The sequence below is a fragment of the Ictalurus furcatus genome, chromosome 10 (assembly GCF_023375685.1).
Source record: "Ictalurus furcatus strain D&B chromosome 10, Billie_1.0, whole genome shotgun sequence".
Taxonomy (NCBI): Eukaryota; Metazoa; Chordata; class Actinopteri; order Siluriformes; family Ictaluridae; genus Ictalurus; species Ictalurus furcatus.
Genome location: NC_071264.1, coordinates 12229487 through 12372382, shown reverse-complemented (window position 1 = coordinate 12372382; position 142896 = coordinate 12229487). Strand labels below are relative to the sequence as shown.

General features: G+C 37.8%; 11 protein-coding genes across 16 annotated transcripts in view; 4 read left to right on the top strand and 7 right to left on the bottom strand.

Moving 5' to 3' along the window:
• Positions 1-39679, top strand: part of wwtr1 (WW domain containing transcription regulator 1) — a 45863-nt gene extending 6184 nt beyond the window's left edge. Inside the window, exons 2-7 of one of the 3 annotated variants that reach the window (XM_053634253.1) lie at positions 18215-18357; positions 21060-21173; positions 28030-28286; positions 33413-33540; positions 34385-34497; positions 36134-39679. In XM_053634253.1, coding sequence (XP_053490228.1) covers positions 18215-18357; positions 21060-21173; positions 28030-28286; positions 33413-33540; positions 34385-34497; positions 36134-36315 — 937 coding nt within the window. In that variant the 3' untranslated portion in view covers positions 36316-39679. Of the gene's footprint in view, positions 1-18214; positions 18358-21059; positions 21174-28029; positions 28287-33412; positions 33541-34384; positions 34526-36133 lie in introns of all 3 variants that reach the window. The other 2 variants (XM_053634250.1, XM_053634251.1) reach the window with 2 other exon arrangements.
• A 4222-nt stretch (positions 39680-43901) lies between these two features.
• tm4sf4 (transmembrane 4 L six family member 4) lies at positions 43902-47222 on the bottom strand. Its single transcript, XM_053634738.1, has 5 exons — positions 47049-47222; positions 46706-46795; positions 46304-46443; positions 45767-45950; positions 43902-45441 (listed from the first exon to the last, which is right to left on the bottom strand). The coding sequence occupies exons 1-5, from the start codon at positions 47220-47222 to the stop codon at positions 45433-45435; spliced, it is 597 nt and encodes a 198-aa protein (XP_053490713.1). The 3' UTR covers positions 43902-45432.
• Positions 47179-62904, top strand: LOC128613698 (glutathione hydrolase-like YwrD proenzyme). Of its 4 annotated transcripts, XM_053634735.1 has the most exons (13): positions 50915-51067; positions 51168-51267; positions 52574-52702; positions 52848-53001; positions 53115-53268; positions 54619-54825; positions 55592-55744; positions 55894-55981; positions 56107-56278; positions 56972-57128; positions 57524-57694; positions 59283-59367; positions 60525-62904. In XM_053634735.1, the coding sequence occupies exons 2-13, from the start codon at positions 51192-51194 to the stop codon at positions 60767-60769; spliced, it is 1791 nt and encodes a 596-aa protein (XP_053490710.1). In that variant the 5' UTR covers positions 50915-51067; positions 51168-51191; the 3' UTR covers positions 60770-62904. The 4 variants fall into 4 exon arrangements, with proteins under 4 accessions (XP_053490709.1, XP_053490710.1, XP_053490712.1 ...); XM_053634734.1 differs by lacking the exons at positions 50915-51067; positions 51168-51267 and adding an exon at positions 47179-47578; XM_053634737.1 differs by lacking the exon at positions 51168-51267 and having other exon boundaries at positions 50917-51067; positions 52595-52702.
• Positions 62905-69826: 6922 nt separating this feature from the next.
• Positions 69827-73130, top strand: tm4sf18 (transmembrane 4 L six family member 18). Its single transcript, XM_053634053.1, has 4 exons — positions 69827-70131; positions 70639-70710; positions 71969-72111; positions 72218-73130. Exons 1-4 carry the CDS (start codon positions 69955-69957, stop codon positions 72414-72416), a joined length of 591 nt encoding a protein of 196 aa, XP_053490028.1. The 5' UTR covers positions 69827-69954; the 3' UTR covers positions 72417-73130.
• Positions 73131-74703: 1573 nt separating this feature from the next.
• cp (ceruloplasmin) lies at positions 74704-86317 on the top strand. Its single transcript, XM_053634049.1, has 20 exons — positions 74704-74879; positions 76696-76940; positions 77065-77277; positions 77720-77893; positions 78010-78264; positions 78528-78693; positions 78787-78926; positions 80121-80261; positions 80361-80405; positions 80792-81006; positions 81101-81251; positions 81340-81552; positions 82418-82625; positions 84097-84236; positions 84335-84463; positions 84646-84752; positions 84913-85132; positions 85557-85696; positions 85839-85992; positions 86198-86317. The coding sequence occupies exons 1-20, from the start codon at positions 74722-74724 to the stop codon at positions 86206-86208; spliced, it is 3225 nt and encodes a 1074-aa protein (XP_053490024.1). The 5' UTR covers positions 74704-74721; the 3' UTR covers positions 86209-86317.
• On the bottom strand, positions 86071-105535 carry hps3 (HPS3 biogenesis of lysosomal organelles complex 2 subunit 1). The gene is made up of 17 exons (XM_053634050.1): positions 104854-105535; positions 103379-103885; positions 102876-103050; positions 102694-102776; positions 102414-102600; positions 101417-101498; positions 100035-100189; positions 98310-98418; positions 97358-97533; positions 95913-96093; positions 94672-94905; positions 92816-93001; positions 92502-92696; positions 91445-91552; positions 89915-90121; positions 89062-89152; positions 86071-87946 (listed from the first exon to the last, which is right to left on the bottom strand). The coding sequence occupies exons 1-17, from the start codon at positions 105068-105070 to the stop codon at positions 87819-87821; spliced, it is 3021 nt and encodes a 1006-aa protein (XP_053490025.1). The 5' UTR covers positions 105071-105535; the 3' UTR covers positions 86071-87818.
• A 2551-nt stretch (positions 105536-108086) lies between these two features.
• On the bottom strand, positions 108087-110256 carry LOC128613363 (fetuin-B). The gene is made up of 7 exons (XM_053634052.1): positions 109975-110256; positions 109381-109494; positions 109164-109242; positions 108886-109052; positions 108700-108810; positions 108528-108611; positions 108087-108434 (listed from the first exon to the last, which is right to left on the bottom strand). Exons 1-7 carry the CDS (start codon positions 110167-110169, stop codon positions 108264-108266), a joined length of 921 nt encoding a protein of 306 aa, XP_053490027.1. The 5' UTR covers positions 110170-110256; the 3' UTR covers positions 108087-108263.
• A 3703-nt stretch (positions 110257-113959) lies between these two features.
• On the bottom strand, positions 113960-118141 carry LOC128613361 (fetuin-B). Its single transcript, XM_053634051.1, has 7 exons — positions 117850-118141; positions 116749-116862; positions 116532-116610; positions 116279-116445; positions 116096-116206; positions 115846-116004; positions 113960-115165 (listed from the first exon to the last, which is right to left on the bottom strand). The coding sequence occupies exons 1-7, from the start codon at positions 118048-118050 to the stop codon at positions 114980-114982; spliced, it is 1017 nt and encodes a 338-aa protein (XP_053490026.1). The 5' UTR covers positions 118051-118141; the 3' UTR covers positions 113960-114979.
• A 4166-nt stretch (positions 118142-122307) lies between these two features.
• fetub (fetuin B) lies at positions 122308-124684 on the bottom strand. The gene is made up of 7 exons (XM_053635421.1): positions 124440-124684; positions 124198-124311; positions 124016-124103; positions 123723-123889; positions 123497-123610; positions 123221-123307; positions 122308-123129 (listed from the first exon to the last, which is right to left on the bottom strand). The coding sequence occupies exons 1-7, from the start codon at positions 124635-124637 to the stop codon at positions 122398-122400; spliced, it is 1500 nt and encodes a 499-aa protein (XP_053491396.1). The 5' UTR covers positions 124638-124684; the 3' UTR covers positions 122308-122397.
• A 2105-nt stretch (positions 124685-126789) lies between these two features.
• On the bottom strand, positions 126790-129120 carry ahsg1 (alpha-2-HS-glycoprotein 1). Its single transcript, XM_053635526.1, has 7 exons — positions 128896-129120; positions 128663-128782; positions 128494-128578; positions 128205-128371; positions 127941-128060; positions 127729-127803; positions 126790-127626 (listed from the first exon to the last, which is right to left on the bottom strand). Exons 1-7 carry the CDS (start codon positions 129061-129063, stop codon positions 126955-126957), a joined length of 1407 nt encoding a protein of 468 aa, XP_053491501.1. The 5' UTR covers positions 129064-129120; the 3' UTR covers positions 126790-126954.
• Positions 129121-133605: 4485 nt separating this feature from the next.
• Positions 133606-142896, bottom strand: part of si:ch211-262h13.5 (uncharacterized protein LOC571127 homolog) — a 9379-nt gene continuing 88 nt past the window's right edge. The window contains exons 1-7 of the mRNA XM_053635621.1: positions 142677-142896; positions 140332-140442; positions 138602-138689; positions 138025-138191; positions 135967-136068; positions 135676-135762; positions 133606-134132 (exon numbers count right to left, since the gene is read on the bottom strand). The exon at positions 142677-142896 is cut by the window's right edge and continues 88 nt beyond it. Coding sequence (XP_053491596.1) covers positions 133728-134132; positions 135676-135762; positions 135967-136068; positions 138025-138191; positions 138602-138689; positions 140332-140442; positions 142677-142871 — 1155 coding nt within the window. The 5' untranslated portion in view covers positions 142872-142896 and the 3' untranslated portion in view covers positions 133606-133727. The remainder of the gene's footprint in view (positions 134133-135675; positions 135763-135966; positions 136069-138024; positions 138192-138601; positions 138690-140331; positions 140443-142676) is intronic.

Genomic DNA, 142896 nt, shown 5'->3' with positions numbered 1-142896 from the left:
ACGGGAAGACAGCTGGAAGTCTTTAGCTGGAGAGAAGATGGGAGATTACTGCACACACGTACACACGTACGCGCTCGACTGCATTTCATGTGCTTTCACCTCTCTGTCAGTTTACAGACCTCAGCACAGAGCATGGAACAGACAAGTCTAAGCTCTTCCAGGAACTTTTGCTTTTGATCATTATAATGCAGTAGATGTAAACTTGGCTGTACACACCGTCTGAGTTCACCAGTAGTTTAAAAGCAGAGCCTGTTTATCTGTAGTTGCTTTTATTTTATTTTTAAAAATATTTTATTGTATTTATTTGTTTGTTTTCTCGGTTATGTCTGTGTCATGTTCACTTTAAGTTGAAATGTTTCTATTTTGTTCATAAAAGTCACACTTTAGTGCGCTCAGCTGTTTTTCTCAGTGGCGCTTTCCACGCTTTCCCTCCTCCCCTTCCCTATATGCAGTTGAAAGAGACGGCTCGGTCCACAGGATATGGAACCACTCATTTCCTTTTGTTTGCCTGGATAATGGCTGGAGGGACATGGCGGCCTCTCTTTTGGGGTTTGGCGAAGTAAAAAAAAACAACAACAAACACGAGTCACTTCAAAGGCTGCAGTAAAAATGGGGAAAACAGACAATATGACTAACATTACCAAAAAATTTTTTAAAACATTAGGCCTTGTTTTTTGGTCTTTTGTTTGACATGAAAAACAGTAGTGGGCCTACACTTCATAGTGCGTCACGTGTAAATAGGCCAGCCGTCTGTGAAGAAGGTGGTTTGTTTGAACAGAACAGCTTTTTTGGCCATGATTCCTTTTACTGATAAATATTGATTACATTTAAAACATTGATAAATTATGTTCTGCAAAAAGTGTTGAGTTTTAGGCCTAGTAAAAATTGTGCAACATGAAACAAGCTCAAAGATAACTTCTTGAACGATGAATGAAGCATCAAAAAGATTCCATGTGCCAGTCTTTGCCAGTCTAAATAATGTCAGGCCTTCTGTAGCCTTCACAGCTGTTGAAGTAGTCAAAATCATGTAACTATCTGAAAACACTTTGCATTCTTGGAAAGCCTAAGATGTCTGTCTGGAGAATGGAGCTTGAAAAACTTGGTTTAGTATTTTTTTTTTTAATGTTGTATATCTTCCTCAATGTCAGTTTTCTGCACTTTTAGGGTAAGAACAGATGTAGAAGAAGAAGAAGTGAGTCATACATTTTGTTTTAGTTCCCATTTCATCAAATATTAGGGAGCGCTATAATTTGTAGCCTACAAGTTGCCGAATACCATCAGAAGCTGCCCTTCTATGGGATTTCCTGTAAGTGGGAGGAGACTTAGATACAGACTCCACCCTCATCTCTCTGTCTCTCTCTCTGTCTCTTGCGCTGCCTATTCATGAGGTCTGGAATGTGAGCAGCAGCTATGTGGGTGTATTGTTCTCGCAGCACAGAAAAGCTCTCGGCGACCCCTCGCCTGCTTTTCTATACCGCAGGCATTTCATTCAGCACGCCGATGCGTGCGGCCGCATTTGTTTCAAAGCTGATCAGAGAGCGCGGCGCAGACAGGAGTCCATCCTGATTCACACAACTGTCACCCTGTCACGTGTGACGTGTCTCCGGCCACCGAGGACGCGCCGCTGAGGGCCAACTTGAGCATGAGCTAATGCTTATTGTCCGATCAAATAAACGCAATCATGAAGTGTGAATGCGTTCTCGAGGAGGGGCCCTGACATGCTCCTGATCTCTCTGAACCCGAACCGAGGCAGCTGCATTCCAGTCGCCACAGTGTGAGTTATGAATGGGGGTTGGCCATAAAGTCGGTGAAAAGCTGAGGATGACGGAATTCCTCGAGTTTACTGACTTTTCCGGAATCTGATTAGGCACACCATTTAACAAGCACACATCAAACTCTGTTTGATGGCATGATTTGACTAGCAGGGAACACTTAAGAATTTGACATCCTCCTCACACAGGCTGCAAGAAGACGACGCTTGACGCTATCCAAGTTGCTCTTCCTCTTTATGATGACAGGACACCCCTCCAAACTGCAGGTTTTAAAAATAAAACCTGTATGGCTGCATAGCTGCAATCTCTGAGTTTACGCAGCCTATTGGCCTTCTGATGCCACAGCCAGATTACGCCCCCATAAGGCTTCATCCCTAACTCAAGCCTGCAGCATTTCTTCCATAGTGATCCAGCACACTGTTAGTGCATAGGTCACTGTGCTGCTGTTGTCAGTATAACATTTGGCGTCAGCTGGCATGGCGTCTCTGAGTGGGACGTGTCACAGCTGGTCTCCGTTATGGATAAGGCTATGTTCAGACAGGCTGCTCACATGCATTTTTTTTGTCGTATCCAATTTTGAGCAGGTTTTGCAATCTGACTTTTCCCACTTTTGTATGAGGTTTCAGATACGATTTGCGTATACAACTCGGACTGACGTGTTAAATTCATGTGGATTTCATGTTGAGTTTTTTTTCTTTTTCATTAGGTGCTCAGACCTCACACGTTGTCTAACATTTAATTGTGACAACAAGAAAACCAGCATGAAGGCAGGAAATAATATTTGTATACTCAACCCCAGAAAAAAAATCCAAAATCATATTGCCACAAAAAGTTTGATTAGTTCTTTTTGTAGTTTACATTTTTAACTTTTTAGCTTTTTTGGAGTTGAATCTCAAATAAAGTCTTATGAGGCTCATAGTGGTCACTGGGTCTAAAAGAACGTATACCAAATGGCTTCCTATTCACTGTAAATCCTCACACTGGGTATACGTTGGTATTCACTATAAATGCTTGGTGCTATAGGAACACATTTGGGGTGCTGTATGATCCAGGGTTAAGATGTATGATGCTGTATGATCTCACCTTAGAAATGTAAAATGTAGATATTTTGAGCAAGAAGATATTACTATGAATCTCTAAAATAGTAATGTAATGATATATAATATGATACAATAATGGTTCTGCCTTCAGGTTGCTTAAGAAGGTGACAATTTTCACCTCTTGTGCCATCATGTGAATTAATATCTGCTCAGTCTGCATCAGTCTAATTTAAATTTTAATTAAGATTAAAATTGTAAATGGAATAAGGAAATTTGACAGGTCTAATCCATGGCAAAATCTCCCTGTTGGTGATGTCTAACTTTCTCACTTCTGGTGTTCTATAACATTGTTACTATAACAACCAAAAGTGATATGCAAATTCAAGTGTGACTACAGCCTAAGCAAACATCAGTTTTGGGATACTTATAAATTGCAGTGCTACTGCTCAGGGTAATAAAAAAAATGGGATTTGAGAAACAAATCAGATTTAGTGTGCTGTTGCAAAGTTTGCAGTCAGCGATCTGTCAAATTAATCAATATGCAATTTCTTTGTTCCATAATGTGGAATAGTGCTCTGCTGTGAAGATCAGGCCACATGAGCGGGGAAACTTTCTTTTTTTCCTTCTGAGAAATAATTTAGAATGTAGACAGGGATACAATAAAAATATGACGCATGTAGCTGTAGAAAATTGATGTGTCCTGGAGAGGAACGTTAAAGGTAGTTTAAGCTAGAAAGTGCAAATGCAAATGGGAGAAAATGCAAGTGAGTTGTTAATAATGGCAGGTTGAGTATATTAGGTGATGAATTAGCAGGGGAAAAAGCGAGGATGTGTGGGTATATGAGCAGGAGAGAGCGAGGTGGGGGACTGGCTCAGAGCCAGGGTTCATTCCCATGTCTGCTGTGGGATTATTAACAATGAGTGCTTTGTGCATAGGGGCATTAGGCTAATATCAATCCACTCTTTTTATTTGTACTTTCTCTGGATGAGAGAAAGGGGCTAGTGTGCCATCCAAAGTTAATGGGGGTTTCGTGTGAAATGCTCTTTTGTTTTACAGCCCTCACTGGATGTATTGTAGCACAATCCACAGAGCAGTGGCTCTCGGCTGGTTCTGTTTCCCTGTTGGCTAACATATGTATGTATGTATGTGAAAAGCCAGAGTACTTCAGGCCTAGAAAATGGCTGGTAAAAAGGCCACAAATCAGGTGTTGAATCGTGGAAAAATTTCATGAATTCTTTTTGGAGAATTTCCTAACCAGAACTAGGCTGCAGGGTACAAGGAAGGCAATTCAAAAGCTTCACTCAAATACACAACTCAAACGCTCAACTCACACTCTCAGCTCAAACAATGAATAACTAAAACGTTGCGCTTAAATATTCAGCTCAATCACTCAGCTCAGTAAAACCCTTGCTCAACTTGGATGCATAACTCCAACGCTCAACTCCAATGCATAACTCAAATGCTCAGCTGAAACAGTGAATAACTGAAACATTGAGCTTAAATATTCAGATCAAACGCTCAGCTCATGCTCAGATCAATAAAACCCGTACTCAACTCAAATGCATAACTCAAACTCTCAGCTCAAACGCTCAGCTAAAACAATGAATAACTGAAATGTTCAGATCAAATGCTCAGCTTAATGCACAACTCGCACACTCAGCTCAAACACGTCCTCGGAATTCAACTCCGGAGTCGTGTTTAATTTTTGCAGTGCTGGCTCTGGTGTTTTTTTGGAGCCTGGTGCCCAAGCGTCTTCCAGCTCCGAGGTCACTTCACAGGCAGCAGACTTTTTGCTCTTTATCTTGGAGGGAATATGTCCACATGGCCCGCAAAGCTGCTCACTCACACTGTGTGTTCCATGGCAGATGGAACATCTTTTTTCCCGGCCCGTCCACTAAAAGCGGCTGTCTTGGCAGCCTGGCTCAGGCCAAAGATCCCCCTGGCAGCCATTCTCTGTGGAGATTGTTGATGGATTCAGCACGCTCCTGGCACACTGGCTGAATTAAAGGTCTCAAATGCTTGCTTTTCCAGGTTTAACAGATCCAACTGCATGATCAAGTTCAGAGCCGCTGTTCCCCAGACTCGTTACTTCCAATTATCCAATATTTTAACCTTACTTTGGGACTCATTCTTTTGCTGATTTGGGCCGAATTAAATTTTGCAGTTCAAAAAGTAGCAGTTAACAATTAACTCAGCAGTGCAGAAGGCTTTTCTGTTCTCGAGGATTTAAGAGCTGTTTTTTATTTTAATGTCTGATCCAAGAATGGGCGGCTGGTAGTGCCTTGTTGTCAGGGTGATGTTGAAAATGCGGCTCAGTCTTGGCCTCTTGCAGCATGCCACAGCACCACAACATTCCTCCTTTACCCATTTAGATCCAGCTTTTCCTCAAGGTCACTCAGCCACCACACACACACACAGACATACCTGGTTTGTTTTTTTGCTGCTATGCCTAATCATTGCATTGATCTGTAATCAAGCTTTTGAGAACTTTCACCTTTTAGGTGGAAATTTGGGTTTTTCTATTTCACAGGCATCAGTTGCACTCTGAAAGGTTAAACTGATACTACAAAAAGCTCCTTTTTTCTTTTTTGCGTAATTATTAAACCCTTTAGAATAAAAAAAAAAGCTTTTGTATACGGTGTGTTCATTAAGGGCAAGACGGTTGTGCAAGGTTGTTGCATCACAGCTCCAAGGTGTCTTGAACTCTTGAACTTTTGAGTTTTGTGTCTTCTCCCTATGTCCACATGGGTGTCCTCCAGGTTCACCAGTTTCCTCCCATCTCCCAAAAACATGCCAGTAGGTGAATTTGCTATGCTAAATTTCCCATTGGTGTGAATGAGAGTATATGATGTCTGCGATGGTTCTGTCCAGGGTGTATTCCTGCCTCGTGCTCTGGATCCACAGTGACCCTGACCAAGATACCATTATCTATGGTTTATGGATTTCTATGACTAGATGAATTTTGGTGTCTATTAAAACCTTGTTTCTGAAATTAAATGCATGTCAGTCTGACTTCCCATGAAATTCTGACCCTCATATAGGGCATTAGAATGAATAAACAAAAAAGGTACTCATTGCTCTCTTTCTCCCACACAGAATGATGTAAAGAATAGCCTTGGTTGTATCTTTCAAGTGCCCTGTAGATGGACCGTATGGGAGTTCTCTGTGTGTGTGAAAAGGGTGCCTGGTTGGAAAGGGTGCTTGGTCAAGATCAAGATCGCTGCTCTTTTTATGCCATGACACAATCTGCTTGTTGTTGGACTATAGTCATGGGTCATACTGTCTCAGAAACTGGGAAGAAGTCCAGCCTTGGAACATTATGGGTCCTAATAGGATATTTCTAAAGAAAGCTTTTGTATCAATTGTCATTGCAATGCAAGCAAGACAGGAATTGGAGACAGACTGATGTTTAGATAGTTTTAAAAATCTGATGCACTAATGTCCTAGTTTCAAGGAACAGCCATCATTAAAACTCGCCTTACTGTAATAACATAATGGCCCAAGTGTCTAATCATTTTTCATTTTTCATATTCTGCCGCCATGTACTTTTATTTGGTCATCATAATTACTCTAAATTGTCTCTGACTTAAAGTTAAGCCTTTGTCAGTTTGGGATAATAAAATAGTTGTTTTATTTTGTAGGTTTCTCTGAAACTCTGGAGAGCAGATTTGCCTTTTGCTAGTTCATAACATGAGGAGACTTGATACCTGTAGTGTTCAAGGAGGCTAATGAGCAGACAAAGCACTAATGTTTGTGGGGTTTCATAACCTGAGCTTGTTTTTCTTGTTTCAGTGGGTTGGCAAGGTGAATGACAACATGGCCATTGACGTTGGGTAAAGGAGGTGTTTTTCTTTCTTGGTTTCTTTCTCTCATAAGCAACTCTTGCAAATCTGTGCCAGGTCTATAGTTAGCTTACCCATCGACAGCTGCTGCCTGGGTCTGACTGCTCTCGCCCAGCCAGTTGTCCTAACTAGTAACAAGAGGAGTCACCCACAGACCCTCTAAAACAGCTGAGGAAGATCTGACGGGGAACTGATTCAACTTTCCACTGAACCATAGAAGTATTTAGAGGTTTGGGCACACACACACAAGAAGGTTGAATAGCTAAGGTGTCCTCTTCTACTACATACTTTTTCCACCTCTGAGTAGTTTTTTAGTTATTTACACTCCTTAGGGTCACACCTTAAGTCATCATCTTCCACAACAAGGTCTTTTTAAACGTTATCCATTTAAAACTTGAATAAACCAGCAGGTTCTTCCACAATATACAGTTGCCTGTTTTTGATGGCTAATGTTAATGATCAGGCTCGACAGCACTAGCCATAACTTGCCCTAGGCCTGGGGAAGGTTCCAAACTCGTGCTCCATCTTCAGCACTGGCAGCATGGCAGCAGTAGAGATGACTATAATTAGTAGCGCATTCCACTTCCTGCCCTTTCCCTCCCTCACATTTTCAAATTCAATTAAATATTTCTAATTCCAGAATTTCCAGCTGGTGCCCCTTGCTGTGTTGCAACAATTCAGAGCATCTGAATTCGACCCCTCATGATCCGTCTTTTAGACAGGTTCACGACGCCCTTTGCCTTAGCGTCCCTGTGCTTTGAGTTGAGTGGCTATTGTGTTAGCAACAGTGGGGGGAAAACCCCCGGTAACCTGAGAATGGCTTAATTGGGAAAGTGGATCCTCTGCTTTTTGTTCTCATTTTCAGTGGCTGTGAGAACCCTCATACCAGTGCTGTGGTGTCATTCTGGTCACTTTAGGAGAGGTGGAGAATGCCACTGGTTTAGCTAAGCCACATTACATTCGACACACTCACTCTTTTACAATGACTGCTCATGTGAAGCACAACGGGAACCACGAAAGGGGTTTTATGACCACCAATCTAAAAGTGAGGTGAGGGCAATGAGGGCCAAAGCACTGGAAGTTAGGATTTAAAAAATGAGTAGCCCTAACATGCATCAATGCATGGCACTAGATGCATTCTCTTTTTATTATGGCCACCATTCTGTGCTTTGTTCAGTTTCTTGTAATATCTTTCTGACTCGAATTGAATTGAGTTCAGCCTTGTCTAGAAGCTGTAGCCATTCCCAGAGCTTAGTCTGGACTCTGTCTGGTCCCTGAGTGAGGATGAAAGTAAGACATGCCTTTATGTCTGCTGTGGTTCTGTAGCATATAATTAGAAATCAGAAGGGTTGTCAGATGTGGGAAGGAGGCTGGGATTTAGCTTTCTTTTGGTAGTTTTACCCCAAAGAAACGGAACACAGGAAAAAGTGTCTGCTTTTTGACTGTCTGGTGGAGGTCAGTTAAATCGATGCATAACTGTGTGAAATTTTCACCTGGCCTGAAGTGTGTGGGCACGTTTCTGTAAACTTTGAGTTGGTTTATTATGCCTCCAGCTCCTTCTTTTGGGTGTGTATTAGATTTTTTTTTATCTTTCCCCTGAGATATGACTCGGGCCAGGACGCTGGAGCTTCAGTCTAGGAATGCTGTGCAGTTAACTATTTAGTTACCAGTGCACTGTAGTGTTTGGGGTTAAAGGGTAATCATGACTTGCATTGTTGTATGGATTCCTATATTTGATTGATCAGAAGGTGTTGATTATTTTTCTATAACTGCAGCGCTGGCAGTAGCTCCAGCAATGCTTATATTAAAGCACTTGTTCAAATAAGAAATCATTTCTATAGAAACATTTTGCACTGGGACTTGTATGGCAGACCCTACACATAAACAGATTAAAAATCATGTGTAATGGTTGATATGGTGATGTTTTCTTTGAGGACACTTTTAGCATTTATGGAAGGAGTCTTCAGTATCAGCATTCATGGGGAAGTCTTCAGGAAAGAGTATGTTGCAGTTTGTGAGTTTTTTGGGTAACATGATAAGCAGTATTGTTTTTTTCTATTAATTATTATTATTATTATTATTATTATTATTATTATTACTTATTATTAACTGACAGAAAGACAGAGCCAGGTGAAGTAACGACTGTTTATAGCTGTAATACGGTAAGCAATAGCAGGAACTGATTTGTTTTGTGGACATTCAACAACATCAAACTTAACTACAAATGGATAAAAATGTACATTGTGTCATTCTCCAATTAATTTAAAAAAAATCGAATTGTTGGCAAACTGTGTCGGATAAGAGGAATAAAACACTTCCAGATGTGCAGTTATGGGAAAGTAATCAACTTCAGGGTGGTAGTCACCCCACCCCATTATTTTCCTATAACAGCACACCATGTGTCAAACATCAGTGCAGACAATATGACTGTAGGTTCAATTGGAGCCTCATATCTTGTGTTTGGGCATGAATGATCTATATCTAAGCTTAGGTTTTAAGGACATGTGTGTACATTGAGCAAAGCTCAGCATAGGGCCTGTTGAAATGGTGACAGCTGCTGGATTATTCCCAGGATCTCCAATTTGCTGCTTATTTTTAGCCCTCAACTGCACCACTGCACCTGCAAGCCTGCCACAAGACAACAGGCTGCATCAGTGCTTGACTGGCAGTCCAAAAACAGCAACACTGTTGCTTTGAATATGCATTATTGATTATCAGGCTGTTTGGGGTTTAATACTAATTCAGTTCTCATTTTTTTGGCACAATATAATATATATATATATATATATATATATATATATATATATATATATATATATATATATATATATATATATATATTAGATAGCATGTGCTTGAAATTAACTTAATATAAAATAAAGCAATGTTAACAAAAATACAAAGAGGAAATATTGCATAATGAAGAATGTAGAAGTTCTGTACTCTAGCATTTTCTAGCAATTGCATCTGAAGTGTATATGTAGTTTACTATTGACAAGAATTTTGATACTTTTGTTTGTAGCAAGAAAATCCGTTGACCTCAAAACATAATGGAAGCCTAATTGTAGTTGTTGAATTCTGTCAAGGGGGGCATGGTGGCTTAGTGTTTAGCATGTTTGCCTCACATCTCTGGGGTTCGATACGTGCCTCTGCCTTGTGTGCAGAGTTTTCATGTTCTCCCTGTGCTTCGGGGGTTTCCTTCGGGTACTTTTGTTTCCTCCCCTAGTCCAAAGTCATGTGATTAGCTTGTTTGGTTGGCACCTCATCCGGGGTGTCCCTTGCCTTGTGCCCAGAATCCCCTGGGATTGGCTCCAGGCTGGCTCCCCCGACCCTCTATATGATAAGCGGTACAGACGATGGTTGGATGGATGAATTCTGTCAATAAATTATCAAAATATGCAACTATATACCCGACTACCCATTGATAGTGGTGCCATCAGGAATTATGCCCTCACAGTCATCTCTACCTAAAGAGAGTGATGCAGCAGTGCTTTAGTGTTTTAGTCTATCCAACTTTCTCACCTCCTTATCTTTACACTGCGTAAGCACCGATGGTTCAAAAGCTTCAACTTTCATGCTAATACTGCCGTGAACACCATTGTGCTTGTCGTTACGTAGATCACTTACTAGCCAAGCAGAGTATTTGCCATAACTCTGCACAAATCTGTTGTGTGTCTCCGTTGCATTCGGGAACCTTGGGTCCAGCGGCTGACTCCACAACTTCTACACTTCTCATTTATATGACATTGAACATGATGAGCAATGATAAGAAGCTCTTGGATGTTTTCTTTTTATTTAAAACTATTTTTGACTCAAGAATTCATTCTACTTCCCATAGACACCCATTGTAAGTCAATTTTGAGCAAATTAGTTTTTTTAAGGTTTTTTTTAGTGTAATTTATTGATCATTTAATCAGTTGAGCGAATAGAATGATTATTCATAGTAATCACACACACTTTAAATGTGGTAGGTAGAGATTAGATTGCAAATTGAGCATTTCGTATTGCATAAGTAGCCTTTTTGTAATCATGTGTTGTAATTCTATCATGTATGACTGTTTTACCTGCAGAACTGCACTCTTCTCATCCCACAGCATAGACTGAACATTCTCTATCTTTTATCATACAACCTAGTGCACTCATTAGGACTGCATGTCTTTGGTTAAAAGATCTCACAATACCGATACTGATCTTGCTGAACACTGCAGTATGCATATTAGCCCTAATACTACTCAGCTATATGTTAAAAGTTCATCGCGATCAATCATAAACTCATTTTGATTCACAGTGATCAGCTTTTTTTTTTGTTTTGAAAAAGCTCTTTTTTTGAGTAGCTCTTGCTCATTTTGTTTTTAGGCGCTAACGGCAAAACCTAACTGTGATCCATCCTGTTCAATTTTTTTTTTCTAATAATAACACCATTGTAGTAGTAATAATAAAAAAAGGAATAAAAAATATTGCACGTCTTAACTCGGGTCATAAACTTCTTTCTAATGAAGTAAGATCATTTAGTCCATTTCATTGATTCTTAGCGTGTAAAGGAGTTTATTTATTCAGTTAGTAACACCGTTACCATTTGTGTTAAAATATTTGGCCTTCCATGCATTTGGACGAATGAAGCAAACCTTGTGTGAACTGGATATTCAGATCATTTAAATGTCCCTCTGCAGTTTCCCCCACTGAGATGTCATCACGGTAGATCTGCTAGATTCTCACGTGAATAACAAAAATCCAGCATCAACCAACAAATTAGCACCAGAATCAATAAATACCACAAATATTTCAATATAAACACTGAATAAGTTTCAGGGTTCCTTTAATGTACAAATACCTTCAACTGAAGGATTCATAAAGTTTTCTGTGGTTGATTTGAAATTCTTTTATTTTTTAAAATAAAACTTTGGGCACATTATTGTAAGTCATTATTTTTTACTGATAATGCCTTGGTTGATATTTTTTTTTTTTTTTTAATTTTAATACTTTTATTATCAGAATGATCACAATACATTTTCCCATTGTGCTCATTTCCCCTGTAATTTTCCTTTTCTTTTCCTTTGGGAACTTCCATAACCCTGTGTAAATTCCTACATCTTTTATATATATATATATATATATATATATATATATATATATTTATTTATTATCATCTGTCAGTTAATTTTGTACTAGATACGTTCTTGCAGCTATAAACCAAACCATGTAATGGCATAAAATATTCTGAGGAAAAAAAATACCATAATTTTCATGAATAACCAAGACATCCAGGACCCAGCAGGTTGCTCGGTAGCTTCTTGTTGATTAGGTGTGGAGTCTGTTTATCTCAGCCTGTAGAACTGAAGCAGAGAGCGAGATAAAGTAACTTATTCTGGAGTTGAGTGACAAGGTGCGAGTGAAGCACTGCAGTCAGGATCATGAACTGCACCTACTCTCGTGTCTTTAAACACCTCTCGCTGAGGCATGACTTGAATGTTTATGTCTAGGTGTGTGGTGCAAGTGATTACTTTTGCTGGTGGGGAATCTCATTTGTCACTATATTCACACACATGCTGTGGGTTTAAGTGCGTGTGTGTAAGTTTAGATCTCTTAGTACTATGTTTTATTTTCCAGTGCTGGCACACTAACAGTAAGCCCGGCTCTGAGGTGGTGGGTCCATCTGGCTGTTGTTTTTTTTCAGCCCCGATGTTGCCTCAGATCCAGCACCCAGTCATTGTGTGCGTGTGTGTGTGTGTGTGCGTGTGTGTTTGTGTGTGAGAATTTCTTCTGTAAACAGAACACCACTCTCAAATAAACTCAGCCAGGCCTTGTCCCGGGTGTCTTCTTATCTCTGTGTTGGCTACTTAATGGAAACATTTTGCCTGCTGCATTTCTGCTTTACTGCTCCAGCATCTTCCAAAATCCATGCAGAGAGACATCTTTTGTTTTTGTTTTCACCTGAATAAATATGGTATTATTGTATCCAATAAAAAAGCTTGCACTTATTTAGGTCAAACCAAAGCAGGTTTGGGCAAAGTGGTATACATTACGATCCATTACCAAGACTATTTGTACCAGTAATAGTAGTAGTGATAATAATAATTGCATGTCTCTCAGGTCATAAACGTCTAAGGATCTAAGATCATTTAGTCCATTTCAGTCTTGCTTAAGGTATAAATGAGTGTATCTACAAGTAGCTCTTGCTCTAGATTCACTCTGGAACCCTTGATGTTTCCTTGGTTTGTCTCTACGTTAGATCAGAGCAGGTTGCTTTATAGGAAGCTAAAACAACTTTTGCCTTTGGAAACCCTTTTTTTCCCTAAGTACCAGGACTGTATATTTATCCAATTGTTCAAACTCCTCAAAGTGAGAAAGAAACACTGATTCAGAACTACTTCTGGGTGTTGTGATGAGCCCACTAGCCATTTCCTCATATGTTTTTAGACCTGACCCAGGACAGAGTTGACCTGCACGGTGTGAATCTCTATGCCTGGGGTCATAATTCCACAGCTGCTGGATGGACAGCTGCTCCACCCAGGCCCTTAGGCCTCTCAGCCTGCTTCACCATCCCCCACCTTTCCCTGTTCCTCATAAATCTCCCCCTGGTGGATAAAGACACCCTTCACCCTTCAAACTCCATGCATACAGTCACCTGAGCTCAGGCACGTTGCACTACTGTGCCACCCTTGTTAATTGATAAGGTTGCTTATTTTGTTGAAAAAATGCACACTTCCAATCCAGCAGTGGATAAAAATCACTATCCCTGCCACCTGCGGACAAGCAGATTAAGTTAACAGGATATTCGTTTTTTTATTCGTCGTCAATTAGGTTCACTAGCATTAAGTTTAAGCTTAATGTGCTTAATGTGTATACAGTGTCGATTCTGTAACTGTAGCATGCACTAGTTGTACCAAATTCCACTAAATAAATTGGCCAAGGTGGATCTGGTGACTGTGGAATGATCTTTCTTTTCAGATGAATTAGCATGCATGGATGACACGACTGCCTTTTCTGAACCAGGAACACGTGAGTTTTTGGATGCTGATGAAACCAAACAAAGTAAAGTTCAAAGCAAAGTCCTATATCCCTCCTGCTTACTACATGGCTTGCGGTTGTACCTGTCCATAGGAAGTAAAGATGCTAAGCCAGACACGAATAATATTTTTATATGAGCAAAGCGGGGACAGAACACAGCTACTCACAGCTAACACTTTGGTCAGCAACTTTCTGACTTTTTGTTGAGGGCACAAAGACTACAAACATTCCACATTACAAACACGGGGCCTTATTGATCAATCTGGATACGAATGGATTTATGCGTATGTTGTTCGTATGAGCATTTACACACAAATTTAATTCGGGATAAATTTCGTATTCCTACTCCTGCCCCTGAGTGTGTGCAGATTTACATGTACGATAGACGATTTACGTATGTAAACCTCAGTTGATCAGCTTCGAATCGTATTTGTGATTAGTTACTGCATTTTTCTATAAGGATTACACCACCAAGTTCAAATCACTTATTTATTTCAAAATACATGGACAAATATTTTTTTATACAACCCATCAATCCAATCTATTTTAAGACAAATATGGCTAGTTGTTTAATTAAGATGAAATGCCAGCATATAACTGGAAGATGTGCTGGTCTGTGCAGATGGTAGTCTTAAGCCGAGGTGGTGCAAATGGCAGAATTGTTATTACTGGAAGAGTTCGCACATGATGCCTTTAGGAGGCAAAGTATATTTAGGTATGATTTTCTTTTCAGAGGTTGGAAGCTGGCTTATAAGTCGGTTTCCATTTGGCTTACACAAACATTTACACACAACTTTACTCAAAGATTGATGAATGAGGTTAATTGTTAGAAGAAGACAATGATTATATACTTTGTCACACTTAGTCTGCATTAATGCACGTAACTAGTTAAATAGCTCGCCATATGTTATATTATGTCAACTATCATTTTTTACCTAGTCAATTAGGCAACCAATACATGGGACTGGCTAACACACTGCTTGGTGGGCTAGCTACAGAATTTATGATTTGCTCACCCCACGTACTCTACTCTAAGACAGTTATGCCGTTAATCTTCTTAGCTGAGTAAAGCGTGATTGACCATTTGATGTACAAGTAATTGAACTGACCACACAGCCTCATTTGCTTAACAGTGTTTTCACTCCTTAACATAGTTTTTTGACTGATTTTGTTGTTAAATTTGACTTAAAGAAATTTTTAAAAAGCACATCACTTTTAACAGCTAACTGGTCGGCAATATAAATGTAAAAAATCTATGAATTCTTCAATTCAGTTCCCATAAAGAACTCAAAAACTGAAATGAATGATGCTTCTAAATCAGTTGTGTGTTCTGAAAAACCAAAATTTATAATGCGACAGGGTGTGTTGGTGTGCATGGGAACTGATCGAGAGGAGATCAATTTAACAGTTTAGCAGTTGCTAACATGTTCTGCGATAGCTTGAACTACGTTTCACCAAAACAAAGGATTTTCAAATGAAAGCTGACAACACGTTTAAAGACGTGACTGGATACTTGGATATATTTTCCCTGTGAAGGAAAATAAATCAAGTTTTCAGCTGCACTGTTCTGTGATGATAATTAAATGAAATGGCATCCACCCAAATTCATGAGTGCTTAACAATTAATTTTTTTTTTCAGATCATGTAATGATTTTCTTCAGCATATGTTCTGATCTTCCTGGAAATTAATTATTTGCTTTGGCACTGAATAATCATGTAATTGCTCCCCCTAGGCAGTTTCTTTAGTAATGCTGTGCCCGGCCCCCCCCCCCGAAAAAAAACGTGACGTCGTGGCAGATTATTTTCCACATGGTACACAGTTACCATCAGTTAATGGTGTATTTATGTATTGTTTTACATCTATTAGTACATAATACCTATAAAGTTGACTGTTATTGTGATGCTCCAGAGAGCAGATTTCCTGCTCTGCCAAGGTCAGGCATCAGAGTGGCAGGAAACTGGCTAAGCTTACCATTGCTGTGTAAATAGGCCCGAGTGAGTCACGCTGGGCTCGAGGCCCTTTGTGCGTGCGGTGACTCAGTCTGCCTCCACTGACATTGCCTCGCCTCGGATTTATGCACTCAACAGGATTTGTGTACAAACAAGTCTGTGCAGCTGAGGCATCTAAATCCTGTGGATACAAACCTTCAGTTGAAACTTAATCTGCTTTAATACTCTTTCACGCCACATGATTAGTGCGTTCGTGAGGTGCTTGTAGTGTTTAGGCACCTGCAGGTGTAGTTTGGTACAGAAGAACTATTGAGTAATTTGGAAATGCTGCAATGTGTGAATGAAGTATTAGAGCAGTTTGCATTGTGAAAGATGTGTGCATTGTGAACCTGGGAGTTCATACAGCAAGATCAATGGGTCATCGTTAAGGACACCATAAATTCCACAGTAGAAAAACGACTAAACAGCTACAAGCCTGTTGAACACACTGTATTGTATACGGTGTGTAGCAATCACCTTCAAGGAAACACATTCCAGCACATAATCTACAGTGTAACCATGACTACAGAGACAATCATGACTGCAAGTGGCCCTTTGTGGTGTTTCTGGGTAAATAACTTCACTAAAGACGTTTGCCAAATATATCTATATATGGAGTTAATGTATCTAAACTGGAGAAAGGCTGAACTAGTAGCATTCCTACAGTGTAATATTTTCACAGTTCACCGATATGTTGTGGAGAAGATTTATGTTCTATAATGGTCTGATTCGAGTTTAGATTAGAATATTGCTCAGTGTCAAGGATTTTCTTTTATTTCATTTATTTTTGTCTGGAAAAATAAAGGGATAAATTGTCTGAAATCCAAATGGAAAATTATCCAGTCATATCTTTTATTTTTCAGTAATACCTTCTGGACTTCTGAAATGGTCAAGACCCCATCAAAAACTGTGGAAATGTAGTCTAGTTAGGCTCCGCAATAGGTTATATGCAATAGGTTATAGTAGCTATAACAATCACTCCCTAACCAGCCACTTTTTCCCCCCCCTTCTTGAACTAAATAAGACAAGCAGATGTCATTAGGGCTGCAATTAATGATTATTTTCATAATAGATTAGTTGGCTGTTTTTGATTAATCAGATGGGGGTGGGGGGCAAACTTCCAGTACCATTTTTAAAAATGTATTTAAAATAAAATCCACAAACTAAGTGTTACAAATATAAACTTAAGACTAAAACTTTACACAAAAAGCACTGAATTCTACAGTCCTAGCAATCCCCGGTTGATTGGTAGAGCCTGTCATTCCCCAGTGATTGGTTCAAATACCCTTGGTACAAATACCAGGTTCAATTACATTTTATTGTTGGTGTGACATTTAATTTGACTCTCTGAATTATCTTTTATTTATTTTATCCATCAATGCGACACTTGAACTTGTCTACCACGCATAGGTTTTTGCAAATGATCATTTCATTTGTAAATAAATTTTAAATAAATCCATCAATGAACGATCATCAGCTCAGCTAACGTGATATTTGTGAATGCACGTGAATAACCAAATTGATTATTTTAAAACCTCTCATTTTAATATATTTTGATACATTTAACAAAAAAATATATAATATTATTTAAACATTTTTAAAACTTTCGTACGGACTCCCTGCAATTACACCACTGACCACTAGGGATCCATGGAAACACTGCACTAGATGGTAGAGTATATAGTGCATAGTGTAAGTGTATAGTACGCCATTTGGGACACAACTTTAGTATTTACTCTTCGAAGCATGTTTTCGGAACAGAAGTAATGTAATGCGTAAATGTACCGCGTGCAGACCAACTAATTGATAACGAGGTTTGTTGACAACGATTTTCATAATCGATTATTATCGATTTTATCGATTAGTTGTTGCAGCTCTACTTGTCTTGTTACCTAGAAAATGCAGAAAACTTACTGACTGTTGCAAAGCTCCGATACTAGACACTCCTTCCATAAATAAATGTTAAATAAATGTCTCATTACAGAAGTCTTCTTTACTATATCACAACATCGTTTCATGTGTAGCATCTGCCACACATAACCTCTGAATTAGTGTTTACTACAGAAATGAGTTATTAAAACAAACGCAGTGATGTAATCCTGTGATGTGTCTTGCAGCCGGCACTATCAGAGCCGTTATAAAAACATAATCAACACCTTCTTATCAATTAGATTCGCGAATTAAACAGGCCTTTTGTATAAAACAAATTCAGTAGATCAAAGTGCTTATGGATTTGGTTATGATTTTTGGTTTGTGATTGATTCCTTTTATATATATATATATATATATATATATATATATATATATATATATATATATATATATATATATATATATATATAATACAATTTTTGCATATGTAAAATGAGAGAATAAGTTGGGATTCCCTAATGGTAATTTTGTTAAGCTGTTCATGTGCAAAATATAAAATCTTCACAAATCACTGATTATTGACTTTTTCTGCAGCTAATTATGAGAGAATATTCCAGAAATTCGGGTAGAGTGGATTTGCAACCATGTATGGTAATTATTTTGTGCATGTGTGTGTTTTTTTCTTTGTAGTCACGTTGAGAAGATCACCACATGGCAAGATCCTCGCAAGACTATGGCAGCCAACATGAATCAGATGAGTCTCCATGCTCAGGCCACCAGCAGTAATGGTGGTGTACAGGGGCGCTCCATGGCCTTGTCACAGCCAAACCTCGGTAAGGATCTTCACACTCGTTCCGACTGCTCCCTTTCAGGAATCTCGCTTTCTCTTCCAAGAGATCTTTTAATATAAGATTAAATATTACCTCAAAGTTCTCATACTTCAGTGCAGTAATTAAATAGAATCTCCTTAGCTGTAGGTTTGAACCATTAATTTTTTTCTAGGATCAGTGTAGATGTGAAATGGAAATGACTTTCTTTAGTTGAATAATGCTGAGTTTGACAGATTTCATATTATTGTAACAGTTGAGCTCAAGGTATCAAGGATATTGTTGATGCTTGAAGGTGCAGTCATTCTTCATCTTTCACAGGTAATTCAGAGTTTTATAAAAAAACCTTCTGAAGAGGATTTAGAGGAATGTAAACATCTGTTTACATTCATCTAAACGATACCCCCAAAATAGCACATGCCAGGAAGTCTGAGAAACGCAAAAATGTACTTCCACACACACTAACGCACAATCACAACATGACATTTTATCAGTACAGTGATTTTTGGTCTGACAGAGTGCATGTGGAATATGTCTGACACAACAGTGATGAGGGAGAAAATCCCACGGTCTACTAGCTAACTGTTTAAAAAAACAAAACAAAAAAAAAACCCCAAACTATTTAATGGTGTTTCTTTGACCACAGTGGGATAGTGCTGAGACCGGCTGTTTCAGAGTCTTTCTGTAGCGTGAGATGTCTCGTTTGTTCTGGAGACAGACACAGGGAGCCTCTGGCCAGTGGCATAGGCTGGAGCTCTTTCCCTCCTTATGAAGCCAGAACAGCAAATTACTTCCAAATGCGTTTGCCTTGTTTGACTCTTTTCTCCTCACAAATCCTGATTTGTGATGAAATGGAAAAAAGGTGTGTCTAATACTGTTGCCAGCCTTTTAAGGGATTCCAGAAAAAGAGTGTGAGAGAGATGGAGAGAGCCACATATCTTCCAGTTCATATGTTTATCAGATGATCTTAAGTTGTTTTTTTTTAGTTGTTTTTTTTAGTTGTTGTTATTATTATTATTATTATTATTATTGTTGTTGTTGTTGTTGTTGTATAGTTTTACAGAGTCTAGAAGGATCAATCTCCAAATCTTTTTAACCTGAATGATGGGAATACAGCTGTAATGGCTTTAAACTGGATGGGTACAGGTGTAAATATTCAGACTGGATGGACTTGTGCTCATCCTGCTACATGGATCATTACAGGAACCTACATCATGAGTTCCATTTGAGGAATGAGGACGTAGTTGCTATTCGGCCTTATCGTATTTTTGTGAACAGAGCCGTTTAGGCTGAAAGAACAATGAGTACACTACTCTGCTGGACTTGTTCAGACAATACATTTATGGAGATGTGCCACATCTCCTTACCTTTTAAAACTCAGAGTTGAAACAGAAAGGTGCTCACTTTGGGTGTATAACCGTATAGCGCAGATTTTTAGGACTTTTTAACGTTTGTGTTGGTAACTTCACTGTTTTCACAGTAACGTACTACTGAAGTATAGATAACCTAACATACACCTATACCCTTTCAAGATCTAAACCTCTGACCCCTGATTATTTACACACGCAAAAAATGTAAATTGTTACTGGGATGGTACCTTTTTAAGAACTTCTTTTTGTGCATGCTTCTTTCACCTGGGAAAGTAAACATAAACATAGCATACCTTTTAAGATTCTCAGCTAATTCTAGGCACATACTGCCCTGAAACAGTTGGTGTTTCCTTGCTGCCAACATATTTGATCCAGTTTGTGAAGAGCTTGATAATTAGCTGATCAGTTGTGTCCCCAGTTGGGGAAAGTAACTCTTCAGGGTAGTGGGTCCCCAGAATTGGCTTGCGAATCCCTGATTTGAGGTACTTGGAGGTTCTTAAAGTCCAGGTATGTACCATACGAGTTTAAGGTAAGGAACATTACATTCACTTGGCCAAGTCAAGGTCTTTTATACCTTCAGTATAAATCATGTCCTTAAACGTACCACCACAGTGACAAAGAAAGTAACAGTTCAGTTGCAGCTTGGTTGCCTTGCTAGATGGATTGTTTATATAGGCAAGATAAACCACCAACAAACCATCTTGATACTCCTGAATGCCATGTGTGGTGTTGTATGAGATGCCTTCACACACCGTGATTGACATCTTGGTCCTAGAGAATGATGGACAATGACTTATCCATGTAAAACCCAAGGCCTAGTGGTCTATATTACTCATTCCCGTCTGTCTCTCTAGCTTTCTTGCTCTCTTCCTCTGTCTTTTTTTCTCTCAGTACAGTCCATCCCCCAACTCCCTCCTCCATTTTTCCAGTAGAACAATGCTAGCTTGCTGGCTCACATCCCACACTTGTCAAGAAGGGATTTCTTGCTCCCTTTGTTGTTTTGATGGATTTTTTTCCATTGCTTTATTCTCCTCTCCTCAGTGCAGGGCCTGACACGTTACGTTTCCCCCCCAGACTCCAAACACTGCTAGGCTATGGATTTACACAATGGCAAAGCGAATAGCTTGACCTTGCTGGATTTAACAGTGTTTACAGGATTGCACAAAGTTGCATCTCATTTCAGATACAGCGTATGTTTTCTGTTGATGATTTTCACTCCTGTTCTTCATTTGGTTATCTTAAGCCCTGAAATGCATAGGCACCAAATCTCAAACAAGAGATGCTAAAAGCACACCTGGTTGATCTGGAGCTGTTGTTGTACTGTTGCTGCTTAAACAGGACAGCTGCCGGAAGACTGGGAGCAGGCAGTCACCCCTCAGGGAGAAATTTACTTCATTGACCACAAAACCCAGAGCACATCGTGGCTCGACCCTCGGGTGGACTCTCGCCTCAGTAAGTACCGTACTCTCCCCACGTTCCCTCCCTTCTAGAGCTTTTTTGGAAGCAGACCAGCCTGCTCATTGATTTTATTGATTTTTTTGCCCATTCCTACAAGCCTTTACACCCCTCCAATCCCACCTCACTTCTCCATCTCCACCCTTCCAGAATCCTTCTTTCCTCACCTTTTACACTACCCACTAAGAAAAGATCATACACGGAGGCTTCTGCTAATGAACTTGCTCAAGCATGTTTCGATCCGGGCATGGAGTAGAAATGGGAGATGGGAGATGATTTGCAGCAGTCAGTAGTATCATGAGATCACTATTCATTTTGATCCACTTCATGGCCAAATCACAGCTGTTACTGGGTGTGTTGTAGAGTGAGTCATGTTAACGATCAAGTATGATTACGCCAACACTGATTACGAAATTGCTTACTTTTGCCTGCTAATTTTTGCATGCTGTTTGTGTGTACGTGCGTGTGTGTGTGCGCCTATGTGACATTTATGAATTACAGACGAATGCCTCGTTTCATGTGTCTGTTCATGTGGATGGGTGGGTGTGGGAGAGTGGGAGATTGGTTTAGGGGTGGTAGTCTCTTTTGATAAAAAAAAATTTGGCTTTCCTGCAGTGAACGGCTGGTGAGAGCCTGGGGCAAGCTTTCTGTTAACCAACTTGCACTGTTGTCTTCCCCAGTACTTTCTTCTCTTCAGGAGGAAATGGTGAAAAGTTCATGATAACCATACCATCCTGTATAGTTAAAGAAAATTTTTTTTTACTATAATGGTACTTCCCTTTAAGTTTGCATTTTAAACAACATTATTAATTGGTTCACTATGATCTCCACTGAGTTTATGGAAGACACCAGTGATCATGGGTGATTCTGGGTTGTTTTTGAAGGGAACATAGTAGTAATGTTGGATAACTAGTTATTTGTTTTTCCAGATGGTGAGTGCCTTCAAGAAAGTAGCATATCAAAAGTCCAGGGTCACTTACTTAGCAGTTAGCAGTTCCTTCATTATACTATTACAGAATAAAAAAAACTAGGGTTAGGAACTATAGTTCACCTAGATTAACTTGCTGCAAAACTTGAAACCACGATGATCCTACTTTTCATATCCCATTTAAATGAATTAGCTCTAGTATTAGCTTGTAGTATTTTACCAAATTGGTGTCTAGTCTAATTGTTTGATATGCTTGTTTCCATGCACCTATGACTTTTTTTTATGAGATCATTTTTCTAGCCTTTTATGTTAAGCACCCTAGTTCAAATAGAAATATTTTTTATATTTGCACCCAATTTACTTATTTCCCATTGCTACCTGCTAATTATGTCTTTGTTGATAAGTCACGCAAAACTAATCTGAACTGCTGCAATGGTAACGAGTGAGCAAGGGAGTTTGGCTACTGGTTTTAATATTAGCTAGCTTGCTAGCGCACGTGGCTATTGTTTTAATAGCTAAATATAATAGTCAGTCTAATATTATCTTGCTTGCTAGTGAGGGTAACTAATGGTTCTTTTTACACAATATAATACTTAGCTATCGTGCTACGGCTTTATTTAATCGCACTAGCATCAAATTAACTGGTTTATTAGCTTTGAAAGCTCCTGAAGTAATTTTCACTTGGGTCCCAATACACACAGTTTTGTATTTGTTAATGTTACAGATGTTCTTGTCATTTTGAACTGTAAAAACCATTATGTCATTGCAACACTTGTAACAGCCAAATTAGGTGCTGCCACTTTAATACACATCCCCCACCCCAGACAGAGCAAGGTAAAATGGATGACATATCTCTGGACTTTGAATGTGTTGAGCCTCTATTAATTACAAACATTGTGTGAACATTTTATTACTCTTTGTGTATGAAGTCTTTAGTAGCTGTGCACCCTAGCTTGGCATGGTTGGTGTTTCAATAAACAAATAACATGTAGATACCACCAACAAGGTGTGTTGTGCGACTTCTTGCTAACCGAACTCTCGGCGTAACGCTGGGAAGGTAATGCAGGTCATACAGTCTTGTCCAACCTATAAGACTAAGCAACAGCAGTATACACTGCATCATATAAATCAAGACCTGTGGGAGAGTGCCAACTTCCCTTATTTACACTAGCTACAGTGGCCCTATGTGTAAAGGACAGTGTAAAGTGACTCAACCATTATTTTGCTTTGCAGTGTTGTGTGTTAACCAGCATCATGTGAGGTTTTACAATGTACGCTTAATGTAAACGTGTGCTAATTTTACCAGGACAATATTCTCCAGTAGAGTTAGTGGTTAAACTGAAAGCGAGACCTTTTGTCAAAGTTTTATCTGGGAGGGGAAGACCGAGGGAGTGACTGGAAAAAAAGGGAAGGAGGAGAGTGGGGAGGGGGTGCAGGGGTGCTGTGCGTGCGAACAGCATTATTGCTGAAGCCTTGTCTCCCCCCCCCCCCAACCCTCCATTGGATCTGCGCACATACCCTCGCACTCGCCCATACTCCTTCTCAACTCTCGGCCACTCGCTTCAGGCTACTTAATGTTCAAGGCCCATTCTTTCACAACACTCTGTAGATTTCCAGCACTCTGTGTTTTATTAGGTATAAGATTTTGTGATTGAATTTCAATGCAAAACCTACAACTGTGTGACTTCAAGTTAATGAAATGGACAAATACAAAGTCATCTGGTTTAGAACCAGTCATTTATGGTGATTGTACACACTCAGGGCTTCACTGTGAGGTTTTAATGTGTTACAGATTTTTGGGACTGGAAGCATTTTTCCATTCACTTGTTTTTTTTGGTGACCCTATTGGACAGCTGACGCCGTTTCTGGGAAATAAATGAAACAAGAAGGCCTTTGTTGGCAGTGCTAAATGACTACTCAGGCCTCACTGTTTCACCCCCAACATTCCCCCACCCTCCTCCTCCTCTTCCTCCTCCTCTGTGCCTCATACACATATGCTCATTCTGTCAGTCGCTCTTTCCTCCACGCTTTTGCTGTTGCTCTTTCGTTGACCCCAGAGTTCTGCCGTCCCCCTCCTCCTATCCTCCTTCTCTTTCTCCTATTTCTCTCCTGTCTCTCTGCTCTTCTTCGCACACTCCACCCTGCTTTCGTGACTAAGCATGAAGAAGACAAGAGCTGGCAGGCTCTTGGGCTTCTCTCACCGACATATGCTTTCCATCACAGGGGTTAGTGGGATGGTTAGTACTAGCTAGTGTTGAAGCACTTCTTGGTGGAGAAGGAAGTTGTGTGTGGTAGTGTTAGTCTGCAGTGGGCTCTTCACACCTGTTGCCTGGGTTCTTCGACCTGTGTGAGCTAGCATTGGCTGGTGGGGAAATGTGCTAGTCTCACAAATTAGACTTCTAATTTTCACTAGTGAGTCTGATTAATTTTTTTCACTAAATGTAGCCAAGAACCTCCTATTTTCACTGGAAGAAATGGTTTGATTGACATTAAAAACTTTATTTTATTAACTTTCAAACTAAATGTTTATTCAATCTAGTCACTATATTTCGTGGCCTGCTGTTGGAAATAATGTTGTGAACATACAAGGAAATACAGATAGCCAATCAGAGTGCAACCAAAACAGATTGCAAAGATTTTGTGTTCAAAAGATATCGTATAATCTAACCTATAGGCGGAGCCACTTAGCCTGAGACAAACTTATTGTGACTGGTTATGACAAGAGAACATGTTCCCTTGAGGACATATTTTTAATAAGTAAGCAATATTCACTGTATTTTATATTACTTTTTCAAACCTCTTAATGTAACTGTGATTTATTATCTTGTCTTCTGGGAGCTGACCCTGGGGTGAAACTTTAACCACTGTGCAATGGCTGTCCCATATGTGTGCTTGAGCACCTTTTGCTTCTGTGTGAGATGATGGGCTACATAAGCTGCATCATGTTGCCATAAAAGGTCATCTTAAGTTGTAGTCCAAATTTATCTGTTCACAAAATCTTTACACAAAATTTGTATTGATCTTCATAAATGAATAATAAGCATTGTAGCTCAGGGCTTCACTGTGAGGCTTTATTTAATATTTCAGACTTTCACGAGAAAGTCTTCAGGACAGCTGACTGTGGTTTTTTTTGTTTGTTTTTTTTTGTTTTTTTTGGTCTTATTAACTTGGAGAGAGCAAAAAAGAGATGCTGGTGTGGGTTTGGCTGCTTATAGGTGTATTAATATAACTGATAACAGGAACTAACTTGTATAGATAAGGACTATAAGAATTGTAGCCGTGGTTAGTTTGCAACGTTTTACAAAGACTTACAGATCCTTAAAACAGACTTTACAAAACACTGAACTGATCCTGACAGCCTCAGATGGTTTTCTAAGTTAAACAGACAAGTCCAAAACACATCTGTGTTTTGTTGGCATTTTGACCTTTCATTGATGATTGTCCAACCAGTTCCATTTAAAGAGATAATTGATTGTCTGTCTGCCTGCCTGAGGAGCAGGACAGTAATAAAAAAGGTATTGAAACTTTTTCTTAGTCTTTGTGAGGGATGACAGCATTTAGTCTAACGAGAAGATTGGTTAAGTGCCAGTTCATGTGTTATTTTCAAGGAGCTCTTCAGTGCATTATGTAAGCCTCCCTGAAGAAAACCATTTATAGTATAACTACGGTGCACACCGGAGGGAGAACATGGACATGTTGCCCTTTTCACCCTTTTTTCCAGGTTAAGTTGTAGGTTACTATATGCCTAAATCTTATTGAAGCACCAGGGTTTGAGTCCTAAACTCTAGCTAGTCCAAAAGATTGAAAGCTTATGCTCAGTGACCAAGCACAAGGTGTTACCAAGATGGAGCTGGAGCAACAGGCCAACAGCTCTTCTACTCACAGACAGGCTCCTTTTTGTACTCACGATCACCCTTTATCCACATCTGGCGTTTTCAGGAATGTCTTCCCCATGTGAGAGTAGTTTACACAACAGATAAACACACCACACACACTGAGACGTACGCATAGGCCGAACTTGGGCAGATTGTTTTTTGTATGAACTGTCATGCACTGAATGTTCCTCTCAGTGGAAAGATCCCTTACTTCAGAATAATAATCTCGCCTTATTAGTTGACAATAAAATAAACCTGATGTGAGGTGAAGTGGATGTGGGAGGTCTGGATGGGATGGTATAAATCTAATGACTTGGCAACTGAGTGGAATTCTCCTGTGGGGGGTCTGTGTGCTGTGGGCCGAGTCTGTCCTGTGCTGGAACTTTGTCTCTACCTTGTCCTTGGAGCATGCTGTCTTTCTCACTGCCTGTGCAGGGCATATATCAGAAGATATTCGTCCTGCAACAGAACAAACTAGAATGGTTTTATATTATGTCAATGTAGGGAAAAAATCTTGTTTTTTTTTTTTAATCCTGCCATTAACAACAGGATTTTAGAATGGCTAACTCCTCTCTCTCTGTCTGTCTGTCTCTCTCTCTCTCTCTCTCTCTCTCTCTCTCTCTGGCGTCCCAAAAAACTCCATACATAGGAGGAATGAACACTACTTTTTTTTTTTTTTTTTTAAAGCAAAAAGTCTTCCAAATTTTTCATACTTAGTTTATATTATATTAAGATATCCTTTAAGAATCCCTTTTGGCAAAAGAAGAACGTATTGAAATCATTTTCATGGCTGGATCGGTTGTGATGGACTTTAACAGGAAACATGGCAAGCACATCACACACGACACTGTTGCCAAACTTGTTAACAAATTAAAAAAGATTGGAAGTGTTGTGGACCAACCGAGAAGTGGACATCCATGAGCATCCACTGATGAAGGCACAACTGAAGTGGTGCTGGCAAACATATTCCCGTATGTATGGAGACACCCTGTAGATAGAAAGTGGACTAGCTAGCTAAGTTGGACAGTATTAGCATGGAACAAAATTTTGCTTATGGTAAATTTTGACACATTTGACTAGTGTTAAACACAAAGACACTGTAAATTACATTATACATTGAGTGACAAACACTAGCTAGCTTATTAGCAGCTCACTAGTTGTCCTGCTAACTAATATTTCATTTTAGTAAGGAACAAAATAGTATTAGTTGTTCTAGCATTTTTACAGGTGACAAATGCAAACTAATGTACTAGCAGTTCACTTCCTGTCTTGCTAACTAGTTTATTAATTGTTAGTGAGGTACAAAATAGCTTTAATTGTTCTAGCACATTTTTACAGGTGACAAATACAGGCTAGTTTATTAGCAGTTGGTACAGTAGGTGAGCATTTAGCTAGCAACACAGCTAACCTATTTAGCTTTCGATGTAAACTAAGATTGATGGTATGTCTGAATGTGTCAGCTAGGTTGACAGCTGTCTTAATAAGTTAGCTATTGATGGTCTTATTTGGGGTACACAGGGATGTTTTCAAGTTCATGTATATTCATAGTTCTTGTGTTTTTATTTACCACACTGCCTCTCTACATCTGCTGTGCTGTTTAGAGTTGGCCCATTGTTTGTACGGTAGTTCGAAGCTGCTCTGATCTGGTCCAATCCTGTTCTCCTTCCTGGATTCATCGTGTGTACTTGTGTGTGTGCATCTGTAACAGAGACAGAACTGTCAGCAGTAGAGTTTTGCGTCATCCTTAATGGTAAACACTTTGTATGCTGAGCGCCGTGCTGTCGGTGTCTGTGAGATGTCTTAAAGTGTTTGTGTGTGTCTGTGCTATGGCGCCTTGAGTTGTCTCTGGTTTATCCCCCATTGTACATAACCCTTTTTTCCCCAAGTGCACGGTTGTGGCCAACTATGTCGTAAGATCATCCATCTGCTGTGGTGGCCACTGTTCATTTAAAACCCCTATGAAGTCTTAAACAGTACAGAGTAAGGACGTTTAAGTCTCTCTGGAGGCATAATACCATTAGAAAGCTCTTCATTTTGTGTCTCCTAACAGTGATGTCCCAGCATCAACACCATCAGCAGCATCTCCAGCATGCCCAGCACCACCAGCAGCAGCAGCAGGTACAGGCTCAGTCTCAGGCCCTGGGCTCAAGTGGTTCCATGCCCCAGCAGCAGAGCTCTCAGTCTGGTATGATGGGAATGGGCAACCCTCTGAGTGCCCAGCAACAGCACCAGCAGAAAATGCGACTGCAGCGCATCCAGCTCGAGAGGGAGCGCATTCAGAGGAGGCATGAGGAGCTCAGAAGACAGGTATTTTTGACAAAACAATCACACTATTTTGTCTGCAGAAAGAGGTTGTCAAGAATTCTTGCCATGTGCTTGTAAATGCAAAGTAAGCCTAAACTAGATTTATGATTCGAGTTCACCTGTTCACCTGACATGCTTCCTCTGCAATGTTGAATTGTCAGAGACGGTTGAGAGACTGATATTTCTAAAAGAAAATTCTATAAACCTTAACAGTGAACATAATGGTTACTCTTTGCTAATAAGCTCATTTTATGAATGATTTAAATTTAGGACTGTGTTCCTTTTTTTGTGTTGGATAAATGTAAATCTAATTAATGTCATAAATCTTATTTTATTTGATTTATATTCTATTACAGTTTATATAAGAGGGAAATAATACATATAAAATATCATTTATTTACTCATCATTTAAAAAAATATTATTAACACCAGAATTCTCCTATTTCAGGGCTCAAAATATTATTCTTACTTTAAACTAAGCATCAGGAAATGTATAAAATAATATTATGAATACATATTGATATCAAGTGATTATATAAACTATACAGTCATGTGAAAAATAAGTACACCCCATGGAAATTGTTGAATGTTTTGGACATATTTGAACAAGCAAACATTTGATCATCTTTGAAACAGTGCGTAGTAATAAAAAAAAAAGTTAATAAAGTTGATATAATTGAATAAAACCAAAAAACACGTTTTTCAATCATTTATTCAACAGAACCAGTCTCTGACATCAGCTTGCTGGAATTGTTGACCACGCTTCCATGCAAAATAATTTAGTTGCAAGATGTTTGAGGGTTTTCTTGCATGTACTGCCCGTTTCAAATCCCCCCACAATTTCAATGGGATTCAAATCTGGGCTTTGACTAGGCCATTCCATAACCCTCCATTTCCTCTTTTTGAGCCATTCCTTGGTGGATTTGCTAGTGTGCTTAGGATCATTATGCTATTGAAAGATCCACTTTTGGTTCAACTTCAACTTTCAGACAGATGGCTTCACATCATCTTCAAGCACTCTCTGATATGATGCAGAATTCATAGTTGAATCAATTAATCCAAGCTGTCTAGTCCCTGAGGCAGCAAAGCAACCCCGAACCATAACATTTCCACCACCGGGCTTCACAGTTGGTATGAGGTGCTTCTCCAAACATGTCTGCTGTTTCTGTGGCCAAACAACTCTCTCTGATTCATCTGTCCAGAGCACATTATTCCAAAAGTCTTCCTTTAATGTTCTTTTTAGACAGCAAAGGCTTGTTCCTGGCATGCCTCCCATGCAGGTCACATTTGTGCAATCTCTTTCTGATTGTAGAAGCATGCACTTTGACACCAACAGTTGCAAAACTTACTAGCAGATCCTTACTAGCAGAAATGTTGGGATTCTTGGAGACTTCTTTTTGCACCAGTCTGCTCTTGGGGCTGAATTTGCTGGGATGGCCAGTCCTGGACAAATTGGCAGTCGTTTGAAATCTGCACCACATGTAGATGGTTTTCCTTATAGTGAAATGATGTATTTCAAATAATTTGGAGATCTTTTCAAGTGCCTTGTCAGACTTCTAGTCATCCACAACCTTTTTTCTGAAGGCCTTACAGAACTCTTTAGATCTTGGCGTGATTACACCACACACCTCAATAACAAAGGTAACATCAGACACTAGGTATGAGAGGGATATAAATAAGACAGGTTCCACCTGCACTCCCTAAGCAGGTTCTAATCACCGGCACCCGATCTTCAACACCTGATTCTAATATTATGGATTTGAAGGTGTGGAAAGACTACAAAATGTCAAATTTAATGGAGTGTATCAACTTTATTAATAAGCACTGTTGATCAAATGTTTGCTTGTCCAAATATAACCAAAAAGCCAACGATTTCTATGGGGTGTACTTATTTTTTTCACATAACTATATATTATGATAAAAACAGTTCTCTCTAGAGATTTGTATGTTTATATGTGGGTTCAATAACTTTAGGCTAGAAATATATATATATATATATATATATATATATATATATATATATATATATATATATATATATATATATATATATATGTGTGTGTGTGTGTGTATGTATGTCGTCTTTTACTGCTCTTTTGATATGATTGTTCCATTTGGACAAATGTGAGTATCGTGGTGTAATAAATGGAAGCCATGATGGAAGATTTAATCACTACAGAGAGCAGTGCTATAATATGACACAACACACCTGTTATATCCATTTTATATCTACTTGCATTCTGTGAACAAAATTCCTTGATTATTAGAAGATATTTATGTACTCCAAAGTATAAAAAAAAAATCATGTTTTTATAATGCTTTACAATGTAGGCAACTGTTAGTCACTCTGTCAGTTGCTGAATATTAAATAGCGTTCTACTAGGAATATATTGCACTATTTAAATACAATGACACTGTATTGTTCCCTGTGTAGTGAGCATTCTGCCAAAATGCCATAAATGAATAGGAAGCCATTTGGTGTTCAAATGAAATGTGTTTTAGAGGGGCTTAAAAATATTATTCCTGCTTGAGGATAAAATCTAAAATCACAACAAAAAATCCAGCTAAATATCAGCAACAAGGATGATTATGATAACATTGTGATATTGGGTATTTATTTATTTATTTATTTATTTATTTATTTATTTATTTATTGTAGCAAAGTTGTGTATAAATGTTTTTGTAGACCAAGCTGAACTAAAAAAAATCCCACCAGAGATTCTGTAACGCTGATTTTCTTTATATTCACATGCATATGTTGATGAATTTCAATCACCTTTAAATTACCAAGCACATTTTAGATTTTATATGCTAAATATTTCAGTAAAGCAGCTCAGCCATTAATCAGCTACCATAAGCACATACTAACTTTTCCTTCTCTTATACAGTTTTGCCATTTATTTTGGCCTAATTGAATGGATAGTTAGATAGTTTGTCATAATTTGTTTGGATTGCATTCCTTAATAAGGAACAAAGTTTTTTTTTTTTTTTTTTTTTTTTTTTTTTTTTTACAAAATGTTCATTAAGATGCGCACAATTGAAAAAAATAAGTGATTTAAACTTGACTTAAAAACTGACATGGTGAGCCTCCTTGTACAGATATTTAAAGAAAACCAGGAGCCCTTGGGACTATTTTCTGAACAAACTAGATGTTCATGAATTGTTTGTATTCAGTGTGATAAATGAGGTTCATAGACTCCTCATAATTTTCTAGGAATTATTTCCTGCTTTAACATTTTCTCTATTTGCTAAAGTCAACAAGTGTTCCAGTCCCTTCTAGCTGGAGCTGACATTTATCATAATTTGCTTTCCTGCTTACACCCGTTGCTGGATGAATAGAGCTGATGTTGACTGTCTGTCTCTCTGTGCGTGTGTGTGTTTTACACACTTTGACTTTATCAGACAGCACAGTGTGTCTGGGAAAGGAATGGCTTGGAGTCTGAGGGGGAAAAACACAGAGACGGGTCCAATAAAAACACGTGAGACACATGGCTTTTGTTTGGAGAGTCAGGAGGCATCCTGTTGAAGTTTGTGCCATTCAGGACAGCAGAGGCCTAATCGTACTCACTTATCCAACCCCCACCCCCCCCCCCCCCCCGCCATCACTCGCTCATCACATTGGCACAGACAATGTGAATGTTGTGATTTGTGTTCCTCTGAAAAGGGGCCTTGTTTGTGTCGACTTTTCTGCCTCAGGTCCCTCCCATCAGCTGTGCTGGGAAGTGGGCTGACCGGAAAGTGGGGGTATATACAATCCATCATAGTGTCCTCTAGTGGTGGTTTGTTCTTACTCCTTCAGTTGCATAACAGTGGTGCACGTCAAAGAAAGAGGACATATCGACAAGAAGAGCATTTAACAGTCAGACTCGGTAATTCATCAGCAGGACTGTTTACAAAGTGCCTGCCAAAATGGCCGTCTTTGAGGTGAAGGAGTGTTAACCTCCCAGCGGAGATGTTTAGCTTACCCAGAAGTTTTTGGGATGTTTTGCGTACTACACCAAACAAGTTCTGTGTGCTTTAAACAGAGTATTTTGCGTAACTGTGGCTGTCTGTACGTGAGGACACGAAAGGGAGGGAGAAGAGGAGATCAGTAGTGTAAACAACTATGTTTCTTTTCCTAGTCTGTCCATTAAAATTGATAACTCGGAGAAGTCAAGTCGGTTTTTGGCACTGGATGATTTCCACTGTTTTTCTCCTCAGGATTGCGGTAGTGCAGCTGTTCAGTTAGCAGCCTACGCCCTAAAGGCAGTGCTGTGAGAAGAGAACTCCTCCGCATTACCATTAAAACGCATCCACAAGCAGCGCCATACAGCTCCTGCACATGTACACAATCACTGCTCCTCACGCAGGCTCATAATATTTGACTTTCTACTCTGAGACCTTGCAGGCCCAAATCCCTTTTTGCCATAAAGGGATGGTTTGTCCAGAAAACAAATAAAATGTACTTTTACAGCGAATGGAATTAAACTTCCAAGATGTGTTTGGGTTCTGACCTTTGATTCTGTAGTTTTGCAATGGAGCTATGAGACAAATGTAGCAAACAAGTCTGTCTCACCCAGTATCTTTTTTCTATAACTGTGGTTAGGAAATACTGTAATCTATTGGTCATGTATTTACAGAATTTCCATCACTATTACTTATTAGCTTGTAGCTTACAGAACTTCTGTTACTTGTTCCATTACATTAGCCTCATACCAACTGTAAATGATCCGTCTCTGTACTGACTGACTGAAAGCCACTTCAAGCTGTAGGTTCAGCTGAACAATCTGTCTATTGATATTTGAGAGAAGTATCATCATATATATATATATATATATATATATATATATATATATATATATATATATATATATATATAATATAAATTATTTACAGTATTTAAACAACTTTTGGGTCCTTAAAATCTCTATTTAAAAATAAAATTTCACCATAAATATCATTGTGGATTGCTTTCAATAATATATGAACATTTAATAATAAACATTACTTTATTCCTGTTGGTGCTATGTTGTAATAAAAGACTTCCTATTCAAGTTTCACATAAGCTAGGTTTAATGAATAGTTTTGGTCAGTATGGTTTGTGGCTTGTTGATAAATGCCATCAGGTTACAAGATTTCTTTTCCCCCAGGAGGTGGCGCTGTGTAGACAGATCCCCATGGATTCAGACAACATGGCATCCGTAGCTCCTACCATCAATCCAGCTGCCATGAACCAAGGCACTATTCCGACCAGCGGCTCAGACCCCTTTCTGAACAGGTAAGCACTTCTTTCCAAACCTAGAGCTCTGATTCTCTGATATTTTACACCATTTTGGATTTTAGTTCTCTTATTTTCCTTTTGCATTCATATTGAGTATTGAATACTCCTAGATGAGAATAGAATTGCTTATTGTGTGTAAAAAATGATACAGCTGAGAGTTTGTTTAGAGACATTTGATCTAGTGATACTTGATACTTTGCGTAAAATTTCCTGAAACCATGTCTTTCTTTAAGGAACACACCAGTATTCTGTATAAACAGCACTTGTAGTGTATGTGGGATTACTACACATTTCCCTGTACTGAGAAAAGAATGAAAAACGTGTTTACCTGAAACTCACGTGTAATAGGAAACAAAGAGCATCTGTTTGGGTCTGTTTTTGTGTTTCATGTCAGTCAAGGGTATTTTTAAATAAAGCTCTAAATCTGTATTTTCAGAGGGAACAGTTTGTTTTTATGTGTTCCCAACATCGATGTGCTTGGATAACCTGAGGGCAAGCATAAATTGCTATTGCTTCAATGTTGGAAAGTTTTATAAAAGTACATAAGAAAAGCTCTAGAAAGACGTTTTCCATAACTTCCATTATGTATGAGTTTTCAGTGAGCAGCTTTTCTGTTCTTTACTTAGTAAGGGAAAATGTGTCAAAATGTTTTGTCTATAAAGACTACAGATGCACTAGAATAGGTTGTTTTAGGTATTCCTCTAAAAGGAGGAATCATATCCCAGCCATGTGTTCATTTTGCAGAATGTCTTCTTGGTACAGGGAAGTGCTTGTTTATTGATGTTTGGCCTACAGAATTTTGGAGTGGGTTATTAGAGCATGCGTGTATGTGTTTCCATAGTGGGCCATACCATTCACGTGAGCAGAGTACGGATAGCGGCCTGGGCCTGGGCTGCTACAGCATCCCCACCACTCCCGAGGACTTTCTCAGCAACATGGAGGAGATGGACACGGGTATGGTGGAGTCTTCTAACTTACACTGGTCAGCAGTAACAGCAAAACATTGCCTTTTTTTATTATTTGATGGTGAAAAGTGTAGAAAATCCACTTCATTGAGAAAAGTATTTTGTTTCAAAATCGTTCTCAGTTAAAAGTGAAAGTAGGAGGTCAATATTTTATTTAAATGAAGGTTAAAGTGTCCACACCTAAATGTACTTGGGTTTAAAAAAAAAAAGCAAAAAATTGTAACTTAAATGAGAGTCTCTGAATAAGTCTTAGTAAGACAAAAAGTCAGGGTGATGTGTGTTTGTGTGTGTGTGTGTATATATATGTATGTGTGTGTGTGTGTGTATGTATATTTATTTATTTATTAATTTTTTTATTTATTTTTTTAACCCTAGGTAATTCAATCTTGCAAACACGACCAACTGTCTTTTTCTGTATGAACAAAATTCAACTACATTACCTGTATTTGAGCCCATCCTAATTATCTAATCCATCAGCTTAGATTTTTTTCCCCCATTGATGTAACTTATTACATAAAGAGCAAATTAAACTTGTAGACAATCTTTGCGCAGCGATAATTAGTTAATGGTATGCATTGAAATTGGAATGGATTTGACTGGATGTTTTAAATATAGTTAATAAAATGCTTAAATTAACTCATAAAAGTGCACAGAGATGTCATTGAATTTAATACAGAGAAAAGAAAAGAACCAGAATCTTATTATTTTTAAATTATACTCTGATACAATCCAGTTTCCTAAATGATGTATTTTGTAATGAGGTACAATTATTAAAACACTTTCCACATCTGATGTTCACTTCAATTCCATTTTATTTGTATAGCGATTTTAACAATAGTCCTTGTCACAATGCAGGTTTAGAAATTCAGATATAGATTTAGATCCGTAATGAGTAAGCCAGAGGTGACAGTGGCAAGTACAAACTTCCTGAAACAACATGAGGATAAACCTATGCTACGTCTCAATTCACCTGCTATCCGTCCTAAATAATAGCCGGCATTAGAATTAGTATGTCCCAATCGTACATTTTCGAAATGTGGATCTGTGGACACTTTTTTAGCTAATATTGCACACAACTCCTTACATGAGGGAGGAGGAGTTTTGTGACGGATTGCTTCACCGAATTCAAGGACACATTTTAGAGAGGTGTAAATGAAATGTGGAAAAATGAATCAAGGGAATGGTCAATTCAATTATTTAGTATAAATTATATAAGGAATAATGAATGAAGAAAAGCTGAAATGCGACGGGCAGTTTGTTTACGGTGACGGTGTGCGTAACTAGGCAACAGCGTTCTCTTCTGTTACATGATGTGCTGGTCTGTCCCAGTACTTACATACTCTTGCTACACACTCAAAAGTATGTACTTTTTCTACACAAAAAGAATACATACTTTTAGTGCATAGTATAAGTAGGCGAATTGAGACGCAGTACTTGACACCAGTGCAATTATAAATCATTATAGTATATAGGTTAGAAGAATATAGTCAAACGGTATATTGAAAGGATGTTCAGGATGAGCATGGAATGAGCAAAGGACAGTGTTTATGCATGAGTGACCAATATTACACATGGAAGTTTTAGAAGGTTAAAGTCTCATCAGCCTGGCTTTTCTCTCTCTGTAGGTGACAACATGGTGCCAGTCAACATGAATGTGCCACAGCAGAGCCGTTTCCCCGACTTCCTAGACTCCATGCCTGGCACTAACGTGGACCTGGGCACCCTGGATGGCACAGATCTCATGCCCATCCTAAGCGACGTGGAGTCTGTCCTGAACAAGAATGAGCCTTTTCTCACCTGGCTCTAAAGAGGCGCAGAGGCTCCAAGGGGAAAAGGGCTAAAGACTTTTAGCAGCAGTGCTACCTTTCTGAATTTTAACTCAATCAGTCCCTCCGCTCTCTTATTTGTGATGTGCCTATATTGCTCCTTTTTAAAAAGAATTATCCTGGTTACTGTAAATTTTCTAAGTGAAGAGCCAAAAAAACCAAAGTGTTCAGCTTAAGAACAAAGAACAAGCATAAGTCAATCAAATTTGTTCAGGTGTGGTGGAATATTCTTTTGTATATACTGTAGGATAGAGTAGGTTTTTACTGTCACTGAGTGTAGCTTGATCAAAAAATGTCATTCCTCTGACCTTGGGCAAGACTGAACAGCTATTTGTTGCTGTTGGTCTCCATAAATACAGGTGCCTCTCAAAAAATTAGAATATCGTGGAAAAGTTCATTTTTCTCTGTAATTCAATTCAAAATGTGCAACTTTCATAGATTCTAGATTCATTACACATAAAGTGAAATATTTAAAGCCTTTTTTTTGCTTTAATCTTGATTACGGCTCACGGTAATCAAAAATCCAGTATCTCAGAATATTAGAATAAGGAATTTATAATCCAGAAATGAAAAGTATGTTAATTTATCTACTCAATATTTGGTCAGGGCTTTAATCCTTTTGCACGAATTACTGGATCATGCGGAACAGCAAGGAGACAATCAGCCTGTGGCACTGCTGAGGTGTTATGGAAGCCCAGGTTGCTTTGATAGCGGCCTTCAGCTCATCTGAATTGTTGGATTTGGTGTCTCTCAGAGATTCTCTATGGGGTTCAGGTCAGGAGAGTCGGCTGGCCAATCAAGCACAGTAATACATGGTCAGCAAACCAGTTACTAGTTGTTTTGGCACTGTGGGCAGGTGCCAAGTCCTGCTGGAAAAGAAGTCAGCATCTCCATAAAGCTTGTCAGCAGATGGAAGCATGAAGTGCTCTAAAATATCCTGGTAGATGCTGCATTGAGACTCGACTTGAGAAAACACAGTGGACCAACACCAGCAGATGACATGGCACCCCAAATCATCACTGACTGTGGAAACTTCACACTGGACTTCAAGCAACTTGGATTCTGTGTGTCTCCACTCTTCCTTCAGACTCTGGGACCTTGATTTCCAAATGAAATGTAAATTTTACTTTCATCTTCCCCATGATTGTGGTTGTGTGTACTGAACCAGACTGAGAGATTAAAGCCTCAGGAAACCTTTGCAGGTGTTTTGAGTTAATTAGGTGATTAGAGTTCTTCTCACGTCTAAATTTCTGTATTCTAAATTCTTTATTCTAATATTCTGAGATACTGGATTTTTGATTTCCATGAGCCGTAAGCCGTAATCAAGATTAAAACAAAAAAAGGCTTGAAATATTTAACTTTGTGTGTAATGAATCTAGAATACATGAAAGTTCCACTTTTTTAATTAAATTACGGGGGGAAAAAACCCTAACTTTTCTACAATATTATAATTTTTTGAGATGCACCTCCTAAGTGATGATGTAGGGACACTTGGTAGGCACCAGCAGAGGGAGCCACTGCCTCCGCTATGAACTGGAGACCATGCTGGCTTCAATTATGTATGCTTATTACGCATGTTAGCCAGTTCAACATTATCTGCACTAGAGGGGAGCCTTACTGATCAATTAAAATTCAAGCGGCCTTATGAACAAACTTTCTTTTTCTTCATAGATACCAAGTATGTTTCCTACTGTATTCAGCACAAAAGCTTTGTCGTAACTCGATTTGCAGTTTTGTTTTCTAAAGAAACAATATTTCATTCGCATTTAGAGGTTTATACTCAAGCTGATCCCAGTTTAGCTATTATATCAAGTAAGCTCATGCCTCTGAAATACGGCAGTTTGCCTCTGTAGACCTACATTTTATACCATGTACTTTTTGTGTACTGCTTCAGTATTCCTTTAATTTTTTTTTACTGTTAAATACTCTGGATGTGTCCCTTGACATCTGGTGCATTTTATGAGTTTTGATATAGAGTTTGCCTTTTTAGTATTTATCGAGAGCTATGATTTTTTTAAAATAGAGTTTTAGTTGTTTTTTTTTGTTTTGTTTTTTTTTAAATGAAATTGAAATTTCAAAGCACTACAAATCAGCACGGGGTTGAGTTGGATCTTCTAAGTAAATGTTGAAGTTTCATGTGACGGTTCCTGCTCTGTGTTTCTTCACTGTACTGTGAGGTTCTTTAATCCGTTTAATCCGATGCAGACTGCATGTTGGACTCTTCCGCATAGTAGGACTGCCTTTAACTCAGTGGTGAACAGGTTTCTATAATAATCTGCAGGGAATATGCAAAACGAGTATTTTCTAGCAACCAGAAATGATCGTCTCTGAGTTTTGGGGATCGAATAATGAACACTCGGAACTGGATGAGCGTGGGAGATCACATGATCTTGCTTTATTTCTTTAGCTAAGCTGAAATCCAGTGACCTTTTTCTATGTGTGTAATATTTTTGTATTGGATGTTAAGTGATTTGTTAGCTATTCTTAGCATTGGTGGTGTATAAAGCTACCTTATATTGACTACGCAGCATATCGTTATTTTGTGTACAGGCAACGGTTCATGGGCAAAGGATTGGTGGATAAACTGATGGGCTTTGTCAGTGAGTGGATGGGGGAGCAGTGGTGGTGCTAGTGCATCATTAATTCTGGGTTAAACTCATGACATCCTTTAGTCAGGATTGATTGGTTAAGTACTGAATCTTTCAAGCAAGTACATGCTGGAACCCAGCTGGCCACTTTCTAAATGTGTAAGATGGAAAAGAGACAAAAAAAAGTATGTTTTTTTTTTCTTTTTTTTTTTCTTTTCCTGTCGATCCACTGAGAGGAAAAGCCCTGGGGTTAAAGTCAGTCATAACAACGAGTGGTTCCTGAGTGGCTTCCTGTTATTTTGTTCTATACATAAAGTGATTTATTCCAGGGCTAGAGCATGGTGCAGATTATTGTTAATAAGCACAGCGTTTGCATCTGATCATCTATGCATGTTAGAGCAATACATTTACACAAAGCAATATGTTGGACAGAAAGAAGGTGGTGTTTTAATAGTTTATTGAGTGGTGTAAAAAGGAAAAGTGATTCTCTGTAGCATTATCTAAAAGCATGGTTGTGTAGCACACACACTACCTAGCCACAGTAACACAGGGAGGTTGTGTTTGTTAGATTCCAGGGATGTTTGTTGCAGAAAGGCTTGGAAAACACACATATACACACTGAAACAAAATGACCGCTTACTGTATTTGGGGGATGTACGGAGGCGATTGTAAGAACTATAACCTCACAAAGAAATCTCTGAAACTGATGTGTAACTTGTTGAGCAACCAAAAAAATTTAATAAAATTGTGTACCACAGATTGTGTGTGTGAGTTGTCTTGTCAGAGTTCAGTGCTCTTCTGAAACACTTGGAAGGTTCAGGTTTACATAAATTGTTAATGGAGTAGAAGTGGTATAAATTTGAGTAATTATTCATTTTTACTGTACTTTATCATTTTAGGGAATTGAAAGCTGCACATTTTACTCCTTATAGTTTACTGTTTATTCACAGTTGGCAAGCAGGTTCAGTAGATTATTGATATAAAGGTTAGCTTGTACAATTAATTGTAAAATCCTCAGTTTCCACACACCTGTGACTGCACATTATCTTAAGTCGCCAGGGATTCTCTGTAGTCCTGGGGATGGGTGGCTATATATAATGTATGGCTGCAGTGGCCACAGTCTCAAGAAAACTGTACGGTTGAAAAATGTAGCCTGGTCTGATGAATCTCGATTTCTGCGGAGGTACACAGATGATTGGGTCAGAATTAGGCCCAACTGAATGAATCCATGGACTTAACCTGCCTTGTGTCAACAATCCGGGCTGGTGGAGGTGGTGTAATGGTGTGGGGAATGTTTTTTTGGCACACTTTAGGCCTGTTAATACCACTGAATCATAGCTTGAATGCCACAGTCTATTTGAGTATTGTTGTTGACCATGTGCATCCTTTCAATTTACACATTTTCTAATGTCTATTTCCAGCATGATAATGCACCATGTCACCAAGCAAAAGTCGCATCAAACTGGTTTCATGAACATGACACTGAGTTCGGTGTTCTTCAGTGACCACCTCAGATACCGGATCTGAATCCAGTAGACCACCTTTGGGATGTGGTAGAGTGGGAGATTCACAGCATGAAAATGCACCTGGAAAATCTGCAGGAACTGAGTGATGTAATCATATCAACATGGACCATTGACTACCATTGATGTCTCAGACATCTTGTGGAATCCATGCCATGAAGAATTGAGGCTTTGAAAGCAAAGGGAGGCCCTACCCAGTGTATTAGTATAGTGTTCCTGCAGTAATAATGTGCTGTCTCTGTGTGTGTATCACTTCTTAATGTATATTTACCACCGCTGGAAATAAGTGAACCTCATTCCCAAGCTTGCACATCCACAATATTATTTTTAAGATGTAGTCCAGACTCTCCTTTTGTTCTTCTGCTGTCCACTAGAGGTCATATTTATCCTGAGTGACTATAATCTGGCTGTCAAATACACAGATTGTATTAAACTTTGAGCACCAGGATGTTTTTACAGCCTATAAAATGAGACGTCAAATTTTGGATTACCATGTATTATCAAGAAGTTGTTTTTTTTTTTTTTTTTTTTAAATGACTCAAATATAATCAACAGGATTTTACAGCACGTAATTCCAACATACATCAGGTCTTTCTCAGTTGAGAGCCCAAACTGTGACTGGGAACTAAACTACTTAGAGTTCATAGAATTATACATTTATGGCATTTTCTATATCACCTATTTTATTGCAGATCATTATACAAACATCTTCACAATAGATAAATGATTGTTCCAAATGCCTACATGAAAAGCAAACACCTTTGTTGCTGTTTTCTCACAGTTTGCCTTGGGTGCTGTAATATCTGAACTCTTTCTGTCATAAAGAGGAACATCATTGCACCAATAAATTGACTGATACAATAGCAGTGCAAAGGCTGTACAGTGAGATGCAATAACCTGTACATGTTTGCTTAGTGCCTTCCTAAACCAGGATTACAAGGTCCTTAATGATCTAAATAGCCTTATAAAAATAAAATAAAATAACAAAATAAAATGTACAGTTACAGTAGCGGTAGTATAGTATTTTAATAGTATTTTGAAGCATTTGTATACTACATACAAGAATGTAAAGGTATATGATATTACTGTAAACAACGAGGAGCAGTTTTAACATTATACTACTTATAAGGCTTGGGGGGGTTTTTCCCTAGGAAAAATGGCTTAAAAACTAATACACCAGCAAGTCAAATATGTGACTTTTAAAATCTTTTTTGGCCTCCTAAAAGAATAAAATAATACTTGGTGAAAATATTTAGAAAGTCTGGATATCTTATTAAAATTATAAATTTACACACTCGTTGAAGTGTTAAAGTTTTATGTTTTAAAAATATTTAAGGATTCTTTGGTTGTCTGAAGAAATCATTAAAGGTAACAGTTAATAACAGTTTTTAATCTATCACAAAAAGTTCCAACTAGAACCTGGTAGAATCTAGAACTCTTAACCATCCAAAGAACCTGTGCATAAACGTTTAAGTTTAAGCTTAAATTCTTTTTTTTGTCACAATGACTAATGCATTTTTAAAAACTCTATGCAGACATGGAAAGTACAACACTGCATTGATTATCAGTGGTTTATAAGTATTTTGTGTGTCCTCCTAGCCCTGTTGACTTCACACCTTCTTGACATACTGTATAGTCATGGGAAAAAGAAAATACACCCTCATTTAATTCTATGTTTTTATTTATCAGGACCTAAATAACAATTGTGTGGTCCTCACTATTTTATAAAATAAATAACCTCAGGTGAACAAAAAAACTTAAACTCAAAAGATTTCAATATGTAGTCATTTTCTACCCCAAAAAGTATACCAATATTCAGAAACCAGGTGGGGGACAAATAAGTACACCCTATAATTCAGCAACACATAGAACTACCTTTAGCAACAATAACTTATAAGTAAGCATTTTCTGTAGAAGTTTTTCACATCATTCAGAGCAGTGGTGGCTCAACAGTTAAGGCTCTTGGTTACTAATCAGAAGGTTGGGGGTTCAAGCCCCAGCACAGCCAAGCTGCCACTGTTGGGCCCTTGAGCTAGGCCCTTAAGTCTCCCTCCTCCAGGGGTTGACTCTCCCTGCTCCATGGCTGACCCTGTGCTGTGTCACCTACTTCCTAACAAGCTGGGATATGTGAAGAAAATAATTTTGCTGTAATGTATATGTGACCAATAAAGGCTTCTTCTTCATTTAGAAATTTCAGCCCACTGTTCTTTACAACATTGCTTCAGTTCATTGATGTTTGAAGGCATGTGTTTATGCACAGCTCTTAGAATTCTCTTAAGATTCCACCACAGCATCTCAGTGGAGTTTAGGTCTGGACTTTAACTTGGCCATTCCATTGCCTTCATTTTTTTTTTCTTTAGCCATTCAGATCCTTTTTCTCTTCCATGACCCAATTTCAGCCCAGCTTAAGCTGCAGGACAGGTGGCCTCACGTTTGTGTCAAGAACATTCTGATATAAAGTGGAGTTCCTTGTTGTCTCAATGACTGCAAGTTTCCCAGGTCCTGTGGCTATATAACAAGCCCAAAGCATCACCCCTCAACCACTGTGCTTGACAGTCGGTATGAGGGGGTGTTTGTGGTGAAACACTGTGTTTAATTTTTGCCAAACATAGCACTGTGTGTGATGACCAAACATCTCTATCCTTGTGATTTGTTCAGATGCATTTTTGCAAACCTATGTTGTGCTGCCATATTCTGTTTGGCAAGAAGTGTCTTTTTCCTAGAGCCACCCTTCCATGAAAGTCATACATGTTCAGTCTTTTTCAGAGGTCACTTGATGTAGCTCTTGGGGTTTTCTTTATATCTCTGAGTATTAATCCATAGTAAAGGCTGCATGATTCTCTTAGCAAATCTAGTTAAGTTTAGAATGTTCCACTATTACTGCAGACACAATCATGCCAAAGATTTATATGTTAGAGAATCCTTCTTTGGTTGTCCATCTTAGAACACTACAACATTTACATTTATGCCATTTGGCTGACACCCTTATCCAGAGCGAATTACGTTTATCTCATTTATACAACTTAGCAGTTGAGGGTTAAAGGCCTTGTTTAAGGGCCCAGCAGTGGCAGCATGGCAGTGTGGGGATTTGAACTCACGACCTTTCGATCAGTAGTCCAACATCTTGACCACTGAGTTTAACCACTTAATAGAAAGCTAAAATTAACCATCCAAAGAATCTGTGACGAATTTTCTGAGCGTATGTATGATATGAAGTTGTAAACAGATAGTATGACATACCAAAACGCACAAAATCTTGTTTAATACTGTTACACACTATCAGCTGAAAAGTCTCTCTCGTGAAGTTCTAAACTTGGCCAGATGTTGTTTTCAGTTAAATCTTTAGAGGAATCCTCTAAGGAATTTGGGGTTACATCCTGTAGGATCATTCTGCTCCTCTGTCATGCCTGTTTCCTGTTTTTCTTTGCATTGAAAAGAAGACTAGGACATCTGTGCTTAACATTGATCATTTTATTATTTAAGAATACATTTGGTATCAAGCTTTCCAACATATACAGTACTGTACAAAAGTTTTAGGCACCCTATTTTTTAGTACAAACTTTGTTATAGATTTTTTATTTTATGACTTCTACATTATCAAGTCAGTACAAAAACATTTTAGATTAAAGAAAGCACACTGTAAAACTGGATAAGTTCATCCATCCATCTTCTACCACTTAGTCCTTCTTCAGGGTCACAGGGGAACCTGGAGCCTATCCCAGGTGTACACCCTGGACAGGGTGCCAGTCCATCACAGGGCACAATCACATACACACTCACACACCCATTCATACACTACAGACACTTTACACACACCAGTCAGCCTACCATGCATGTCTTTGGACTGGGGGAGGAAACCAGAGTACCCAGAGGAAACCCCCACAGCATGGGGAGAACATGCAAACTCCGCACACACACGGCCCCAGCGGGAATCAAACCCCGGACCCCGGAGGTGTGAGGCGAACGTGCTAACCACTGAACCACCATGAATCAATTTCACTTAAATATAACAAAAATTTAACTCAAACTTGTTATATTTAAGTGTATTTGGCTTAAAGAAATTGATTCATCAACTTAAAATTTTTGAGGTAATTAGTTTCCTCAAATTTTTTGAGTTAAATGAACTTATCCGGTTTTACAGTGCAGCGTATTACGTAAGAGACACAAAAATCACAATGAAGGCTGCTGGGTTTTGCTGCAAAAATAAGTCTAAATCTCCAGAACAACTGTGTCTGGTTCTGCAAGATGCTCAATAAAACTTACAGCTCATTTCCTTATAAAACTGCACTAATTGAACTGGAGACTACTAATTTATTTATTTTTTGTCACACCAAATATTGACTTTGTTTCATTTACTACTGTTTACTGCTCTTTACAGTATATTTTCTTTTTTATAGAAACATTTAATTTCATTATTTGAAGGCATCTTTGCTCTACAGCATTTCTTTGCATGTGCCTAAAACTTTTGCACAGTGCTGTATATACTGTATATATAATTCTCACATTCTGTAGTACAGTCTTGTGTCACTAATTACAGTAAAAGTTCACAAGGTTGTTGATATAAAGGTTAGGTTGTACAATTCATTTTAAAATCCTCGGTGAACGTACACCTGTGACCACACATTATCCCCAGGGATTCTCTGTGTGTAAAACGTGATTCCTATTATAACTTTTTGCTGTCCACATTTTGCAAAAATATAAAGCAACCTTTAAAAAAAACCCCCAAAAACCCAAAAAAACACACATGTTAAAATGTGAGTGATAATGATCTTTAAACATTTCATATGAATATTACATTTCTCTTTTGCCTTCATAAGCAGCGCCATCAAGCAAAAGAGGCATAGTGTACAATGTAAACCTATACAAAAATGTCTCAATGGCATAAATAATTTAAAAAAAAAACAAGATCTGGAAAATGTAGGCCAAAACACCTTAAACATTATTTATCTTCATGGTATGTTTCATCACTTTTCTGGAGTCATTCAGTTCAAGAGCCCTGTTGGAGGAAAGAAAGCAGTGGAAAGGAGTTACATTTTGTGTCCAACTTAAGTGCAGAAAACACAGACATCACTCCAGTGGCCTTGTTTGAGCTTCTGAGTTAATGTAATACTAGTCGAGTTAATACACCACTTGCTGATTTGATTAAAGGTTAATTATAAACTTACACTAATCTAATAATTCCATATCTTTTGCTCTAGCTCCTGTATCAAACTTCACTTTTGTGTAAATAACCTTTTATCTAGTGCTATTCATAAGTTTGAGGGTGGGGGTGGAGTGGATGATTAGCATAGATAGATTAGTTTATAAACGTTTCATCGTACCCCGCAACATCCGCAGCAGTCTCCGCAGATAGTGCCGATCAGGCCGTTGATGACCTGAAATGCACACAGAGCCATTTGAACCATGCCCATAATCAACAGCATGGAGAAGAGTGTTAGGTGCCAGGGCACGATGCCTGGAGGTGCCTTGCACGCCTCCCACATTGTTTGGTTGGACAGGTAGTCACTTAGGATAGAAAACACAAAATATGTTAAAAATTAGACAATGTCTGCTCAGAAATTACACAGGTAGTATATATAGATATACGTAAATTACCAGTGTACATTATGTACAGTAAAAGTACATGTAATTGCTGTATTTGAAGAATACTTTTTGTACTATGAATACATGCGATTTTCTGTGAATTAAACCAACCAATCAGTTTCATTACTATCTACTGAACACTACTTATATTGATTGAATAAGTTGACATTTTTTGGATTTATTTTTGAACTTTTTATGCCCTTCTAAGTTAAGCACAAGTGCATCTCTGATCACTACATCAATATCCACCTGGATCACTTCCCCTCAGTACCTACCCCTCATTGAATGGGTATGTATATGTGTCAGTGCCATTTGTTGAACATTTAGGCCCCCGATTTATGGCAACTGCTGACACGATGAAAGAATAACCAGCTCCCAAAAGGCCGACTCCAGCAAATATAATGGAGAAAAACATCTAGAGAGAGATTAAAACAAGACATCAATTAAAATCCAGTGATTGATGGTATGCAAATACAAATATTCAGTCATTTTTGCTTTTGGAGAACATTTTGAAAAAAGGTTTCACAACAAACACCATCAAATGATAAATTTCACTTTTTATATGAGAATTGAGAAATGAAAAAGTATGATTGAGGTGAGAGGGTGGTTGAGGTGTGTGTGTGTGTGTGTGTGTGTGTGTTTCTGAAATCAGCACATCGATTCGAGCAACTCCTCACCGCAAATCTTTTCCCACAGCTCTCATTGCCACAGCAGCCACAGCAGTCGTTGGTTTTCATTCCCATGAATACCAGCGCCGGGAAAATCATCTTTAAAAACACGACCACAGACAATTGTAAAATTCATACGTGTTATTTCTTTTGACACAAACCTTCATTTATATCTACATTCTAGTAGCAAGTAATATCCTTGTCTGAAATTGTTACATTGATCACTATTAAGACACTTTGTGTTAGATCACTTTGAGGAACTTCCATCCTATACATGGTGTAGATAATTAATACTTGAAATAGAGTGTAATTTCACATTATTAAACGCACTCAGTAAAATAGGGTCACTCACCAATATTCCAGAGCCTATTATTCCTCCGAAGTACCAGGCCTCATCTGTAATGTTTTCATTGTTATTAGCAGGTATACCTCCAGGGAAGAGCAGCAAGATGTTGCAGAGGAAGCAAAGAATAGCTAGCGGAATGAGGGTGATACCTAGACACTTTGCAAAATTCCCAGAACACATGATTCAGTCTTTTTTTATGTGTGTCTTTCAAATAGTAAAAAAGTACCAGTCCAAGGGATCCAGAAACTTTGTCTTAACTCTTGTCTATTCCAGGGTTCCTTTCCAACTTCTGGTCCCTGTTGATCTGAGGGGAGACGTACATTTGTGCATATATATATATCCTTGCCATATGATGTCACCATGTCCATGTCAGATTTACAACATTTGTTGCACTGACAACCTGTCTGTTAATGTTCTACCACAGTATGTCCCTGCCCTCAGATTTGGTCGCTCTGCTTTGCTTGAGTTTATCAGTGATCCTCCCAACGCTGAGATTGTTTTACACTCCTCCGGATCCTCTCAAATTTACTTTAAGGGTGAGAGATTTCGATCCAGCAGAGTATGACATAATTCATAGTCGCCTTTTATTCAGCAGAGCTTGTTTAAATCGATATGTTTTATAATCAATATATATCAGATGAAAATGTTATAACCAATATGGCACACATTTTTGTGATAGATATCTGTACTGTGTTAGCATTAACATAGCTTTTTATTACTCAGATATTCACCTTAAAGAATATTATTTTTCAGTATATAATTACTCAGTAACTCTGTTAAAAATTTTATTCACAAGACTCAAGAATCTACATAAAACATTAAACAGGTTGCATACACAAGGAGGTAATAATGTTCTGAAAGTGTGAACATTTAATTCATAAAAAAAACAGTAAACATAATTCTAACCTCAATATTTGAGGTACAAATTATTCTGTCTTTTTTTTTTTTTTTAAATCCCAAAACAAATCATGTAAAAATACCATGAAGTGAAGTGTGGCACTTCACTGTAACAGTGCCATTTAGCTATTATGCATTATAGACTTTGTACTTGACAGAACATAAAGTGAGAACAGGCTGCTTAAAAAAATCTTCCACATACTTCCCAATATTGTCATATTGTACTTCATGTCAAATTAATACGTATTGGCAAAATCAAGTGTATCGGGTATCACCAATGTTGCCAATTGTTTTCAGGGGAAATTAGCTAATGTATGGCTCAGAAATGGATGATTTTCTGAAGACACAGAATAGAATAGAAAAATTCTGTCATAATAGAAATTATTGTGGCACTGTATTATAGGAAAATAACCCTGTCCAGGGTGTACCCCGCCTTGTGCCCGATGCTCTCTGGGATAGGCTCCAGGTTTCCCAGTGACCCTGAGAAGGATAAAGTATAGAAAATGGATGGATGGATGTATTATAGGAAAATAATCACCAATATTGTCTTACTAAATATAGAGTTACTGTTATCACCTCAAAGTCCCAGTGTTCTATTCCTTTTATACCTCAACAAATGGACATTTTTTTTTTATCCATTTATAGCTTCATTTAATGTTGCAGAACATCTGTGAGGCAAGTTAGTTCCTATTTCCTCTTGCGTTATAGTACCTATAAACAGTTGTTCCTTCACCAGACACTCATTTTTCTCTCAGCTGAAGACCAAAAAAAAAACACATGTCATGTTCATGTTATACATTCATGTGAAAAAAGAAGTACACCCCATCATCTTTACCAATAGATGTGATATTCTTCTATGGAAAATGTAAGTACACCCTTGGGCTCAGAAGCTAGAAACAACCAGAAACAACTTCTTGTAAGCGTTTTGCATAATTGTCCACCAGTCTCTGACATCGGCTTGCTGGAATTTTTGACCACTCTTCCATGCAAAATTCTTTCAGTTGCAAGATATTTGAGGGTTTTCTTGCATGTACTGCCCATTTCAAATCCCCCCCACAACATTTCAATGGAATTCAATTCCTGACGCCTGAGGTGGTAATGTGGCCATGAGGGAAGTGGAGGCTTGAGCCATTGATATGCAGTTATTGAAGAAAGGGAGAGAGAGAGAGAGAGAGAGAGAGAGAGAGAGAGAGAGAGAGAGAGTGAGAGAGAGAGAGAGAGAGAGAGAGAGAGAGCATATGTGATTGCAGTAATGAGAGAGATGTCAGTGAAAAAGTACCAATATTTATATATTTATTCCTTGCATTTTCTGCAGCAATAAAAAGCAAAAAACCCTGTGAACTAGTAGGCCTATCGATATTTATTTATTATCATCATGAACCGCAGGGGCATTAGCTGGACTGTTAATCATTTGGGGCTGAGCCAAGACTCTTAACAGACTGTTATAGACTATTTCTTTTATTGACTGTTTCCATGCATTTTTTTTTCTTGCATGTGAGGGCTAATTTCTTAAAAATATGATAATTGGACAAAAAGTTGGATTTATCATAAAACTTGCCTTGGGTATCACTTGTTATCACTGTTTGCAGGACTACCAGACTAGGGGAGGCACAACAAAGCTGTTAGTGTATGGGTTTAGCATTACTGTACTACCTCGGATGTGCATTATTTTCTAATAATTCAACTGCATATTGTCTATTATTCCTTACATAACTCATTTCATATAGAAAGAACTCGTCTTTGGATATGGAGTCACAAACTAATTTTTGTGTAATTAGAAAATAAAGTCAAACCTATTTACATCATACAGTGGTACTTATTAGTTGGGAAATACACCCAAAGGAAATGGTTACAGGTGGAATAAGCTTTATTAACTTTTATTATTTGTAAATATAGTCCAGAAGTACGGAAGACCTAAGCGGCCATGCATTATTATTTTTTTTCTGTTGTATTCTCGTCATCTCGACATAACAAAAGTTGTTTTCTCGTGATCTCGACTTCATTTTCTTGTATACTCGATATGCATCATCCCGAAGTCAATGGGTTTTTTGAATGTGTTTTTGGTTAAATGCCTGAAATAAGGACTGTGTTTAACACAAGCTCAAGATATATTCACATTTTTTACTACGCCATAAAATACACCAGTAATACCCCACTCAGGATTTTTAAAAAAGCTTTTACGTGTCTTGAAATACAAGGTTTCTAACACGTGGCTAAATGGTACTACAGGGGTTGTCGCGGACATTAAACATCATCACGCCGAACAGGAAATCTCATCTACTACAGCCTTGTTGTGTTTATACTCGCACTCTTGCAACTCAAATTTTCCAACTTGTACATCTATCAATTTATAATATTTTCCAGTTGTATTGTTTTTTAAAATAAAGACTGAAAGAGTTGTCGGAAGCTTAGTGGTGGTGACGTTGAAGTCATGCGACTGTGGTGTAGTTCGTTTACAGCCTAACATTAGCTTTTTACTTCTGCCAATTGTATTTAGGCTTCAGAATCTTATGAATCTTATCTTAATGAACGAAACCTGTAAAAATCATAAACTTTTGTAGGTCACAGAGATTTTTTTGGTTGTTTTTGTCTGCAATAATCCTGTGGAGGGAATCAGGATGATGCTAACTTCCGGGGTGGCCTACAAAAATATCTCATCCCTGCATGACTGATGACTTCCACATTAGTGTCCCACACTTGAGAATGGGACACACATCCCTCTCTCTTAATATGGAGATAAAGTCAATCTCTACACTGGGGAATTTATGATGGAGAAGATGCCAACGTGCATGTAACACCAGTCCCTTTCACAAAGCGCCAGATTTTCTCTTGATAAAATTGCATCGCTTTGTTATGTCAAGATCATGAGAAAACAACAGAAAAAACGAATAGTGCATGGCCGCTTAGGGCTTCCGTAAAGAAGAGAGTTTAAAATGAAGAACTGGGGGGTGGGACAAACGGGGGGGGAGCAGTGATTGGTCGTTGTGATCACAGGCTCGCGCAAACTCAGTCAGACTTCTCACGCGGATGAACTGAACGTGTCCTGTTTTCTTAACTCGCAGCTGGGACGTGATGTGAGCTGCAGAGCTGTACCGAGTGCAGGATAGTTGCTAACGTCTGCTTAAAAGGTTACTAAATTTAACGCTCTTAAAGGGCTCTAAAACTTCGCCAAATGTAGCGACAAAGTCACTGGGTTTTTACAGTTTTGCTGTTATTTCCTTTACACAGGTGTCTGAATTGCTCTCCGATAAAATGGAGTCCGCGCCCATCCAGTGTTTTGGTTGTAGCGGAAATGATGGCGCAGCCTGGCGTTCAGACCTTTTCAATGGTTGTTCACACTAAAATATGTAGCAAGTACACAAAGAAAACAATAGAATGCGTCTGCGTGTCTGTTTAGCAGGAAACAACAGACAAAATGTGAACAGACCTGTATTTACATATTCGAATAAAAACATACTATAACACACCTAACCATTTAAACCACCTGCCTAATATTGTGTAGGTCCCCTTGTGCCGTCACAACAGCTCTGATACATTGAGGCATGGACTCCATGAGACCTCTGAACCTAGCTGACAAAAGAAGGTCCCCAGGACATCCCCTAAATGGCCTCTATGCACGTCCGCAGAACGTCCATGTGTAGAGTCCCCTTGATGTCCTACGGATGTTCAAGGGGACGTTCACAGGAAGTTCAGTGGCCATTCGGGAGGGGACTTTCGCTGAAATGACCACATTCAGTAGTGTTATGATTTGATATCCTCTGACGTCCTCGGAACGTCCGCCAGCGAACCTTATAAACCGTACCGAATGCGGACCTAAGTGGATGTCCCCTGTTTGCAGACCTAAGTGGATGCCCCCTGTTTGTTGGGAAGTCAGAGCTTAGCCTTTGTTGACCAAACCTACTGTTTCTTGGTCAGTATTCAGGCACAGACGGGTAGGAAACTATAGGAAAAACCACAGAGGAGATTTTTCTGTCATGGTTTGTGTCCACTTGTCCCCTTAGAGGAAACCATCATTGCAAATGAGTACAAAGTTCTGACTGATCACCGTTATCCTATGATGAACCATTTCTATCCTGATGGGAGTGGTGAGGACTCACTGAATGGTTCGATGAGTATAAAAATGATTATAGATTATAGTAGATTATATCTTGTCGCCTGCACAGTAGATCTCAACCCAGTTAAACACATGAGAGATTCTGGAGTGATGTGTTAGACCACCACCAAGTGCAAGAATATCTGTCTATCACTTCAGTACAGTTCCAGAGACTTGTAGAATCTGTGCCAAGTAACATGGCTGATGGCTTGTGATGAACAAGTGCCTTACTAAGACACCTTATCTTTATATTTCCTTTAATTTGCCATTGAGTTTTTTTAAGCAAAATGAACATATATGCCATAGTGACACAAAACAGGAAACAAGCTTTTTGGAGATATGATATGATGAATTGTGCAGAGATCAGCCTTCTTCAAATCTGAAGAAACTTTCAGATATGACGAGTGGAATTCAAGCAGAATTTTGGAATTTGTTGTAGTTACATTATAAGAAAACTCATGCTATGGATGCTGTATATTTATACAAAAAAAAAAAGAAGATTGATCATCATTTTTACCTGTAGTGTTTCACCTTAAATCAGGAGATTGTTTCCCTCTTGAAGAAAGAAGCATGCAAGATGATTTGGTGTTCTCGTCACGCCGCTCACCGGTCATCTGCTTGAATGGCTGTGTAGCCTCCAGTCAGCCTCTAGCATCCAACATTGGACTAGGTGAGATCTTGAATATTGATAAAAGCTTATGCAGAGTTTCTCTAAGCTGCTTTGTTGGAGGATATATTAACAGTACCCATAGGGACATCCAGCTTTTAGGTATGTGTGGAACTATGTTGAGTGCTTAAATGGTTTTCCATCACAGAAATCCTGAAAAGTGGGGGAAACGCTGCAGACGCTGCTGTAGCTGTGGCTGCGGCCCTGAATGTAACAGAGCCTACAAGCACAGGAATCGGAGGAGACGCCTTTTGTCTCTTTTATGACGCTGCGAGCAGACAAGTTCGAGGACTTAATGGGAGGTGAGGAGAGACATACAGTAGACAAAACGAGCATATTATTATATATTAGAGTTGTAGTGGTCAGCACACAGCTGCTGGTTACTAACATTACTCTTTGGTTATGTACGTCTTAGTGGAAGGAGTCCTAAAGCTCAGACTCTGGAACTGATGGAGGGGTGTGGATTCAGTCAGAGTAACCCACCACCTTACTGCCATGCCTTCAATGTCACTGTGCCTGGAGCTGCAGCATGTTGGTGTGACACAGTGAACTTGTTTGGAAGCAAAAAGGTCATTTATCCACACCATTCCAGAGCTAGAAGAGATCCGGATAAGTATTATATTTATGTAGTGCTGTATGTCCTCTCTAATACACAGAAGTGTTTTAGTGCAGAATTTTTCTAGTGATTCAGTAATCTTAAAAAATGTTTTTAAATACCCACTATATCTTATCATCCTCGGTGGCTTAGTGGTTAGCATGGTTGCCTCGCATCTCCGGGGTTGGGGGTCCGTAGTGTGTGAATGGGTGTGTGAATATATGTGCGATTGTGCCCTGCGATGGGTTTACACCCCATCCAGGGTGTCCCCCGCCTTGTGCCCCGAGTTGCCTGGGATAAGCTCCAGGCTCCCCCGCAACCCTGTGTAGAATAAGCGTTGTGGAAAATGGATGGATGGTTGGATCTTATCATCCTATTAGCTAGGCTATTACATGATAACTGTTACTCCACTTCATGTCAGGCTTCATCACACACCGTCACTGATTATTTTCTTCCACTGAGAATGAACCTTGTGTTTGTCTATGCTCACTGTTGGCTCTTCTGCATGTATTTATATGAAAATCTGGATGGTTATTGTACTTTTAGTGAAATGTAAAATGGGTGATTAAGAGCTGATCAAACTTTAGGGGATTAAATGATGATATTCAGGAAGGCCGTACAATGGTGTTTTAGATACATGCCATAGTGACTGTTGCTAATGGCCCCACACCCTTCTTTTTCAATTTGAGCCATATATATTGCAGCATATGCTTGGCTGTAATCCAAGGGTTAGTGTGGCGATGCATTCAGCATGCCCATGTGTTTTTCACTTGACTAGTTCCATTCACCTTTTTATGCACTTCCTCCACTTCTGGTCTTCACTTTGGTTTGCTTTCCTGTAATTCTGGATTGCCATTTGTATATAATAGTAATAATAATAATAATATATAATTACTATACACCATTGACATTTTGTGACAGATATTAAAGAACAGTGAGCTACAAAGTCACTTAGTATGAGGACTAAGCTATAATAAATTTTTATGTACAGTGGGGGAAATAAGTATTGGATGTGTCAACATTTTTTTCAGTAAATATATTTGGAGAACTGCTTTTTCTTAGCGTGTTCAATACTTTTTTCCTGTGTCATTCCACTTTATTACACATAACTTTATTTATGGACTTTGATGTTGTGAATTCTTTATATTTCCGGATTTCTTGAGTTAATACTGATGTCTGCTGAAAATTTCATGTGAATAACCTCATCGGAAATATATTTACTGAAAAAAATTTTGACACATCCAATACTTATTTCCCCCACTGTATATTTATGCATGTATGGCACTTCTATGCTAATTGTACCTGTGCTTTGTGAATTTGGTAGCTCTCTTTAGCAGACGTGCTACAGCCAGCTATAGATCTGGCCCAGAACGGTTTCCCAGTGGCTGAGATTACAGCGTACCAGTGGGCTGAGGGTGCCAAATCCCTGAGGGCTGCTGGGAGAGAACTTGGGGGAGATTTACTTATTAACAATCAACCACCTAAACATGGACAGGTCATGACAAATCCTAACCTTGCACGCACCTTCCAGGTACGCAGAATTCATTGGGTGTAGTTTATACATGATATGTCATCAAGGTCTTTACAGGGCGCTCCTAGATTGTAATAATGAATCTCACGGAATGCTGTTCAAAGGGTAATTAATCTGCACGTTAGATAAAGGCTAGATAAAAGTGTTTGGAAACTTTTTGTTGCCTGTAATAATGGGATAAAAAAAAACACCTCCGCATAAAATGGGCCACAGTTAAACTCTAACTCGGATGGACGATATCTAAATTGTAGAAAGTGGGACAGACATCAGTGATAACTACAAATTATTACCCATTTACAACAGAAATTGGATATGGCTGCATCACCAGGAGTGGCTGTTGTAGGTGTTCATGTACAGTACAATGTCCACCATGGTGACATAAGGAATACACCTATGAGTCCTACCTTAGAATAATATTTGGTACCACACAGACAAATAAAGAATTAGTTATACATGGTGATACTTGTCAATAATAGCTTTTCAACAATATTGTAATCTTTAGACTAGAATCAATAAATTCCTGAGTTAACTTTTAAAAAGCCTTTTGTACAGAACATCACCTTACAAACACATTTAAAATTTTTCTCTGTTGAAGTACATTAATTATTAAACATTATTACAAGACATGATCAGTATTCATATGCCTTTTGAATCTGTCTTTTTTTTTTTTTTTTACCCTGATATGACTTCCATTGGCTGTATATAGTAGTGCTTAGGTCTGTGCTGTTTATGTTCATCCAGCTGGTACATAATACTGTCTTGTCAGGAGCTTGTACTGCATGGGAGAAAGGGATTCTATGAGGGCAGGATCGCCCAGGCTGTGGTTGACGTCGTGCAAGAAAATGGTGGTGTGATGAGCTTGTACGACATGAAGAACCATGTCACCACTGAGATCACGCCAATTTACATCGATTACAAAGTAGGTTTAGAGAGAGAAAGACAGGTCTGTTGTATCAATATTTTCCCTTTCGCAACAGAGTCCTTTTATTAGCCTTTTATTACCTGTGCATATGTCATTCAGTAACCATGGTAAATATGAATGATGGCGTTTAAATATCATTTCCGCAGACGGTACGAGTTTGGGAGGTCCCACCCAACAGTCAAGGGATGGCAGCTCTTATTGCTCTTAATATCCTTCAGAGTTTTCCTATCAAAGGTGCAAAACATGAAAAACATTTCTGGTGTATATTTTTACAGGTCAATGTTCTGTGGTTTGTAGCCCCTGTACTGTCAAAGCTCTTGATTTCAGACAAATTGACAAACCATTTACGTCACACACAGACATGGGTCACAACAGTGCCGACTACCTGCACATACTGGTTGAGTCACTGAAATTGAGCATGACTGATACCATGCACTTCAGCACAGACCCAGATAAAATGAATGTGCCTGTGGAGGGGCTTCTTTCCAAGGATTATGCTCTCCAGCGAGCACAGTTCATCCAAATGGACAAGTAAGACTAGAGCAAACTGGATCTGCTGTCTGTCTCTCTTGTGCTCTCTCTCTCTCTCTTTCCGTCTCTCTCTCTCTCTCTCTCTCTTCCTCCCTCCCACTCTCTCTCATTCTGTGGTACCAGCTGGTGCCAGGCACTGTGCTTACTTTAGATAGGATTGTTTACACAATGTGACGGGTTTCCCCCTCCTTTCTGCCCCCTCTTTCATGACGCTCTGATTGGATGAGAGAGATAGAGATAGATAGAGAGACATAATCTGCAGACTTTAGACTTTCAGTTGGTTAAAGGAAATCCAAACAGGTAACACTGTGTGTGTGTGTGTGTGTGTGTGTGTGTGTGTGTGTGTGTGTGTGTGGATAACCCCTGTGAGTGAGACATGTATTTACAACCCATGTAGTAAATGAGTAATAGTAAGTTACTATAACGAATAAGAGAAATAGCATGTGATATAACACATGACATTCCTCAAAAAACTGAATTTTCTATTTCAAATGTGTTTGTTTTTTTCTCTGTTGAATAACTGATTTTGGTGACATTTCAACAAAGATTAATTCGAGGAATTAGCCAGACTGTAAGCACAGATGCTGATAGTAATCCATGTGGGAGACTTGCTTGTTTTCCCGCTTAAGATCTTGGCCCTTGTAAACATGACTAACACTGAGCAGCCCTGAGATTTGCTCACTCTCACCACAGAGCCAGGAGTGTGTGTGAGCCTGGGATTCCCACAGGAAGTGACACGGTGTATTTCACTGTGGTGGACAAAGAGGGAAACGCCTGCTCCTTTGTGAACAGCAATTACATGGGCTTTGGCACTGGCCTTGTCCCACGAAACTGTGGATTTTCCCTGCAAGTGGGTCTCTTACTTCTAACGCAGATAATGAATGATGATAATAATGATGATAATGATAAGTAATAATAATGATAATGATAAGTGTTTTAATTAAGACTTTGCTGAAAAAGTGATTTTGTAAAGGAACTGTGAAGGGGAAGAGACTTCCCTGGGTTTGAAGGGGCTTCATTCTTTCAGCTTTACATATTGTATTTATTGTTTAATATAAAAAAAAATGCTGTATTGATAGACATTGTAGCCATAATTATGCAGATTCTGGGTCAGTTTTTATGTAGAAATTCACAAGTTCACTGAAGAGATCATTTAACTCCTGCTGTAAGATTTACAGTCCATCGTAAAGTAAATTCTGTTTTATGTCACAATTTTTTTTTATTATTTCTTTCTTTGCCTGGTAGAATAGAGGTGCTAATTTCTCTCTGGACTCCAATCATGTGAACTGCATAGGCCCAGAGAAGAGGCCATACCACACAATAATCCCTGCCATGCTCACAGATCCCTTGTCAGGGCGCCTCCTCTGCTCCTTTGGGGTGATGGGGGGCTTCATGCAGCCTCAGGGTCATGTGCAGGTGAGCTTCATTAACATTTAACATCTAACATGCGGGAAAGCAGTAGGTCATGAGCTTTCATACAGCATGATTAAATACATGAAGAACAATAATATCCAATCTAAATGTATCTTATTTTTAATGCATAATATAGAGTTCAAAAAGAGATAAAGGTTTATGGTTGAAATTCTAAAGCAGGTTAACTTGAATAAAAAATATTTGTAGCAATTTTTTTTACCAAGTAGTTCTTGCTCAAAGTTAAATAGTTTCATTTAGAACTTTCATTTAGAAGAAACAATGAGGAACTTAGCCTATTTGGGAATTTTAAGGAAAACCTCCTGGCTAGCATAATTACATTTGCGTTATTCTCATAGTGTTAATGTCTACATTATTATTATTATTATTATTATTATTATTATTATTATTAACTGAACTGGATTAGTTAAATTCCAAGTTTGTAAATAATAAATGGTCAATGTGAGGGCTTGCTATCAACAAATATAAAAAATTGAAGGCTTTTCTTATGTAATACAGTAAGAGTAATAGCTGCATGGTATTCCTCACACTCTGACCTATTTGTACTACTGTGAGGCTATGTTTTTGATGGAGACTACAAAGTACTTGTAAGTCGCTCTGAAGCACTCTAGCTAAATGCTGTAAATACAGTAAATACAAATAAATACAAGTAAATAGTAAAGTACGGCACTGCAAGTTAATGAAATACCACGTTCAGTTAAACAAACATGTGTTGGTTTTGCTATTTGTAATTATAATTATGCTTTAAAAACCATACAAAGTTTTCAGAAAACATGTTTTGGACAAAAGTCCAATAAAAAATAAAAGAACATTGCTTAAACAGCTGATGAAGAAGTTTTTGTCCAAAATGTCCTGTATACTGTATACAGCATGCATTATGCAACATATACACACACAGTCCTTTTGTTCTTTTTTGTCATTTATTCATCCTTAATATCTGCCTGGTCAGGGTCACAGTGTCAGGGTCATTAGTTAACAATATTAACTAATATCCTAACTGAAACCACTGTGACCCTGACCAGGCAGATATTAAGGATGAATGAATGACAAAAAAGAACAAAAGGACTGTGTGTGTATATGTTTATATAACTGTTTATATTTTGGGAAATAGAACCAACTAAATTTATTAAATAATTACTGTGTGAGTGGGATTTGAAAGACAATGCACATCCATGCACATCTCCAGTTGAGACCAATTATTAACTTGAGTGATGTAGGTGAGGTTGAGGAACTTACAGTTCCTTCCAATTAAAGACACGCCTATTTATGTACTGTCTATATTCTCCATTATCCATTAATATCTAAGCCTGCTTTCGAGGCTTTTTTTGAGTTTGAGTCATGTGGATGTAAAACCCAGTCCCTAGTTTTCCAAAACAATCTTGACGTCAGTGCTATGAGAGCAGTGTCAGGTGAATGCCCCTTGATGGTACAATGAAAAAAAGAAATTAAGGATGAGTTGTCAGTCCATCATAGTTGGGCAGCTGGACAACCTGATTGCAGGCTGAAATGGTTCAATGACTTATATGACTGTCAATGATTTAAAGATAAGATAATGAAAATTTTCCTTCTGCAGGTATTGCTCAACATGGTAGAATTTGGCATGAATCCTCAGCGTGCACTCGATGCCCCACGTGTGTTCGTGTTGTATGATCAGGCTGGTAAGTTTCTCACTTAAGGTTGAGAAAACTTCTCAGGCTGATGAGACTTTAGCACATTGTTTCGACAGATGCTGCTAATCCGAATCTTATGTGGAAGATTTAAATAAATTGACACACGTCGAATACTAGCTCTCTTCATTTTCACATTTATTCGATTTTTAGGCCTTTATTCTGCTTATATTTGAATATTAGGTGGGTTGGTAGAAAGGAACATCGTACAGTTTTTATAATTTTTTTATAACTTTTACAAAATATAAGTTAAATAGTGGAAAGTAATTTAAAATTCTTTTTAAAAGTATTTCACCATAGAAATAAATCATTGTATTTAAAAACTAGAAAGCTCTCAGCTCCTAACATGAATCTAAACGAGTGCTTTATTAAAGATAAGTCCACTTGGAAGTAAAAGCAGTAAAACTAAATGATTTATAAACAGTGATAATATCAGTTGTAAAATAAATAAATAAATACAGTATGTGGCTTTACATGTGCTACAAGTGATTAATCAGAGTTATCAATGTATAGACCTTTTCCAGTTACACATTTTTTTTTTACAAATATTTCTCAGTTCCCTTATACTTAGATTTCCTAATTTTAGAAAATATTAGTATGTAAATAAAAAAAGCTTGCACTTATAGTTCAACTTAAAAATTTTAAATATAGGATTAGTTAATATTTTACTTTTGTTTTATTTTATAGAGCTCCTACAACTAATATGTAGTAGTTTTTACAGTTTAAGGAAAATTGTTTTCAATGGGTGGTTTATCTGACATGTTTTACAGACATTTTAAAGTACCATTTCTGTACATGTAATTGTAAGTTTATTCACTCAACCTCATGAGAAATTTGTCTACAAAATTGACTGATGTGAACCTGATGTGGTTGGATTTAATGGATCCTTCAGTAGATTTGTACTAAATGATCCATGATACTGTTATGAACCCTGCTCTTAACCCTAAGCTTAAACATAATATATTTTTACACAAATTTGTATGAGTTAGTAGGTACTATATAAGACTATGTTGGTCATAAGACACCTATTTGTGGCAGTAGTAGTACAGTAGTACTAAACATACAAGGGTGCATTTTATTGTAGTATACTTTATTAAATAAGCATTCGTGTATAGTTCACCTGTTAGAAGTTGAAACTCTTTGTGCAGCACGACTGTGGCAGCTCAATCTGGAGGCGGGCATGGACCGAGGTGTGGCCGATGAGCTCAGACGGCGAGGCCATGTGGTGAACTGGCCAGTAGAAGGACATGAACGGGACCGGTTTGGACGCGGGCAAATGATCAGCATAGGAAAGTGGTGGTGGGACTTAAGTGATGAAAAACCAGAAGGAGAAGAGAGGGTACTGTGGGCTGGATCTGATCCTAGGGCAGATGGATGTGCTGTGGGATATTAGCTAGAAAACTGAAGTGAAAAACATGCACTATTAGGGTTAGTGGACAAAAATGAGAGCCCATATTACCTATAATTGGATGAACAGTGAAATGCCTTTAAGACAATGCACAGATCCATTTGCCTTCATGTATGTATTATTAGACAATGCTGAAATGCTTCACAGATAAGTATTTTAAATTTAAAAAAAAAACGTTTTTAAGTGCTTCACACAGACAACCAGAATCAGTTTGCAGTGAAAAGAAAAATGACCGGGAGGACATAGATGTGTGGCAGTCTGGAAAAACCTGCCAAATGTCTTTGTAGCTGAATTCTGGCAAACATACTGGCCTGTAACATACTTCGACACTTTAACTTTAGGAATCCATAAATATTTCACCAAATCAATGTGGAAAGGTTTTTTTTCTTCTTCTAGACGTCCTGCAAAGATTAAGGAGCTACTTTTAACAAACACAGCTGTAAAAACACACTAAATGTCAGGCTTTGGACATGTTGTATAGCTATGTGCCCATAGCAAAATGGACATAAGCCTAATCAATACAGGTTTTTTTTTAGTCAAAGAAAGGCTGTCAAAATGTCAGTGATGTTCCTGTGCCACAGTCGGAGCGAATCTTTAAATGTAATAGTCTCTCTTCAGTTTTTCACATTTGATTGAGATACATGCAAAAGATAAACATGTTTCATATGAAGCCTGTTGTTCTCAGAGCTTTATACTGTACAATAGAAATAGATTTCATTTTGTGATGGGTTTTCCAAGACTGCCCCACATTTGAATAATTACAAACCTAATCTCATTTTATGTAGTGAGAAAAACGCTGAAGCCACCCCTAACTCTAACCTTAATCTTCCTAGAATTTGATACAACTTCAGTCACATGACAGTCCATCCAGGATTACATGATTTTGCGATCACAGAAATGAACGCAAAATCAAGCAAACTGCAATATTCTGTGGATCTTGCGATTTTTCAAAACTACCACAGATCTTCTGCAGATTTGGCCCGAGACACGTATTGTGACATCATCACAACACGCATTCAGCCAATGCCATCTTGGATTTACGTGTGTCGAACATGAGTACAGCGAAAAGGTCTCATTTACCAACAAACATGATTGTGAAATACCGTGTAAAACTATTTCGTGCAATTTCAACTTTGCCAATTCAAGCAGTTTTTCCGCAAAGAAAAAAGCACAAAACTTTGCAAATTGCATAGCAAATTTAGAAAAAAAGCCAAAGCATTTTTGGTTGTAAATGTGGACTTTTTTTAGCTGCATTTTTGGACTGATATGAATTATTATGTCTCTGCAAGCATAAATTAGTTCAGGTATGTAACATAGAGTGTAGTGGTTTAAGGGTTAATAATAATAATAATAATAATAATAAACTGTATTTTATAGAGTGCCTTTAAAAGCAGCTTCTCAAAGCGCTGTACACAAAATAAGCAGTACACCGAAAAAAATTAAAATTGTAAAAAAATAATAATAAAAAATAAAATAATTAACCATTTAATTAAGCTGATATTCAGAATGCTTTTTAATGTTGCATGCTGAAGTTTAAAGAATCTTCTCATTATTTAGTTATCCAGTAACTAGAGTGAAATTAAAATACAGTAAAACAGTATGTAGAACATTATACAGTATGAGTTTATGGGGTTAAATATCCAGTTCATTCTGAGATAAGAACAGCTTTAAAGTGCAGCTTTGCACAAATTTTGTGCCAGTATATTACTTTGTTGTTCTAAAGATCAGTTTTGAGATAATCCAAAATTCAGCCCCGAGATTACCTCAAGACACAATAAGCTTAGCACACACATGACGAAGACACACACGCTTAGCACACAAATTTTCTCATGCTTTCCAGAAATAAAAGCAGCTATGTATGCCAAATGCAGGCATAATAATGTGTAAATACAGTACTGATGAATAGTCGTCTGAGATTACGTGAGAAATGAGAGTAGTAGAGATAAAGTTCCCACTGATTTGCACATGAATTGTGCTAGATATACATGCGAATTACGGTAACCCTAGTGGTTAAGGAAGTACAGCCTATTTCTTTCAATTGATATCACTGATTGTAAGTTGCCTCATTATTTTATTTGAAGTATTTCTGGAACGCATTAAACATTTTTCCTCAACAGAAAGTTTCCTTTGTTTTATTTTCAGTGCTATTTAAAGATTGACATTCAGATGTCCTCCTTTTTGTTGTAAACAATATGTTCAGTGATTCATAAAAACAGAAGATGCCTGTTAAGGCAGATGGATGATTCAGATGGATTCATTTAACTAGAGATACAATAATGGGGGTATTATAAAATGGGACTTTCCTTCTGTTTAGTATTTTGTACCCACGCATCTATAGTGGACCTACTGCAGATGTGTGAACGGTTATGGAACAATTACAGTAGTACAACTTGTTTATAATTTAAAAAAAGAATCAACATGAGCATCATAGCGAGGCTAACTGATATGAATTGCTGTTTTTTTCTACACAGGAACTATCCAATTCTTTTAATAAGAAACTTGTTCTTGTGTAGTTAGCATATACAGTAGGTATTGTCAAATTACTGCTTGGTATTAATCCATCATTTTGGGTTATCTTGCTACAACACAACTTACAGTAAAAGTAACTGTAAATTGTCCTACAACAACTGTTAAGATTTACATAAGCCAAGACTAAGGTGTTTTTGTCCTCACTAGTTACATTATAGTTGCATTTTTACTACATACTTACTATTTATGTAAGAAATAATACACTATAACATGTCGTTATAGGATAATAATCGACAACAGAGTGGTGTAATGTGGCCCAACATGGAGTTACCATTCAAGCCCAAAGTCAATTATTTGCCAATAACAGCACATCTCAAGGAAATCTGTAAATTATTAAAATTTTTATTTATCAATGAACAATGCATCATACTTTTTAACTGTTTATAGTTACACATCCACAAGACAAGTTGGTAACTTAAGTTTTAGCAGCTATAAACAGTCCTTCTTCACCAGCCTCCCTTTTCATTTCTCTCATGAAGTTAACAACAAAAAAAAAGGGTCATGTTGTCTCCAAAGTGCTGACACTGGAGACTCCTTCTATAAATATGTGATATATGTAGAGAAACATCTCCTTACAGAAATCGTCACCATATCAAAGATTATATGTTTTTATTTGTTATGTAACAGCATGTTTTAAAATCTGTTTATTATTAGGCTATTGGTTTCTGTGTAAGTTACTCTAGAATGAATAACGTATTAGAACTGGCACATAAACCTGTGATCTGAATTAAAGCCGACAATCATGTCAAATCTGCTGTTATAGGAAATTAATCAACACCTTTTGACCAATCAGATTTGTGATTTCAACCGTGCTGTGGTATAAGACACAGTATAATCTGGATCATCATAGTTTTTGGTACAACTGATGAAAACGAATAAGCCGAATACAATGAGAGAAGTAATTTAATGCTAACACATGCGTCCTCCGAGACACGTGAAGCCAACTTTTTTATTATTTTTATAAGTGCTGGTCATGCTGCACCACAGGGCAGTGCAACACATTCTGGGGAAAGCACTGCCTGTTTCAGATACATGAGCTCAAAGTGGCTAGTGTCACTGATTGACAGGGGAGACAGAGTATATTATCCCTCCCTTCAAGAGAGCGTGGCCAGTTTTGCTCTCTTGGACTCCTGGCATTGAATGAGAGTGTGGCATTGTCAAGGTCTGAACTCTGATTTGAATGTCTAGAGATTTTATTTTCGGCATTTTCATCATCCCTCCACACAGTAGAGTTCTGTGATATTCTTAAGTGTGTGCTTATAGACATCCCTCTGCACACCAGAGATTTTGGGATTTAATTGCCTTTTCTATGTTTAAAATGGTGGTCTTGTTGGAGGGTTTGCCTCAGTTAAATTTCCATAATCTCCTGGCAGGAATTAATGGGACCGGGGTTTGACCGCCATCTGATTATCACTTCAAATTCCCTTTCAATTCCAGTGTCACTTTGATAAAATAAATAAATAAATAAATAAAATTTAGGTATTGTTATATTAGTGATTGCTTCCTCTTGGCACAACCAGATCATGTGGGGTTGGACTTCTTTCAATTTCATACAAGTGAAGTAAGAGAAGGTATTAACACTAATCTCTCTCCTAATCCTTACCCTAACCTTTTCATGTGAATTTCATTCATCTTTTCATGTGAATTAAGTTGTGTGTGAGCATGTTACCTGCCACTTTTTATTTTAACATGCACTCAGTTGAATCTAAAGGCTTAAGTCAACTATGAAGCACTGTTTTTATTTCCTCATGTTACAAAATCCGTTTTTAGCTGTGTCAGAAATCTTTATATTAAATTGAAACAGCAAATATATCAAATGGTTACACATACACATTTCCAAATTCACAGTTTTTATAACTTTTGTCTCAGAATTATAATTGGAACTATAATATATTTTTCCTAATTAAAGTTGTTTTGTAATGGCTTTTGAGACCTGTTGGGGCTGAGGCCTTGTAACTGTTGAATTGTGACCCTTTGCATTTTTCTCTCTCTCTCCCTTATCACCTAGCTGTGGTGGATGTGCACATTTATGTCCTGTTGCTGACAGCCTTGCACTTGTTTGAGTAGATAGTGTTTAGTGTTTAATGATTTGCTTAAACAAGATTGTAACAATAACCAGTGTGAAGTACATACACTGTCCAAGTCTAACTTCATCTATAGATTAAATATTCTTTTTCTAATAGTTTTCCCCATGGTAACTGATTACAAAAGAATTTTACACTTGTGCTACTTAACCACGCTATAGATTAAAAAATGTACAAGATGTTTACAGTGTGATTCCATAATGATACAGATTTTCTTATCAACACTTCACTACAGACACTAAAAATTTGGTCATTTTTCAGTTTTTGGATGAATTACATCAATAACATAGCTTCATTATCAAACCTTAACAGAAAAATAATTATTTTACTGTTTTTGTACATGTCCACTGCATTATCTTATACTTTTTTGCTGAAGGCTTTAAGCCCTGCCTACTTTGCACATTAATGTAATATCATATTCCCATAAAACTTGTTTATCTTTTTTTTTTTTTTTTTTTATCAATTTATATTATTATTTCATATGTATTATTGTATTTTCACTAACCAGAAAAGAGTTTCTAGATGATATACATTCATGAAATTTTGCATGTTCATTCATAGAGTTGGGCAATATGACAATATAATATCAGTATCATGATAAATTATGTTACTATATGCTTTTCTCATATATTGTATGTACTTTTTATTACATTTTAAAAGCTAATTACAAACTGACTGAAAGCAGCTTATGTATGCTAAAATTTTGTACTTAATGTTTAAATTTGTAAACTGTTACATTTTTTAATCTGTTTACTTTTCTTCTTCTTTTCAGTGTTAGTATATTTTTTAACAAACTAAATGTTATTTTTTTTAAATCGAAAAAAGTAAATAATTAATATTTAAAGAATTTGAAGAATATTTGAATAAAGTATCATTGAACAGGTCAAAACTAACACACACCAGTACTGTATTGCCGTAAGTCGTCACAAACCTATATATTGTGATATTGTACATATTGTTCATTATACAACACTTAATTCTGGTCCACTATTTTGATTGGTCAAGCGGTGTTTCAAGAGTGCTTATATGTATTATAACCACACTCGGACATTTCACTGTTTCACTCCACTTATCTGTGTTTGCCATGTAAATTTCCACTTCCGAGTTCAAAACAGTTAATATAGTAATGTTATGACATCATCAGCAGACATAGCAAACAATCATTTTCAGGGATATTTGGAATTTTCAAGAATATTAGGAATAAACTTTTAACTTAAAATATGAAAGCTCGTCAGATGAAGATGTGAAGTAGGAGCGCCATTTTTACCAGAAGCACCTTCATCATGAATGTACAAATTCAGCTAGCCAGCTAGCTGACATGCTAGAAAGTGAGTGTGGCTTCTTAGGGATCTATTTCTGCTAGCAGAGCAAAAATAAACAGAACATTTGGCCATATTGTGTCTGAAATTTCACTTACTCAATATTAATTTCTTGTTTATAGAACTATTGTATAATAGCAATAGTGTCTATGGCTGAATCACAGCTATGCCGATATTCAGTACAACCGTATTATTGCTCATGCAATATTGCTTAATTATTAAAAATATGTCCTCAAGGGACCATGTTCTCTGGACATAGCAGGTCACAATAAGTTTGTGGTTCACTAGTTTCAGGCTCAGTTTCTCCACCTACAGCTCAGATTGTCTGATATCCTTTGTACACAAAATAATTGCATTCGGTTTTGGTTGCAATCTGATTTACTATATACTGATTTGCTGATGTTCAGTATAGTCACACTCTTGCTTATGCGATATTGCTTAATTGTAGAAATGCCTTCAAGAATCATATGACATGATATTGTCATATTGCTCCCCCTTATAGCATTCCAATCCATACTTAGAAGTATATTACAGAGTAATTTCCCAAAATGTTAATAATTGTTGGATTTATGTTAGATTTTATTATTAAAAAAATTATACAAATTATAATTGCAGTGTGGTGTGTTGTTTTTCCACAATAAAGAAATGATTTTCCAACAAAAAATCTTTGGAAAAAGTTCCAATAAAAAAAGTATCAGCAATCAACTAGTGAGGATTCACGATTCACCTGTAGTGTAGAACTGATGGCAAATTGAGTTTAACTTGGTTTTTCTGTACCAATCATTTTACCATATACAGTATATATTTGAAGGGAAATTTTTTTAAAGAGTATTAACCTCTCTGTTCTTTGTAAATGAGTAAGCCGCTGCTCGTATTGTACTGTTGATCTTTGAAATATTGGATCTTAAATATATATTTTAAAAAATGTATATATATATTTGTGTGCACAGACATTTGACAAATTATTGAAAGTGTAATAAATAAAATGTTAAAAGTGTAGTAATAAAAAGTAAAGAATAATTATATCCATCTAAACGACCAGCATTTAACATTGTATTATGAAAATGTCTCCTTTCTGTCTTCTCACTTTTACTGGATGTATGACATTTTCTTCCAATGTGTAATGAATCTATTCGATTGTCATTGCCTGCTACTGTGTGCATCAGGACTTTGGAATTTGCTTCCCATTTTCAAGTATGGAAATCAGGGGTGGAGGGCTCACTCTGTGTACGTGTTGGTGTGTGTAAAGGGGTGTGGAGGGATGTGGCCTCCTGTATGACTCAGTTATCCTCTGTTCATATTGTGACTCTGGGAAATGCCATTCCTTGAGTTTATTATAACACTGGAAAATGATTTCATGGCCAGGCTTTCTAGGGGAACCCGTGGTGCTGCACATGAGTGCTTCTTCATTATCCTAATTGGTGTCTTATCATTGAGACATTTCCCAGCAGGAGTTCACAAAAGCAACAGACTGGGAAACTGAAACACTGAAACTGTGTGTTATATAGCTTTATTTTTAGCTCTAGGGTCACACCCTGTTCATAGCACGGACTGCAAAGCAGATGCAAATTATAGCTCAGTTTTTCTTCTGTTTGAATACGTGGCCTTAATATTAGTTTGGTTTTTATGCATTTAAATAACTGTTACATTTCATACTAGATTATTTGATTTCAGCAACATTTGTTTTCAACAGTTTTAATGATCATGTTTATTGATAATTGAGAAAATAGTCATAGAGGACAGAAAGTTTGTACACCCCCATGTATTATATTTTGTTTTTATTTTTACATCAGAAACATTTCCAAGCCAGAAGCTTGGTAAAGTTCCATAACCCTGTAAATTCCTGCTTATTATTCAGTCCTTTAAATGAAACCATATTATTCAGTAACTGTAGTGAAACTAACTGAATGGATGTGTAGTAACAAAAGTGAGTGACCACCAATGGGTCCTGTGAGTTTGAGCAGTTAAGTGTATTTTAGATCCACTAATTAGCAAATACATGAATAGTTAGAGGAATAGTGTTTTCCATGTTTTGCAGGTGACATAAACCAGTCAGTAATTTTGATTGTTCTCTCAAGTCATACCACCAATTTTGTTCTTAATGCCAATTTACACTAGCAGTCATTCATAGATCATACAAATCTTGAAAAAATAAAAAACGGTACATACAGGTATTCCACTAACGTGAGGAAGAATCTGGTGCCATCTACTGTATAGTCACCATTACGAACTGTCTCAGGAAATCAGGGTGCATCAAGCGTATGTTCAATGCCATGATATCACACTGGAAAATTTGTAATTTTGCATGACTCATTTTGTATGAAAACTTACATTGGTTAAGGCTAGGATTAGGGATGGGGTTAGGATCATTCAAGATTTAGGAAAATCCAACCATATTGCCATAGTTTGTTTGAATTTGTACAAAATTCCCATGAGATGTGGTTCTTACACTCTTAGAAGAAAGGGTTCTTCAAGTGTTCCTTGGATGATTAATGGTTTTAGCTTTGAAAATAGTAAGTTGTAGGTTTCTACATAGAATTATTAAGGGTTCCTCTAGAGGAGCACTATAAAGAGTTTTAGATTGAACCTTTTTTAAAGAGTGCACGATCTTAGAAGGTTAAATGGGTGGATAAGAGTTCTAAACAGATTGTTCTGAAAGGGGAAACCCTCTGTTGAATGGTTCTACATAGAAACAGTTTTGGAACATTAAAAAAAAAATTCACAAGAGAGACTTGTCAAAGAGTGCTAGATTGAACTTTTCATTCCTCTTCATGACATATACAGTTTATCTCATTTAATTGAGATACTGTGTATTGTGTGATGGAGTTGTTTATTTCAAACAGTGTGAAATAAACTTTGTGATGATTCTTCCATTCTTATCTGAGAGAGGATGCAGCTGCTTAAAGGGATAAGAGAAGTTCAGACACCCCCCCCCATACCATGGGGACTTGGTAATATGATCTGTCTGAGGGTTTCCTTCCATGTTGAGAATGTTAATATGTCCTGTTCGCTGCAACCCCTTTCAGTGCACTCGCTGCCCAAAATGGAAGACATTACATCATATCCTTTATAACAGTCCTCGGCCATCTGATGAGTGTAGAAATGGGAAAGGAGGGGGGGTCTCTTAAAAAGCTCACACTCCTCTTCTGACTCCCTCAGTTTCGTTCCTGGATTATAGTTGAGTTACCGCTTCTTGCTTGTGCTTGGAACTTATTGGTTACTCTTTCCTCTCAGAACGATGTGCTCTTTGAGTTTTGCCAGATCTTTAGGTTTTGCCCTAATTCCACTGGCCATCTGCTGCATTGTGGCCAATGTGCTGCTATTTTTCCCCAATGGAACGGTGTCTTTTGTGCAGAATGACCAATTGAGTGCCTACGTGTGGTCCTTCATGGGAATAGGAGGTGGTGGCATCGCAGTGAGTATTGTTCTTGTGCCTTTTTAGTTTGTGGATGTGTAGAAGATGACTCTGAAGTGATGATGGGTGTGTATATAGAAAACGTTTTCTTTTTTTTGAAAAAAAAATTGCTTGGTACCTCTGGCTAAAATTACAAAATGGAGGATTTCCACTTAGTAGTAGATTCCAAGTAGTAGTAGAGTGTATGGGTACCTTCTTTTGTTTTGGTGTTTTGGTGGGTTTAGGGTTTGAGTTTGAAAAAACTAAATATCTATTTTAAAAAATGAGAGCTCCAGAAACTTTTTTTGTTTTTGTCAAAATACTTTAAGGGGTTAGAAAGAGCTAGTCAAATCTGCTTTACATTCAGATAATGAATGGTTTCAGAAAGCTAAAAATAAATGTTGGTCTTGTCTAATGATTAAGCTCAAGCAAAAGTAAGCATCCTTCTATTCAGCATCCTGTCTGACCCAAATTTGTAACAAACACCACAGACATAAAATATTATTTACTGATTTACTTTGATTGCAGATATTCATAGCTGCATTCACTTTTTTGAGCATGGGGAAGTGTGCTGACTCCTGTGGAACAGAGAGCTGTGCTGTGAGTACTACAATTTCCACTACCTACTCTTATGCCATTGAATTGATCAGGCTTCAAAGAAATCCTGGTATGTCTGAATTATAAAAAAATGACCTTGGAATTATACAGAAATTTACTGGATGCAGAGTTGCCAGATTGGTATTGGAATTAATATTCTGTAGCGGCCTGGGAAAACCCTTCACATGGTAAAATCTTGACATTTTCTCCTATATAAAGTTCTTGAAACTACAGAACTGAAATATGTTTATCTTTCACATAAAGAAAAGGTCTGCCATTTTAAATATAGTTACATCCAAAAGTGAAAAAGGAGAACAACATGTACATATTCTAGCCCATCTCTGTCACAGAGATTTTAATGGTGGGTATCTGATTACAAACTGAATTGATTAGGCTCTGTTTCACTACAGCAGATAGCTATCCAAAAACTTGATCAAATTGTGACACTCACTGTGTGAGAAAATCATATTTAGCTAATAAATATTTGCCACAATGTCTGTTAAAATGGCTCCTTCCACAAATTGAGGTGTCAAGTTATGTTATAAGCAGAAAAATGCAATTTTAGCCAAAACGTCGATTGACTGATTGATTAATTGATTGCTGTTTGCAAGAATTCAGCCACAGCGACATGCAGCAGGTTTTCCCAGACCACCACCCACAGCACTTTTACAGCACTCTCACTGTAATGTATATTTACTGTTATGAAACATTGCAGTGATTACAGTTTCTGTTCACAAAATTATGTAATTATAAGATAAGATCAAATGACACAATAATAAATGTTAAAATGAACAATGAGAACTGCAGTGACAGAATCAATGGGTTACACGCCTAAAAAGCACAAGGAAATTAAGCTGAAATTGAAATATGCACGCTGCCAAACTTGGGAGGATTTAAAATATGAGGTGCCTTTGCTGCTTCAGGAAAATGCTTTTGATGCCTAGTTTTACAGTAAAGTTAAAGATACCGTATGTTTGACTCTGTTGTCACAACAGCAGTGTTACTGTAGCTATACAGTAAAGTGTTTTGATAGTGAGTACCATAAATATTTTCCTAGAATACCAGGTTATGGTATCGAACTATAAATCACATTTAATATTATATTGGTTTGAAGAGAGCATTTAATTATGGAAACTGCAGATATTCCTTACAGAATGGGGATGATACTCCAGAAAGTTCTGACCAAAGAGTGACAGTAATAGTGGTGGCTTTATGTGTCCATTTTGTTTCTCTTGTTTGATTGCACATTTTGTTTGTCCAGATGTGTGGCTCTGTGCTAGCGTCTCTCATTGGACTGGCCGGCTCTGGTTATTGCTTCATCATCTCAGCCATGGCCATGTTAGAGGGGCCATATTGCATGAGCAAATTAAAATGGGAAACTCCTTTCCAGAATGATGGGTTACGGTATGAAAACACTATAGATCCTTCTTATCCATCTTACATAAATGTAATGTTGGATTCAGTACAGTTGCTAAACACTTTCCTGTATCTTTGTACCTCTTATTCTCAGATACCTGTTTAACCGTGAATCCTGGTCATGGTGTGAACAGCCTGCTCACATTGTTGAGTGGAATGTGACGCTTCTTTCCATCCTATTAGGCCTCAGCCTGATCGAGTTCCTCATTTGCTTTGTGCAGTTTATCAGCGGATTAGTCAGCGCCATCTGCAGGCCTTGCTGCTATAAGCAGCAATATAGCCTGAGTGCTTAAAGACACAATGGACAACTATCCCATATATCCCTAGTGAACAGACATTGTAACGATAGGCTGCTACTTAAAAAAAAAAAAAACATTCTGAAAATACCTGACAGACTAAATATCTGGGAACTGGGTCAGTGTAGCATGAAGAGCCTTTTCTAGCTTGAACAGGAGCAGCTCTTATCTGTCTTATACTATTCTAACACAATCAACCACAATACAGAACCATTGTAGTATACTCAGACCTGATACCTAGAACTATTTCTAGGTTGATACCTAGAACTATTTTTAAAAAAAAACAAAAAAAAAAACAACAACAAAAAAAAAAAACAAAAAAACAGAGGTTTGTAAGTTACATAACTTTCTGTCCATGGAAAAATATAGAGTAACTGATATATTTTTTTTTCACCTCTTAGAATTAATTACTGAGACAATATAATCAAGATAATTTTGCTTTTATGAAAAGACAAATTAATTCAAGCGCGCTTTATAAGTTCTGATTATACACTGTATGGCTTCATTGTCCATTTTGTTAAATGTATTTCTTGTGTTTTCTGTATGTTTCATTTTAAGAAAATGATAACTTATTTCCCAATTATTGATAAACTATTATGTTGATGTTAAAAAATCTTGACGTTATGTATCATATAAGCAAATTTTTATTATTTTTTATAATGTTTCTTATGTTTCCTTAAAAATGAATAAATGTTCCATTTTGGATTTATACACTAGTTTTGCTTTTAATGTGCAGTGTAAACAAGGTGAACCATAATACTGGGATTGTGTGGCTTTGCTGCAGGAATCTCATTAGTGCTGTTGGAGCCAGAACTTTCATAAGAGCTTTTATTCCTGAACCATGCTCTGCTCCTGTAAAAGCACTAGAAATGTGATTTAGGGTGTGCTAAACCCAGTTCACAAACATTTTAGAAGGACACAAGGACATTTAGAGTACCCCATGGCTATATGAGCAAATGTATGACTGTTGCTAAGGCCAAGGAAATTTGTTTAACATACAAATATAATACAAACTCTGGACATTGAGCACTTCTATTTGTGAACATGTGAGCTTTGCTTTCTATTGGTTTTACCTGAAGTGGCCTTTAGTTCTGTGGTACCTTATAGTAGATTCCAAAAGTTCCAAAAGAGACCACAACTGAAAATACTCCTGTTTTGCATTATTTTCTAATTTAATACAACATTATATAATATATTATTAGCCATAACCTGACTTAAAAGTTGAATATTAGAAATATTTCCATGAATTTCAGAATTTCTTAGCATTAGGGTGCTTTTGCTTGCATGGCCTCGAGCTAGCACAAACAAGTTTGTGCAAAACCTGATGACCCTTGGTAGATCAAATCCATTATGTCCTCTGAACATGTGGAAGGGTTAAGACTCAACAAAAACTGAGCTGTTGTACATAGGAGTTAACATGGTCAGTACCACAAATTTGCTTAAATTTAAATAGTGACTGGATAACATTCAAGAATATTCAATATTGTACAGTACATTTCCTTTCTTTGTTCTGTTTATTTCTAATTTTAAACAGACCCCAATTTATATTTAGATTAGCCATTTGCTCAAATTGCTTAAACACACATAATTAAATTAGAAAATAACAGAATGTTCTGTTCTCACTGTGATAATTGACCACTTTGTCGGGTTTTCATCACAATCTAAGTCTCTCAACTCAATGCAACATTGTGACCAATGTTATCAGTAGCTATATTGATTTTGGTAGAGGTCGGCTACAGTGAGCTGATGTGACAGACGTGAGTTGATTTCTCCACCTTGCGTAATTCACACAGATGGGAAATTTTACATTTGCGCAACACTGGAAGAAAACACAAATACAAACATGTATGATTTGTATGATCAGACAGATGAGAATAAAATGATGTATTTGTACTATTATGAATTTAAACTAGCTAAAGCCAGTTGTTTTGACATTTTTTAAAACAAGAAGGAGATTTTTAAAAATTATTTGATCTTACCACTATAATGGCTGTGATCAGTTTCAGTATTGGAGATTTACTGACATTCAGTACAATGACTGAAAATTTTTCCTCCATATACATAGTAGTGTGAGTCTGGTTGCACTAGTTTCACTAAACCCATCTCAAGCTGAATACATATTTTAAATCAGGAAGGAACTTCCCATCAGGGGTTTATCAAAGGTCATTTGAGATGGTCAAATCTATTACTCAATCATTCTGATACCCCAGGTCTCACTGCAATTGGTTGGCATCTCTCTGTTACCTTTAAAAGGAATGAAGCAATCTCAGAGAGCCTGACATCCAAATCACAGAGGAGCAACATGGGGAGGTTGCACTGGAACCTGATTGGGATTTTGTGCTGTGTTGGAACTGTGTCCTGTGCAATAAGAGAATATTTCATAGGTATTAAGGAGATTGAGTGGGATTACGCACCTACTGGGAAGAACCTGATTCAAAACAAAACACTAGATGAAGATGAGTGAGTTTTACTTTACTATACTATACTTTACATTACTATACTATAACTATGACAAAAGGTAAAAAAAAAGACTGTTGATAACTTTGGAATTTTATAAATTCATTTTATAAAATTAACATTTACATCCAAAAACCCCTAATTTGTTGTAATTTGGTGTACCTTAAATTGTTGATAGGGTTGTCTTTCTGAATAAAGTCTTAAAGGGTCTTTATAAATACCTACAATGGTGGGTTTGCTGTTCAAAATTGATTCCAACTAGAACCTCTTTAGAGAGCTAGCTTATAAAGTCATACAGGAATCATTCAGGAATTATTTAAAAGTGTATGTTGTTAGATACAGTGCCTTCTACTAATATTGGCACCCTTGGTAAATATGAGCAAAGAAGGCTGCGAAAATTTGTCTTTATTGTTTAACCTTTTGATCTTTTGTTAAAAAAAAAAAATCACAAAAATACTCTGCTCTCATGGATATCAAACAATTGTAAACACAGGTTTATATATATATAAAAAGTCTTTGTTAAATATAGGAGTGCAACAATTATTGACACCCTTTTAGTCAATACTTTGGGCTACCTCCCTTTGCCAAGATATCAGCTCTGAGTAGTCTCCTACTGTGTAATACCTGATGAGGTTGGAGAATGCATGGCAAAGGATCTGAGACTATTCCTCCATAGAGAATCTCTCCAGTTACTTCAAACGCTGGTGGACTCTTCTCTTCAGTTCACCACACAGGTTTTCTATGGGTTTAAGTCAAGGGACTGGGATGCCCATGGCAGGACCTTGATTTTGTGGTCAATAAACCATTTTTGTGTTGATTTTGATGTTTTGGATCATTGTCCTGCTGGAAGATCCAACCACGGCCCATTTTAAGCTTTCTGGCAGAGGCAGTCAGGTTTTCATTTAATATCTGTTGATATTTGATAGAGTCCATGATGTCATGTATCCTAAAAAAATGTAGAGGTCCTCTGGCAGAAAAACAGCCCCAAAACATTAAAGAGCCACCACCATATTTAACCGTGGGCATGAGGTACTTTTCCATATGGCTACCGCTCTGTGTGTGCCAAAACCACCTCTGGTGTTTATTGCCAAAAAGCTCTATTCTGGTTTCAGCTGACCATAGAACCCGATCCCATTTGAAGTTCCAGTAGTGTCTGGCAAACTGAAGACGCTCGAATTTGTTTTTGGACGAGAGTAGAAGCTTTTTTCTTGAAACCCTTCCAAACAACTTGTGGTAATGTAGGTGACTTCGGATTGTAGTTTTGGAGACTTTCTGATTCCAAGACGCAACTAACTTCTGCAATTCTCCAGCTGTGATCCTTGGAGATTTTTTGGCCACTCGAACCATCCTCTTCACAGTGCATTAAGACGATATCGACACACGTCCAATTCCAGATTGATTCATAACATTTCCAGTGGGCATTTTCAATGCCTGTGCTATATTCTTATAGCCACTTCCCATTTTGTGAAGCTCAACAACCTTTTTGCTGGACATCACAGCTATATTCCTTGGTCTTACTCATTGTTATGAATGACTAAGGGAATTTGTCCTATGTGTTACATCATATTCATACCCCTGTGAAACAGGAAGTCATGATTGAACAATTTCCTTTTTTTTAACAAAAGATCAAAAGGTTAAACAATAAAGACAATTTTTCACAGCCTCCTTTGCTCATATTTACCAAGGGTGCCTCCAATATTAGTGGAGGGCACTGTATCTATATCATAACAGTATGCACTTGTAAAGTTGGCTACAAACTGCTAAACATACATTACAAAAACACCAGTTTTAATTACCAAACATTTCTACTATATTTCAGACATGCAAGGACATTTTTGGAAAATGGTGACCTTAGGATTGGGCATGTGTATAAGAAGGCAGTGTACCTCCAGTACACGGACCTTACCTTCAGGCAGGAGATAGGGAAGCCCAAATGGTTGGGCTTTGTCGGGCCTATCATCAGTGCTGAAGAGGATGACACTGTGGTTGTGCATTTAAAGAACATGGCCTCTCGCAAATACTCCATTCATCCCCATGGAATTAAGTACAATAAATCCAGTGAAGGTATTGACACTGGATATGGCATATATCCAATACATATTGCATATTAAGACCAATGCTATACTTTTATTGCAGTAGTTGCCTCTTATTATTTATATTGCTCCACATATGTGTTGTTTCCTTTCAGGGGCATGGTACCCTGATATGACAGGTACAGAGGAGACCCTCGATGATGCTGTGGCTCCTGGGGAGATGTACAACTATTTGTGGAAGCTGTCATCCTCTCACGCTCCTGCTGAAGATGACACGAACTGCTTGACCCGAGTGTACCACTCTCACGTCAATGCCCCAAAAGATATTGCCTCAGGACTCATTGGGCCATTTATTATCTGTAAAAAAGGTTTGTTGAGCTGTGTATACACTATAAAAATATTACCTTGTAAATTTACTCTAACTTAATGACAGCAGAGTTGTTAATATTTACAGCATTCGTACTGTAATGGTTGTTTACAGTAATATCACATTATACTATATTTTTTATATAAAACATATTTCAACACTGTTCGTAAAAAAAAATATATATATATATATATTTATTTTTACAGAAATTACAGAAAATGTTTACAGTGTCCAGTATAACACAGGGCTACTGTATGCCTATTCCTTTTAAAGATCTTAGTCACTGTTTTGGAAAACATTTTATGGAAGAATTCATAGTGGATGCCTAAATCTAATCTCTAAACATTCATTCTAAGATTTAGTGTAATAGATCAGTATGGATTTAGTAAATAAATGGCATGCAAATTGTTTATTTGTGCATTAACTGGTGTGCAATTCTTCAGGTACTCTGGACATACATGGTGACAAATCAAGCGACTACCTATACACCCTCATGTTCACTGTTTCTGATGAAAACCTCAGTTGGTACCTGGATGACAACATCAAGAAATTCTGCAAAACACCGACCAAAGTCGACAAGGATGATGAGGACTTTCAGGAGAGCAATAAAATGCATGGTGAGCAGAAGTTTGTAAAAACGTCAAAGTTACCACATGTCCCATAAGGAATGATTTTCATGAGGAATGGCAAGGCTTAATGTTTTCACCACTTACAATTCACCATTGTTTTTCAGCTATTAACGGTTATGTCTTTGGCAACTTGCCAGACCTGAGCATGTGCATGGGCAAAAACATTCAGTGGCACCTGTTTGGGATTGGCAACGAAGTGGACATCCACTCTGCGTTCTTCCATGGTCAGATCTTAAAGAACAAGCAGCACCTCACAGACACCATTAGCCTCTTCCCAGCTACGTTTGTCAGTGTAGAAATGGAGGCGGACAAACCTGGACAGTGGCTATTGAGCTGCCAGGTTAATGATCACCTGGAGGGTATGATATGAAAGCATGTCTCCTCTGAGTGTGTATTATTCAGAATCATGGAAGTCCTGTTACATATACAAGCACCTAGTGCATTATTGCTGATATAGACTAAGTATTTTTTGACATGCTCATTGACATATTGTGATTAGTATTCTTTCTACATATATATATATATATATATATATATATATATATATATATATATATTATATAAACACTTCTTAACAGTATGCTCATAGCACATAGTTTGATGCAATTTTTGCTTGTTTTAGCGGGCATGCAGGCATTTTTTGAGATCAAGAGATGTTTTCCGGCTGTGCATAAGCCCAGACCATTTGGTGAAGTCCGACAGTACTACATTGCTGCTGAGGAGGTTATCTGGGACTATGGACCTACACAGATCAACCAATACACTGGCATTAAGCTACAGGATGACAGGTAAAGCTACCTAATACTAAATCCTCTCACCTCTCAAACACAAGATCAGTACAGTCCTTCAGGCTAAGACAAAATTTTCCACACTTTTCACAGTATGGCTGGCATATTCTTTAATAACCGTAACGATCGCATCGGAGGGAAATACAAGAAGGTTCGGTATGTGGAATACACAGATGGCACCTTTACCAAGCCCAAAGAGAGAACACCTGAAGAGGAACACCTGGGCATTCTGGGTATTCCCTAATCACCATATACACTACACTATATACGCTACAACAGGAATTGTAAATAGGTTGGGCAAAAAAAAAACGAAATGTGCACAGTCTGGTGTCTGCATATCTAACAAGTCTGCATATTTAACTGATTAATTACCTGTTAGCCTTGTCTTTCCATTACTTTTAGCAGTGTTACATTACTTGTTAGCATTGGCCTGCAGTACGTGTTAGCATAGATTTTTAAATACTAGTCTTTTATTGCTTGTTAGCATAGACTAAACACAGCATACAGTTGCATGCTACAACAGGAATTTTAAATTAAGTTAAGTTAAGTTGAGTTGTTTACTTCTTTAGTTTTGAACTAGGGCTATATCTGTACTCTGGCAGATTCCATTACATGTTAGCATAGATTTCCCTGACACGTTAGCATCGACCTTTATTACTTGTTAGCATAGATTACCGTTACTTATACATGTTTATTACTTGTTAGCCAGGGTTTGGAGGGTTACTTTAAAAATGTATTCCGTTACAGTTACAAATTACTTCATAAAAAAATGTAATCAGCAATGTAATCCAAGTATCATAATATGAAAGTAATGTAATCTGATTATTTTTGGATTACTTCAAGTTAAGAGAAAAGCAATATGATCTAAAAAACTTTTATTTAGAGTTTATTTTAGAGATTAAAAACATGTTCAGTGTTTGGATTTGTTTTAATAAAATAAATACATTTTTTTGCTCACAACTGGCAAGAGAGAACCAGAACTATAATCATGCAGCTATATTGTGTTATGGTAAAAGATTGTAAAAAATTGTAATCCTGAGAGTATTTCCATTTTTACCAAATGTACCTGTAATCTGATTACTTTTTTGTTATTAACGTAACTGTAACAGATTATAGTTACCAGTTTTTTTAAATCCTGATTACGTAATGCCGTTACATGTATTCTGTTACTCCCCAAGCCTGTTGTTAGCATAGATTTTTATAATTATTTACAGGCTTTCATTAATTGTTAGCATAGATTTCCAACTTTTAGCAACATTAGTGTATAGCAGATCCATTACATCAGAGCACTTCACATCTGAAAAATTTTCTGTGTTAAAAAAAAGAAAACTTATTCTCATTTTTTATGCAATGACTTAAGGCTTAATTTGTGACCAACGTAACAGAATATTTTTGAATAATTTAAAGCTCCGTGATTTCTCTCTTAGGTCCAATCATCAGGGCAGAGGAGGAGGACACCATTAAGGTCACTTTTAAGAATAATGCAAGACGACCTTACAGCATTCAGCCTCATGGAGTACAGTACAATGTTGAAATGGACGGCACACTTTACCACAACGTTCTAGAAGGTTCTGGAAAATGACTAATCAAAACCATCCTTATTGCACAAAGTTAAAACAAACCACTGTTGCTGTAACTTTGCATCGCTTTCTGTTTTACTCTTGCAGAATCATACACTGCGCAAAAGCTTAGGGAACTCAAGAAAGAAGCAAGTAAGTACATGTACTGTAGAAGGGACTGAAAAAACAAAACTCGAATACATGCACCAGAGAGGTTACATTTCGCAAACATTTTACTTGAGAAGCTGAAGTCCATGAGGGAGAAATGTTGAGAAATGTAGAGTGTAAACTCTAGAGACTGTTGTGTGTCAAAATCCCAGGAGATCATCAGTTTCTGAAATACTCAAACCAGGCCTTATGGAAACAATATCCATGCCACGATCAAAGTGACAGAGATCATACTTATTCCCAATGCTGATGTTTAATGTGAACATTAAATAAGGCTCTTGACTGGTATCTTCATGATACCAGTAGATGGTGATTGTATATCTACATTGAACACATTTTTATTTGATTTCTTTTTTTTGGTGTATTTTTAGGAATTGTTGAACCTCTTCCTGCTGCCTCCGTCCACCCAGGCACAACCTATAATTATGAGTGGGTGGTGCCTAAGAATGGAGGTCCAACTAAAAACGATCCTGACTGTATCACCTACTTGTACTACTCTGCTGTGGACCCAATCCAAGATACCAACTCTGGCCTGGTTGGACCTCTCCTAATCTGTAAACCAAAAACCCTCAAAGCAGGCAAACAAGTAAGTACAAAGTACTGGCTGTCTGATCAAAAAAGTTACATATGTGCTTGTTTCCATGTGGACTTTTAACCGTTTCTCACTGGTCACACTGCAGAAAAATGTGAAGAAAGAATTCCACCTGCTTACTACGGCTTTTGATGAGAACCTGAGCTGGTATTTAGACGAGAACATTAACAGATTCACAAAACAACCTAAGTCTGTGAAGAAAGATGATGAAGATTTTCAGTTGTCTAATAAAATGCATTGTAAGTCCTTAAAAATGTTGAAAGACTTACCTGACATGGGTTGCGAAAAAAGTCAAAATCTTCTACAGTATATTTATTGTATCTGCAGCAATCAACGGATACATGTATGGAAATCTCCAAGGCCTGACTATGTGCAAAGGTGACAAGGTTTCCTGGCATCTTTCGGGTTTGGGATCAGAGGGGGACATTCATGGACTTTACTTCCATGGCAACAGGTTCCTCTACAGAGGAACAAGGAGAGACACCATCAGCATATTCCCTCATGTCTCACATACAGTCATCATGGAGCCAGACAGCATGGGTGCTCACTCTCTTTCATTCTGCTTTCCTTAAATAGATCATCAGTTTTTCTGCTGGAGCCATTAAATGTTGTTATACCACAGCGCTGTTCAATTCTCAAATCTGATTGGTCAGTTTAATTTTCTGTAACGGTATTCAGATTATAGTGCTGGTAGCTATACAAACCACAACTTAAAATTAATGTGCTAATTTGAATACCTTAACAGATCTGTAGTAACATGTCATTGACATAATCTAAGCTTAATAATGCATAAAAATGGTTTAAAAAACATGTGGTCATTTAACAAAGAAAAAGTTAGAATCTTTGGTTTGGTGAAGCTATCAGTAAACAGGTGTTTATTTAATATTTATGGAAGGAGTCTCTAATGTCAGCACTTTGTAATGGTCAGTACATTTTTTGCAGTTTATCAGTATCCTGACAAGCTGTGTTTTATTAACTTCCAGACAGACGAAAAAATAGAGATTGGTGGAGTAACAACTGTTTATGGGTGCTATAACATGAAAACAAATTTGTCTTGTGGACGATACACAAGTTTCAATGCAAAAGCATTAAGTGTAAAAGCATGAAATTCATTAATAAGTTAAAATTAGTAATCATTGGCAAATTGCTGTGGTATATGTGAAACAAAAGCCTTTGAAATGGACTATTATTGGAAAATATTCGGGATGGTAATGGACCTCACACTAGCCCGTTGTTGATTATTTTCCTATAACAGCATGCCCCTGTCGTATCTTATTCCTTATATCCTTATATCTTATTAACTACCAGTGATAATATTTTAATACTACTGTTTAACTGTAGTTTCCCGTTGCTAAAATCTAATAAGTATTTTTCTGTCTTTTTTCTGTATCTCTGGTCATTACAGGACAATTTGAGGTGACATGTATAAGTGCTGATGATAACCACGCAGGTATGAGAGTGAACTACACAGTGCAGAAGTGCAGTATCTTTAGCAGGCAGTCAGAGATCATGCTCCATGAGAAGAAATATTACATTGCTGCTGTAGAGGTGGACTGGGATTATTCTCCCAGCCGCACCTGGGAGGAGAAAATGTTTCACGGCCTTAAAGATAGGTAATATATTACAGTAAAGTTTGAGTATTTAATAGAACACACAGATGGTTAACAGTTCCTGTTTGAGAGCATACTTGGGATCAGGTTAACACTAAAGACAGATACCGATTTAACAACTATAAAAACTTTGCCAAGGCTAAATTATGAGTAGCTGAGATAATTCATAAATTGCTTAGGAGCCAGTTCTTACATGGCTGTTTTTCTAATGAGAACCTATGATGTGCAAAACCTATGGGCTTGTAGTTGTCTATGCTGAAAAATCCAGCTTAGTTTGAAAAGTTATCAAATCACAGGCTGAGCTGGTTAAGCTAGTAGATCATTTTTGGCAGCTGGTAAGTATTGGTTGATTGAAATTACTGAATTATCATTACTAATTCAACATAGCAGCTGCAACAATAAGAATGGTAATAAGAGTGGTAATAAGAATAATTAGAAAATCTCAAACATTTGTTGATCAGTTTAGACAAATAATAAGGAATCTGGAAAATAACTTCAGCTGGCAAAAGTCTAGCAGCTTGCCCTGTGTTTTGTCAGCTAGCGTATTCTACAGTGATAACTTAAACTAAAGTCAGTGAGTTTATGGTTTGAGAAAAAGTTGAGAAAGTTCTAGCTGAACTTTTCCACGAACAGCACACCAAACACATGTACCAATACCACCCACATACTGTGGCATAGGTGGCATAGACTAGACAACCAATACATTCACTAGTCACTGCAGTGTATAGTTGACTAGTCAGGGCAGTGGAAAAATAGTTAGGCAGATGGTAAGAAAATTCAGGCAGACTGTAAAGAAAGCAGTATAAATGTACTTTGTTAGTCTGAACATATTTCCTATTGAGGAAGCCAATTTTACAGTCAACCACACAAACTTTATTTTCTTTTGCTTTAATGAAGTGGAGAGGTGTGTGCAAGGCTGTTTTTTAAATCCCACTCCTGCTCACTCCAGAAGGAATTCCTACAAAAGAGCACCTTCTGAGCCGTGGGTTGCACATCACTATCCAAACACATTAAGCTATTGCATGCCAGCTCAAAATATTGCATCCTCTATCCATCACTAAGCAATAAGGAGCTTCTGTGCTGCATGCACTCGGCTTCAGCTTGGATTTCACTGAACCCCTAGCTTGTCCAGAGAATTGGTACATCCTTATGTAGTATAATATGATACAAAGATTTATCATTTTGCACGTGTTGATCCAAATGATTTACTTTCCTTGTTAAGGATGCATCATAAAAACATTGAAGTTAGAAATGTAATTTGTAGCCTGTGTATGGATGTTAATTGAAATGCAGTCAGTAAATCCTTTGCTCCAAATATTAAACAGCCTGAAAATAGCGACGTCCTTAAACAATTTTTGCTTTAACGATAGAAAAGACAAATGTTTTTTTTTTTTTTAATTACTGGCCAACTAGTAAAATGTGTAGTTATGTAACACCTACTACATATCAGTGATCTCATATTGTTTCCCCACAGCCCAGGTAACACATTTCTTAATAAAGGAGGCAAATTTATTGGTTCCAAATACAAGAAGGTCCTTTACAGAGAGTATACTGATGACACCTTCACTAAGCCAAAGGACAGGTCTGCTGTTGTGGAACACTTAGGAATTTTGGGTAAACATTTAGTGCTACAGTGAAACAACTTATAATTGTGGTGTTATAGTGAGGTGAGAAAACAGTCATATACTATGTGTATAAATTGAACCTCGCAGGTCCTATAATTCATGGAAATGTGGGAGAGAAAGTAAAGGTGGTTTTCAAGAACTTAGCCAAGAGGCCATACTCGATACATGCACATGGAGTAAAGACAGACAGTCCTCAAGTCACACCAACCCAACCAGGTACGGAGATGTTCTGCTGGGTTTTGCAAAGTGGTATGGTTTAAAATATTATAGGATTACATAATTACATATTTAATAACATTTGTTACTTGTTTGGGAAACTTTGGGTCGTGTAATGTCCGATGCATGTTCTGGACCTGGATATAAAAGCTTAATATATAAATGCATACTATTTTGTCAAGGTCAAATTCAGACATACACCTGGTATATTCCCAAGTCTGCTGGCCCAACATCTGAACAAGAGCAATGCAATGTTGGAGCTTACTATTCAACTATAGACGTTAACAAGGTAGGTCTTTGATATCAGAATGTGCAGCACCAATTTAAAACCAATCAAGGGCATATACTAATTAATAACTTTGGACTAAAATAAGACACAAAGTGATGTTCTCTTTGCTGATCATTATGCTGGAATATGTAACTCTACAGGATTTAAAATTTTTTTACAGGATTTGTACAGTGGACTGATTGGACCACTGATAATCTGTCAGAAGAGTCTTCTGAGGACGTTTGGGCTAAAGAAAGAGATTGAGGAGTTTGCATTGCTGTTCATGGTGTTTGATGAGAATAAGTCCTGGTATCTGGAGGACAACATAAAAACATATGTGAAAAATCCTCCCAAAAATTTAGAGGAGGATGAAGAGTTTATTGAAAGTAACAAAATGCATGGTGAGTATAGAGCAATCTTACTTCTGTTATAAACAATGCCAGAGGAGCAGAGAATATAATGTTGCTTATACCACAGTGCTGTTAAATTCTCAAATCTGATTGGTTGGAAAGTGTTGCGCCAAATCCCAGGTTTATATTATATTTGTAACAGTGGTCAAGCTGTTCAGAGGGAAATCAGTTGTTTGATATCCACGAGTGCAGAGTATTTTTGTGAATGTTTTTAAGAGAAGATCAAAAGGTTAAACAATAAAGACAATTTTTCACAGCCTTCTTTGATCATATTTACCAAGGGTGCCAATATTGGTGGAGGGCAGTGTATATTGATTTTACTGAATACCGAATAAGACTGTTACAATAGCTAGTTCTAAAAACCTTAATAACAATAGTGGTAAAACAATGACCAGCTACTGTTTATGCATTGTAGGTATAAATGGCCTGGTCTTTGGCAACCTTCATGGGCTGAATATGAATGTGGGAGATAAGGTGTATTGGTACCTGCTGGGAATGGGAAATGAAATAGACCTACACACAGCACATTTCCATGGCCACAGCTTTGAGTACAAGGTAAAGAACTTCCATGCACGAAACCCATTTGCTGCATATTCAAACCCATTGCGTACTCATAACACTTCTATCTGTAGTATTATTCTAACCAACTTAAGTTTATCTCATGGCCTGTATAATCAATGTCTCGCTCAAACCCAAGACAAGTGGCGTCCATCGCGATGATGTGTTCGACTTATTCCCCGGCACGTTCCAGACAGTCAAAATGCGCCCTCAGTACCCGGGCACCTGGCTCCTGCACTGCCATGTCGCGGACCACGTGCTGTCTGGCATGGAGACCACATACACAGTGAAAGGTATGTTCAAGAGAGTGGTGTAAACAAAGAATGACCTAAATGTTTTGTAAAAATACTAAATAAATAATTAAAATACTATTTTTTACCAGTAAAAAGTTTAATTGAATCTACTACAATCAGATTATCATATACATTATCTCTTAATTAATACAACCTTAACATATTTAATAATATAAAACTAACGTTAAATATTTTTTATTTGCAGAGAGCAAATAGGCTAGATCTGAAGAACTTCAACACAATCATTTTTCTGATCCAATACCTACTGTAACTCCAAAACATTATTCATACATTATGAATAAATCTTTATGGCAATTGTACACAAGTGTTTTAAATATCAGCACACAATACATAAAATACAGATAAGTGTAAAAAGTGCAAATATTTATGTGTCATAAGACAGGAAACAGCATGTAATAAGCATCAAGGCGTGTACTACTTGTCACTTCTTGCTGAGGAATCAGTAGTACTTAAACCTGCATAGATCATAGATTAATAAAGTAAATAAACCAAAACAAACAAACCAACAAAACCCTAAAGCATGGGTTCTCAGTGTGAGCAGTAACAATTACAATGTTGCTCCTGCTTGAGCTCACATGACTGTAATGTTGAATTGATAATCGAGTCATTCATGAGTTGAGGCAGCTGTGTTAAAACTCAAATGTGTTGCATTGGATACAAATTTACAAAAAACTATATTTTTCTATTTTAGTGGACAATTTAGATGCTGGAATGGCCCAAATTATGAATTTTAGATCAATATTTTAAAAGTTAATCTGTTATGACCCGGAAATTCAGGTGATCCATCGCAGAAGCAAATTGACTTTTTTAACCTTTTACATGATCTTGAGTTTGCTTGTATTTCCGAATGTATATATGGACGCATACAAAAATTTTTTCAATTGGCTAAAAAAAAAGAAACACAACATGACTAGGCTTACATTAAACACCTGAGTGTATTATGTTAATCAAATCAAACTAAATAAAAAATAAATAAAAAAATAAAAAACTGAAATACTTACTACACCTGGAAGATTCGCTTTATTTTCTCAGTCATGTCATCTTCCTTTAAAATTGAGTCCTTGTAAAGGATATGTGCCTCCATAGTTACTTTCAGAAATATGGAGAAACCCATAAATCTAAAATTAACTCTTTAGGTCATTATTCTAAAACGTCATATTCAGAGTATGTACTGTAGATTGTCTGCTAATATTGAAAGCATACTGTTTTTTTTGTTTGTTTGTAAATTCATAGCCAAAGCAGTAATGGGCAAACATCTTATTTCAAAACAGATATGGACTGAACTAAGATATACAGATTTGTAGTTACGGCACCTTATATATATATATTACAAGCCAGGAAGTAAATTGGAACTAAACTAAACCAGTTATGAGTCATATCATATAACCGCACAGATATTACATATTTACTATACCCTTATAATGTAGTATAGTCCAGAAATTCAATATGGTTCTCTTGTTCATATCCAGTTAAAACCAGCTTATAACATCCAGTTAAATTACTTATTGAACTCGATTTCCTAACACCAGCAAGTTTGTGCAAAACCCGTAACACAACCAATTTGTGTTGGTCCTGAATTCATATTCTACACAGAAGACTTCAATAAACATTATCTTTAGTGTTTCGCTATTAGGGGTATAACATATACATACATGACAGTATATTGTGATAAAGAGCTATAAAATAGTTACATGGTTAACATTATGTTATATAATTAAGCACACTCTGCACACAATCTTATTCCCATGTGTTAGCATTTATGATGATCTACCGTTCTAGTCCTAGTTTGTACAATGTCCTGTACTTCATGTAAGGAGATGCCTCTGGCTGCATTTCAGAAGATGAGGTAGGAAGAAGTGTGCAGTACCATCATCCGGTAACAAGTCCAAAAATTCTAATGGGTTCAGCTCCATGGCCACCACCGCCAGAGTCTCTGTTACAAACAGATCATCAACAAAAAAATGTCACATTTCCTTGATATGATTCAATCAAACGTGCTAGCCACCTGCATCAGTATATGAATGTGTAACTGAATCAGTAGGGTGAGGTACGTTGGGCCAGATTCTGTCAAAACCTGTAGATCAAAAATAACCAGAGCTGGCCTGGGTAACAGGGCCGAGTCCCCCCTCTCCTCTCCATAAAAATAAGGGTGCATTTCTATGACTTCTATTTCATCTGCTGTACATGATCTTATTTTCTGTTAACAAATACTGGATTATTTATATCGTTTGTGGAACCAAGAACAACAGAACGCCAACTGTCATAAGTAAAAAACACACAATAGTACGAAGCAACTTAAAACAGACAGATTTTTCTTTTCCCCACTCAGAAGCTTTTTGCTTTTGTTCACATACACAATACCAGACAAGGGGCCCAAGAAGATATTAAAACACAGATATCCATTTCAGTAGACTTAATTTAAATACATCGGTCAGTCCAAAAAGTGACTAGAGTCATGAATATAACTGTTTTAACAGCCATATGAGTGCTTTATCAACACATAACGCTGTTTCCATATTTACTTTTCACAATTTTACATACATATTAGACCTGATCTGTATTTGTTACCCTTTTTCCCCCGATTTAACAGCGGTGAAGTCAGGAACAGTGATTGTTAGATAGCTTTCTTTCATCAGTGACTGTGATTTAATTATTATCTAATATTATGCCTATCATATGTACTTTTTCTGCTTCTGTAAAAATTGTTTATGAGAGAAGCAGGAAAGCTGATATCCAAGATGATTACTTTTCAACTTGGATGTGGACAAGTATGTGGAAGATTCTCAGGCTTGAGCTCGCTTGCTGCACCACCTGCTGCTCCACTCACATCGCTTTAGCTGTCTGTCGCTTACTGAAAATAAATGGGAGACACGCAATTGTCTCCTCTCCTGTGAAAATCCCTCAATATGCAAATTTTCTAATGAATCATCTGGTAAAAAAACAAATCAAAGAACCAATAAAAATGTACCCAAAGGCAGGATGAATAGTTCTAGTGTTTTAGTATATTCCCTTTCTAGTATATTCATATGAAATACAGCCAATTGCTACCTTTGAGGGCGGCGATTAGAACACTGTTATCTCCTGAAGAAAGCCGTGTCCTCTCACAAAGCTCAGGAAACAGTTTCTGCCACCACAGAGCCTGCACAGGGCAAGAGTATAACATAAGGAAAAAGGCGAATTGCTTTAGATTAAAAGTAAACCCTACAAGCTCCCATAGCAAATAAAATTCTACCATTTATACCTGAAATTAAAGTGCACCTATTATGGTTTTGAAACGTGCCTAATTTTGTTTTAAACGTCTCATACAATAGATTTACATGCATCCAAGATCAAAAAACACTTCAACGTGCTCATAATTGAAACTGCAGCATTACATTTTTTCCCCAGTGTAAAAAAAAAGACTCGTTAAATTACCTGTTGTAAAGGATTCACTCTAAACTCCAACTTTCAGAGAGCATACTGTGGTTTGATTGGTCAGATTTCCCAGTCTGTTGTAATTGGTCTACTGCTTTCAGCATGTTTCAAAAAGGAAACGCCCACTACTTTAACGAGTTTCAGCTCCCTCTGTTTGCGAGCAGCCAATCAAGACCAGAGACGGGGCTTTTTGTTACAAATCTACGTAGGTTTTTGCAGGAAGTAAGTCTGGAATTACTAACAACTCGTTTCAGCTGTTCAGGATCACTTCCTTCTTTCGGGAGTCAATAACTCCGTTTGTCGTGCGGTTTGATTTTTGAAACTTTTCAGACTTTTTACATTCACAAACAGCTCTATAACACAATACATGAAAGGTAATATCTGGAAAAAGCATAATAGGCACACGTTAATTCTGTTTTTTTTTGCTCTTACAATAATTTCCCAATTATGTAGCTTCAGTGTATGAGCAAGCATCGTAGCTGTGTACCATTTTGTTGCCATGTAACTCGTGGGTGGCGTAGGAGATGACGGCTTGAGGGCAGCGGTCCAGTAGCTTCTTGATGGTGCTCTCATGCTGACCCAGTCTGGTGGCACAGAGCATGTGCACGCTAAGGCCGGCATTATCCGCATCAGGTAGCTGTTCTAGCAGAGGTACAATGGAGGACACGTCCAGTGTTGGGCCACACAGCAGAGACTACAACATGTAATATACAGAACACCCCAATGAGTTCAGTTTATACACTGATTATAGCACTGATTCCTCAATGTGTCTTTAAAATGACTAGTCAGTTAGTGAGTTTTTTGGATGAATGTTGAGAGCCAACTCACATACATCTTTTTTTTTTACATAGAATTATGCAGCTTCATTTACAGTATATTATTCTTATAGTATAACTTAATCAAAGTGCTTCCATTGAAACACCTGCTTGAGAGTGAATTCATTCACCTTCCAAACAGCAGATTAGTGTCATCTACAGCCACGTTTATGTTTAGATATAGAGCTCATCTCCAATACGCCGTCGTTCATTCAAAAAAAAACTGTTCTTTAGGGTCAAAATATCGCAAACTTTGCAAACTTGGCATTTGAACCAAATGATCTGACTGACTGAAAAGAGACAGAATTCCCATCACTAGATTCTATGCTGCGTTATAACCGACCACAGATCATGGCCCAGTCCTCTTTTCTTCTGGTGGTTCACAAGACAGAGGCTTGTAAATTCACAGTTAAAGATCAATATAAGGTTAACACGAAGCATTATACCAGGGGGCAATGCTTCTTTTACAGCCTGCACCTTTTCTGTTGGTTGAACTGGCTTTCCCATTATGCAAATTATAACTGCTTTAGCTGAGCAAAAAAGAAAAGCGTAGTTCTTAGGTGTTTGCAACTGATAATGCACACCTATAGTTTTTCCGGGTTGCATCCGCTGTGGGAGTGGCCAAGAAGGGTCCTCTGTTATTAAACTGTAAGACAGCGGCCTCTAGAGGTGAAATAAAAACTATCACTAACAAATTTTGTTGTGTTATTTGAGGTGTTTTTTGATTCGTTTTGGTCGTTTCAATTTTTAATTGTGGAGTGTTACTTTTTAGTTCAGTTTGGATGTATATCTTTTATTTACTATAATATATATTAATATTTATTTAATCTAATAAAAAAAAAGTACAGTACATTATCATGGTACAGTCACTACTGTTTATTCTAGTAATAAAGTTCAGATATATTTTACTTTGACTGTTATGTTTTCATTCAGTATCAATTTTAAAAAACGATAATTGGTTGATTAATCGGTTATCGGCAGGTACTGTCCAACTTGGTTATCGGAATCGGTGAAATCGGTGGACCTCTAGTTTTGTGTATCGTCGTAGCAAGCAGTTAAAAATCAGAATGTTATGGACAAAACCATAGATGACACGTGAGCTTACACAACTTTAATTCAAATGAATGCACTCTCTAACAAACAAATGCAGGACACACTACTCATCAAATGTTACCCATACACAAGCATGCCGAATTACAGACCTGGAGTTTATGAAGGTCTTCTTGGTGGTCATGTGTGATGTTGAATTGAGCAGGAGTCAGGATGCTCAACCATGGAAACAGTGGTCCATAGTGAGAGCAGGAGTTAATCTGGAAAGGAAGAAAAAGTCACTCTTGGTGGATAAACCAAACAAGGCTACAGCTATAACAAAATATATTTTTAGATTTTTTATAATTACAAATTGTTCCAGGCCTGCCAACCCTGAAGAGGAATAACACGTAGTCCCTCTGAGGGGTGTGTGGGGTGGTGAAATGCAGTACATTTTCGATATAGTCTTTTCACAAATCACTTACATGTATATATATACAGGTTTTACAGTAACCACCAGGGACTTGGGTAAAAAGATGTCTTTCATCTGTTTTACTTAAAAAATATATATATAATAAATAAATAAAAATTTACATGCACACTTTCTTTCTTCGTATTCTAGGAAAAACATCTTATGAGCAGTGATTAATGTGATTAATGAGAAAGTTCTTCCGTGAGACATTTGAATCACTTTCTACAGTAATTGTCATTACCATTAGCATTATTTGTAGTGTTAGCTTTGACACATCACAGTAGGCCCATTTATCTTTTTTCCTCTTTCAGCCAAAACATATGCTCATTTCTTTCGATGTTTACTGTAACGTTAGCTAAGTCAAGCATACGCTGATAGATTTTATTTTACATTAATGAACTTACAAACATTCTCCATTTACCTTGACAGAAAGTGAGAGCACCGGTAGAAAGATTGCTGATGTCAAATACAGTGAAGGGGATGGTGCTCCCAGGGGGTGTCAGTTAATTTTGAAAAGTTCAGAACATCTATGCAACTGTCAATCATTCCAGATTCATATAAAGATTGCTGCCTCACCTGTTTCTTTTATTTTTGCTGTATTGTTGAGTGATAACTTGTCGCAGCATATTCCTATGTTAAAACACAGAGCTCCTATGCAAAATGTATAAAGCTTAGCAGGTCTTTGCTTCTGCTGGGTATATGCAGTGCATGTTGCAGGAGTTGCTCCTAGTCAGTGTGAATTTATGGTCTGAACTCACCAAGTCTTCAGCTGTTTTGAGTGCTTTAATGCCTGAGTGTTCTCTGCACGTGATGCGCTCGATGTATACAGAGGTGAGGTGGAACAAAAGCTCCTGGATGATCGATTCCTGAGACGAAGCCACCAGCAGAGCCTCCCAGAAGTCCACCAGCAGCTGAGGAATGCTCTGAGGCTCTGTGCCGTCCTTACACAACTCCTGGTACAGAGAATGATAGATTAAAAAAAACAAGCAAAAAAAAAAAAAAAACGAGAAAGCATTATCCATGCGCTCTGTGCTTTTGAAGAAGACACTGCTTCATTTTCAATTTGCTGTACCTGAAAGAAGAGTTCAGCCTCCTCCAGTTTGACCTTGCTGTTCTCATGAAGCGCCACAATGGCAGCTACCAGCAGGCCGTCCTGGGTGTCTCGGAGGTGCTGTGCTAGCTGAGTGGGCACCACGGACTTCCCTCTGTGGTGCACAAGAAGCTTGGGCTCCTCTATGAAGCCGTACACCTGCAGCATCTGGCCAAGACAACAAGTGCAGAGACTAAACTTGGTGTAGAAGAAATATGCATAGGTTAATCTCCAATTTCCAACGCCCTAAACATTATCGCAGAAGTGCCTCAATTTCTAATTGGTAAATCTTAGCAGGCAGAGAAAAAAAACCGCATAAATGACAAAGCATGTATTGATGGAACTGATTTTTATCTGCAATCGGCAGAAATGTTCAGATCTATAAGCAACCTGCTGAGTGCAGAAGCTTACTTTATATTTTATACAAAAGGTTATGAAGTACACATTTGCCCTACAGTCTAGTCATGTCCATATTATAATGGTATACAGTGTAATATAACAATATATAATATAATGTGCAAAAATACATTGGTTTTATGCTTTATGCTTAAGGAAATCATCAAACACATTAAAATCACTTGTCTGTCCAGATAGGAAAACAAACCACCCGATACATAAAAAAAGATAATTATAAAGTTTTAGATACATCCTGAAATAAAATATTAAATGACAATGCACAGCACGTTTTACCTTGTGCTTTGATTATTGATTATTTGACCCGTTAAGCAATGCAGAAATGCAAATTCCTTGCCCTTATGTTTTCTATTGGTAAACAAGGTTGGCAAATTCAAAGAGGAAATTTGATTAGCGTGATCTGACTGCTGCTTTGTACAAAAAACAACAACAGAAAAGCGAAAATTTCAAGAGTTTCACATTTAACAAAAGTGAAAAAAAAAATTTTTTTGCTAATGTTGGCACTTCTTTAACTGGATACGGTCGTGTAAAATTGGCTCAGACAGATGCAAATGCAGTAAGGGAGTGTTTACTGAAGAAAAGGGCAGTACAATCCAAAAAACAAAGATCAGTACTCAGAGTCGGGAACAGGCGGAGGTCAGGCAAACAGCAAACAGAATATCAGTCGAGAAAACAAGCAAAACAGAGAACTGGCACAAAATCAAAACTCGGGGTAATCAGGAGGAGAATAAAGGCTTGTTATTATTACAAACACTAAGAAATGGAGCGTATATTTCGTGATGAGTGAATGTTTTGAAAGTCCTTAAATACTGTAAGTGAGTTAATGAGATAATTGAGTCCAATTGTGCGTGATCAGGAGGACGGTGTTTGTGAACATGGAAATCTGTATGTGTACTGGGACATGGAGTCCTTGACGGCCATGTTTGTAGGCCACGATGCAGAATAGAAAGTGGATTCCACTGACTGGGTTAACCTGACAGAGCCCCTTTCTGGTTCTTACTCATGGCCGTGATCTGTTCATCATGGGTGACTCTCATGGAATTCCTTGATTAGACTGGGATCAAGAATGTCTTGACCGGGGATCTAGCACTGTTTCACGGGTGCGTACCCCCCACCCCCTCAATTATCTCATTAACTCACTCACATTACTGAAGAACTTCAAAACACACACTCACCACGTTACCAAGCCTTATTTTCATGTTCTTTTCTCCGATTTTGACTCACTTTTGCCCGTTTCTTGATTCACGTGTTTTTGCCTCACCTTGTTTATTGCATTAGCCACTCGCCTGACCAATGTCTGTTTATTGACTTTAAACTTGCCTCTCATTTTTGGATTTGCCTGCCTGTCTCTTAATAAAAGTTTTAAACTGTGATTGCATCTGTCTTCACCTCCTTAACGTGACAGATACACGATCGAATCTCACCTCAGCATGCCGATCCATTTGCTGTTGGTAGTAGTGCAGGTCTCCCAAGCGCAGTGCCTGAGCAGCCTTACACAGTGTGACTGTGACAGATGGGGCACCACCGAGCTCCAGCTGCTCCAGGTGTGCACGTGCACGAACAGGATTGGCGTTCTTCATGAATGAGCTGCTCACTACATATGGGAGCTGGCTTGGCTCGGCCTGACTGAAAATCTCCAACACGGTGTTAGCAGTTTCCTGGAGATATAAACTTTTCATTTCATAATCTGCTTTTCATAATCCTAATCCTAGTTTGTATTACAAACGAATGTGTCGATAGCATAGTACAAGTACATGTTTTTTGGTACTCATCGATACTGATAAGGGGATGTGCATGTTCAGGATCATTCTTTAGAGCATGATTGAAAATGAAGTGCCTTAGCTAGGTAAGGCTGTAATGCAGAACCGCATTTCACTTCGGAAAAGTGCCATCCTCGTTATCAAGGACCTAGGGTTGTCTGTAGACAACGTTCGCCTAGCCAATGTTTGATGCAGCGTTGAAGATGTTTTATCATGTTACTTGCATTGTACGACTATGCTGTAGCACTTCCTCTTGATACTTTCACAGAGCACAGTTTGCAGTCTGCTTTGATTTGAATGCTATCATTAACTGTGAAATATATTCAAATCGCTGTCATTTCATGTCGTCTGTTCATTAGCGCAGCAGCATAACATGTCATGCAAGCCTAGTGTATCATGTGGTAACAGATGTTGGTACTGTAGCATGAGTACAAACATGTAAAGTACAAACATGAGTAAATAAGCAGTGTCAGACTAATACTCAATACCAGTATCGATGCATCCTTAATGACAACATTATGAAAAACTAATGACAAGATTACTAAAAAGATTACATATAATAAACATCATTACTTCTCATTAAAATGTCTTAATAATGGATATGCCAATCACAGTTACCATTGTGTTATCATTTGAATGAAACATACAGTGTAGAAAATGAAGCAAATAGTATATACTCAGTTATCTTTTAATGTCATACAAATATTTCTCAAACACTGAAGGATATCAGATATTATTTCACAGGTTGTACAAACTAGTGGACTAAGATTTTTCGATTCTGCTGTTTATGTACCCAGTGTATAATAAGTATATTTATTTTTTAAAATTAGATAATAAAATAGAATATATTGTATATAATAACAATATAGAACAGTTACTACAGGATGTTTAAGTAGTTTTCTTACTTCGCTGAGCTCTTCCATGGTTTCCTCATAGAGAGAGTGCTTAAGGAAGAAGAGGAAGCCTTTCCCATAATTTGGAACAGGACCTCTGCATATTGCCATGTTTCTCTGGATTACCTCCGTCACCGACAAGCCAGACATCTTGTAGTATGGAAGAGCCAAGTGACAATCCCGTTTATCCTGCCTAGAAAGCAAACAGAAACACAATCATACAGAAGTACTATTTAAAAAAAAAAAAAAACCCAGTACTACTATGTGCTGAAATTGAAAAATGCTTTCCTGCTTATTTTAAATTTGAAAAGTGAAATGTATTTGTATTTAAAACATTAGGAAAAACTTAAAACTGTGTTCAAAAAGGGCCCTGATACAAGCGGAGTGTATAGATGGATAAACTAAACTGCAAGTGTATTACTGGTTAGACAGAATACATGAACAGCATGCCATATGCATGTCACAACTAAATCTAGATCAGGGATCAAATGGGAAACCACAGTCTGGATGTGGACCAAGCAAAGTATTTCAGAGGATGGAACCAAGCACTGGGGGAAAAAATGTAGCAGAATTGATTAACATGCACAAAAAAATAATAAATTGATGTAGTTTTAGCAGCTCAGTTGTTTTTTTGTTGTTTTTTTAAATATGAAACATTGTGGCTTTTTGTAGCAGATCCTCTGCTACAGCTGAAAACATGCATTCATGTAAATTATTTACAGGAAGACAGCTCAATGAGAAAGGAAAGAGTTTCAGAAAGTTTCATAAATGTATCCTTTCCATTATCCACTGGACAAGGACACATGCTTATCCTCTGCATCAAGACAAGTTCATGACAGATGTGATGTTTTCAGAGTGTGTGGTGCTAGTCCAAAGTGGGAACATAAAATGCCGGTGTGAAACAAAACATAACCACTTCTACCGTAGCCATAACTGGTTAAGCACCAAAACATGTAACTGCCGTCACCATTCACCACATAGAGTTTACACTCAGGTCTCCTTTAATGAACAGTGGACTAGTTCAACAAAGACTTCATGTAAAAACCATAATGAACTTTCTTTTACTTTCACACTATCCGTTGTTACCCAGATGAGGACGGGTTCCCTTCTGAGTCTGGTTCCTCTCAAGGTTTCTTCCTCATATCATCTTGGGGAGTTTTTCCTCGCCACTGTCACCACCGGCTTGCTCATTAAGGATAAATTCACACGCTTAAAATCTGTATGCTGTGTTTATATGTTTCTGTAAAGCTGCTTTGAGACAATGTCCATTGTAAAAAGCGCTATACAAATAAAATTTAATTGAAAAAATTTAATTGAATTGAACCATTCAGTAAGTTACTTATCCGGACCCTTTGCATGTAAGGAATTTAAAGAAGCTAGACCATTCCAAATTTTAGTTGAACACCCTGCTCTACATGATAGTGTTAAGTTAAAGAGCAGTTTTTTCTCTGATCTACCTGCTGAAGCAGTCTCCCAGCTGGGCACAACTCTCCTGGAAGGCTTCCTGGATCTCGGCTCTGTCTGTGATCGGACAGAGAAGACTGGCTCTGAGCAGCAGGTGAGCTTCACTCAGCAGATGAATGCAGTTCTGGGACGCCGGGCTAGTCTGCTCATATCGCTTACTGTACTCCACCTGCCGGAGGAAAACAATCAATTTGTAGAAATGTACAAATCCATTATTAAGTATCATTATCAGAGCCAACACTGGCCCGAAAAGATATCCTGGCAGATTTGACCTTTTTTTTCTAATCCTGATCCTTATGTGCATTGTGTTGACTGACATGACAAATTGCTCATGAAGTCAGGACTTGACCACTTTAATGCCGCTGTAGTTTTGCATAATGCTACAATAAAAGATCACGGAATCCGTTGTATCTGAATGCTGTATTTACCAATCTTTATGATTGGTAAATCAATGAATTCTCAGAAATGTGAGAGAATGACATTAATGTAGAGAGAATGTAAATTAAACTGCTTTCACAAATCCTTTTGGGCATCCATCAGAAAACATCATTATAGATTGTTGTAAGCATGATATTTTGTGTGTGTGTGCTTGAAAATGATTCAAACATGGATGCTCAAAAGCAAAAACTGCTGTTCTTTTCCCATATAGCTTTCCATGTACAGTTTTGTTCATAAATGTATATACTCCTTGCAGAATATGCAAAATGTAAAAAAAAAAAAAAAGGGTGGGGGTCGGGGTCATAAAAATTGCATTTTTTAAAATTTTATTTTATTTAGCACTGCCCTGAATATGCTATTTCACATAACAGGTGCAAACATTCACTGATGCTCAGGAAGGCAACATGATACATTATGCGTTTGTGCCTGATGTCTATCAATGCATTAAATAAACATGCGCTGGCTATTAAGTAGAATCAGCACAATCAGATCAGGGTTACACCATACCATCTCTCTGTAGAGCTGCAGTGTGGACATGGTGCTTATCACGTACAGGTTCCAGCCATGGCCAGTCTCGCTGGGCTCCTTTAGCTTCGACACTGAGGTCTTCCTGGACCTGATACCAAAATAATAAATACAACAGCAATAAGATATCAGAACCCCTCTATGAAAGGAACTAATGCTGGATTCAGTATAATCTGGCACTATTATAACAAGTCCCTAGCTTTACACCATATCCTACGCTGCAAGGTTTTAAAGCCACACTGCACACTTCTATTGGTGAACCTGTTTGGAAGAAATGTGATTCATTTAATCCTTGTTTTATCCCCCCCATGTTTTGATTTTAAACTACACAAATGTTGCTTTAGCTGTATTCTCTCATTTTAGTCCAGATGAGGGCCAGATATGATGAAATCAGATGATCTGAACTAACAAACCCTCCTTACTACATGATTACATTCCTTAGAATGGAAAAAAGCTCAATTTTGGACCCAGATTAGCACACTGAATAAGCTTTCCCAACTGTATACGACATATCACTTGCTTCTATTTATGTTATTGAGTTGCAGGGATAATGTGGTACAACAGTCCATTCATCAAGAGTAATAATCTGCTATGCATGACTGAAAAGACTCCATCAGTTATTACAGGGGTGCAGACAGGACTACTGAGAAATTCAGTGTTTTTTTTTTTTTTAAGCAAACAACACTTTGACTGAGCCACCCATCGACCCCTGGATTAAATCAACATGCTGCATCAGGGTAAATGCAAAACTGCTGATACGTGTCCTATTTTGTGAGTAATAATATTAACCCGACTCGGGCGGTTTGCCTTTCATCTCCTGCTTTGATTCTCTTTCTGAACAAAGTGCTTTCTGGAATCTATGTCATCCAACTGCACTACATAGCCAATATAATTAACCTCTGTGCCAGAATAGTTTACATTTCCTCTGGATGAAAAAAAAAAACAAAAAAACAAAAAAACAAAAACAAATGGATGTTAGATTAGGTGGGTTCACACAGGATTACAACACGAACAGGGGTAAGTTAGCGTTCTTTCAGGGGAATTTTTTATCTTCGGTATTTGATTAGCGGGAACACACAGGGCTGACTTACAGGAAGGACCTGGACAGGAAGCTCTCCAGAGCTGGGATGGTGGTCGGATCTATACCTACCGCTAGGAAAATCCCTGCCAGTGATTTCTGCTCTTTTGATTTGCTACAATACAGAGCATTCGCTGAGTGTCAATGCACGTGAAACATTATTGACATAAATCACACAACGTATGATCTGCATGAATTGTGGAGAAAACTGGCATTATGTCAGGAAAGCACTACAAGGCATTACTTGTATACAAATTAAAGCCAGATTCAATCAAAATATTATTTTTACTTTCTTTTTTTTTTATTAACACAGCATTCAGGATCATCTCATGCAGTTGATAAATATCAGTTGTGTTAATATCTGGCATAGAATAAAAATATTAATCAAACTGCTTACATGTGTTTGTTGCTCATATGTTCAATTTGTTTAATATTTATCATTATTTGATTGAAAAATCACTTAAAAAACTGCAGCCAAGCCAAGCAAAATTAAATAAAGCTAAAAGCCAGCAATAATCAAAGAGGCAAAACCAAGCTTAGCGTTTTTAAAATTTTTTTTAAATAAACTGCACTAACTATAAGAAAGCTTTGTTCTGGAGAAAAACAACATTTACATGTCAGTGACCTACATAGATCTTCTAGTCGCTCGCTGGATCTCCTCTTTGGTCTCAACGTCAGCAGCTGTGAGCAGCACAATGCGATTCCCGTCATGACACAGAGACTTCAGACCGATGAACAGCTGAATACGGAGGGCGCTAACTTCCATAGTGAAAGGAGGACAGGCCTGGACAGGCAGACAGAAAACACAGGAGGATGTGGGGTGGAATCAAATCTGATATTCACAGAAACACTGGCTGGGCCGGTGTTTGTGAGAGCTGCCTAAGTATAAGGTAGGGGTTAGCACGAGAAACAGAGATTCACTATTCAAATTGGTGCACCAATCTCAATGTTCACAAAAAAGCTGCACAGATTTAATAAAAATAAAAATGTTTTGGTCAAGCAATCGATACGGGAATCACTAAAGTATTTTACCACATCCTTTTTAGTAGTATGTTGGTATTTAGAAACATTATTTAAAAAATCTTCATTTGTACTGTGCTTTTATTCCTCCCTTGGCCTCCATGCTTCTGCCATGTGACTGTCACATTTAAGGTGTGTGCACTAGGCAGTAATGTATTCCTAGATGCCAATTCAGGGTAAACACCATGTTTTATAGATGTATATCCTTTACACCTAGTGACTGGTGAAAATCTTTAAAAGCAGTCCATCAAACGTTCACGTAAAAGTGATGCAAGACCGTCTCATTCGGCAAATACGTTTGCAGTCGATTCCTCGTGTACTTAATTCCTTTCTTCGCATCCTCGGGGGAGGGGCTAAGAAGTGTGAAACGGAAGTGTGGACAGAAAACAAGGAAGCAGAACAAAAAGAGAAGTATCCACGGTCTCATACTCTCAGTATGTATACCACCGGTTGACGAATGTTTGTTTTTGCAAATTCTTTCTCCTGTGCAATTCAAAGCAGCCTGTTACAGTTGGAAGTTTTTTTTTTTACTCTCTGTTATATCTTCCTGTTTCCATATGTTATTAAAGGCTATAATGTAGATTGCTATGAATACTTGGGTAAAGCACTTGGCTCCATGCATTCATGCTGACTTGTTTGGTATAGATACACACCCTTACTGGATAGTAATTGGTTAACGCTTACGTTTTGTTTGTGACAAAATGATTTGACCAAAATGGAACAAAATAAAAATACTGTATGTGTGCTTGGCTTGATTTTTCTAATGACCATGAAAAGCTGTATTTATATTCCAGATATTATGTTGAGGTTATGTTAAAGGTGAAATAAACATGTTAGAAAAGACGGGTTGGTGTAAATATGCAATTCATATCACACTATATCAATCTCTTACTTGAGCCCATGAATATACGTAGAGAGGTCGAAGGGACAGCCATTGCTAATTTCCATTCAGAGAGTTAGCAGGACATGGCTACATTCTAATCCTGTTTACCTTCATGGTGGTGTCAATGTAGGGGTCCTCGACTCGAGCAGCCACAGCACTGCATCTCACAGAGAAACACTGCAGAGAATTTCTACCAAAAAAAAAAAAAAACAGTAGAGAAAGAAAGAGACTTCAGAGCTTTACAACTACATATACAGTACCCAAGACAGGAGTGATGTAGGATAAGTACATCAGCTAACATACAAATCTGATTAAAGGTGGAACCATAATCCGTTTCATACTACAACGCTGTTTCAATTCTCCATTCAAAAGCTCAAAAGGGTGTTGATTCATTTGCTAGATATGGAAATCACAGTTTTATATTAATGTGCGTGTTCTAATACATTATTGTTTCATTCAGAAGGGAATGCATGGGGGACGAGCCACGTAATCTAAACCTAATTAAAAGGTGCTCATATTTGACAAATAAAAACATATAATCATTGATATGGTGAGATTTTCTGTAAGGATATGTTTATTGAGCATTTCTCATAGTAAATCTCCAGTGTCAGCGATCGTAACTGTCTGAGGTAAAGCTTTAAGAAAAGTTTAGATTTTCTGCCATAGGAAAGTGTTCAGGACAGATGACTTTCTGTGCTTTCTGGTTGCTCTGTAACATGACAAGCTCAATTTTATTGTCTTATAAACTTCCAGAGAGAGAGAGAGAGAAAGAGAGAGAGAGAGAGAGAGAGAGAGAGAGAGAGAGAGAGAGCGGTTTGTCAGGGAATGACTTATCCTAGCTGCTACTGTTTAATTTTCTAGAAGTGATAACACAAACTAACTTGGTTTGCTATAAATGTATGATTAGATCATTAGTAAAATTAGAAGAAATCAAATACTTCAGAATGTTCTCCCTACTGAGCTGCATAACACCATCCTGTCGTTGATGATTTTTCTATAACAGCATACCCTGTCATGTTTTAGTTCTCACATACAAAACTCAGCCAGCCTTCTGCATCAAGATAAAAATCATCTGTTTCCTTTTCCATACACAATATTGTCTTACTGTGTGATGACATGTAGAAACTGGTTGCATAGCAAAGCCTGACGGGCCTTTTCCGGGTAGTGGTAGGTGGAGATGAGCTCTACTGTGTTGATCAGACTGTACATGTAACCAGCATTTGGCAGAGAAAAGAAACAGAACATACAGGCGGGATCACTCTTTTCTAGATCACTGCTTACATCCGGATTCCCTGCACAAAGCGGGAGGGAGAAAGAGTACAGAGAACCTTATGGTGCATGAAATGAACATGCTGTATACTCAGCATAACCTGAAAAATGATTACCAGTGTACATGGGGTGGAGCTGCAGGGAGTGTAAGCGTGTCTCCTCCACACTGCAGCCCTGGAAGAAATCTGGGGCAAACCTCCTAAAAACAAGACAAAAGACAAAAATGCTTTCTGCTTCGTAACGTCCACAAAGTACACAAACTGATCAAGAGACGCTTGCCCGTTGGTGTTTTTGGCACCTGTACAAGATGTAGGTAACTCCCATGCTGTCGCTTGCCTCTGTCTCCATCCCAGTCCACTCTAAAGACAGAGACACCCCACAATCCTTCGCCTTCTCTCCCAGCATCTCCAGATGCTTCGGGAACACAAAGAAGTCATCAGACTCAAGGGGACTCTGTGGTTCCTTTTTAACATCTAGATAAAAATGAAATGAAACCTGTAAATACTCAAGATATGTATTTCTGGCAGAAAGCATCAAGAAAGTACAACTGTAGTTAACAATTGGGTACAGCGATACTATCTGTAATTCTTAAAAGCATTACATTACTCTTCAAACTTTAGCACATTTTATCATTTGAATTATTTAACGCACAGCTTCAATTGTACCAGAGTTGTACTGCAAGATATACAGCAGGGCAGCAAAACACTCACCAACTTTCTTGAGTAAAGTGCACTATTATTATTATCATTATTATTATTATTATTTTATGAAACGCTTAAGACTACTATTAGCTAATATTACCATTTTCAGTAACACCAGCTGCAGCCATATCATCATGAGGCAGCTGTGTATGCACTTCATCGGATGCACATGTCTTTTCCAGGTTCTCCAGCTTCACCACCAGCACCTCCAGCTCTGTCTGCAGGGCCACGTAGCCACCACAGAGTGCCACCTGCAACGGGCTCAAACCAGAAATGTACAGGATGAGGAGCCTCTCGAAGTCAAGGGCGTCGAGTTGATCACTAAGCGATTGCCGCTTCAGACCGAACAGCACCAAGCTCTTTGCACAGGCCACTAGCAGGGCACCTGTTATGGAGCAGCAGGCAGTACAGAGTGGTGTCTCTGATAATGGCATCTCTACAATCTCCATTTGTTCCTTGGGGGTGCCATGGTGGACCGGGCCGCGCATGAGGTGCCCGAGCAAGCGAACACCTACACGCTTCTTCTCAGCTGCTTGGTAACGCCAGTTGGTGTAAGCCCTCAGGTAGGTGGCACCATTCTTCTCTTCAATGGTGACCAGGTAATCCCCTATAAAGATAACAGAATGATACTAGCTGTGCCAAAAAGGCGGAGGTATGATCCAAAGGTATAGCCATGGACGCCATGGGAACTCTAGGCAACAAAGATGTGAAGAAGAACAAACATGAAGCCTCTGCTTGATACTACATAATGCCACAATATTAATGTCTGGGAAATAAAATGAGCACATTACTAACATAACATACAGGTGTTGAACATAACATGTATATTCTTGCTGTGTGGGTTTTCTCTGGGTTCTCTGGTTTCCCCTGACCTCCAAAAAACGTCATTAGGTGGACTGACTGCTCCTAATTCCACCACTAGGTGTGAATATGCGTGTGTATATCACACCATCCAGCGTGTACTATTTCCTCATGCCCAGTTTTCCTGGTATAGGGTCAGGATTTACCACTGACAAGCTGACAAGAATATAGCAGTTACTAATGCATGCATGCATGAATGAATAAAATGAATCTAGTTCTACATTTCTGGGTGAGGTAAGAGAGGGGCACTGTGGGTTAGTGGTTACCACATTTATCACACACCTCTGAGACTGGAGATTCAAATCCCACCCCCACCCAGTGTGTGTATGTTCGTGCATGTTTGCATGTTCTCCCAGTGCTTCGGGGGGGGGGTTCTCCAGGTACTCCAGTTTCCTTCCCCAGTCCAAAGACATGCGTGTAGGTTGATTAGTGTGTGAACGTGTGTGTGATTGTGGTCTGTGACGGGTTGGCACCCTGTCCAGGGTGTCCCCCACCTTGTGCCCTGAGTTCCCTGCAATAGTCTCCAGGCTCCCCATGACCCTGTGTAGGATAAGTGGTATAGATAGATGGATGGATGGATGGATGGATGAGGAAAGAAAACCAAACCATGTTCATTCTGTTAAAAAGCAGCATTCTGAGACCATGGTTAAGTCTAGAGTTTTAATGAGGTCAGATTACTTCAAACACAAAGGGAAGGGGAACGGATCGACTCACCGATCTGACTGTACACAATCCTGTGCACTATGCCCATGGTGGAAAAGCGGCAGATTAGAGGACATTCCTCCTGCTGCATGTGATACGCCTCGATTTTACATCCTCCAGCGGACACGACGAACAGCGCGCCCCCGCCGCAGCACACCAGCCCGGGCTCCTGCGCCGCAGGGACGATCCGCTGAGACGCGAACGGGTGGCAGTTGTACACATGGACCATCTTATATCAGCGTTAAATGTTTACGCTTTTAATAGGCTTTAAAACACGTTTCGCCCCCGGTTTTAATCTAATCATCCATTCAATCCAATACAACAGTCTGCATGCCCAATATCACATGCTTTGCCATCTTGTGATGATCCAGCAATTAGATTATTCCCATTGTCAGTTCCGCTTCCTGCTTGTCTATTCTTGCAGAAGAAAAGAAGTGAGCGAATAAAAGAAGCTGAACCTTCTTTTATATGTGTGGAAGTTACGAATATGACAACAAATTAGCTAAATCTCGTTTCTGCTTCACTGAACCGCTTACTTCCGTAAGGGACAAGGCGGGGCTTTACATATACAGTCTCCTCATTTATTGGTTACGTACAATGACAACAAAGCACACTGCACTCTGATTGGCTAATACTTCTCTTCACATAGTCAGGAAGAATTTGTTTACTAGATTGCTGTTATTGGTACAGTACATGCTAGAACAGAGGTTCTCAACCTTTTGTACCTAAACCCCCCGAAGCTTCACCTATCATGTGGCACACACCCCCCCCCCCCCCCACTCCATATTGGAGGAGACCAGGTGACCAGGTATAATGATTCTATATAAAATCTAGCTATATATAATCTAATCTATAATCTGTTTTTGATAGATAAATAGATAGATAGATAGATATTTTTTGCCTTTGTGTTTTTGTACTTTTTAAATTACTTTTCATAACTTTTATGATTTAAACAACTTTTATAAAACTATGTAACGGACAGGTATGGAACATTAATGATCAAAAATGTTTCTGAACACTAGAACTACTTTGAACAAAAGAACTAGGCTGTAATAACGTGGACTGTTTTACATGTAAAACATGTTGCATTACATTCGTCTTGCGTTCTAAAAACATTCGTATATGAATGATGTAAATTAGGACGAAGGGCGCGTCCCGTGATCCATGACAGTGTTAAATCTCCGGCTCTCAGCCCCTCACTGAACAGAGCAGACGCAGAGAGAGGTGTGAGTGCAGCGGGAAAGCAAGACCTCGCGCTTGCAGGACAGTACTGGTGATATTTGGAAAGTTGCTAAGGTTTGTCCAAAAAGTCGCTAGATTTGTCGCTAGGCACTTTATTTATTTGTTTGTTTGTTTGCAAAAAAAAAAAAGGCGCTAAAGGGGTCTGAAAAGTCGCTAAGTTGGCAACACTAGTCTGCACTGGCAGCTAGATAAAAGGCAGGCTTTTAGCCTTTTAGAGACTCCGCCTCTCCCCAGCAAAAAGAAAATACAGAGGGAGAGGGAATGTGGGGTTTTTCATTTATGCACATTCTATTTGAAAAGCAATAAAATACACAGAGGACCCAAATGATGCCCTGTCTGTGTTTTTTTCTTGAAAACTATTTGCGCCCCCCTTCCACCCTGCCTGTTGAGAACCACTGTGCTAGAACAAAGGGTACTGTTTTGACAGTTTTGGTTGGTAACCAATTATTTATTTATTTTTGACAGTGTACCACAAAACAAGAATTTATTCCTTATAATGAACTTTCTAGTTTTCTGTTTGGAAATACCAGAGCACTAAATTCAATTGAATTCAATGTTTTTACAACACTTTGTATAGATTTAGATTCCAAATGAGCAAGAGATGCAATAAAGGCATTCTCTGTCCCTTGGAAATCACAGTGACACTGGCAATTTTGGGGGTTTCAGTGAGCTGATGTATGCACTTTTCTGAGTGTGTGCAGATAGAAAAGATTTGATCAGTTGGCTGGCTTCATGTGTCTTGGAAAAAGCAAATGTTAGTGTTAACTCTGCCTGGTTTGTTAACTGTTGTATGATAGGTGAGAACTCACTGGTGGGTGGCCAATACCAAAGTAAGGAGAAAATGGGAGGGAAAAAGAATCACCCTTGATTTACATAATTTTCAGCACCATCAAGCCATGCAGCGAGCCTTCATGTGCTGTGGATGGATTGGGCTCATCTTGATATAAACCACGCCCATCAGAATGAAAATATTTAATAATAGGATAAACCTTGTATTGATTTTCAGTCACCCTTCCCTCAAAGAGGACAAGTGGACACAAATATCCCTGCTCAATTCCACTTTAAGCATAACAGAGCCAATGCTTTTAACTTTAATTTGCCACCTGTCAATCATTTTTGTACTTATAATTTTTAAACAAACAAACCATTCTTTAAAAAAGTAGTTACAACTTTTTTTTGGTGGAACAAAGATGAATTGTTTCTCCTGTTGTTTTATTTGATGTTTTAAGTAATTTTGTGTTTCAAAGCTGGACAGCTTGCATTAATTTATTCAACTATGAATTCTGTATCATATCAAATAGTGCTTGAAGATAATGTGAGGCCATCTGTCCGAAAGTTGAAGTTGAACCGAAAGTGGACCTTTCAACAGGATAACGATCTTAAACACACTAGCACCAAGAATGGCTCAAAAACAAGAAAGGGCGGAAGGGCGGGTGTATGGAATGGTCTAGTCAAAGTATGAGTTCAATCCCACTGAAATGTTGTGGGGGGATTTGAAATGGAAAGTACATGCAAGAAAACCATAAAATGTATTGCAACTGAAAGAGTATTGTCTGGAAACGGCCAAAAATTCCAGCAAGCCTGGAGGGCAATTATGCAAAACACCTACAAGAAGTTAGTTCTGCTAAAGGAGGCAATACTAGCTTCTGAGACCAAGGGTGTACTTACTATTTCCACAGCAGAATATCACAACTATTGATATTTCTGTTGGATAAATGATTGAAAAAAAAAAAAAACAGTGTAAATATATTCAAATGTTTGTAATATATAAATATATTCAAATATATTAACTTCATCAATTGGCACTTTTTCAAAGATGATCAAATGTTTGTTTGTCCAAATATGTCAAAAAATGTGGATGCAGGAAAAACAGGTGCACAAAAGATCCCACAAAAGAGCTACTGTAGCACAAATTGCTGAAAAGTATGTAGCACCACTGTTATATAGCAAACCCTGAACTTTCACCTGCATCTACAACTTTAATAAAGATACACATGGCAACCCACTTTTCAAACATGCTTTATTGTAGGCTACATACTATATTCCTTCTTATGATATAATCAGCTGTGTATGCTGTTAAAGACCTGTAACAGAACTATCCAAATTATTTTTTGTCATGAGTTTTTTCATAATCTATGCTGACAGGGTGAAGAAGGCTTCAGGTTGAAATGGCATTTTGATCAGATATCCATTGTCTCTAGGTGAAGACTGTGATTCCTTACACCAGGACAATTGGTAGCAGTTGGTAAGACCCTTGAAGGCATAGGGAGAGCTGGAGGGGGAAGAACATGCACCAGTCCAGAAGGGGTTTCAATGTTTGGAGATGAAATCTGGTTGTCTGAAGCATGGTCCTATATGATAACACGGTATTCATAATTATTAGTCATAATAGTCTTGTGGTTATTTCAATAGCAGAAAAATGCTAGCATGCAAATGTTACCCACCAATTCATAGATTGAACATTTGACATGTATAGAAGTCTGATGGTTTCTTCCATCAACATGTGACCCAGTGCAGCTGCCCTTTGGCTAAAGAAAAGATATTTGGTGAAAAAACGTATTCATAATAAGTAACAGTTGTTGCATTATTTATTGAATAATTTGCTCTGTTACTCACAGATGTCTCACTGCTTGGTTTGCACTTAGACAACTCAGTATCACACAAGGTTTTGGCACAGTCTGTCTCCTGTATGATGAACTCCACAAAGTAGGCTGGACCAACAACCCACTGATGACAAAGATCATAATGAAATACAACCAAGGGGCATCAAGTTACATTTTATAAATGGTGGCTAAAACGTACCTGCATGCTCGCCCTGGTTATGTTCAAGAGAGCAAAGTAATTAGCAGAGTGTTTTTGAGTGTTGAATTTTTTAAGTGTAAGATGTACTGCCTTTGCCACATTAGAATCATCTAGGCTCAGTGATATTGGGCAGTCTGGACAAACACGATTTATGGCGTGTCCTGGAACTAGAAAAACATACACATGTCATTTTTCTCAGACAAAAGCAGGTATGAGAAGTATATATACAATCTTCTTTGTTCCATCAAATATTTTAGAATTACAGGATCAAACCGCACCTTGTTGGATGGTGCAGGTAAAGTTCTGAACAATGATGTTGGTCTGAATGGAGACGGTTACATCACATGTTCCAAACACCTAAAAGATTTAAGAGAACAATTTTATGTTTTTAAAAAAATATTTTCAGGCTTTTATTCTTCCCTGCTAAAGATGATTCCAAATGCAAATGATTTAGTTTGTGATTTCTTAATTTCTTTTATGCCTGGAAGGACTTACAGGACCATCTCCAATATCTCTTATTTCACATGACTTCCAGTTCCTTCTGCTGATCACATGACACTTTGTCTCCAGTACATCTATTGTCAGGTGTAAGAGAGTTTGGCTTTCCTCCTTTGAACAAAAGTTTTACACAGTACTGTATAAATGCATAATCTCATCATGTATAGTGCATTTGTTTAGTCAAAATTGCAACAATTAAAACTTTGTAAGAACTATTTCCATCTTTGTCACATCAGTTTCGAAGAACTAATAACTATGACGTCACGTTATAAACAAGCAGAAGCTTCCGTAGTCTAAGTAGTTAAAGGTATAATATCATGATTTATGTTGATATACGAGTATCAGCATTTCAGTTTTCTATTTATTGACCATATAAATAGTTAGCTTTCAATCAGAGAGGCTTTGTGTGCATTTCCAAATAGAGTCTCTGAGATGACTTCTCAAAATTACCGGATGCCATGAACACATTATAAGTACATTAAATTATATTTTGCCTTGTTAAAAGGTAGCATGATTTTCTCTAAAATTTAGCACAGTCCAGCTCAAATAGATGTTCCATCCATTGTAGGACATTTATCAGATATCACCCACCTTTGTCTCTTGTTGGACATCGTACACTCTGTTGAGAAAGAAGATGTACCCTTCCTTTCTGGCTGTATTGATCTGGTCCAGTGCCACTTCAGCTGTGTTCACTACAGTCGGGTCCAGGCATCCTGTTAACACGGAAGACGCTATAGCACTCTGAACGCATAAACATATGATCAATAGAAAGCTAAACTGCAACATTTTGCTTAGTAAATCACTCTAGATGAACCTAAGCAGAGATCTTGAGGCAGTTGAACTGTTACATAGGAAATGCCCACCCATCAAACAGCAGTTGTGTAATTCTCATATGATCCTTAAGCAATGTTGGCAAACAGTGATGAAACATGGGTAGAAAGTGCAACCATACTGTATACGGAATGCTTGAGTAAGACCTGTTTTTGCTTCTGTTTGGTAAAGATATCTTCGTCATTGACAGATGTCACCCAGTACATCAGTATTCCAGTCTACAGGTGTATGTCACTCTTAAAAAAAATTTTGATGTGGAAAAAAGGTATACGTCCACTCACTGCTTGACTGATTACTACATCAGGTCAGAATAATTTGAACTGAATGTGAGGACCCAGTGCATTTATCTCTTCTCACATATTCTGTTGCATTTCTCAAAAGGTTTACTCTTCAATGCTTTATAAATGCATGTATAATATAAAGCACATATATTAACTGTGAAAATTGTCTTTATTGTTTAACCTTTTGATCTTTTGTTTAAAAAAAAATTCACAAAACTACTCTGCTCTCATGGATATCAAACAATTTCAAACAAAACACAGGTTTATCCAAAAAAAAAAAAAATTGTTAAATATAGGTGTGCAACAATTATTGATACCCTTTTAGTCACTACTTTGTGCTACCTCCCTTTGCCAAGATAACAGCTCTTAGTCTTCTCCCATAATGCCTGATGAGGTTGGAGAATACATGGCAAGGGATCGGAGACTATTCCTCCATACAGAATCTCTCCAGATCCTTCAAATTTCAAGGTCCATGCTGGTGGACTCTCCTCTTCAGTTCACCCAACAGGTTTTCTATGGGTTTCAAGTCAGGGGACTGGGATGGCCATGGCAGGACTTTTATTTTGTGGTCAATAAACCATTTTTGTGTTGATTTTGATGTATGTTTTGGATCATTGTCCTGCTGAAAGATCCAACTACGGCCCATTTGAAGCTTTCTGGCAGAGGCAGTCAGGTTTTCATTTAATATCTGTTGATATTTGATAGAGTCCATGATGCCATGTATCCTAACAAAATGTCCAGGACCTTTAAAGAGCCACCACCATATTTAACCGTGGGCATGAGGTACTTTTCCATATGGCTATCTCTCTGTGTGCGCCAAAACCACCTCTGATGTTTATTGCCAAAAAGCTCTATTTTGGTTTCATCTGACCATAGAACCCGATCCCATTTGAAGTTCCAGTAGTGTCTGGCAACCTGAAGATGCTTGATTTTGTTATTGGATGACAGTAGAGGCTTTTTTCTTGAAACCCTTCCAAAAAACTTGTGGTGATGTAGGTGACATCGGATTGTAGTTTTTCGAGACTTTCTGACCCGAAGATGCAACTAACTTCTGCAATTCTCCAGCTGTGAATCTTTTTGGCCACTCAAACAATCCTCTTCACAGTGCGTTGAGACAATGTAGACACTAGGGATGTCACGAGAACCGATACTTCGGTACCAAGTCGGTACCAACATTCTTAAAACGTGACAGTACTTGTACCGGAAGTACCGAGGTTGCGATTCTTCCGGACCTGATGGGGGCAGCAAATACGCGCAAGTGTTTTAGTCGGTCCATAAGTGGTGAAGAAGAAGAAGAACGCATACAAGTACACGGGAAAAACTACAGAAGATTAGTTTAGCTTAACAAGTTTAGCTCCACCCCGACTCGTTGAGAGGAAAAGAGAGGAAAGCTAGTATCGGTTTCCGGTGTGAAACCGATGCTTTCGTTCATTTCAAACAAAGCGAGGAAACACCTGGAATTTGGCGAAGCACCTGAAAGACGGTCCTATGTTATATTTGTTTGAGGCAGCTGGCATTGTAGCCGTGAAACCAGCTAACGTTATCCACCCATCCATGCTCCATGTAATGTTTGCCATAGCCAGTTATTTGTTAACGACACTAACACATTGCAGTGTTATAAACTACCTCCTAATGGGCCACCATGCATCGCCAATCAGCCCGCGTCCTGTCAGCTAAATGTAGCCTAATGTCACTAATAATTATTCACATGTTCATGCTTTTAATAAATCTTTCTGGCCTGCCACCATATCAGTGAATTTAAACTAATGCTTGCATTCAGAGTATAAGCTGTGTGTGTACGTCCACTCATTATCAGACAGTGTTTGATAACTAAAATACCCCCCCGCCCGCTCTCTCTCTCACCCTTTGCCAGTATCAGCCAGAGGAGGATGTCCTCCAGGAGTTTTTTTTATTTAATTTTTTTAATTTAATTTTATACCACCGACTACTAGATTTTTGGTATCGTGACATCCCTAGTAGACACACGTCCAATTCTAAGTTGATTCATAACATTTCCAGTTGACTGGAACGTCTTAATTATTGCCCTGATGGTGGAAATGGGCATTTTCGATACTTGTGCTATTTTATTATAACCACTTCCCATTTTATGAAGCCCCTTCTGCCGGACGAGAAAAAAAAAGACGACGAGTATCCCTCTTTCCAGTCCGAACAGACAAATTTGCATATTTAGAAGTCGCATTAATGGTAAGTAGTGTACAATTTACTCTTACTTACCTGCTGCATCTTGTATTGATTTGCCATTTGAAACTATCATAGTTGGTTAAATCAATGGTTCCCAAACTTTTCCAGGGCAAGGCCCCCCAAATGGCATTAAAATTTGATCGAGGCCCCCCTTTTGCAAGATGTCTTTAAAACACATTAAAAATACAGACTTTTGAATATATCCCCCCCTTTTTTTTATTAATAATTACATCTTACATCTTTACATTACATTAGGAATTGATTGTGTGTGTGTGTGTGTGTGTGTGTGTGTGTGTGTGTGTCTGGAGAGTGAGAAAGAGAAAACATACATTTCTTTATTTTTCACACCAAATTGTTGAGGCCCCCCGGGCGCTCCCTGGCGGCCCACATTTTGAAAACCACTGGGTTAAATGACACCCAAGTGCCACCTACAGGCCTATTAGGTGAAGTGCAGGCTGCTAGATCAAGAACACGCAAACTGCCAAATGGTTACCATTCCATTCCATTTTCTACACCGCTTAATCCTTTTCAGGGTCACGGGGAACCTGAAGCCTATCCCAGGGAGCATCGGGCACAAGGCGGGGTACACCCTGGACAGGGTGCCAATCCATCGCAGGGCACAATCACATACACATTCACACACCCACTCATATACTACGGACACTTTGGACATCAAATGGTTACCACTTTTTATAATAATGCAGTAAGAATAAGAATAAGAAGAAGCCATATATAAAAACATCAAAAATATGTTGACTTTTCTCTGGCTCTTTAAAGAAAAAAATTATAATGTTTTTGGCTTTAATGGCTCTGCCAGCTGAAAAGGTTCCCGACCTCTGTTGTACATTCACCCATTGGTGCTCCCGTTCAGGGTCACCACAGAGAATCAACTGTCCTCATATTTTGGTTCGGCCACAAGTTTTATGCCAGGTGCCCTTCTGATGTAACCCTCCCCATGTCCAGGTTTGGGAGCGGCACTGAGAATGCACTGGCTCCTGCAGACCTCTAGTGGCTGGGGTTGGTGCCCTGAGCAGGAATCAAACCCAGGCCGAGGTGGTGTGAGTGCCACATGCTAGCCACTAGTCCAACATAATTATCAATAATCTGCTGGAAAGCTGCTCTCTTGTCTGACTGCCACCAACCTTACTGCTTGACCTGTCTACAATTAACGACAAGAAAGGAGAAAGTCAAATAAATATGTTTACAAAGTAAGGAAAGTTTGATTTCTTTATATGTCACTGAGAAACTTCATTTAATTTAGGATTATATGCATTTCTTTATATTTTATCTAAACATTGCAAAAAAAAAAAAAAAGTCGTTAAGACCAGGGTTCCTGTTCCTAAGCATTTTGACCCCATGGTATGAGAGCACATCTGATCTAGCTCAATGTGCACAATGAATCTGCTCTGTTCCAACATGTTTGATCTGAAACAATAGAGTTTCAAATCTGATCAATTTAATAAACACATTCTCTGTCCTGGGAACTAAATATGATCAATTGAAACATAATGAGTGGGGCTGGTGTCATTTGAAAGATGTGCACTGTAGGCTGATTGGCATTTCCAAATTGCCTGTAGTATGTGAATATGTGTGCATTTGTGCCCTGCGATGGGTTGGTACCATGTCCAAGGTGTCCCCTGCCTTGTGCCCCGATTGCCCTGATATAGACTCCAGGCTCCCTTTGACCCTGGGTAAGATAAGCGGTATAGAAAATGGATGGATACATCTACAATACAATATAATATAGCGGGAAACGACAGAACCGTTATAACACAAGGCAACATACTTTTACAATTTGTTTTATTGCAGGCTGCATTTCTTTTCTACACCTGTATTTGAAAGGAACTGTACTGTTGTATCCTGATGCTGTTACCTTGGTGTTTTATATACAATAATGCTCTCCTAGATTTCAATTCATTTTTTACCTCCAGGAGTAGGAATAAAGATTCATATCAAAAGGAATTATTGCATCATAACCCCTTGTGACCAAAGGTGTTCAAGTCATCAAAATCACGAGACACTGTTTTTGTTTTGTTTTGCTGGGGACAAGAGCTCCATTCAGTTCTAAGGGATATGACTTTATTTAGTCATCTATTAATTAGCCTATTGCTATGGTGATGCTCAAATCACTTTTGACTTCATCCATCTACCTCGGATTCATGGATGTAGATATGCAGAATTGCTGTACCTGCTATTATTTTCTTTTCCGGAAAATATAGCGTTGTATGGCAGAAGTGGAACGTTTTATAGTGTGGAGTGACCTTTGGTATAAGATCTTTTATTTATAGTTTCACTGACTCTAGTCCAAGGTTGTGCCTCCTTTCTCCAGGGCAGTTAGGAGCAGCTGCTGGTATTCTGGGGGACACTGGGATGGGTGTAGGAGGCAGAATCAGCACAGACCCAGATGGAGTTTGGATGGTTGAAGGGTTTTTGATTGTCCTGTTGCTGTTCTCTGGTTCATTATCGAGCTGCATGACACCAAAAAAACACAGTTACTTCATCACTCTCTCTTTAAAGCTGGAATTTAATCTTATTACACCAGAGTGTTTTGGAATTCCCAAATCTGATTGGTCAGAAGGCGTTGATTAAATTTCTCTAACAGCACAGCTCTGAAAATAGCTCTGCCTGTAATTCAAATGAGAGGTTTATATTAATGTGTTCATTCTAATCCATTATTGTTTCTCATTCAGAGACTTGTATGGTAGACTTGCCACAAAATGATGTTCTTACATAAAGAAAAACGTCTGCTTGATGAAGCTATCTTGAAGCAAAGCTTTCGGTTTTAAGATGTTTATTGAACATTTTAGGAAAGCAGTTTGTAACAGTCAGTAAGTTTTCCATCACTGTAATGTCTCAGGAGAGAAGACTTGGTTTCTTGGTAAGGTAAAAGAATCACTGTGTTATAACTACTATAACAGGAACTAACTTGACTCACGGAAGATCCACAAAGTTAAACATAACTATATATAAATCAATAAAAAGCATGATGAATTGGAATGAAACCCTTTGGGATGTGCTGTTATAGGAAAATACTCAACTTCACATCAGGCTGCATTACACCACCTTGTCATGGATTATTATCCTATAACAGCACACCATGTCGTGTTTCACTCCTCACATTAATCACTGATACCAGATGAACACCTACCATTTCTTGATAAAGTGAACAGCTGACACTGGTAGAAAGTTTTTTCTTAGCTTCTTCAATAGTAGTGTGTGTTCCACTGATCCAGCTGGCCTCTTTGGAGAGCATCACTTCAGGGTCATCATCAAACGTAATATGTGATCCTGTACAGAAGCCATTCATCTTTATTTAAAAAAAAAAAAAAAAAAAGGCAAGATAAGTGAATATGTATTATTTATAGGCACTCATAGCAATTTTTAATTGTGTTCCTTACATGTGTCCCATTCTTTGGCTGGCACTGAGTCCAGTCTACATCAGTCACTTTTTTGGCACAGTCTGTTTCCTGTATGATGAACTCAACAAAGTAGGATGGACCAACAACCCACTAGTGAAGAAAAGTCATCATGAGAATCAAGTTTTTGATGCTGAAATTTGACAGGAGGTGAATAAAACATACCTGCATGCTTGCCCCAGTTATATTTAGAAGAACAAAGTAATTAGACATGTTTGTCTCTTGATTAAATTTTTCAAGAGAAAGATTGGCTGTCTCGACTACGATTGGATCGTCCAGGCTCTCTGTTGTTGGACAATCTGGACACGTGTCAATGATGGCAGCAGCAGGAACTGGAAATGAGGGCATTTTTTTGTTTGTTTAATCAAAGTAACTTTTGAGGTTAAAATATAGACACAGTAACTGAAACCTAGCTTACCTTGCTGGATGGTGCAACTAAAGTTATGTAAAGTAATGTTGGTCTGAATGAAGACAGATACATCACACTTTCCGAAGACCTAAAGCATTTGTAAGTTGACATATATCATGTTTTCCCACTACACCTTATTTGATAAGGTCCTGTGCATGGCTAGTCCATAATATAGCACAGTTCAATATATTAATATGCTGACATAAAAAGTGGTATGAGGACTTACTGGAACATCTCCGATAGCCTTGATTTCACATGACTTCCATTTTCTTTTGCTGATCACATGACATTTTGTCTCCAGTACATCTATCGTCAGTCGTAAAAGGCTCTCCCCTTCCTCCTTTGAACAAAACATTTAATTGGAATGTTACTGGTAAGTTACAAACATATGATCTGGTTTTATACCACAGTGCTGTTGAATTTTGGATTCTGATTGGTCAGAACGTGTTGTTATTTTTCTATAATTGCACGGCTCTAATAGTAGTGCTGACAGTATTTAAAACGATAACAGCTCATTCTTGGTGAATGTGCTACATAATACTAACAATTGGATTAAAACATAGTTATTTAAAAAAGGAACTTGTGTAATCATTGATATAGTGAAGCTTTTTGTAAGGACACATTTATTTAGCATTTATGGAAAGAGTTTCCAGTGCCTGAAATTTGTAACTGTTAGTATGTGTTCCTCCATGGGAGAGTCTTCAGGGACTGTGACTTCAACAGATTGTTTGTAGCTGCTATATCATAGGTGAAAAGAGCAATTGTGTATTTAATTACTGTCACTGAGGACAAATTGCTGTGGTAGAAGAGGAACCAAACACTTTGTGACATGCTTCTTCTTAAGCCACATTACACCACCCCGATATTGATTATTTCCCTATAACAGCATGTGCTGTTATGTTTTCCCCCCTTAGATATCACTTGATTACCGTGAAAAACATCGTAAACAAAATACTGCATCAAACATCTGCATTTTTTGCTGCTAACTACTATGTTATGTATACATTGACAGCATTTATTATTATATTGTAATATCTTTTTGCACTTTATTCCATACAAGTACTGCTCAGAGCTGTGCTGTCCTTTACTCTGCCTGTTGCCCTGTGTTAGAAATTATTGTACTGACTTGTGCTGTTTGCACATGTTTGCAGTCCTTTGTAGCACTTTATGTAGTCCAGTGTAGGTAGCTCTGTGTTGTTTTATGTAGTGTAGCACCATGGTCCTGGAGGAACGTTGTGTACTGTCCCAGCTGTATATGGTTGAAATGTCAATGAAGCCACTTGACTTGACTAAAAGAATAAAAGGAAATTAGGCAGAAACTACTCACCTTTGCATCTTGCAGGACATCATACACTCTGTTCAGAGAGAAGATGTAACCTTCCTTTCTGGCTGCATTAACTTGGTCCAGTGCCACCTCTGCTGCATTCACTACACTCAGGTCGAGGCATCCTTTTGGTTCAGGAGATGTAGTGGCACTGTGAAAGTATAAACTTATCAGTGACAAGGAGATGAATTGTATTTTTCCCATTATATCTGCTTTAGCTGAACCTGAGGAGAGAGAGAGAGAGAGAGAGAGAGAGGACAGAGATGCGTGTTCAACTCTGCTGTCACACAGCAAACCCTGAACTTTCATCTGCACCCATCAGCAAACAGCAGCATTATCTGCTATTGACCCCTTTACACATGCAGTATAGATCCTGGTTTCAAACATGCTCTACTTTTACTGACCATCCAGATCATATGCACAGGCAAAATGCAGCTACTGTTTCTTATTGTTTTAGCCAATTCATGTTTGCACAGTACTACAGACTTCCTTGCTGTCACCATGTGTTTAGGAATGAAGTGATTCTTCATCATGATGTAAAATGACAGCTAAAGCATTATAATGTACTTTCATAAAAACATTGTACATGCATGTTGTAATGCACTATAATACAGGCTCTGTATAGTATCTATAAATTCTAATGCATTAAACATTAAACTTTTGTTAATCAAGTTTTGTGAACAGATTTAAAAGTGCTATTTAATTTTCATGTATAATATCTTGCACAGCACTATGCACACATACAGTATACGTATCTATACTTATCTAAAGTGCTGCAATCTCACAACATTAGTGCACACAATGTTCTAATGAATACATGCATATTATAATGTGAAACATAACCTGACATTGGCTATTAAAGGTATTATATAAACTATATTGTATAATAATTTATAAATGTTATATAATAAAATATAAATACAGGATTCAAATTGTTTGTTTTAAATTAACAAAACCAAGCGATGAATTACTTAATCTACAATACAAAATGATGGAAAATTATTTTATTGAAATGAAATGTTTTAATCACCTATGTGTGCTTTTCACGACCTGTGTTTGGCTCCGTTCTATAGATAGAACCAAGTATTTTATAATAATAATAATAATAATAATAATAATAATAAACTTTATTTTATAAAGCGCTTTTAAAAGCAGCTTCTCAAAGCGCTGTACATAAAATAAGCAGTGCACAGAAAAAAATTTAAAAATTATAAGTTAACAAGAATAACAACAACAATAATAATAATAATAATAATAATAATAATAATAATAATAATAATAATAATAAAATAAATAAAAGCAGACATCAACAGTCAAATGCAAGTTTAAAAAAGTAAGTCTTGATTTGAGCTTTAAATATGTCAAAGGTCTGAGCTTAACAGACTTCCACTTCCGGAAGGTTAGTGTTCGGATGGTAGGCTCACTTGGATGATACAGTTCCAGATTAATGAAGACAGCTGAATGATCTGACAGTCCAATGTCAACAGATGAAAACTGCGATACAAATTGCGATACCGTTTGCAATCACAAGATCCAGAGTATGGCCCTTGTTATGAGTCGGGTCAGTTAGAAACTGTGTGAAGTTAAAACAATCAAGTAACGACAGAAATTAATGAGCCACCACAGAGTCACCACAAGAATGTTAAAGTCTCCCATTCTCAACGTTGACAGGAAGTCAGTAAACTCTGACATGTGTCTTAGCCTTAGGTGGTTTATAGACTGTGGCAATCAGTACGTTTACATGGACAACAATAATCCAATATTAACCCGATTAAGACAATACTCTGATTAAGAAACTAGCATGTAAACAGCAATTTTTCATTACCTTAATTCTATTAAAGTCATATTCGAAGTAAACACAAATGGAATTAAACATGTGGAGTATTCCTGTTTTAGTCGGATTATCGAAGTGCATTACAGACATGTACACACCTTAATCATACTATTAACATCGTGTGAGAGTTTTCACCGCATTTTGCGACAGGACACGTACACACACGGCAATGCTCAACCGTTTGACGGCAAACAAGAGAGCATGGCTGCGTCCGAAACCATGTACTTACCTACTTTATAGTAGGCGAAATACATGTGTATATAGTAGGCGAGATGTGTGTATATAGTAGGCGAGATACATGTGCATATAGTAGCCGAGATGCATGTGTATATAGTAGGCGAGATGCACGTGTGTATAGTAGGCGAGATGCACGTGTACATAGTAGGTGAAATACATGTATATGGAAGGTGAAATACATGTATTTTGGCTACTATATAGTAGGTAAGTACGCGGTTTGGGACGCAGCCCATGGCTTCAAACAGTCGTCTACTAGCACTTACAGCATGACAAATAATTAACTGCACTTGAAGCTTTCATAAAATTAAAAATGAAACACCCAAAACTGTATACAGTACCATAATGAAGACTAACTGTATGTTGATGTGTGAAATTGTGCAGGGAATGTCGGACGGCGTGGCGTGGTGACGTAATGACGTGTGCCGTTAACCGATCTATGTTCTATAACATGTAAAACAGGAACATAAAAGGAGCATTCTAAACGCAACTCATGTAAACACCTTAATCACAAGATTGTCTTATTCAGAATAAGGTCCATAATTAAATTATTGCTGTCCATGTAAACATAGTCAATGATAGTAGATTAATCTCCACGCGGGGAACCGATATTACATTACTGTGATCAACACCAGTATGGAGCAGTTTGTTGGTCTTACGTCGACAGGTAGGGACAAAGATGTTAGGAGAGGATGAGAGCAAAACTACGCCTCAAACCCCGATGGACATACGGTTTAGGACGTAGCAATCCAGCGTGTCGACAGAGTTGGTAAGAATCTATGGCTAGAGAATAAGGGCTCTGTTTTAAAGTCAGAATCTGGCGTGTAGTGTACCTTAAGGCCATGGTCATTGAGTGCACACTCTCAGCCGGGCCAAGGCGCTGATACTCCGGAGCGCACTGTGCCGTTCCCCGCTGCGGGTTACTCCAGGTGGAACACAGAATTAAAAACAACAGTCCAAAATATATAAAGTGACACCACCACATCGCAACTGTAGGGGGACTGAAAACAATATAACTTAAATAACTCGCTGTTATTTAAAAGAATATGACTTAAATAAACAAACGAAAACAAATAAAACAAAACGGTGACACGAGCGGCAGCAAAACGCACAAGCGTACCCTGTCAACTGGAACCGGAAGCTGCAGAGTTTCCTGAACCTGAGACAGAGCTCTAATATTTTCATATTTTAATGAGAAAAACAAAGTAAGACTTCAGATTTTCATAGATCATTGTCTTCTCCACTTCTTTATTATTGTCCACTGAGATCAGAATTGGGCAGTCAGGGCACACTGCAATCATTCTGGAGGCAACAAACAATAGTTTGGTGTAAAACTTCTCACATACTGTATATGTTCAGTAGACTTGATGACATATTTTGAACATTAATTTTAGGACAAATTTTTGCCAAAAGGTGAGATGGACCTTTATAGTTCCAAGGTGTCTATTTATTATGGAAGTGTACTGCAGTTACTCACCTGAATTCTTTAAAACATTTATTTCTACAGGGTTGTTTTTTGTTGTTGTTGTTGTTGTTGTTGTTTTGTTTTGTTTTTGTTTTTTTGTTTTTTTGTGATTGTTGCCGTGGCTTATTTATTTATTTATTTAATTAATTTTGCGATACAACTTGCAGAGCTTTTGTGGGTTTTTTTCTTTTCTTTTCTTTTCTTTTTTTTTTGCAGAAATTGCAACTGTATAAAATACTTCTTTCACAGAGACCTTTTAGCTGTACTTTAGCTGAGGACTTTGGCTGAATGCGTGATGACATCACATGACGCGTCTTGGCCAAATTCTGCCATAATTCTTTGGTAATTCTGAAAAATCGCAAGCTCCTCTAAATATTGCCGAGTTTGCTTGATTTTGCGTTCATTTCTATTAGCGCAAAATCGATAAATCCTGGAGGGACTGTAGCTATGTTTATATCTGTGCTGTAAATTACATTTCCTAATACTGATAGGAACGTTGACATTTTTAGAGAGTAGATTCTTTAATTTTGCCATTAAACTATCTCTCCATGATCCGAGAAAGCCCTAGACTCCTCTATTAGTCAGCTTTAACTTTGGGAATTCAGAATAATTCAGAAAATGTTATATTATAACCCAATGATTTTTATATCTATATCTATTATGATAAGGTGATTTGATTTTTAATTTTTTTCCATTATTTCTATTATCATTTATCCATTTATTTGAGAATAGCAAATTATACGACATCTATTATCAACCAGTGATTTTAAAAAGTCTATTATTATTATTATTATTATTATTATTATATACTAATTCAATATGAAAATTGTGAATTTATTTATTATTTAATTTATAACGTTGGAAACTTATTATATTTTTGTTTGTGCTTATAGAGGCATACATAATAGCCATCATTTATAACCAATCATTGGTTTCAAGAGATGTTTTATTGCACTGAGCACATGACTCTTCATCTGAGCTACACAGTGTGAAGATCAAAAGTCTGTTCTGAAGCTTTTCATGCAGCTGGCTTGACCTTGAAGACTGGATCCTCAGCAAAGGCATCCGTGATGAGCTTTTCCTTGGTCTTGAAATCTGCTGGGCAGTTGGAGGATACAGTTTTGGGGAATTTGCCAATTACAGGCTCCGTTTGTCCTGGTATCTGTGGGTCAGGGCGCAAGGGAAGACCGGTGGGTGTGTCGGGTTTCTCATGCTGATCAGGAAAGAAAGGAAGGGTCACGGGTCTATCCAGTGATGGGAGGAGTTGAACAGTTCCCTCGGGCTTCCTCATGGTGGATTCTTGTGAGTGCTGGTGGTGGTGGTGATGATGCTCGTGCTCATGGAGGTGTCCGTGCTTGTGCTCATGATCCAGTGCCAGCTCGTGATCATGCTCGTGTGTCTCACCTTCATTGTGTCCGTAGTTGTGGTGGGCGGGGTGAACACCCTGGTCTCGCGTGTGGTTGTGGGCTTGACCATGGTGTACATGGACATGGTCATGATTATGGCTGTGCTCGTGAGAATGTGCATGACCATGGGCTTTACCATGTCCCTCATTGTGAGTGTGCTTACCCTCATGCTTGTGATCATGTTTGTGGTCAGCTGTGTGATCATGGTCGTGTGTAGTTGGATGGGAATGAGGGAGTGTGTGATTATGAGAGTGGTCATGTGAATGGGATGCGTCACCAGTCTTCTCATGATGATGGTCCGTCTCTCCACCAAGTAAATGGTTCTTCTTTTCCTCCTCTGCGGCCTTAAGAACAAGGTTAGGGCAATAGTTATAGCTAAATAAGTGTACTTCCTTATTACAAAATAATGGCCGTTAAAAGAGTTTCGTATCTTACCTGAGGTTCATAGATTTCACACTTAGATTCCAGGTATTCGCTGCCATCGTGTGCGAGTGTGTGTGTGGCTCTGCAGAACCCTTTGTGCTGAGGACAAATAACATAACTTTACTGCTTTGCTCTATGCTGCCTTAAAATTAGTCTAATACATATACACCAAATTGATTTTTGATTATGTTATTGAGTATTTTTGAAAATGTTTTCACACAGTATATATATTATTTTCATATCAACAACTGAATGAATAAAAAGTCTCTTTTAGGACTTCACACTTACTGCAAACTCGCAGGCCATTATGTCACATTTTGAAGCCTCAGATACATCAGTTTTGTTAGAGCAAACTGTCTCCTGAATGGTGAACTCCGCACTGTACATAGTCATCAAACCACCCTAAACAAAAACAAAAACAAAAAAAATCAGATGAAATGCATAGTTTCATTCTTTCCATCATTCTTACTTTATTTTTGAAAATGTCCTTTCTGATTTTTGGACAAGTTCTTACCTGTGAGATTGCTCTTGTAATATTAAGAGGAGCAAAGTAATTTGGGAGTCCACTTTCCTTATTAAACTTCTCCAAACCCAGCTTCACTGTCTTCTCCACTTCTTTATTATCCAATGAGATTAGAGTTGGGCAGTCAGGGCACACTTGAACGATTTTGGAAGCAGAGACTGCAAAATAAAACAGCTATTTCTTTATTTCTTTATCATCTTCTATTTGCTACATTAATATCGAAATATTTGTGTAGTTGTATATTTTATGGTCTATTTTTTTATTTTTATTAATTTGATCATTACCTGGTCGGACGCTACAGCTGTATTTGTAGAGTCGAGAGACTCTTTGAGGTTTGTTTACATAGATCACAGCCTTACACTGACCATAAACCTGGGTAGAACAACAGAAAAACATACATTATGATCTTCTGTAATTAAATTACATTTAAAGGGAAATTTGAATGGGGGAAATAGAGTGATCATACCGGGTTTTCACCAAAGTTCCTACTCTCACAGTCCTTATAACTCTTCTTACTGAGGACATGGCATTTGGTCTCGAGGATATCAATTGTTAGATAAAACACCTCTCCGGTTTCACCCTGTAAATGAAATATGATTTCTGACAACAATTCTTGAGAATACACAAAACAGCTCCTCCCGGGTGTGAACTGAGGACCGGTGTTTACTAGCATATTATACAACCTCAAATGCAAGCAAGCAAACTCACGTGGGGTGTCTGATGGACGTTACTGACTCGTTCCAGGCTGAAGACATAACCCGTGGTGCGATCCTGGTTGATTTTGTCTATAGCTTCTCCAGCAACAAAGACAGTGGTTGCATCCTTGCAACAGCTTGGTGGCAGGACCCCTGTAGGGGCACCATGGACACACACAAATGCCAGCAACAACAGCATGCACTGCTTCATGGTGGAGCGTCTATACCTCTATACACTGCTGATCAACGAGCAAAGAGCAATAAACTTTTATAGTCCCCTATGATCACCCCAGCAGCAGCAGCCTTGATCATTGTGACCTCCCAGTTGGTCAACAAAGCCCCTTTTCTTCTTCGCTGAAAGGCCTCTGTGATCACATCCCATCTCTAATCAATCAACAACCGCAATGCACTCACTGTCTCAGCTGTTTCAGCTTGCTGAGCAAAGACTATGTTGAAACTATTGATTAGTGAGGGGATACTGGTGGCTGTTGCAACTTTCTATTGCTGACTCATAACATTTTACATTTATTTAATTGCCTTTTTATTTCTTTTTATCTTGTTTTCTCTTTATATCAGGAACCTAGAAAACCAGAGTTTGGACACCCCTAAGAAAATAAAAACTCTAAACATAGTGACACTCAATTTGATTATAATTACATCCTTCTATGGCTCCATTTTACCCTTGATTTAATGAAGTTTAGGATATTTTTATATGAAAGCAAACGAATACATGCTTCTGCTGCTTGCAGTTCAAAAGGAAATAGCAAGTAAACGAGAACTTGAGTAGTCGTATCAAAACATTGCAGCCTGAGCATCATAGGCTTGTTCGAAACTTAAAATGACAAACAATGCGTGACGTGTAAACGAGTTAAATCATTTACACCTGGTCTTTTCCTGCAACTTTATCAGCATTATATCCAGATTGGGACCAATATATATATTATATACAGTATCTCACAAAAGTGAGTACACCGCTCACATTTTTGTAAATATTTGATTATATCTTTTCATGTGACAACACTGAAGAAATGACACTTTGCTACAATGTAAAGTAGTGAGTGTACAGATTGTATAACAGTGTAAATTTGCTGTCCTCTCAAAATAACTCAACACACAGCCATTAATGTTTAAACCGCTGGCAAAAAAAGTGAGTACACCCCTAAGTGAAAATGTCCAAATTGGGCCCAAAGTGTCAATATTTTGTGTGGCACCATTATTTTCCAGCACTGCCTTAACCCTCTTGGGCATGGAGTTCACCAGAGCTTCACAGGTTGCCACTGGAGTCCTCTTCCACTCCTCCATGACGACATGGAGTAGAGAAAACAGTAGAGAAAACTATTTCAGAAAATTAATCAGAACCTGATTTATTAATCAGACTAAACTAATTTGTTTTGAAGCAGTTACACTTGTCAAAAGTTGTGCAGCAAACAACAAAATACTGTCAGTACTTGCATGTTGATCCTTTATGTATGTATTTATTTATTTCAGAATGGATTTTTATTTGGAAAAACTCCTAAACATATTTGCCCCAAAAAACATTTTTGGTTATTTAGTTATCAATCCTAAAACACTGACTGTATTAATACTTATCAGTTAACATTTCTGTTCTCTTATTCCTGTTCAAAATTCCTTGGACAACCCGATGTGGTCTTCTGCCGTTGTAGCCCATTCACCTCAAGGATCAGTGTGTTGTTTATTCTGAAATGCTATTCTATTCCAGAGTTGTAAAGTGTGGTTATTTAAGTTACCGTAGCCTTCCTGTCAGTCTGGCCATTCAGCTTTGACATCTGTTATCAGCAAGACTTTCCACATGTAGGATTTTTCTATTTATTTTATTTTATTTTCAAAACAACAACTGTCGTTTGTGGAAAATTCCAGGAGATCAGCAGTTTCTGAAATATTCAAACCAGCCTGTCTATCAACAACAGCCATGCAATTATGCGATTATGGGGTAGACCACTCATCTATAATAACTTTGCATTATTATGCATCCATATGCAATCAACGTTACTGAGATCACATTTTTCCCCCATTCTGATGTTTGAGGTGAACATTAACTGAAGCTCTTGAACTGTATCTGTATGATTTTATGCACTGTGCTGCTGCCACATGATTGGCTTATTGGATAATTGCATGAATGTGCATGAGTAAAGGTGTTCCTAATAATTTGGACAGCAAATGTATATATTTAATTCCAATTGTAATGCATTGCTCTTTATGCATTCTGTCTCATCACCCATGTTATTTTCAGCTATTTATTATATTAGTGATTTATATGTGACTTGCTTTGAACAGACTGTGACAACATTTGATCTGATTTTGAACTGTTTTTATTAATAATAAATGACTGAGACAGAATCAGATTGGATGGTAATAAAGGAGGTTTATTTCATATACCATTTCAGTTGTTGAACAAAACCACTTGTGGCATTGTGTAAACCGGAAGCTTTATTTTATTGAAATTGCGTTTTGTTTTAACATTTCTACCTCAGATTGTATGAAAGACAAATCCTTTGCAAAGTTGAGTATTAATGATGACCCCTCCTGTGGAATGAAGGAGGGAATGGGCAGATAGGATGGATGGAGGGTGGTATTTTCACAGCACCATGGCATTGCGGGAAAGAGAAATCTAGGTGTTCCTCGGATCCTGGAGGGGTAGGTTGACCATCAGGCACCCCTTGCTGTGGTGGTCGAGTGGGCTTAGGGTGTGGTTTCTTGTGGTCACGGCCATGTTCTCCATGGTCTCCATGATGAGGAGGACCCCCATGATGTGGTGGACCTCCATGATGAGGAGGACCTCCATGATGAGGAGGACCTCTATGGAAAGGACTTCTATTTGAACGAGTAAAACAGAATGGATGGCCTGGTGGACCGCTGGGGTTGGCGTGCACTGGATGCTCAGGCTGACCAGGACGTTTGGGGTGTCCTGGACGGGTTAAGAGGTCTCCTTGCTCATGTCCCCCTCGCCCATGGTGCCCTGGACGTCTTTCATGTTCCCCTCGCCCATGGTGCCCTGGACGTCTTTCATGTTCCCCTCGCTCATGGTGCCCTGGACGTCTTTCTTGTTCCCCTCGCTCATGGTGCCCTGGACGTCTTTCATGTTCCCCTCGCTCATGGTGCCCTGGACGGTGTGGGTGTCTTCCATGGTGCCCACAGTGCTTTCCATGATGGAATGGAGGATGTGGGTGACGTGTTGTGTTCTGTTAGAGAGCATAACAAAATAACAATGTATATCACAGCTAGTAAGAAAATACCTTAAACCTAATATAAAAGTTTAAATAATTAAACAATACTGTACATACCTGGACATCATAAATCTCACAATTTACAGTCAAGTCACCATTTCCAAGTTGCGTGGATTTGCAGAATCCATGATGCTTTAAGGATGAGAGGAAATACATTAATGTACTCATTCACATTAAAAGGCAGAATTTTTTTTAATGATAACATGGTACTATTTAATTTGGTGCTATGTATAAAGAGAAAATGACTTTAAGGGAATGAGTGTTCTTACAGCTTCATTGGGACATTTTTGCTTGCAAGCAGGTTTTTCTTCATTTTTCACATTGTCTAAACACTCAGTCTCTACTATGGCAAACTCAGCAAAGTTGGACATTCCAAATTTCATGTTATGCTGGAAAGGCAGACAACAAAAAGCACTGTACAAACTGAAGAATGGGGTTAGATACTTCATCTTACCATCTAAGGAAACTGAATAAAACATGTACATGTACATACTGTATCATGCTTGGCTTTCATCAAGATAAACTGTCCCTACCTGGGTACTCAGTCTGCCAACTTCTAATAGTTTAAAATAGGAGGTTTGGTTGGACTCCTTGTTGAACTTCTCAATGGCAGCTTTTACACTCTCCAAGCCCTGAGGATCATGCAAGGGCAGAAGAGTCAGGCAATCAGGGCAGCTGCGTAGTAGTTGTTCACTTGAAGCTGGGTAAACACCACAAAATATATCACCAGTCAGCCAAATTTAAAATATTCCTGCTTTAATTAGTGCACTAAATTGTGGTGTTGAAACTAAAAGAAATATATGATATAAGTAGCTGATGTACCTGGCTCAGTATCGCAGATTAACTGTGCAATGCCTGGTTTTTCTCCACCATCACAGAGCGTGACGTTGCACTTTGCTATTACTGGCTTCAAGGCAAAGAAGTTAATTTAGTGGAAATTCATGTAATGCTAATGCACTGAAGTAAAAAATAGGATGTAACTTAAGCTTACTGTCTCATAGTCCTTCCTTTCCTCGCATTCATTAAAAGGCTTGGGGTTCACAATATGGCACTTGGTCTCCTTTAACGTCAATACCAGTAAAGTTTGATATGAAGGCAGACCTGTTAAACTCTGCAAAGGGTCACAGGTCATTTAAAAGTATGTAAACTTTTATCATGTACAAATACAGGCACATAGGATGTTTTAAATATTGTTTTTTGTTCACTGTCTTCATTTATACTCACCACGTCCTCTGTGTAGCTGAATAGTTTGAACTTGTATCCATGATGGTGTAGTTTGTTAATCAGGTATTCAGCTTCATCAGCTTTCTCGCTTGCATTAAGCTTATAGAATGAGGGGTCGGTGGCAAACAGCCCCTGGAACAGCACTGCTAGAATTAAGAGTCCTCTCATGGCACAACGTAGAGTTCAGAGTCAAGCTACAATCACAAGACTGAGACTGCAAGGTCCTTGGCTCTGTACTTTATAGAATAAAGAGTCAACAGTTTTATGCCGGCTGCCAAATCAATCAAGGGTAAACACAAACAGAGTTTGGACAGGACATAGAGGATGGACCATTGGACCACATAGTGGTGTGGTTACTATATAATCTTGATGGAATATTATTACAATATATTTTAATAGTGAGCCACAAATCTGCCTAGGAAAAGACTCTTAAGTCTCAAAAAGGCCACAGTTAATCTAAAGAGATTACCTCCTTAGATTAACATACCACTTCAGCATCATCAGACAAAGCACTGAACAGTTAATTATTTGGATAATCCTCTCAAAGTCGTTGGTGTAGAGTGGGTGTACAGTTCTTGATATTTGATTTGCATTCACTGAAAATATAAATGATTAACTGTGTGTCATTGGACATGGAGATGGGAGAAAGGTTAAAAAAAAAAAAAAAAAAACAGCCCAAAGGTACATTTGTTTACAGATTTCTCCAAAGGGTTGATGGATAAGGCAAATGCCTGCGTGCTCAGATTTAGCAAACAAAACACATTTTTACATAGTGCAGTGATTTTCTGAGTTGTGCTGATAGAGAAAACAATGTCTTGTTCATAGAAAAGTGTCATATAAACAAATTATCTTTTTTTATATGATATATAAAAATATATAAAGATATATCTCTTATCTTTATATATTTATGTTGAATCTCAAAAAGGCCTGCAATAACTTTTTTTTTTTTTAACTAAAATATCAGGTATGTGATTAATTTAACAGTGTAATTGTGCAAATGTAGAAAAGTTAAATTTTTTAAGAAATAAAAGAACTTAAGCATTAAATGATTAGAAAATAATGGGGTTTTTTTGCATATTTTGTTTGGTGAAAAACAAAAATGTGTTTTATTTAAATGCTATATAAAAGCCATACAGAAATGTACATACGGCCAGGTCCATAAGTATTTGGAACATGACACAATTTTCATAATTTTGCATCTGTACACCACCACAGTGGATTTGATATGAAGCAATCAATATGTGATTGATGTGCACACTTTCAGCTGTAATTGAATTTAATTTAATTTATGAATTACTGCCCTCCATTTTCATAGGCTCAAAATAAAAAGACATTAATAAAAAGACAATAATAAGAAATTTAGTCAACAAAACAGAACTTATGTTAGTGTGAACAAAGGTCAGTGGAGTGAAGAGACTAAATGAAGCTTGTGTTTAAATGGGGTGAGTGACTTTCATCTCAGGTGATGAGAGTGACTGATGGAGATGATGCTGATAATCAAAGTGAGAACAAATGTATTTCCTATTTTAAACTTTTTTTTTTTTAATTGGCAGTAATGTCAAAATAATAATTTTTCCATAATTAAATTTGATTATAAATGTAGAGGTGGGTGGGGTGTCTTTCAGTAGAAAAAACTTTACTTCTGATTGAGATACATGTAAAAGAGAAACATACAGTGGGGGGGGGGGGAGTATTGAACGCGTCAACATTTTTTTCAGTAAATATATTTCCAATGAGGCTATTCACATGACATTTTCACCAAACTTTGGTATTAACTCAAGAAATCTACATATATAAAGAAATTCAAACATTAAAGTCCATAATTGAAGTTATGTGTAATAAAGTGGAATGACACAGGAAAAGAGTATTGAACACGCTAACTGAAATGTATTTAATACTTAGTGGAGAAGCCTTTGTTTGTAATAACAGCTTCAAGATGCTTCCTGTATGAAAAAATTAATGGGCTGCAGTATTCTTGTGTGATTTTGGCCCATTCTTCTTAACATATTGTCTTTAAATCTTGTTCAATCGGATTCAAGTCAGGTGATTGACTGGGCCATTCTAACACCTTGATTTCTTTTCTTTGAAACCAATTGAGAGTTTACTTTGCTGTATGATTTGGATCGTTGTCCTGCTGGTCCACCCATGTCTCATCTTCATCATCCTGGTGGATGGCAGCAGATTCTTCTCAAGAATCTCCCGGTAAAGGGCTCCATTCCTCATTCCTTCAATTATATGAAGTCTGCCAGTACCATGTGATGAAAAACAGCCCCACACCATGATGCTTCCACCTCCAAACTTCACTGTTGGTATAATGTTTTTAGGGTGATGTGCAGTGCCATTTCTTCTCCAAACATGGTGTGTAGTATGACAGCCAAAAAGTTAAATATTGCTCTCGTCTGACCAGACTACACTCTCCCAGGATTTCATAGGCTTGTCCAAATGAGTTGTAGCAAACTTTAAACAAGCTTCGACATGCCTTTTCTTTAGTAATGGAGTCTTGCGGGGTGAGCATGAGCAGTGGAGTGCACTGACTATTGTTTTCTCTGTGACGATGGCACTTGCTGCCTCCAAGTGTTTCTGGAGCTCTTTCCAAGTGATCCTTGGCTCTTGAGCTACTCTTCTGACTATTCTTCTGACTCCCTGGACAGAAATCTTGCGAGGAGCTCCTGTGTATAGCCGGTTGATGACGGAGTGATGTTGCTTCCACTTGTGGATAATGGCCCCAATGGTGCTTACTGGAGGATTCAGAAGTTTTGAAATGCATCTGTCTCCGATTCCATCAATATGTTTCACATCAATTGATAAAAAAAGGTCTTGGGAGAGCTCTTTGCTTTCACCTATCATGAGATGTTTCTTGTGTGACACCTTAGTAATGAAAAGCCTTTTTATAGACCATCGATTTACTAACCCAGCTGATATTAATTTCCACATATAGGGGGTATAATTACTTACGGATTTCAGCTGGTTCCTTGCCTTACCTTGCCTTGGAGAACTGCTTTTTCTTAGCGTGTTCAATACTTTTTTCCTGTGTCGTTATTTTATTACGTATAACTTTATTTATGGACTTTAATGTTGTGAATTCTTTATAATTAAGGATTTCTTGAGTTAATACTGATATATGGTGAAAATTATATATATATATATATATATATATATATATATATATATATATATATGTGTGTGTGTGTGTGTGTGTGTGTGTGTGTGTGTGTGTGTGTGTATATATATATATATATATATATATATATATATATATATATATATATATATATATATATATATATAACCTCATTGGAAATATATTAATTGAAAAAAATGTTGACACGTCCAATACTTATTCCCCCAGTGTATTTCAGTTCAGGAAAACCTGTAGTTTTCAGAACAATATAGTAGAAAATGTCATTTGAAGGGTTGCCACAATTTCTATTCCTCTACGTCTGAATTTAAAATAAATACAGTAAGATTTTGAAGCTTTGTTAGACAGTTAGATTTTTAACTGGCCAAATGCAAATAGATGAGGAAATAGGAGTCAAAATGTTATTTGCTCCACAGTGTAAATGACCGTCTGTTTTTTAGCCTTCCTGTGTGGACTGTGAAGGTGGACGTAATGAACTATTGCTGTGTTCAGCGTAGTAGTAAATACACAGATTGTATTGAAGATTTCCAATGTTCAGTTAGTAGCTATATGTCCATCCATCCATCCATCTTCTGGAACCTGGAGCCTATCCCAGGTAGCATCGGGCACAAGGCAGGGTACACCCTGGACAGGGTGCCAATCCATCTCAGGGCACACAATCACACACACACACTTACACACCCATTCATACACTATGGACACTTTAGACATGCTAATCAACCTACCATGGATGTCTTTGTTCTGGGGGAGGAAACCGGAGTACCCAGAGGAAACCCCCACAGCACGGGGAGAACGTGCAAACTCCGCTCACACAGAGCCGCGGGAATCAAACCCCCGACCCTGACGGTGTGAGGCGAACGTGCTAACCCACCGTGCGCCCTTAGTAGCTATATGTATGAATACAATAGTAATATAATTAATATTAATAATTATATTCTTATATAATTATTAATTAAGTGGTTTACATATTTGGTAGGCATGCATGTCTCAATTAAAATGTGTTTTTTTTATAGTAGATATAAATGACGGTATTATAATCATAGAGTGGTAATCAAAACTATGATCTGATAAAATTACTGTTATGCTGTTTAGAATGTGGCATGGTGGTGCATCGGGTAGCATTGCCAATCACAACTGATTTCACAGCTCTAGGGTTCTCTGGTTTCTTCCCACCTCCAAAAACATGCTGGTAGGATATTGGGCTAAAGTGGTCACTGAAGATGAATTAATGAAAATGTTATGCTGCTTACTGCACATATTTAAATAAAGCACCAATCAAATGAAAAATATGGTACCATAATGTTTTATACATAAAAATTATATAGTGTTAAAAAATATTTTTAAATAAAGACCTTTATGTTTCACTAGTAAGTGAGTTACTGAAACTAACTTGGTAGGTACAACTACACCATATTTCTAATAATGAGCTGATGACATGTCGGGCACGTCTGACAAAAGTCTTTGCATTAACAAATATTTGACCAGTTTAGGTACAATTGTCCTCATAAATTTAGATATGCCTTGCAGAATCTGCAAAATGTTAATAATTTTTTAAAAAATAAGAGGGATCATTAAAATTGCATTTTGTTTTTTATTTAGTACTGCCCTGAATAGCCATAAGTGTTTATAACTTCTTATACAGTTTTGTGTGACTTGTCATGACCACGCTATAAAAATACATTAAAAATATTTTTTATGCAGTGGTATAGCGAGATGCTCCAGGGCAGGAACGGAAAGGGGACGGTATGCTGGGGAACACAGCCAGGAAAGTGGGATTGATCGTTACTGCAGATGCCTCTCTCCTCTGGCGTGAAGGCACATATCGGAAGTTCAGCGGAGGCCTGGCGATTCGAACCGAACCAGCAATCTCCTCTGATGAAGAAGACTCGCTGGATTCACTTGATGACTGATAAGGATTAGGGCTGTGTGGAAGAAGTTGCTGAACAGGGTCTAGCAGCCCTCCTGGACTGGTGTCATGAAACGTAGGGACAGGGGCATCAAGAACAACGACTGGAGGACGAGCTGGCACTTCTGGTCGAGGGCTGGGTTTTTCCAGCTGCTGTGTGCCGGCATCGCTGCCAACAGAATTCCAAGAGTGCTACAGAATGGGGGAACAAAATCCATTATTTCATAATTTGCACCAGCATTTTATTGCACATAAGTATGTCCAAGCACAGTTATAGTGTGTAGATAATATTGATTCTGTCCCTACTGTTCTGTGTGGTTAATGTGTAATGGGTACTACCCATACTGCTGTGTGTATCTGGGTTATTCCACTAATACAGTGCCTTTTGTGTCCCCGTTTTATATTAAAAAAAAAAAATTCTAGCTAACACAATTAACAAGTAACATTAATACATGCTGCTGCACTGCAGTCCATGTTAAACATAATGCAGTTAAATTAATATATGCTTACAAATGAATTTTCTCCATTTTACACTTTCGATTGATCAAACACTAGTATTTCTATGTTTCTAGATTCTACATCCTAAATTTCCATAAAAATTCTATATTTACATTACCTTAAACAATGATAACTAGGGTTTTGTATTGTTAGCATACTCCCTGTTATGTCTGCCTGTACGTCTTGTTATTTTTTTAAATATGTTTTGCAGTGACACCATACCCTGGAATTGATATCCTTTTTTCAACGGGATAACTCTAAAATCTGGGTGAGTAGCCGTACTTTTTAATGTCTACTTTTTGTATCTTGGTAGTCTGATGTAGTCAACCATTACATATCCATTCTCTGATGGAAAATACAAGACAATTCAGTTAGATTTCATCATTGTAAAATCACCATATTGAAAGACATTAAATTCCTTAACTTATTAATAGTTTATGCTAGCTTGGCCCTGCTCACGTGTTGTGTAATGACCGACCGACGTGATATCAGAATGTCAACCCCATCATTCTACAAGACTGAACAGAGTGGACATTCTGTTAAATTAAGTTTTTTTGTCCAGGATTCAATAAGGTCTTCAACACCTTATTAATAATAGTATTGCATGCAAGTTTACATTTAAAGAGACTATGCATATGTTCATAGAAAGGTGGATCAATCAAAGGGTTGCAGTCATGAGTAATGGCTATACTTGATACATTTAAGCTTACCCGATAAAACCCTTAAGGCTTTCAAAACAAATTTTCTGTTTAAAAGGAAAAAAACCCCTCAGAAAATAGCCATTTGTTGAATATAATAAAGGTTTATAAATTATTCATGTCTTCCATTTATTTACATTTTTTTTTATCTATTTGCATTTGTAGTATTGAATTGCAACCGGCTGTGTATTGTCATGAATGCTGCCAGTAGTTATAAATACTGAACACTCTGACTTACAAATGGAGAAAGATGCTAAAGAGGGAAGAACGAAAATAAAGATAGATGAGGTGTAGGGTGAGTGGGGGCGAAAAGAGGTCTAAGGGAGTTTCTGTGTTAGTTTTGGCTGTCTCGTTTCACCCTTCGAGGCTGCTGACTCACAGGAGACTGCTTTGGGGTGTTGTTTTGCTGTCATCGGCTCCATCTGGATCTTATTCACTATTGCTTCCAAACTGGAAAGTTTTCTCTTCCAAGAAAGTATACTTTTATTGAGCATGAGCTGGGGAACAAGGCTGACAAACAAAGTGGATATTTATGGTACCTGAGGGTGGAATATTTCACAGGACACCTTAACGTCAGTTGGGATAGCTTCAATGCCATAAACCGCCCCGCCACAGAAACCAATGGGCTGAAACAAAAACAAATAGCACCTTGGGAATATGGTCAAACATTCTGGGGGGAAAAAAAGAATTAAAAGTTGCTTTGAAACGTTTCAACTGTTTCATAATAATAACAATAGTTATATTCCAAACTATAGAAAATGCTGTAACAAATGAGTATGGTCCATAGTCAAAAGGAATGTGGCAATAATGTCCATTTTTGATGTGCTTACCCCTTTCCCTGCATCTGCTGGCACACACAAAGCTTCATCCACTGGTGGCACAGAGCACTCCTGCACAGTGTACTCAACAAAACTGGCTGCAACTGGAGAGACCTGATCAATAAAAAAAACATACCTCAGTTAACCCAGACAATTTAGCACAACAATAATTTGACCAGCAAAGTCTGTCTTTCAAAATTTCTGCAACCTATGAAAAAAGTACAGATACTGTGTATAAATTCAGGCAACATGCACTACTTCACTCATACTCTAAAACTATTCGCCTTAAACTGTGTCTTGGGGATTGTCTAGAGACTGCAACCATATTTCTTATTACACTGATTCATAATTAGTGCTACAATTCATAATGTCAACTGAAAGTAAAGCTAGAGTCTGATTAAGAAACACCTACTTATAGCTGCTATAACGTAAGTGATAACAGCAACAATCTTGTTACACGGATGGTCCACAAGATTGAATGTAACTATAAGTGGATAAAAAGTATGAAGTGTCATTCTTTATTAATAAAAAACTGTAACCATTGTTACATTGCTCTGTTTTAAGAGGAATAAAACACTGCTATGGAAAAAAGTAGCCACCTCATTGTGTTTTATTCCTTGCTTTTTATTTTCTGATAGCATGCTTTTTTCCTGAAACTCTGTGAAATGTGAAAAACTCTGTGAAACACTGTGAAATGTGTCTGTGTATCATGAGGTCTAGTAGGTATACTGAGTATACTGGGTGGCAGGGTTATTATTGTTGTTATTCTTATTTTTATTGTTGTCGTTGTTGTTCTTCTTCTTCTTTTATGGGCATCTCATGACAGGAAATTGCCATAAAATCCTATTGGTAATTTTCAAACATTAAAAGACACAAAAAGACACAAAAAACCACCATGCATCAAGAAATCACAGTCACGATTTAATGATTAATCCAGAATCATGTATACATACTATAGTATGTATACTTCCTTCATGAACTGATTCCTAATTGAAATCTTTGTGTTTATTAATATATTAATACATATTAATATTAATATATTAATATATTTAGTTGATGGATATATACTCAGCATTCGAAAGAAAGAAAAAAATCTCACTCCAGTTTAAATATAAGCCCACACACTTGCTTCAAACAGCCTCCGACCTACTGCTCCTTTTCAGGGTCACGGGGAACCTGGATCCTATCCCAGGGAGCATCGGGTGCCAATCCATTGCACAATCACATACACTTTACGGTATGGTAATTTACCATGCATGTCTTTGGTCTGAGGGAGGAAACCCCCGCAGCATGGGGAGAACACGCAAACTCCGCACACACATGGCCCCAGCAGGACTCGAACCCCAGACCATAGAGGTGTGAGGCGAACATGCTCAGAACTGGAATAATTCAGTTGCCTTAGTATATTTTGTTGTCTTTCAGTTCTAATATTGTAACCTAATACTGTGCTAACAAACGGGCTACTTGGTTTTTAGGTTTACACTACTGACACCCTTTAGGGACTGAATTGACTGAACGAGGTCATTGAAAAGAATTATGTATATTTAGATTAGATTACATAATAGATTAAGCCAGAGACAACAGCGGTAAGGAAAAACTCCTTGACACAACATGATGAAGAAACTTTGAGAATAACCAGACTCAGAAGTGACACCAGATAGTGGGATTATAAATCTTTACTCTTTTACAACTGTATACTATAAAGTGAAACAGTACTGTGTATGAAGTGAAATAGTAAGTGTGTTGAAAGGATGTTCAGGATGAGTATACTGTGGATAAGAGTCCTGGGATAGTCCAGATAGTATCAATAAGCAAGAGCAGGTTTTGGGCACAAACTCTTTTGGGAAAGTGCAAAACCCATATGAGACAATCCTCTTTCTTTCAGTAAATGTTGCAATTGTGATTGCTTGTGGAAATGAATTTCCCCTTTACTTCTACTTCTACATCATGGTTATTGCTTTGTAATAAATAGCTACGATCAAACATGACCACATTTGTAGGTTCGCTTCCACAATGTTCAGCCCTATAGTCTGAATACCAGACATTTTCAGTACGGAATTGAGTGTGTACCTGGTGGGAGGCTCTGGTTATAGCTGCCACTGTGAGTTGTACAGGCAGAGTACTCTGAACGTTGTAGCTGCGCAGACTGATCTTAGCACTGGACACGGCTCTGTCATTATCCACGGGCAACAGTAGGGGGCAGTCTGGACATATCCGCTGTAACTTTTCAGGGGGGTCTGAGAAACAGACAGAGAGTAATTAGCTCACTGTATATAGGCATGGTGGGAGTAATTAACTCTCTATATACAAGGTGGCCCAAAAGTCTCCATACATAGATGAAATAAACACTTTTTAGCAAAATGTCATGCTTAGTTTATATTAGATATTTGCTTTCAGATAGCCTTTAAGAATGTCTTTGACAAAAGAAGAACGTATTGAAATCATTCTCATGGCTGGATCAGGAAGCTGTTGCAAGGTTGCGATGGACTTTAACAGGAAACATGGCAAGCACATCACACATGACACTGTTGCCAAACTTATTAACAAATTCAAAAAGACTGGAAGTGTTGCGGACCCAACTTTTGGGACACCCTGTATATTCAAATGTATTCCATGAGCGAATTCATTGGACTCTTGATTTGAGGACCTGGTACAAGGGTGCAGTCATAGCTGTAGAGGTAGGAGAGGCCGTCTGGCGTGTGTAGAATGGTAGTGTTGCAGTTCCCAGAGATTTGCTAAAAAACAGTTTTAAAAACATCAATCATAAATTCTAACAAAGGTCACACACAAACAAGGCCAAAAAAAAAAATGTTTTCCCCATTTGTCCCATTTTTCCAGGCACCAGTGTTACAAAGTGTGATGAGCTTTTATAGACTCATCAACAGTTCCTGGCTGTATTACATTGCTGTTACCATTATTTTAAAACATTTGTTCTGATTCATTGGTCTGATTTGGACTAGTTTGTGCTACCAGCAAAAAAACCCAAAACACAACCTACTTTCAATTTAAGCAATAATGAACTGGTCACAGAAGTAATGAGAAATTTGGCTGTATTTGCGTCAGCTCTGCAAATACATATGCGATGCTCCAGAGAGTGGGTCACTTCTACAAAAATACTTTCACTACTGGAAGTAAGGCTGGAGTGCATGAACAAGTTAATATCTAGCATTTAAGCAAAAAAAAGTATATCTTTTATTTAAGCAAAGGGCACATTTTTAATTTCCTGTAGACAAAGGTAAACTAGCTAGTATCCTGATGCTGAAAATAGACATGCACCGTGAGAGATTCTCATACATTTGCACTGTGTTACTTGTTTATTGTACTTACATCCACTAGCCAGTTTATGTATATATGAACATGTACACTTTGATGACTTTATATATACACAATTACTGACTGTAGCCCATCTGTGCACAATTAGTCCCATACCCTGTTTTTCAATGGAAATGGACCATCATAGGACCACCACTGTTATGGTATGGTAAAAGTGTATTAGATGCAGTGGCATTGGAATTTGTAAACACTTACATGGCACTTTATTAGGCATACCTACTGTGTTAATCTACCTTGTAAGTATACAGCTAGAGACTATAGATCTTCTTGCATGTACAATCAGACACTGGGGCTTGTAAACACCTTAATGTTGAGAACTGGGTTGAGAACAGGCTGCCAACCAATAATATCCAGCTAACAGCAGTGTTGCCTTAAAAAACTGTGATCTGATGAAGTGCTAGATGGAAGTGTGACAGTTACAGTGCCTTGTGTTCATCCACTTTGAACTTCTCCACATTTTGTCATTTTAAAACCTGGAACTAAAATGGACTTAACTGAGATGATATGTCACGAATCTACACAAAATAGCCCATAATAAAAATAAAATTGCATAAGTATTCACCACCACCAGGCCACAAATGTCAGTGCTGTGCAAAAATTCAGAGACCAGCCTTTTGTTTTCAAATGGCCATTCTGTACTCATTGTTAATTATTTGGTGGAAAACAGTAATGATGGTAAAATTTACACTGCATTAAATCCATTTTCATCAAACAGCTATACAGTATTTAATTATGTTCCAGGTTGTAACAGTACAAAATTCTGGAAAGGTTCAAGGTGGAGGTGAATACTTATATAAGCCACTGTATATAACAATCATGGAACAGAGGCTTGTGAAAATGTGGAAAATGGGGGGAAAAGATTTGGGATGTCCACATCTCACTTTCATCCCACAGTCGCACAGAAGTGGTGAGAGGTTAGCAATGCAGAATCACGAATAATAAACACATCGTAGTCAAAACAAACATGTCTGATCGACCATGACCTGGCCAAATTTTGCTTGGATTTGGGATCTGTTTCAGTCCCTGGGTTTAAAGTAGGCTTACTGTTTCCATAAAGGGCCTTATATCACAGCGCTTCCATGATTTTCGGCTGAGGACATGACATTTGGTCTCCAGGACGTCCAAGTCGAGATAGTAAACCTTTCCAGCTGGACCCTGAAACAAACCAGCAAGTTAGGATACAGTCCTTTATATACCTTAAAACATTTTCTAAATGTCCATGTACATAGGTTAAAATACTGTACAGTAAAGTACTCATTATACAAAATTCTATGTAAATGGCCTTGTTCAAAACTCAAAACATGATAAGTGGGATAAGTGGTGGCTCAATGGTTAAGGCTTTGGGTTACTGATCAGAAGGTCAGGGGTTCAAACCACCAAGCTGCCACTGTTGGGCCCTTGATCAAGGCCCTCTTTGCTCTATGGGCACCATATCATGGCTGACCCCAATCTCCTAACAAGGCCCAGCTTATCCCAGTATGCAACAAAATAATTTTGCTGTAATGTATATGTGACAAATAATGCCTTCTTCTTATCATTTAATATTTCCATATCATTTTTATCATGCTACTTTGGCTGCCATCCTAAGCAATGGCAAAAGCTATCATAGCACTGCTGACCAGAACGAAATGAAACAAATGTCTTTTTTAATCAGCGCTGCACACTGCTATATTATAATTTAATTATTATTTTTTGGGCTCAGCATGCTGCCTTTTCAGACACACTCACTTTCAGCTTACAACAACAATGTGATAAATACTGAGAGTGTAACAGAGTTTATGGAAATGTCATCCTCAAAAATATCTTTCTAAGAAAGAAGAACCATTATCTTTTTTTTTTTCCTTGTGGCTTTTCTTATGTACACACAAGGATGTGTGAAGAGACTTTTCCACAAGGGTAAGTCAAATGAAAAATTTGCAAATAGGCATCACAACAGTGAATCATTGTCATTGTATCCCCAATCTCCATTTCATTCAATGTTGCATATTTCTTTATACAATTATACAGTGACACCATAAATCCATGATAGTTTCAAGTCTTAAAACCTCTACTTTTTTAAAAAGTCTTCTGCTTAAAACCAAAACCACCTACTAGCATACTAAATAGTATGTGAATGCATGCACATTTATTGACTATACTATATGATACAATAGTATCCATTTGTCAAACAAATTGTAACTGGCATAAAGTTGGTTTGACGGTGGACGGTCGATATTTGCAGATATGCGGAAATTAAGAGACCGTTTCTAAAGTTACATACAACATTGTTATATACGATTCTAACTTCAATAGCATTTGAAGGGAATGACTTACAGTCACACAACCAACTCTAAAGTGTTCATCTAGGTGTCAGCTATTATGCACACCTTTTAGATTTTTGATATTTATTAAAATAAACTATTAAATCATATGTAAAAATTGCCATGTATTTTATTACTGCATGGGCTCATACACAAAATATATCATAATTTAAAGCTCAATAGCATTTGAAGTGAATGACTTACAGTCACCCAACCAACTGTAAAGTGTTCGTCTATGTGTCAGGTATGAAGCACACCTTTTACATTTTTGATATTTATTAAAATTAACTATTAAATCATATGTAAATTAGATATGAATTTCACTGCAGAATAGGCCCATACACAAAATATACCATTATTTAAAGCTCAATAGCATTTGCAGGGAGTGACATACAGTCATGAAGCCAACTGTAAAATGTTAATGAACACTTGAACACTTTACAGTTGGCTTCATGATGGTACGTCATTCCCTTCAAATGCTATTGAGCTTTAAATAATGGTATATTTTGTGTATGGGCTCATTCTGCAGTGAATTACATGGCAATATTTACATATGATTTAATAGCTCATTTTAATAAATATCAGAAATCTAAAAGGTGTGTGTTATACCTGAGACCTAGATAAACACTGTACAGTTGGTTGTGTGACTGTAAGTCATTCCCTTCAAATGCTATTGAAGTTAGAAACGTGTTTAACAATGTCGTAGGTAACTTTAGAGACGGTCCCTTAATTTCCGCATATCTGCAAATATCGAACGTCCACAGTCAATCCAACTTTATTCCAGTCAAATACTAATGGTTTCCATTATAAACACCATTACAAACCATTAGCTAACCATTAAAACCATTACCATTATTGGTCCTTAATGGTCTCCACTAGACATAACATGCCACCAAAGAAGGCAACAAATTACCAATACAGACCCACAGGGACCATTACAGGTTCCATTAAAACCAATACAATTAACATTATAAGCATTAAAACCATTACAAATTCTATGAGGGTTTCTATTGTTTTGATTTTTTCAGCAGGGCAATGTTGACATTTTAGAATAGTGGATTAAGTTTCCTTTATGGGAAGATAACCAACCTGTGGATGAACGTGCACGTTGAAAACTCTGTTGAGGGCAAATTTGTATCCTTCTTTTCTGTCCTCATTGATGTAATTTACGGCAAGTCGGGCGAGTTTCATCACGCTTTTATCATCACAGGGAACAGGCGAAGGATATGTAGCCATGACAGTCCAAAAACGCACCATTGCAAACAACCAAATTATGCGTTCCATTTTCTTTTCTTTCTTGTTTTTAATA

Excerpts from the sequence above, each read along its gene's own strand:
- LOC128613698 (XM_053634734.1), top strand. The coding sequence starts at position 47,179 with ATGAGGGTGATACCTAGACACTTTGCAAAATTCCCAGAACACATGATT. Across the intron at positions 53,002-53,114 it reads GTTCGAGGACTTAATGGGAG|TGGAAGGAGTCCTAAAGCTC; the intron begins GTGAGGAGAGAC and ends TGTACGTCTTAG. Across the intron at positions 54,826-55,591 it reads ACCTTGCACGCACCTTCCAG|GAGCTTGTACTGCATGGGAG; the intron begins GTACGCAGAATT and ends CTGTCTTGTCAG.
- tm4sf4 (XM_053634738.1), bottom strand. The coding sequence starts at position 47,222 with ATGTGTTCTGGGAATTTTGCAAAGTGTCTAGGTATCACCCTCATTCCG. Across the intron at positions 46,796-47,048 it reads TAATAGGCTCTGGAATATTG|ATGATTTTCCCGGCGCTGGT; the intron begins GTGAGTGACCCT and ends GTGTTTTTAAAG. Across the intron at positions 46,444-46,705 it reads GCTGTGGGAAAAGATTTGCG|ATGTTTTTCTCCATTATATT; the intron begins GTGAGGAGTTGC and ends ATCTCTCTCTAG.
- tm4sf18 (XM_053634053.1), top strand. The coding sequence starts at position 69,955 with ATGTGCTCTTTGAGTTTTGCCAGATCTTTAGGTTTTGCCCTAATTCCA. Across the intron at positions 70,711-71,968 it reads GTGGAACAGAGAGCTGTGCT|ATGTGTGGCTCTGTGCTAGC; the intron begins GTGAGTACTACA and ends TTGTTTGTCCAG. Across the intron at positions 72,112-72,217 it reads TTCCAGAATGATGGGTTACG|ATACCTGTTTAACCGTGAAT; the intron begins GTATGAAAACAC and ends TCTTATTCTCAG.
- cp (XM_053634049.1), top strand. The coding sequence starts at position 74,722 with ATGGGGAGGTTGCACTGGAACCTGATTGGGATTTTGTGCTGTGTTGGA. Across the intron at positions 78,927-80,120 it reads GGAACACCTGGGCATTCTGG|GTCCAATCATCAGGGCAGAG; the intron begins GTATTCCCTAAT and ends TTTCTCTCTTAG. Across the intron at positions 85,697-85,838 it reads GCCACAGCTTTGAGTACAAG|ACAAGTGGCGTCCATCGCGA; the intron begins GTAAAGAACTTC and ends CTCAAACCCAAG.
- hps3 (XM_053634050.1), bottom strand. The coding sequence starts at position 105,070 with ATGGTCCATGTGTACAACTGCCACCCGTTCGCGTCTCAGCGGATCGTC. Across the intron at positions 103,051-103,378 it reads AGCTGGTGTTACTGAAAATG|ATGTTAAAAAGGAACCACAG; the intron begins GTAATATTAGCT and ends ATTTTTATCTAG. Across the intron at positions 102,777-102,875 it reads GTTACCTACATCTTGTACAG|GAGGTTTGCCCCAGATTTCT; the intron begins GTGCCAAAAACA and ends TCTTGTTTTTAG.
- LOC128613363 (XM_053634052.1), bottom strand. The coding sequence starts at position 110,169 with ATGTTGCAGTTTAGCTTTCTATTGATCATATGTTTATGCGTTCAGAGT. Across the intron at positions 109,053-109,163 it reads TACCTGCACCATCCAACAAG|TTCCAGGACACGCCATAAAT; the intron begins GTGCGGTTTGAT and ends ATGTTTTTCTAG. Across the intron at positions 108,435-108,527 it reads AATGTTCAATCTATGAATTG|GACCATGCTTCAGACAACCA; the intron begins GTGGGTAACATT and ends GTTATCATATAG.
- LOC128613361 (XM_053634051.1), bottom strand. The coding sequence starts at position 118,050 with ATGGGAAAAATACAATTCATCTCCTTGTCACTGATAAGTTTATACTTT. Across the intron at positions 116,446-116,531 it reads TAGTTGCACCATCCAGCAAG|TTCCTGCTGCTGCCATCATT; the intron begins GTAAGCTAGGTT and ends CCTCATTTCCAG. Across the intron at positions 116,207-116,278 it reads TAACTGGGGCAAGCATGCAG|TGGGTTGTTGGTCCATCCTA; the intron begins GTATGTTTTATT and ends TTTCTTCACTAG.
- fetub (XM_053635421.1), bottom strand. The coding sequence starts at position 124,637 with ATGAAGCAGTGCATGCTGTTGTTGCTGGCATTTGTGTGTGTCCATGGT. Across the intron at positions 124,104-124,197 it reads GGAACTTTGGTGAAAACCCG|GTTTATGGTCAGTGTAAGGC; the intron begins GTATGATCACTC and ends TGTTCTACCCAG. Across the intron at positions 123,611-123,722 it reads TTACAAGAGCAATCTCACAG|GGTGGTTTGATGACTATGTA; the intron begins GTAAGAACTTGT and ends GTTTTTGTTTAG.
- ahsg1 (XM_053635526.1), bottom strand. The coding sequence starts at position 129,063 with ATGAGAGGACTCTTAATTCTAGCAGTGCTGTTCCAGGGGCTGTTTGCC. Across the intron at positions 128,783-128,895 it reads TCAGCTACACAGAGGACGTG|AGTTTAACAGGTCTGCCTTC; the intron begins GTGAGTATAAAT and ends GACCCTTTGCAG. Across the intron at positions 128,061-128,204 it reads TTGGCAGACTGAGTACCCAG|CATAACATGAAATTTGGAAT; the intron begins GTAGGGACAGTT and ends CTGCCTTTCCAG.